The sequence below is a fragment of the Xiphias gladius genome, chromosome 18 (assembly GCF_016859285.1).
Source record: "Xiphias gladius isolate SHS-SW01 ecotype Sanya breed wild chromosome 18, ASM1685928v1, whole genome shotgun sequence".
Lineage (NCBI taxonomy): Eukaryota > Metazoa > Chordata > Actinopteri > Istiophoriformes > Xiphiidae > Xiphias > Xiphias gladius.
This window is the reverse complement of record NC_053417.1, coordinates 14,910,571-15,050,060: the sequence shown is the minus strand read 5'-3', so window position 1 is coordinate 15,050,060 and position 139,490 is coordinate 14,910,571. Positions and strand designations below refer to the sequence as shown.

Sequence of the window (139,490 nt, the reverse complement as noted above, 5' to 3'; positions counted from 1 at the left end):
TAGACAAGTTACAGTTAGTTGAAATAATGATTAAACTGTGACTAAATGTAAATTAGTTTAGTTTTTTAGTAAAGTACAAGATGAGTACAATCATTTTCAAAGCACAGAACTGTAAAACGCCTACTGTACAGATCCTATGTTTATTTTATTGCTACTTATGCTCTGCTAAAGATGAAGTAGGCCTAAATGGATGCACATGTTCAGCTTTAAAAAAGAAGTTTTGCCTAAAAGCCTCCTTGGTTTTTTATGTTCTGTGCAAAATGTAGACTCTACCTCTCTGTTGGAGAGGTGCTGAGAGTTAGGAGCAGTTCAGCTGGCTGATGTGGTTAGGCACCATTTGCTTTTATCAGACTCTGCATTGACCATGACCTGCTGGCAACTTCCTTAATCAACAGAGTACAAGGGGAAAATGACCTGTTCAAACAACACCTGAGGTCTGTCCTGTAAACTATGATGCGGATGGGGGCTTATATTAAATCTCAAATGTGTTCAACTGGTTGGACTGAGATGAGTGCCAGTTGGCCTGTGAATCCGTGTGGAGTCAGATAAATGAGACAGTTGCCACTGAGGCTGACTAGAGTCCAAAACAGATGTGATGTGGTTCCTTCGGCCGCCAGTATTCTTTCATATATATATATATATATATATATATATATATATATACACAAGATATATATATACAAGATAAAATGTTAGGCTAAAAAAATTTTGTAAGGTCTAGTTTTGTCTCAAAAGTAGCAAAATGTCTAATATTAAGTTTTGGATGCCCTTGCGCAAGCCATATTCCACAGTAAACTACAGGGTAGGAATTACAGGTAATTCCAGATGTTAGACTTCCATTTTGTGAGAGAATCAACTAGAGCCTTAAAGCTTGATGTAAGTAATACACCACAAAATGAGCTTGGCTACCTAATCAAGTTCAAGGCAATGAAGTTGGTCATCAGTCTCTCATTGTTCAATTTCCTGTAACTGCATCACTCTGGTAAAACAGATTAATGGAATGAATCCCTCTGGCCTTTTAAACTACTTTTATATATACCTGTGTAGTTGTTTTGTAACCCAGTGTGGACAGTCTGGCTATCATTACTACACATTTTCATTTTTGATGGATAGACAATTTTCTCTATTTGTTACCAGATTAAAATTTAATTTACATATCTAATCAAAAAAGCACTCAAATTGAAATTGCCAAGTACTGAGTTGTGAACCTAACTGAACCAATGTTAAGCAACTGATTTACATCTCTTGTATACTTAAAGGAAAAAAAGTCACACGAGATAGACAGTCTATTAAAAATAATGTAGAACACTGAGTCAGATTCGACTTGGAAAATTCTGGGTCAGGTACAGTCCTATCTTAATATCAACTTTACTTTTCTCTTAACTTAAGACAAAAGTCCCAAATTCATTGTCCCAAATGTCACCAAGAAACAAAAACAAAAAACATATAAAAAACAAACAAAAAAACAGTATAATATCTTATGTATATAGAATCCTGCTTTGGCTAATCCGAGGCAGGCTGTGTAAATAAAAATGGAAGTATGCTCTCTAAAATGGTCATTATTCTAGGTGTATATTGGCCATTGCTTGCTGTAAGAGAACAGCAGTGCATGTTTTGCCATCAAAAGTATTCTTATTGAAATAGCTGTATTACCTCACATACCTCACAGCAAATAACCCTTGAACCGCACGCATCTGGCAGTGGAGCTTGCACATGTCAGCAAAAACTACGGATATCCTCCTCCATTTTTGATGCATCTAGCTAGATATATTTAAGTACAAATCACAGGAAAGGATCACATTATCTTAGTCGTTTCAATTGGTCATGTCAAATGTCACTGAAGAGACATTGATTTTATACTATTGGTGTCTTTTTCCTTTCAAGTTTTATGTGTTTTCTTTAAAGTGCATTTATTTCAAGAATACATATACAGTACCTGGCTGTCCTTAAAAATGAGAACATGTTCTGAATGGAGTTTCACATGTTTATCAAAGTGTCCAATCAAACATGTAATCTCTGATAAATTAGGTTATTTCAGTTTTACAGAAGAAATCTGACAAATCTTTTGCAGGTAAGCTGTGGGGCTCCAGCTCAACCGATTAGAAGCGCGCCAAAACCACAAGCTATATTTTAATCAAACAGCAAAGACCACTTCCTGTATCATGCAGACTAAATGTCACCGTGGTTAATCTTTGGGTCCAAAAAGTATAAACACAACTCCACCCACAGAATGAACTTATTCTCAGTGGAGGAGAACAACTGTGTTTTATTTCTCTAGCTATCATTTTATCATCCACAGGGTCCTGACTTCAGAGAGAGCAGTAATCATGTCCTCCATCATGGCTGCCTTACTTTAGACTCCAGCACACTTCCTCTCTAAGCTCTCTCCTGTTTGTCTCTATTCTGTTCAATGCTAAAACCACATGACCCAAGGGGAAAAGATCCATTGTCATCTCTTCCTCTCATCTACAGAGCATTGACTCAGGGAGGCAGATCTCTCATTCCATCTAGATGACTGTGTGGTTAGAGGTGGATGGTGGGGGCATGGTGCAGCATAGCAGCCTCCAACGGCCCCTCCACTGAGCCTCATCGCACCAAAAAACCCTATAACTCTGTCTCTGGAAAGTGACTTTAAGCAGTGTTACAGCAACAGACTGACTGTATCATCACTCTGCAGAATTCTGCATTCCTGGCAAGTTTTACGACTCAGTTGCTGCCTGCATGCTCTCATATACATACACATACTACACTGAATGGATGTCTGGGGAAAAAAGGACAAAGATACCTCAGGCATACTTTGCACAAGGGTAGAAGAAATAAAAAGAGACAAATACACGGAGGTTTGGGTATTGCTGTGAGTGACTCACAACAACAGCACCTACGAGGAAACAGCCTGCGAGACTTCCATCATTACCTATAGTCAAAAAGGGCCACGTGTATGTGTGTGTGTGTGTGTGTGTGTGTGTGTGTGTGTCTGTGTGTGTGGAATTGGTGAAGGAGAGGGGCAAGTAAAATATGTGCAGGGAGGATAAATACAGCTCAGATTTAGGATTTACATGTATAAGATACAGTAAAAAATACTCCATTACAAGTAAAAGCATTAAAAAAATTACCTCAAGCTTATCTTTGACATTTCTGTTCTGCAGTATCTAGTTACACATCAGCCGTGATAAGCTAATATCTACCAATTTCTTCGGCTTTATCGCCATATCAGTCTAGCTATACTTGTAACGAGAGCTGTAAAATAAATGCAGTGGAGTAAAAAGCAAGCTACTTCAAAATTTGCCTCTTATAATGTAGTAGAGTAGAAGTGTATGGCAGCACAAAATGGAAATGCTCCAGTAAAGTACTAGTACCTCAACAAGATCAATACACTCTAAGTAATTTAGTATGGCTGCCCATGAATGAGAAATCATTAATAACGACAAAAGAGAAGTATATATAAGACCAGCATCACCATAGGGCAGAAGCTAAACAAATCGTGGCTTGTAGACAGGTAATAAAATGAAGGAATAGGTTAAAATCCTGTCTAACGCCCTCAATTTGTCTTTGGTTCAGGTAGGCCACTTCTTGACACCTGTTGGTTCACATCTGGAAACACGGGGAGTCTTTTATGAGGCTGTCAAAGGTGATCTGAGTTCAATGTCAGCTGTGTCTTGGCTTATCAAGCCCTCACAGTACAGCATACGACACCTATATAGAACAAGAGAGAATATTTTTTCTTAAACCATTACCTGTTTCCTGCTCGCCTTTTAACTTAACAGATGCAAGCGCCGCGCGTCTCCCATATCAAAGATAGCTTGCAGTGTCCCTCCGTGGCCAACGTATTTCAAATAAAAGCTGTCAGAGGAGAAGTTCAAAAGACAGCCGGCTCCATTTCAGTACAGCGGTATATACTTTTACTTTTCGTCAAAACGGCTCGGCTGCAGATGTTTGATCCAGAGAGAGCTCACATCCTTTTCTGCTTCGGGGGGGCGACCGACCCGCCGTTTTCTGCGACGACGTCGTCCGCAGCCTTGCCCTCTTTGCTCCAAAAAATAACGTTAAAACTGCTTACGCGTTTAACGCCGAGAGAGAAGCAACGCGGAGGAAGTGAGGGATAAAGGGGAGCTGGCAGCTGCGTCCTGGCAGGGCGACAGGCTGCGAGCCGTCGCCTATCTCATCTCGGTTTAAATCTGCGCTGATAAACCGACCACATGAACCATCGTCGTCGGTTCGGAACAAGTGGCGGCTCCCTGCAAGTCCTGTCCCATTAACTTATAAAGTTCTTTGTTGTTGTCTGTCTTCCTGATCTAAAGTCGAGATTACAGATTTTTTTTTTTTTTTTTTTTTTAAATAGTATACAGTTTTGTCCCACCCCTTATTGTCCCGTACAGGGTCTGCTCTGCCTGGAATGTGTTCTCATAGCGGTTTTCCTGTTTCTTGCTAAACCTCTCATTTTCCTCTTTCCCCTGTGGACTGGTGTCTGCACTGCACTGACAGGAATGTGCCTCTGAGACACCACTATGATACAATAACATTTCTTTGGGTAAAACGGGAAGCACTAATCAGTTATTAAACCATAATCATTTTTTTTTTTTTTTTTTGGCAAGATCAGAGGTCAATGGAGGTTTTACCATGCTTTTTAAAAGATAAACTTAAAGACCCCCTCAAGAGTTTTTTTTTTTTTAAGAAATATGAAAATTCTTTGCTTGGAAATATAATTTGTGTCTGATATGTTTACCACAAAAAGTTCAGTTACCTAAAATTCTTAATAGTATGTGGCGTTCTCCAGGATCTATGATTTTGCAAACGTTTGTTTCTGCTGCAGAAGATAAACCTGCAATAACAAATTTTTTTTTTTTTTTTTGCACACTTGGGAGATTCTGAAATTTTGAACACAACATTGACATATCAGATACTTCAAATCCACCAGCTACGGAGCAACATTATCATTCATTTTCATGTTTTTACTCACTCTTTTAGCTCGGGTTTTTTGGCCTCTACCGACTCCTGAAGGAAATATCTGGCCCTTTAGCTCCACTATGTTCAACGGTTAGTCCGTAACCGTGTCTGTCAGCTGAATACATAGTGTACTGTGGGATTTAAGAGCTTTTGTAGAGCTGTAAACAGCTGCCTGCTGTGGCCCAGGACAATGGCATGAGAGTGGTGAGAGTGAACCAAAATAGTTAAGTTGCGAACCGGGCAGCTAAACAATGAGCTCAAACTCTCTACAAGGTTCCGTAAGGCTGAAGGTAGTGGCAGACTCAGGCGATTATTCTCTGCGGGCCTGTCACTACAAACGTTCTCTTTAACATTGTCACATTGTTTCTACGTTGTCATTTGATACATTGGTATTATAAAAATATTTATTATAGCCACTTTAACCGCCGGACAAAAGATGTCTCCTACTTTACTGAAAAGTCCAGTGTATTGTGTGCGTACTCAAGCTTCCACATCACACTTGTGTAAGCTGCATATTGGACCATGACTGACTTCGCAACTCGTTCAGAAAATCATGCTCATACATACATGTCGTAAACTCAGATTTTGACGTTCACACAGGAAACTTTCCACCTTCAGCAGATTAATTTGAAACAGGCTAACGAAACTCATTTTTCTTAAAAAAATCACTTATCCAGCTGATCTGTATTTTTAAAGTTTTTGATAAGCACTGTAAAGCTGACATGTCCACACAAATTGAGGATAACACAATGGTGTTCAAGTAACTTTCTGTTACCGCAATTTTCTGGCAGTCAAGGTGCGTCTCTGTGGCAAATACAGTGTGATCTCTTAGATGCCACAGAGACTCTGCTGTGTGAAAACACTTCATTCAGTAGAGCCTGAGAGAGATGTCTTCATGTCTGTGATATAAATTCCCCACCTTTTTCTCAGGCTCTGTAATCTCTCAGTTTTTGGCTTACGGCTGCAGACACAGCTGGAAGCTCTCACATCAGCTGTCATGTTGAAAACAGAATAAATTGTTGTTCGTTTTTTAATCAGCACTTATTTCTCTTTCCTACTTATCTCTGTGATTCACAGAGCCACATGGTCCTATACCCTTAAGGTTTTTCTAAGAAGCCCCCATTTGTTGTATTATCTAGAGTGGAGGAAATCTGATATTGCCTCAACAGACATGTTTTCATACTGTGAGTTTCTCTAAAGCAAATTCCTGAAAACTAGAAGACCAGTTTTACTTCTCTTCCACCTCAGTACTATTGAATAGTCAATATTTTAGCTGTGGACGACAACACAAAGCACATACAGTCAAAATGAAATTGTATTTAGTCATATTCGTGCTTCACAGTGTGATGACCTCATTCTCAAAGGTCAAAATCTATACAATCGGATCCAGTCTGTGTTACAACTGTATGAAGATATGTGTTTACAGTCAGTGTCTTAACAGACCCGGTTAAAGTCTAACTCTTTGTTGAACTCTTGGTATTTATTTTAGAGCTGACCTCAAGTCACCAAGTTCCCCCCCTTAGGAGGAAGTGAGCCTCAAACCTGAAAATATAATGTTTAGTGTTTCAAATGACCAGATGAACAAAATAAGCTTCTCTGTTTTGTAGATGGGTGCTACCCAGCTAGCTAGAACATTACATGTTGGCATAAAACACATGAAATGAAATTGAGTTCATAGAAATAATTCTATGAAATATTCTTGAACACATCAAAGTAGCCATTTTGATTTTCTTTTACCAACAATAAAAGCTAATTGTAATGATACTGCACGTTGGATTAAAAGATTACAGAAAAGGGTTCAAAAGCCACCCCATGCCACTCAAGAGAGCGCATTAGAGGCTTCCTTAATTAAGAAGCTCAAAGTAACTTTATTGTGAAAGAGTAATCAAGGTTATGTGCCAGACAAGGGGCTCATCAGTCACATGCATGCCAGTTAAGGAAATATTGAATTTGTAGTGTGAAAATACTCTGTTTTCATCTCATCAAATAGACAGATGTTTCAGGGAGTAGTGTAACAGCTGTGTTGGGGAGGTAACTTTAAAATCAATTTTTTTTTCATTCACTGTACATCACCAAATTTTAAATATGTAGTGTAACCACACCCAACACACTAATATACAGTTTTGTGGTACTTTCAGGTACCATGAGTTTACTGCGTAGGAAGAAAACCAAACTATCTTGCAAAGGTCAATAATTTTATTCCAAGTTTACATACAAACACATAATTTCATCTGTCTCACACTTCATAAAGATGTAGAAGACCTGGGCTTTCTGAATCTCTTGCTTTCACTTTAAAATAACCCCAGAAACGATCCTTTAATTTTTCATTCCAAGAGCAGCATCTAAATTCAGTACTTTTTGTTAAGATAACACCTTTAAATATATTTTGTTGTAGTTATGGTAGATATTGCAGTTGCAAGTGTATGAGTTGCCAAGTTGATCTATTAACAGAATATTTTAAAATGTACAGCTAGATCTCAAAATAGATTTTTCGTTTTGATAGATGCTTAATTTATAATGCCCATCATATTATTAACAAAAGATTTCCTGAGTGACATTATGTACAAATACTATAGTTTTTTTGCTGTGCATAGGTAACTCAGTAGACGTAAGAACGCTTTACATTCTAAAAAAAAAAAATTTGCAAGGAGCAGTTCTGGTGACCAAGTAAAAGCCTATCAAACACGGTACATAAAGCGCTGACAGACCGAGGACTTGTGGATCAGTGATCAATTCCTCTCACAATCACACAAAGTGTCGCAAAGATATGGCTCAGTTCCTTTTTTCTGTATCTTCACTGCTAACATCATTCAAATGCCAAAACAAAACAGTTTGGAGTATTAAAATTTCTGTCAAATAGACATAGTAAAGGCATCTGGTAGATGCTACACATTGCCTATGGTGAAGACTAACAAGCCTTTAAGAAGCCAAAAAAGTGTTTGAAAAGTGTGACTGATTTCATTTGTAAAATGATCTGACTTGTTTTTTACATAGGAATTATAATTTTGAAGCTCGGTAAAACAGAATTGCAAGATCAAAAGTAACTTTAACTTTGCCCTGGTAGTGGTGTTTAAGGGACTGAAGGAAAAGTCCATGCAAGTATACGCAGGATTTATGTACTGAATGAGCAGTTTTGATCAAAAAAGGACAATGTGTCACATAGCTACGATTCACTTCCTGTTTCTGAATCTTTGCCGAACTGCTCGAAGTATCAAAACCCTGCTGAATAAAATCATCCCACAGATGCTGCAAGTGGCATAACAGGGAGGTTAGATCAGCTTTACAGATGTAAAAAACATGCTTTTGAGAGAAGTCAAACGTGTTCAAACTTGTATTGGAAATCGACCAGCTTATATGCTTGGGTCAAACGGGTATTTTTATATGTGAAATGTAAACACTTATGAACTAAAAAGGGATCTCAACTTTGCACTCAAGATTGTGATCAAAATGTATCATTTTTTTCCTGAGGTGAGTTTCCCATCGACCCATGGGGATGCAAGACGGATTGTTTCATCTACACTATGCCTCCACTTGTGTCTCCGTCAATGTGCCGATTTTGGTTACAGTCGATCAGTTCGACTGGGTGCCATTACTGCCATTACGGAGGAAAAGGAAAAAAAATATAAGAACCTTGCAGTAGTTGGGTCCCTACGCAACTTCAGTGCTTGGCCTTGTAAAAAGCAGCCATAATAGACTATCCTTTTGAGCATTTGGTGTAGAGGAACAAAACACATAGTTTGAGGATTATTTACCTCTTTTCCCTGTGATTTACATCACACACCGTCCTTGATTAACAATAAAATAAATTAATTTGCAGAAGGCCTTTGCTTACATACAGTATATATACTGCTTTTGCTATTGCTTTGGTTATCTTGAATAAATACCATGATGGCCCGCTACTTGGATACTCTTAACAATACATAGATTGGTAAAGTCCTCACAATGTACAATGTTTTCAAAATAAAATGATGATATTGGAGGTTTCTGCAATAAGTATAATGTAACATCCCCGTGAGAATTCACCTACCGATCCACCATTTAGGAGATGAAATAAGAAATAGCCTCAGAAAAATCTAAGACATGTCATCAAATATCTCCAACATTATTTTCTGCTTTCTAAATATGTTGAAAATTACATGCCATCTAGCAAATTCAAGTAGCTCCAGTTTTCTCCTATTCACCCCAAGCCAAAATTCAAATCCAACAATGGATCTTAGAAGTCTATAGCTCACTTCCAAACTTGTTTTACAGTTATTTTTTCTTCTGTTAAAACTGACAATCACAGTAAAATTCTCTGTTGAAAAGAAAATGCTGCGTCATTTTTGGCTGGATGAACGTTTGGACCCCTTAGATTTTTTCTTTTGCTCTTCTTCCTTTTCCTGCTGCTCCTTCTCTCTCTTTTTCTCCTCCCTGGCTTCCTTGTACTTCCAGACAGGTGGCTCCAGGTAGCCCTTCTGAATTTTCTTCTTTTTCTCTTTCTTTGGAGTGGGCTCCCCAGATTTTGTCACTTCAATCTTAGGAATACAGCCTGAGGGGAAGATGCTGTTCCTGTGTGCCATGCTGCGGGAAATGAAGCTTTTCATGCCGCCAGATGACATGCTTTCCCTGCAATCTGAGTCCTGGCAGCAGGAGGTCAGAGATACAGAGGTAGCTGAGACAGCAGTGGGAGAAGCTGAGGTGATAAAGCCATTACTGTGGGACACTGTGCTCTCCTCCAACTCCTTGCTGCTGTGCCTTTCAAGCAGTTCAGGAACAGCAAAGCGTCGCTTGCCAATCTCTGGGGGGCTGGTGGGACAAAGTGGACGGCAGCCAGTGGCTATCAGGGGGCTTTGGATGCTTGTAGTCATCCGTACCATGTGGTCCATGACTCCATTGTCTTGGGGGTCCTGAGGGAATCTGAAAGTAAGGCTGTCTTTTAAGCGTTGCCTCAGCTTCTGACTGGCTGTTTTGGTGGCAGTGGCCTTTGCTACCAGTTCCCTCAGCTCAGGCCACTCAAGAATGTAGCTTTCACAGAACTGCTCAGCGATAGGATGAGCCTGCAGGCGGCGTAGTCTACTCAGAGTCTCAAACCTTCCTGTCCGAAGGGCCCAATCCCTTAGGCCTCTCCTCTGGACCAGGTCCATTGCGTTCATATTGGCACCTGTACATGAAAAGGGGAGAAAAATAGCAGAAAGCAGTGAAAACAAGGAAACAAACTAATACGTATTGGATGATGAAGGACCTTAGGAAATCATTTCCTCCCTAAACTCAGTCAAGTTACCCCACCAAGTGGTTGCTTTTGGAGCACAGATCATTGAGTAGATGTGTGGCATGACTCAGCCAGAAAAAAATCAGGCCATTTCACAGCATGGTGAAATAGGATATAAATTGCAGTTTGGTGAAAACAATATACTACATAAGGTCAAAGACCCTTACACTTGCTCAATTGCTTTCCGGATGTTATAATTCAGTTTAACCCATTATCAGAGGAATTCTATTTCAATAACTATGACAATCCAATTAGTGAATAATCAAGGCTTTAAAACAAATCCAACAACACCAGACATATATTTATGTTCAACACATGGCTCAAGTTTGCCCATAAATACAACTAGATTATGGATTAATTTTGTCAATCTGTCTCTGACATAATTGAATTTAATAGAATAGAATGTGGGTGGAATTTTTATAGCACTACCCTAAATGTGTCCCTGCTCAGTTTATACAGGACTAATCCCTGCAGCCCAGAAGAGAACCAGATTAGTTCACAGATCAGATGTCCCGGTTTACTCTGTATATCACATGTATATAACATTAGCAGTTTTTTGGTCAGTCTTTTCCTAGATATGTTCGTGAATTGAACACAATAAATGTTATTCCTGCAACCTAACTCTTTTCTCCTGAACCATTAGATATTTACCCTGGGTGAAGGTCTGCATGAGTTTAAGAATCTAGGATGATTGCCTTTGAGTAAATCTATTGTCCTTGTGCGCACACACACACAAGATGTTCCTCCTATCTGAATTTATTTTCAACGTTTATAGGAGGTCTTATGCACCATAAACTTACCATGCATCAGCAGGGCAGACACACACTCTTCTCTGCCCTGCAGGCCTGCCTTGATGAGGGCAGTGAAGCCACGGGGATCCCTGACCTCAGTGTCCACACCAGTGTAGTAGTTAAGGATATAGTTCAAAATGGTGATGAAGCCTTGATTGAAAAAAAAACAAAAAAATTATGTTAATAGGGTAGGATTCAATTAAGACTAGATGTCGATTTTATGTGCTATACAGGATGTCTTCAAACATACCTGCCTGGGCAGCAATCATGAGGGCAGTATTGCCATCACTGTCTTGGTGGTTGATGTCTATTAATGGACATACATGCAGCACGGTGACAATATCTACGAAACCCTTACTCACAGCCAACATCAGTCCATTCTGAAAGGGAGCAAGGTAGAAATAAATTGACCTTCATTAAACTTTAAGTTTACCTGTACATATATTTTTTCTTTTTACAGAAATATAGATTTCTTATGTTGCGACATAGTCCTTTTTCTTGTGTGATAAATAGGAAAATGAATTCTTTCTCACCCTTCCATTGATGTCCAGCTCGATGGCCTCTTCTTTAGTGACTCCTCTCTCCAGGATCCTGCACAGGGATGCGGGATCATTCCTGGCACAGGCCTCGTACAGTGTTTTAGGTGGCTGTGTGTGCTTTTCATCCCTTTCATAGTTGGGAAGCACAGAGTCATCAGAAAGCACACTCCATGAGTCAGAATCGTCAAGGAGGATCTCCGAGTCGTCAGAGGGGCCTGCGCCCAGGTGGGGGTCATCATTTGCAGTGGCCATTGGACCCCCCCCACCCAGCTGGGATCACACCTGGGTGTCAGGTCTGCTGTGCACCACCCACATCTTGAATAGAAAAATATAAAGTCTTCTTATAATGGACACAAAATTAACACATTTTAATCTTCTTTGTTTTTTCCACATTTTCCCCTCAGCCATGTGACAGCCATGCACTACCTCTGAATTCATAGTAGGGGATTGGGAAAATATATTTGTACAGAACAACGGCTTTTGTTTTGTGCCCTTATTTTAGGGACATGTGTGATTTCTTCTCCTCAAAATAAACATCTTAATCTAGTTCATGTATGACTGCAAGACTAATAAACACTGGCAGCCTTTAAAGGTAGCGTGTTAAATAGATCTTGTGACAGGAAAAGGCCCTCTCCATTAGACATGATGCTCAAAGAGGATGAGGAGCTTTACCTCGCTTCAGGCCTCCTGTCAGAGCGGCTGATCCGTAAGTCTGTGATTTACAAGATAGTTAAGCTGCCTATATAACATGCTTTTTGTCATTGTATGGTCACTGACTCAGCCCAATGGAATAGAGGAGAATGGGCAGGTATTATGACTCTGAGGGTGAACAAATAATGTCACTATATTTAAGCTAACTGAAACTCACAAATGTATTAAAAAGGTGCAAGACATGTATACATATTTACAAATAAATAATAGGCACAGTAATGATCAAGAAACACTGTACATCTGCAGAAGCTCAGTCTGTGAAAGTAATGTGAATGAAGCCATAGTAGGAGGAGTGTACTGGGTTGAGAAAGGCCATATGCTGCCGGAAGCAATGGGAGGCCAGGCTAGTGACAGCATCTGTCATGGTGTGTCAACCGTGCAACACTGCTCTGCAGTTCAAGTACACTGGGGTATCCAGTGGTTTACAATTTGTGTTTTTCTGTGTATAAATCAACAAACTGTACAAAAAACACTCATATAATTTGTTGTGATTTGTTTATGTGGAGTGTATCTTGAAACCAGGGAAACCAGTTCAGACTTAGGATGAAATAGACTTAATTATTCTTAATGTTTTGACAGAGCTGCAGATGAGAGTGAGAACTTGATTGCTTTAATATGTGTCTGTGCATCAGCGATGAATTTATAGTGGAAAACACTGTCAGATCCTTCAGAGCGATTGAAGGTTTAATTCCTCAAACTGCCTTGGCCCTGCATACATCATTAAACCATATACACACAAGGCACAAATTCACAAAGATAGTTGTTGGCACAGAATTTGCTTTGGATCTGATGACAATCATATGCTCGTGCTAAGTTATTTGAGTAACAGCATCGTTTGGATAAGAGCTCGTTAAGTGCCAGATACAACTGCTCAACTCCTTTAATCTCACAAGCATATGTTTCTGTTTCAGCATTGTGTCACACGGAAAAATGAAGATTAGGATCACAGAAACCTTTTCTTTCTCTTCCTCCTTCTGCACAAACATAGAAATCTCCTACTTTTACTCTGCTATTGTGGCCTACACTTCCTGCTGAGCAACACCCTGCAATCTGGTCGAACTCCTTCCTCTAAATCCTAAATATGAGCTGTCTCTGTTGCCTCTCTAAACTGTGGAGGGAGGATGTAAAAAAAAACAAAGAAAAGACAAAAACCAACCATTTGTGCTGGAGCAAAAATAAAAACAAATCTTAGAACAAATAGTAATAGTCAAAGTCTCACCCTAAATCAATCCAGGGATTGTTGGTCCTCTTCTCTTTTTTCTCTCTTTTTGAACTTGTTCTTTGTGGTTAAAACATCCTCATTTATTGGACTTCCACTCTTCCTGTTTGCTCTTGGTGGTAACTGGTTAAGTTTAAATTTCCCAAACTGACTCCAGCTCTAGCCTCCCCCCTCCCTCCATCTCTCATACTAGCCAGTTAGGTTGCCTCATCAGCCAGCAATCCGTCCAGGTCCCAACATAGACTCTGCTGTCCTAAATCAGGCAACATGCTCTCTCCCTCTCATCCTGATTACAGAAGATTTAAGGATTAAGAGAAAGAAACAGACAGCAGCCAACCTTGCTCCCCTTACAGTCTGTTGAGTTAGTCTGCTCTCTCTTTCTCCTCTCTCTCACTTGTCTCCGCAGCTCTCTCAGAATCTCGCCATCCACAGCTCTCTGCCGCCCTTCTGTTGTGTCACAGCAAACCTCTCCAACTGTCCAAATAAGTGCTGTGACTGAATCATGGAAGCTATGGCTCTCAAATCTGCTGTGCTGCTGAGGACCCACTGCCTGAGTAATTTCAGTGTGTCTGTGTGATGGGAGACAGCGTCTTGGGTCTGTTTTCCTATGGAAATTCCTTTGCCCGGGCAACAATCTAACGTTACTCTAAGCCAGGGGCCTTGGTAGTTATTATTCCCATGACAGGGATGACACCAATGGTCGAAGACAAGACACTATTCACGCACAAACACAATTCATTGTACACCCACACAGATTGTATAAAATTTTTAGCAAGCAACTGCTCATCATGCTTATATGATGAGGCATCTAAGAAAACAGAGCAGATTTGCAAAGTTTTTCTGCTGCTCCAACAGAATGTGTTAAACGTGCACGGGGAAATCCAAAGGAGAGCGGGCATATTTTCTGTTTCAGTACTCACATTTTCATCTATTGTTAATTGAATTGTCTATTTAACATGGTCACTCAGGTAACATAGTTTTGTGTCAACACAAATTTCACAAATCTGATACATAATCTTTTATTCAAATTATAAGAAACCTGGAGCTGAATCCCATATGTAGACAGGAATATTGTATTTACAGGTTTATTCATAGCATCAGGGACCACGTGGCATCAAATGTATGTAAACAGATTAACCCTCCTATTGAACTGGAGTGACGCCAATAGGTGACTATTGCATGTGCATGTGAATGTAGCCTGGGTTATGCAACAGCTCCTCCTTGTTAGAGCAATGTAGACTGCCCCCTTCTGATCAAACCAGGACATGCATTTCTTGGACGTAAGGCTCCAAATATATCTACAAACAAGCCGCTGTGACAAATTGGACTCTCATTCAAAAGCACTTTTCCTTTTAGAACTATAGTTGCTATCTGAAGAGTTAACCAACAGAGCTACTGTAAGTTGTTGATAGCAGCCAGCTGAAGTTGAAACACCTCCAACAACGTAATCCCACTAAATCCCATCGAATGCCTCAGGCAATTCCTTATTAGAAGCTGCCTCCACTGCTGCAAACCATCAGATCAGACCTATAGCGTCACACTAACCTGACCCATTACTCAAAAGGTGCTATGTTTAGACACAAAAGCCTAAGGTGGGTCTTGACTCTCTACTGATATGAAACACAGGAAGAGGAAAAAAGGACATGCTGGGGGGCAAAGATTTATAGCTTGTGAAGACAAAACAGAAATGAAGTTGATAGGAAAGGGAAGTCTGTTTGGCACAACAGGGCAGGGTAGTGGCATATGTGTTTTTGTTATTTTCCTTTATCCTTTTAGGCACACAAGACTGATCTCTCTGTTGTACCAGACGAGGGCAGTATGGCACACACAGAGCACACTTTAACATAAGGTTTTTGTTTATTTCAGAACACAAAGTCATTGCTCTGTTTTCTGAAAGAAAATCCATCAGATTTTACAAATGATTTGAAATCTGGTGTATGTGTGCAAGAACATTTTGTTCTGATTACCACGTCCTGATAGTATACACACTGTCCTTTTAGGGTCAGAGTTATTTTCCTGCTATTCTGCAAATTCCTCACAGAGACATTCACTCATCACTGCAAAAGGCACAACAACCTCTCCCCAGACAACACAGTACCCACCAGAGGTCAGTGGTAGAGCAAAAGAACTTGGGAAGCAATGAACTAAGTATAGCAACCTTAGTGACTGATTCTGAAGTCAGCCATGTGCTTACCTAATATTAGATTGTTGGCAGTCTCTCCAGGGCCGGTTTTACCACCACCTACTCTGCTCAGACTCTGTGAGCATTTGCTATATTATTTCCATCCATGTGGCTAAAAGACAGACTTCCCTCGCTACTCCTTCTACAGTATCTAAAACCCTCCAGGAATCAGGGAGAAGACAGAGCTAAACTTGTTGTGCAAGGCAGAAGGAGATTTGGGGTAATTTATTACAGTGAGAAGTGGAAGTTTTTGGTGCTTGTGCTATTAGTCAAAGGGTGGGTGAATAAGACATGAGTAAAAAAAAATACCCCAATTAAGGAGATTTTGACTGAATTGTTCAGTGCTGGAGAACTCAAACCTTTTCTTAAAAACGAAACTTGCTACGGGCTGGGCTAGGGTTAGGTTAGGTCAAGGAAACATAAAGAAGTATGAAAATGTGAACACAACAGCTCAGTATATCCTTTCACTTTCTGTGCTTCTTAATGAGTGAATATACATATCAATCTTATTATTTTTTTAAGTAAAAAGAATTAAACCTAAACAGATAGATGATACATCCCTTAAAGAAAGGGGATTCACACTGCAAGGTGATATAGCAGATTTTGCAATAACTGAAAATGAATTTTATTTTCTCATCTCAACAGAAAAATACAAACCTATCCAGATATGATGAGGTTTTGCATTTTTCAAACACTTCTTGTAGTTTTATTCACTTGAAATCTTATGGGTTAAAGTATTTGTATTACAAAGCCCTCTTAACCCCTCAGCCATCAGGGACACCCCAATGTTTTGCTCTTTTGATTTTTATCTAAAACTGATGAAAATCACATTTGCAATATTTACTATCAGTAGAAAAATGGCACAGTGAAAATCACGAATATTAATCATTATTGAAAGGATTGAAAGGATGGTGTAATTTTCAAACTTTCCATTAGTCTTGAGTTATCAAATTAACTGCATATGTAGAATAGGATTCCCGCTTTATAAAACTATAAAATCTCATATATAAAAATGCCAAAGTGGTCACAGATGTGTCAATAGACTGTATTATGTCATGGTCAACATTTATGAATGTTGAAATCTTTTATAGTTTTTGATTTTTGTAGATAACATGCTGGAAAAAAAGTGTAAGCGATGTCATTCCCTTTTCGTCGGCAATAATTATCATATTTACTCCTGACTCATAGGTTACTAAAATATTATTATGAAACACACAGGTGGCTGCCGAGGCAATTCATAGTTTCTTGCCTGTGTCCACAGATACCTCAAGTTGATACAAGCTAATGTTTCACCCAGCCCTAAGAGATGCTTCGGGCCCTACTACAAGATAGCTTTCCCTTGTGGCAACTGTGTCTAGTAGCTTATGCGTGTGTGTGTGTGTGTGTGTGTGTGTGTGTGTGTGTGTGTGTGTGTGTGTGTGTTTTCTAAAAAAAATCTATCCTAGATTTGGTAAAAAAGAAAAAAAAAATCAAATTAAAAGTTTTATTTCCTGCTAAAAGATGACTTTGTTATGTGCTTTAGATGTTATTGACATCTAAAAGTGCTCATGTGATTCGATCAGTGTTGGCAAAACCTCTACTAGAAGCCTCAAACAACGCATTAGTGGACATAAGGGTAGTGTCAGACACAAAGATGAGAACTATCCTGTTATAAATCACTTTGATGAATGTCCCCGTTCTGTTTTTGCCTTATGGTTTCTTGGTATTGACAATATTCTGATTGAAAAAACTTAGCAAAAGGGAACTTTTCTGTATTGACGATTGACTCTTAACAACCTAGACCATAACTGTAGCTCTCTGATGTTCTGTAGTAGCCTCCTTTATTGACTATGATCATGTAATTTATGACAGTTTTGCACATAATAATTTTTTAGGTCATTCTGCTGTATCTCATGTCTATATTTGTATTTGTTTTGCCACATATTCATCATATCTGGACATTGATAAGATTATATTATTTTGTTGTGTTTCGCAGGTGTGATTTCAGTGTTTTTGCAAGTTAGTTTTTTTTTGGTCAAAAATTAAGAAAGGCATATATAGTAAAATGTTTTAAATCATACCAAATCAGGTTTGCTAACTGATAATAGATTACTCCTCTTCCTGTGGGAGGTTGTTTCTTCTGTGAATGTTTGGCATGTCTCTGTTTTCTCTGACTCTGAAAGCTCACATGAATTGGATGTATTCAATGGAGGAAAGTTTGCTTATGCTCATCATCAAAACTATTAGCGAGATATCTTAACTTACTTTACTTGGCTTTTAGCCAAGCTAGCTTTCATCTTTGACATCTTTTAATCTGATTTTGGGAGTTATAAATTACAAATTGATTTACAAAATAAAGGATAAAAAATAAAAATGTAAATTAATAAAAAAAAACAAAAAAACACCCACCATTAAATGGGGGGAAAAGGTGCAGAAAATTTAAACTGGGCAGGTCTTAAGAGCTTGTAGAGACTCTCCTAGAAGAGGCTTGATCACCCTTGGCCTTGACCGCATATGACCAAAACAGGACAGCGTGTGGATCTCAGCCTGCACTTAGGCTCAGTGGAGGTTAAAAACTCTGAGTCATACCTGGGAAGTTGTCCAAAATGTAATAAAATAAAAAAACTAAAATTAAAAAAACAATCCTACATTGTACAACTCTACTGGCTGAGAGAGTTGTACAGAGATTTATATAACTTATAAATAGAAGAAAAACATGCATCATTGTTTCCAGGTAATTAAAAGACAAATAGTGTCAGAGAGTCATAGCTTTGTATGTTTATTTATCTTGGATTGCTGCTGAATAATTCCTCTGAGCATAATTCCTCTGTAGCTTTATTATATTAAATCCTCAAGAAGTATAAAACTAACGCACACATATGAATTCCAATGTCAGCACAAGACTTCAAAATGTTTTAAATCATACCAAATCAGGTTTGCTAACTGATAATAGATTACTCCTCTTCCTGTGGGAGGTTGTTTCTTCTGTGAATGTTTGGCATGTCTCTGTTTTCTCTGACTCTGAAAGCTCACATGAATTGGATGTATTCAATGGAGGAAAGTTTGCTTATGCTCATCATCAAAACTATTAGCGAGATATCTTAACTTACTTTACTTGGCTTTTAGCCAAGCTAGCTTTCATCTTTGACATCTTTTAATCTGATTTTGGGAGTTATAAATTACAAATTGATTTACAAAATAAAGGATAAAAAATAAAAATGTAAATTAATAAAAAAAAACAAAAAAACACCCACCATTAAATGGGGGGAAAAGGTGCAGAAAATTTAAACTGGGCAGGTCTTAAGAGCTTGTAGAGACTCTCCTAGAAGAGGCTTGATCACCCTTGGCCTTGACCGCATATGACCAAAACAGGACAGCGTGTGGATCTCAGCCTGCACTTAGGCTCAGTGGAGGTTAAAAACTCTGAGTCATACCTGGGAAGTTGTCCAAAATGTAATAAAATAAAAAAACTAAAATTAAAAAAACAATCCTACATTGTACAACTCTACTGGCTGAGAGAGTTGTACAGAGATTTATATAACTTATAAATAGAAGAAAAACATGCATCATTGTTTCCAGGTAATTAAAAGACAAATAGTGTCAGAGAGTCATAGCTTTGTATGTTTATTTATCTTGGATTGCTGCTGAATAATTCCTCTGAGCATAATTCCTCTCCAGCTTTATTATATTAAATCCTCAAGAAGTATAAAACTAACGCACACATATGAATTCCAATGTCAGCACAAGACTTCAAAAATGTTTTAAAATATATAAATGTGAGTGATGGTGTTGTGAACTGTAACGAAAATGTTTAAGTTAAGGATGAGTAAGTAATGATTACAGCAAAGACAACACCAAAACACCAATTTAGATAGTGTTGTTTGTCCCGGCAAGTTGCCTTCAGATTGAGGATGCGTCTGTAAAATTCTGGTGGGTTTTGACAGTCTAAATGGGTCCACATTTAGTAGCACAAAATCACTTTCAGCAACAGTCATTTAATCTGGATAGCTCATTTGTATCATTCAGATACAAATTTGTATCATTCAGATACAAATCAGGACAGATACAGCTGAGAATCACTTCACTGTTCCCCTGTTGTTTCAGAACAGTTGGTTCATCGCTGTCTTTTTAAACCCCTTACCAACCTGAGTCCAGTTTTTTAGTGACGCCATCAGGGTGGCTGTAGGAATAGTTGTCCACCACTTAGGTTCAGACCGAAAAATCTAAACAACTATTGGATACATTTCCATGAAAACTGGTTCAGACATACGGGGTTACGTCAGGATGAATTGCAATCAATTTGGCAATTCTTGGATTTTTCATTTAGCACCATCATCAGGTCAATTTTTATTTGTCCAATATTTTGATTTATGACCAAATACCTGCTAAAACAGGTGACATTCCCATCAGCCTAAACTGTACTTAATGTTTAGTGCTAATTAGCAAATGTTAGCATGCTAAGAAACTATACTGTTGAACACCTGTTACACATCAGCATGTTAGCATTGGCACCGTGAGCATGTTAGCATGATGACATTTAACCTACTATTAGTGCCTGAAAAGTATGAGTAGGCATTTTTGATTAGGTCGTGATGCTAGAGGAACTGACATAAAGCTGAAATTTTTTTCTCACCATGGACCTAGCAAATCCTGCACTACAAGAGAAATTTATGTATACTTTGGGTTCAAAGAAGTGATTCTTCTACAGCAGTAACGTGCATACCATGTGGACAAACTCTCATGTTGGTGTTGTGGTGAAATTAGAACAAAAGCAGAATTACATACATGTGCATTCATCAAACCGGGTCTTCAGTTGTGATTTCGTAGATGAAGTAAGTCACCGTGACAGTGGACCAGTGTATTTTTAATTTCTAGACTCACTGTAAGAGTTTTTTGTTCTGTTTCCATCTATGAGGCTAGATCAGACTCTTATCTATTAAATCATAAATTAAGACTAGGAATTATGAATGTACATGTATGTTATTCTGTGTTTTTTCCCATGTTGTTCCAATTTATAGGTTTATTGTTAGTACTGTGGCCCCTCTTTCTTCTTCGTTTTCATTTTGCTGTTGTTCATAACTGCCATCAGAGTTGTGAATATTGATTATATAAATTGCCAAGTTACAGTCACATGTCTCATATTTGTGAGTTTTATTCACACGATTAGTTTGCCTATTGATAAAAATAAGTCATAACTTGTAACTTTATATTCTTGGTTGGAGTAATACCACACAGGTTCTAAAAAGTAAATAGCTAGCTGTCATGTATGTGTTTCTCTTGGAGGAACACTTTATTAAATGCTGAAGTGAAACTTTAAAAAAACTGTGATGCTCATAGAAAATGACATTAGGATAACATGACCATGAAGGGATTTAACTCCAGTTTTTGTAGCGTGACCTGTGTATATTAAGACAGATTAATTCTCAATAAACCATGATTCCACAAGTTTATTTGCTGTAAATGATGAATGAAGCTTGATCATATGATATTCTCCAGTGAAAATTAAATATTTGCAAGATGAACACACACACACACACACACACACACACACACACACACACACACACACACACACACACACACACACACACACACACACACACACACACACACACACACACAGTTCTTTTTATGGTACAAACTCTCCACATGGCCTGCAGGGTCAATCTGTCAGTAAACAATTTTGCAAGCCACTTGACTTTTAATAGCAAACAATCTTTCAAGTAGCCACAAACAAACAATGTGGGTGTGATTTTATCAGTATTTGTGCAGTTAAAGAAGCTGTGCAACATGTGTACAATTGGTGACAGTGTCTTAAATAGTTGAGCTTCATGGGCTGTGTGTTCATACCTTATTTGGGGCTGCCCCGCTGCTTAAGAGTTCACACAATCCATGTGTCACTGACTGAGATTTCAGCAAAGATGGATAGAGAGTGTAGCATGCCTGGATAGTTCAAATCAAGACCAGAAGAAATATAGAAAAGATTGAGATAGTTTGAGATTTGGAGAAAAAAAATCCAGGTAGTGAAGACAAAGAGCAAGAAATGAAAGAAGAGAAAGAATGATGGAAGGAGGAGAAGTTTAGGGGAGGGGGTGGTGATCCTTTATAGCCAATGAAGAACAAGAAAGGAGGATTTCAGGGAGGGTGAAGCCCTGAAGTCACAGCTCACTGTTTCAGCATTCAGAGAGAAGACAGGAGAAGATCCATCTCACAGAGAAACACAAGGATGAAACAAAAGGATGTCAAACAAGAGGACAGATGACTCTGCTCAAGGAGGCCAAAGAAAATCTTCTATCTGTGTTTCCAGGGGAGTCTTATATTGAGAACACATGGTGGACATATGTACTGGACTAAGCCAGACTTAGGGACACTTGCAGCCAACTCACCTGTGTGTACTGGGAGAGGGAAGAGCTCCGAGGTTCCTGTCCAAGCGTACGTTCCCAGGTTCAGACAGGTGCGTGAGGTTTCCTGTGTGTCGGAGTAGAACAAGGTGGGCTGTGGTGGCTCAGGTCCAAACTGTGGCACAGTTTGCTGTGAGACAACAGCGGAAGGAGCGGAACACAGGGGACAAGAAAGACAGAGGACACAGAGACAGATTGAGAGAGATCGTGTCAGAATTGATGATCAAAGGTCACAACAGCAGAGGAAAATAATTGGAGTTTTTGTTTGGTGTTGGGGACAATGAAGGCACTACAGAAGAATCAGGGACGCACTGACCAGATGTTGGGAGCCATGGCTGACATGCTTACTTCTGTGGCCATGCCTAATCAACAGTGGGTGAGTTGTAAAGCTTTGTTTGTGTATTTACTCTCTGTTTATATGAAAGCATAATGCCACAAATTCAAAAGGAAAGCAACAGATAGGCCTACATATGGAGGTATTTTTAGAGCTTGCAGAGCATGACGTCCTGCTTATCTCTTGGTCCACATTATTACATACCAAGTTTATTTTGTGTCATTGGCATAACTTGATCATAAACCTAAAATGGTCAAGCCAGAGGACCAGGAAGAGGAGAGAGAGAATGAGCAGGATAGAAGGGTTGCTAGTCTCTTTTCAGTGCTTGGGTGGAATCTTGGATGTTTCCAAAGAGGAAGCAGAGTAGGGGTGATTAAACCATCTGACCATAAACAAAGTCATGCAGGTCTAACACCTAACTGCAACCCTGCAAATTCATTCTCTTCCTTCCTTCCTTCCTTGCCTTTATCTTTCTCTTCCTCTCGTCTCACTTCTTTTTTACACACACATTTTTGCATTAAGAATCTCTGGTTCCATTCAAAAAGAAAAGGGGCTGCATTAATGTTTTCAGCTCATTTTCATCCTTAAATATAGACCCTATTTTATCAGCCACTTCAAATGTTTAGCTACAAAATCAACATAAACTCTATCTGGAATCATATACATATTGCAGTCAATGAACGTGACTGAATTTCAGTGTGCAGGTTTTGACACAACATCTGGAAATGAAAACATACAGGGGTCAGAGTGTACCAAAAGGTCCAAATGGCTTTCTCTTTGAAACCCTGCTGCTTTCTCTTTGAAAAATGTCCATCTTGATAAATCATTTCCTCCCCCGCAGATGGTGATAAAAACCATAAAAGTGATTCAATCTCCCTTCATCTCTGCAGGGGAGTGATAACTCTATTTTCCTTTATTAACCTCTACTCTGGTGCTGCTGAGCTTTAAAGACAGATTGAAAGCTGGACCTTGATGATTTCCACTGCATTCTTGTTCAGTTTGTAATGGAGAAGATGAAAAAGACGCAGGGAATTGTGGAAAAAAGCAGCAACTGGTATAATGTTTTGTGGTTATGTGTATACAATCTTACCAACGCTTCCTCCCTGAGAGCAGGGCTCCACCGCTGACAAAGGCATCTCTGTTTGTAGGTCTCAGAGGGGAGTGAGGCGGACCTCCCATCAAGCGAGGATGAAAAGGGGCCTGTCCAGGGCCAGTGGGAGCCAGAGGGGCTGGAGTGGGAGCAGCAGGCCCCTACTACAGAAAACCCAGAGCAGAGAGAAAGAACAGGTAAGACCTGAAAGAGCTGCACTGAGCGTGACAGAGAATTTTGTGACCGAAAACCCACAATGCTAGTCCAAACACTGGCCCTCACCAAACCAGTCAGAGCATAGAGACTCACCGAAACACAAACTTCCAGACTCAGCTGTGATTCTTTGTGTGAAAACGTCTCAGATTTCTGTGCAGTGACATCTAAAACAGCCTCCTTAGCCACTTAGTCATGTTCACGAAAAACTCCTGTTGCTGTTGACATATAAACCATGATGATTTCTTGATTCAAGATTCATGATATAAATGAACAATCTTGAATCGATGAGTGTGTACATGCCACTTGAGTTACTGCCAAAGCCTTTAGTTTCAGCCTAGCCTGTTCTTGCATGTTAGCCATATGTGAATGAAAAAAATACGCCGAAGTCCCATCTGCCATATCTGATGGTTGTCATTAGGCAGTAATAACTTCAGGGAAAGTATCAGATGGGACTCATCTGAGTGTTGGTGGTTTACTCTCATTAAACTCCACCCTCTGTATCCTCTATTAGCACTGATAGCAGTAAATTGCTTTGCTGTAATGTACCCTACATAAGTACGTGAGAGAGAGAAAGAATTCTTGTGTTATGCTTGTACACATGCAACACTTTCCAGATGGGGCAAGAAAACATGTTCAGCTTCCGCCCTTCCCCTACCCGATCACTGTTGGTTGCACTTATTCTGATTTTGCTCTGAAGGGGTTTCGTGTGTTGCCATTTTCCTTCAGTGGAATAGAACAAAAGGAGCTTTGTAGCTGGATCTGCGTTTGGGTTAGAGGGAGAGTGTGTGTATATACGGGAGGTTTGCTAGTGTGTACCATGTGGCTGGACTGTTGTGCAGAACAGTACATGGCATACAGAAGGGGTTTGAATGAGGCCAGAGGAAGTTGTCAGCGATGCTTATCTTTAATGGTCTTACTAGGAAGGGGTGTGCTGCTGAGGATAATGCTGCCAAATGTTATTTTAGCTCACAGCTAAAAAATAAAGAAATGCATTATTCGGGGCCATGTGGAAGGATGATGACCAAAAGGGTGATTGTTTATTTCAGTCCCCCACAAGCTCCTCTGTTAAACTGTTTTTGCATAGCCCATTTTCCTCCAGATGGGAAATTGGGTGGAAAATCAATGAAACACAAGGCAGAAAAACATCTGAACCACAATAACAAGATACAGACTATGTCGTAGCACAGAGTATGGCTTGGCAATAAGTATTTTAATTTGTTGGCTCTCCATTCAATCAAACCATCAAAATGTTCCTATAATAGAATACTATATTATGGTTCATGGTTTTAATGCGTAACTGAGCAATGCTGATTTTATCAGAATTTGTGTATAATGTTAAATACTTCAATGAATGTTCTGTATGTTCTTTTTTTGTGAATAAAGGTAATGAAGAAAACAATTTTAGTAAAATTAGAACATTTTAGTTGATACTGTATTTTATCAATATTAATAGGTATTGCATTGTAATTTTGTCAATATCACTTACCTCTTGCCCAGAGATGGCAGTGCAGAGGACATAAAACCAAGATGTCACAAAACCGTGATTTTATTTATGCTTTGTGATGTCACAATTTCCCGTTTTTTCACTAAATATTTATAAAAAACCAAATACACTAAAGTAATAATATGCTTGCAATCTAGAACTTAAGTACCAAATGTACTTATCAAAGGGTTAATGAGGTGGGCATTTTTATACAATAACTAAAAACACAAATTAAAATGGTTGCCATGGTTTGACTGGCAGAGGTCATAGCGTTGTTTCCATCTCTTGCTGTTTTGGTGGAAAAGAGGGAAAAGAGGAGAGGCCCCTGCTTTCTTTAAAGATGTGGTTCATAGGACCATAAGGGCCATCTGTTATGCGTTAGAAACAAGATGCCTGGTAGTGGCTTCCTAGGAATCACAGGACAGTGCCCGCGTCCATGAATTCAAGTCCTTTCTTTCAATTCTTCTCACTTTCAAATCCCAGTTTACTTTACTCTTTTCCCCCCTTTCCTAGCAGTGAATCTAACCACAGTTTTTACTTTCTCTTGTCCTCTGATCAGTTTCTTTGACCTCTTTTTTCCCCTTCTTTTTTTTTTTCCTATCCTTATGTATGTATCTCCTCTTGCCTCAAAGCAATGTCTTCAGCAGTGGTATTTTAAACCTGGCCTCCTCTAAGTACACAGAGCTGCTGATCCCATTTCTCTAAAATCTCATCTGTTTTTTTTTTCTCTTAGCTCTTACCTTATATAGCCAGCTATAGAGTTCATACTATCACTCTCCCCAGACAATATGTGTCTACAGTGTCTGTTTCGAAACACTAATCAGTGATTGATGGCCATGTGTGTCCACGCACCCTGTGTTTTATGATGTTGTCTTTTTCAAGGTAAAATGCATGAAGCCAGGCAAACAGGAAACTGAACTGAGCCAGCAACAATAACAGTGCTGTAATCGGCCAACAACTGCATGCATACACTGCTCATGTGTCCAGTCACACACACTATGCACATCTCTATGTCACTTTGACTGTGCTCATATGCAATTTAAAACATGTGCTTATTATTAGTGTAGGAAAAGTTATGACAATGAATTTTGATAACTATAGGAAATGTGTTATTCCGTTGGACATACATACAGAAGTAATATTGAACATTTATGAGAACATAATATGAGGAACACTTTCTCTGTATCACTCTTCAGTTACCTCTCAAAAATAATACTTTTTACAGTATTAAAATTTAATGTCTTTTTCTTTTGATTTTGACAATTTTCTACTAATAAAATCCTGAAATAATTAAAGGGTTTCAAATTTGATATACCAGGGGTCATAGAGAGAACTTGTAGAGTGAAGTACCTATGAAAATCCGGTTTTTTTTGGAAGGACTGTGAACCCAGTTTGGTACTCAGCACATCATTGGAGTACAAATTAAATAACAACATCACCATATTCATGAGTAGTTGTAAGGTAAACTATGCAGAGAGATGCATGTCCTTGTCCATATTGGGTCTTGTGAGCGGCTGAGAGAGTGTGCGATCCAAGGAGAAGTGCTGATCTCTGAGGACTATGGCACTGAACTGTGTGTGTGTGTGTGTGACCTTAAATGGGCAGAGATCACCCTAAAGCTGCATCATATTGTGTTGTAAGGACCAGAGATTACACAGCTTTACCTCACACAGGTGGATGGTGTAATGGTGTGTGTATATATTTACACCATTATAATATCTCACCCAGCTTCTACTGAAATGCACGTCAGATGACTTTGTACATCTTGAACTTGAAAATATAAGTAGAACTACCAACGCGACTTTAAAATGTTTCTCTTATGTATGAAGACCAACAATAATCCTAGACAGGACCATACTGTCTTAGTGTTATCATAATTAGAAAAGCTCAAATCACTCTGTGCTTGCGTGTGATGGCAAGACAGTTTGATTTTTCATATCTGTTTTTACCAACTCTCCAGGTGCTTGGACCATTATCTGTTTTGATTCTATTATCTGTACTTTTGACCTATAGATGAGTCTCTTTCTAAAAGGTTTTCTTGTGAAATAGTGGCCAATAACCTCAGGTACATTGTTGCTTTAAAGAATTCAAAGGTCTTTCATGAGCAAAAGCTTACAGTATACAACAAAACTGAGTACACCCCTGGTCAGTATCACTCCAATGTTAAGTAATTACAAACTCTGTCAATTTAATACGATTTTATTTGTTTTTAGCCAAAGCCCAAGACAAATGGAGCCAATTAATTTGGAAAACATAAACGTTTGACTAATGAAACTGTAACGAAAGGTCCATATTTAAGAACCAACTGCAATGAAAGTCAGTACACCCAGAGTACATTCTATTTTTTTTAAATATTTTGTATGTCCGCTTTTATTTTTGGTGACAGATTCGATCCTCCTGGGTATGGATGAGACCAATCTTGCGCAAATCTGTGGAGAGATGCCATTTTTCACAGATGCTGCTCTTCTCTTGAGGGTTTTGTTGCTTTACCTTCCTCTTTAACTGCCAATGTGTTCTGTTGGATCCAAGTCAGAGGACACACTTGGCCGGGTCATAGTTTTCACTTTTTTCTTCTTTATAAACTTTTGTGTGATTTTTGCAGTGTGTTTGCGATCATTGTCATGTTGGAAAATGTCTCTCCTGCCAAACGTCTTGAGACCAGGAGTCGTATTTTCATCCAGTGTTGGGTTTATAAACTTACATTCATAGTGTCATCTATAAATGTCATCTCCCCTACACCTTTTGCACTCATGCAGCCCTATATCAAAACATTCCCACCTCCATGTTTCACAGTCAGCACTGTGCAGTCACTGTGCTGCCCTGGTCAGGTCCATGCCAGACTAGCTGGACCCCATCTGGTCCAAAAAAATTTATTTTGGTTTCATCTGACCAAAGAATGTGCTGCCAACATTCATCAGGCTTTGGCAAAGGTTAACCACACAGTTTTGTGCAGTTTTGTGACCAATGGTTTTCTTCTTGGACACCGTCCGCAGAAGTTGACTTCATGCAGTGTCCTTCAAACTCTGTGATCGGTCACTGAAACACCTATTTCCACGGATAATCCTTGAACCAAATCAGAAACACCTACCAGTCTGTTTTTCAATGCGAGCTCGCATAAATAGTGATTTGTGCATGGTGTCATTTTTCGAGGAAGGCCACTGCGCCTTCTATTCTTGGTAATATGGCTCTTCCTGTACCTCCTAACCACTGCCGCAACTATGTTTCAGCTTTATGTTCAGTGGCCTGCTGATGCTCTTATACCCTCTCCCATCTTTATGAAGTTGCACAATCTGGTTTCTTACTTTTTCAGGCAATTCCTCACCTTTTGGAGTCATGTTGCTGTAGACACAACACAGGCCAAAATTGAGAAAGCTGTGATGTTCACGGGTCATTGTTTTTAACCTTGTTCATGCAATTAGCCTGAATTGGAAATCACATTTGTAATCACTTTTGTTGCTGTGATGATATGTAAACTGACTTTTGTTGCATTGAGGTTGTACTTTGAGGCTCGTGTTTTCAATTTAGTCTATGTAAATGTGTTTGTTTTTAATTTTACATAAGATCAAATACCCTACAGTCCATCTTAAAAATACTACAATTATTAGATGACACAGTTTTGAATCATGTAACATTTTAAGATATATTGCATAAGGGTGTACTCAGTTGTGTTTTATAGTGTATGTGGGCTGTCCTGGTAGTATGACTGTGTGGTGAAAGAGTGCAACCTCTGTCTCCCCCAGAAACCCTGAAATATGTGAATTATATCCTTTTACATGAATAATTAGGCTCCAAAGAGTATTTAATGTGGATGTTTTTTTAGAGTTAAATTACAGAAGCACATGCTGTCTTTCAGAGAAATGGGTCAGGCAGGGCTAGCTGGAAGGCACAGGTCAGCCAGGTCATTCAGACACCTCACAGGTCATTGCTCCACAGCACAGCTGGCATTTAGTCCACAGACTGACCTGGAAGAGAGAAGGAAGATGGAGAGAGCCAAACAGGCACATGTATGTGCACACAAACGTGCATCCACAAAAATCAGCATATGTACTTAGATGTATGTGCTCCCAAACGTGCCAAGTACACTCACAACAAAAATCAGGAATACTGATTTGTTTTTTTTTTAATTAGTTTGATTATATGGATTTGCAGCATGATTCAGACTATTTTGCTTTGTAGCAGAATCAACATCTGTAAATTTCCTTTTCTGACAGAAAATCTCTTTCCCTTGACAGTAAAACTGCTATTTAAGTAATTATTAATCAAAGATAAAGCAGCAGTTTCTCTCCATGTGTGGTCCCTGGGTTTGCTTTTGTTTAATTAACATTTTTCTCCTTTGGGTGGAGTTTTAGCTCAGGCTTAAGCTTTGAACAAAGTCAGCAGTCCCAGAGTCTCAGTGCTAGCATGCTGCTTCTAGAGCAAGGTTCACAAACCAGTTCCAGAAAGATAAAGGGAGGGAGGGAGGCTGTGGGTCAGGTGGAGGAGGAAAACTCTTGACAGCCCTCCAGTTTAAATAATATCACAGTGGCTTATTGGAAAAAGAAGAGCTGGATGGGATATGCTTGGTACGGAGTATGTGTGAGTGAACGCTTGCGTGTACAAAGTGTGTATGCTTGTAATTGTGGGTGGTACATAAGTATTGTGAATGTTTTGAGACACAAGTCTCCACGGATGGTGTACCTCCTGTCTGTGTAGTGTAGAGCTCCTGCTGCCTGAGAACCGCACTGCATGGTGAGGTACAACAGTGGGAGGTACTGAGTAGTACTAGTGGTGAAGTGCACACACACACACACACACACACACACACACACACACACACATACACACACACAGAGCAACACACCCATCTGTCTCCCTAGCGTACGCCCGCAGTGTAGTTTAGTCTAATTGGACAAAAACAGCAGCTCTCTGCACATCAGCAGGACAGAGGAAAAGAGAACAGGACATTTTACTGGGTGACTTCTGCTCTAAGATGGGGCCACAGCCAAAAAAAACAAAAACCTCCCCCTTGCTTTGGCCTGTCCAGAATGCCAGTTTGCCTTAATTGGCGTTCAGCTTAGAGGTGAAGGGAGGAAAAAAGATAGAAAGAGAGGAACTAAGGGAGAAAAAGCGAAGGAGAAGGAGGAAGGAAAATGAAATCTAAGTGAGCATATTTTGGCAGGATTTCAGATGGCTGATGGGGTGAGGAGAGGCTAATGTCAGTGGGGGGTTGCAAACACTGTGAATAAGCAGCTGCATATCTGCTGATCTGAGACTTGCTGTAGCTATTAGTGTGCATGCTTATGTCATATTAATTCTGTGCATTTGCCTGCTCCTTCTGTAGTTTAAGTGCCTGCACATTATACTGTACATTATGAATGAGTTTACTCCAGCAGTTTGTATATTGTTTATTTCAAGAATGTAACTACAAAAGAGCATTAGAAAATTATGTTGTTTTTTTTTGCTTGAGCTGATTTACATTCGTAAATCATTCTCAAGATTCCACTCTGAACACGTCTCCTTAATGTGACTGACTGTCTCCCACACGGAGTGGAAAGATGATACATTTTCCCCATTTGGTTTGCTTGGCTCAGATGAAAAACACCCATTTGTCTGCAAGTGTGCTAATCTAAAGACAAGCCTTTAAATCCAGTCCAGTGTGAATGCACATGTATAGATTTTATTCAGCTGTCCTGGTCTCTTTCTCCACACCTGCACAAGCATATGTGTGCAGATGAATCATCTTTGGTGTGTGTATGTGACTCGTCTGAGATGGAGAGAGGGGGAAGGAGAGGGGAAGCGTAGGAGAGAGATAAAAGGAGAGAGATGAATGGGTGTTAATGCACGCCTCACCTCACATCCCCTGCTCCTCCCTTCAAGCCAGGGGAGGAACATTTTTTCCATATTTCTGTTAGAATTCAGGGCTTTGTAAATGTCTCCTGTGCTAATTTCAGTGTTCATTTATTCAAAGGTTTCATTCCATATTGAGAAAGATACTGTAGGTGTTGAATAAACAGAAATAAGGTTCTTAGTCACAAAAATCAGCATTCAATATAGCGTCTCAGATTTTCCCATTCTGTTTAATGTAGTAATATCAGTTGGGTCCACAGTGAAATAATTTGTATCCCAAAATATTGATTATATGAAAGTAGAACAAGACAGTTTCTTTCATGTTTGCATTGCTTTGAAGCAGCACCACTGACTGGGTGAACCAACATACACAATCAAACTTATGCAACAAGTACAAATGCCCCCTACTGGGTGTCCTCCAGAAAACACACTCTGGCATTTTCTAACTTAAGAGCACATGAAAAGATTTCCCTGCATTCACTTCATGAATTTTGAATGCATCTCAAGAGCAATGTATTCTTCATTATCGCTCCCCTGTGTAGTCGGTGTTTGTGTAGAATGATCCTGCAGACAGTGTTCGCTGAATTTGTAAAGTTTTGCCCTTGGATTCTTGTCTCGGTGTCTTCATTTTTTTCTTGTTTCTTTTAAGCCATCTGTTATGGCAGCCATATCAGCATCAGACAAGTGGAGACATTCAGCAGCACTGTTCAATATTCCTCTGCTGAATTGCCCCTTCAATCACAGTCGCTTAAAGCATCCATTATAAACAGAGAAATGGAGAGATGGAGGGAGGCCGGGAGGAAGATTTTGATCTATCTGTATTTGTGCAGACTGTAAGCGTTGCAAATGCAACAAGTGTGCCGTCTCAGCCTCCATCCATCCATAGCTATAACGCTTATCCTTTTGATGGTCGCTGTGGGGCTGGAGCCAATCCCAGCTGACATTGGGCGAGAGGCGGGGTACACTCTGGACAGGTCACCAGTTTTTCACAGGGCCGAGACAAACAACCATTCGCGCTCACATTCGCATTCATCCTACGTCAATTTAGAGTTTAGACCCTATGGAGGATCACATCACATGTTTGCTAAATTAGTTAGTCTGTGTGTGTGAACTCTTGTCTGTTTTAAGAGAAGAAGCAATTACAGGTGGTCCAGTTTTACTATTAGTGCTGCTGCAAACTGTCTACCTGAACCAACACAATATGTCAAATCAGGCTTGATCAGAGCTGACACAACACTGGCCAATTATGTCACATCTTAATCAGAATGATAGCACTGATCCACCAAGTCATACAATAGGCCCAAGTGCAGTTTTCCATTGACGAACATCATGGACAAAGGCTCTGATTGTGCCACATGGCTTTTTTGAACTTGAGGATACAGGAGACTGCTAACCTTTTAAATGGAATTTTTCATTCCTCTCACTCATTTCTTTTAAGTATATAAACACTGGTGTTAAAACTTCAATTTCAAGTGTGGGAGGAAGCCGGAGTACCTGGAGGAAACCCATGCAGCCACAGGGGGAACATGCAAACTCCTGTCCAAACTGGGGTTCAAACCAAGAATCTTCTTGCTGTGAGGGGACAGTGCTAAACACTGCACCATCGTGCTGCCCCGCTATCTCAACCTGAGAAAAGATCATATATCTGTCACTGTAAGGTTTATCTCTCTGGTACAGAACTTTCTTCTCTTACATGTTAAAGCTGCTTTCTCTGTTTGTGAGTGAGGAAAAAGAAACAGAGAGATGGTGAGAGATTAGGGTCTAATCCAACTGTGTGTGTGTGTACTCTACTTGTGTGGCTAACGGGTGAGGCGGCCAGGCAGTTTGCTCTGACTGTCTCCGGTAGATGACAGCAACATCCTGACAGCAGTCTGTCACCACCCTGTCGCTATGGAGAGATGGAGGCTGGGGAGACAGCTAGCCATTGAAGCACTTGACAGTGCACCACAGGGATGTGCGTGTTCGTGTGTATGCATCAATGTTTGTTCTGTGCTAAGTCCGTGCTCAGTCTTGTCTTGTTTCCGTCAATCCCACCAAAGAGGAACCTGAGCGAGTTCTTTGACGCTGCTCGTCTTTGTTGCAGTAATCAGGTGGTCATTTTCATACAATCGGACTGTAGCCTGTGTGAAAGGAGCATGGCGTGATGCACACTGCAAAAGCGAAATGAGATCACACAGTGAGTCACAGGCTCAGCAGCTTCAGGCCTAAGAAATGCTGTTTGTTGGTCAGAAAATAATTGGTCGGGCTCAGAACACGCAGTGTCTCACAGTAGCGTTATCACCAACCATTTTCGTTTTCCTTCCTGTGCCAGTTATATCTTGAGTTGTTTCCTTGAATAAATCTGCTTTATATACTGATATTTCAACAGATTCTGAGTTCATTAGCTGATGAGTCATAATCTAGTCTTGATTGAGTTTAATGTGCTCTGATGTAAAGCATACATCTAAATGTGGTATGCTTATTGTGTATTGTTATGTCGGTAATTACACAACCTCTGCAGCTTCCAGGTTCATCGAACTGACTCGGAAAAGAAAAGAAAAAACTAAAAAGTGACATAATCATGATGATGAAAAGCCTTATGTAGACTGGAAGACTGTGTGTTTGTGTGTGTGCTTGGCTACAGCGTTGTTTTATCACCTCGAGACACAGAACTCCTCCATAAGATATGCACACTCATGCCTTGTACCAGACACAAATGTGTCTGATGATCCAAACACTCAGTCTCAGACCCACACATGCATGTGGAGTGTGACACACATATGCATAATTTTATTAATCATCAGCTGGAAAATCAAGAAATGGCAGGACCTACAGTAGACTCCTGGGGAAAGGCACTGATGCACGAAACTAAAAAACACTTTTTTGGCAATACACTTGTGTGCTGTCTTGCATAAAGTTTGAGAGTACAGTTGGGCAGTATGACAATATACACCCTATAAAATTTGCCAGACATTTTGCAATACTGTGTATACCATTGGTCATACCATATTGGCCATTGTTGCAAGAATTGGAGTGCTTTATTTCAGTATTTTTGAATCAATACGACTGTGAATTTTCAGATATGTATTTCACAAGATTAGCCAAAAAAAACAAATTTATATTTCACAATATGAAACCACAGTCCCAATATAAAGCTGACATATTCTGTGATAAAAGAGTTTACCTTTATTTCCCATTCTTAGATGATTACTTCGGAGATTCATTCAGAGGATCAATATCAGGTTAATCTCTGAGTGTTCAGTAAATCTGGGATTTGTTTAGTGCAAATATTTAGCCTCTACGTTTCTTTGGTTAGACTTCCCCACTGTGTTTGACAATGAATTGTCAGGCTAAATGGCTATTGTTACACACACACACACACACACACACACACACACACACACACACACACACACACACACACACACACACACACACACACACACACACACACACACACACACACACAAACACCAAGAATGCCAACATTGTGAAATTTGAGACTGCTTGCTCACTCCATGGAAACACAAAGAAAAAAGAAATCACTCACCATGCTGGCCCCATGCATATAAATTAACACAGAAGACAATATTGAAGCTGTCCCAACCCCTGTTCTGTGAAGTGAACACTCACACAAACTCTTCAAAAAGTGTGAAACACTTACAGACTGTGGTGATGACGCTGTGGTCGTCTTACTTGGAAATACATGACACCTTCAACCCATCATGGCCTCTCCTCTGTAAATAGCATTATGTATCATTACAGACCTAGGTGTTACTATTTCCAGGGTCAGCTTTGAATGGGCACAAGAGAGCATGGCATTTGATCTGCTCTCGGAGTTGGATATCTAAGAGCCCCTGTAAGCATTACCTATGCCAAAATGAGACTCACCAATGTAGAAAAGGGGATAAGAGACAGGACGGGGGACAGCAGACGAGAGAGGAAACATAAGGAGAGAAAAAACGGCAGAGGGGAGGGAAGAGAGAGGGGTATAGAAACAGAGGACAGGAAGAGAGAAAATTAGGGGAGTGGGAACCTTATCCCTGACTAGCCAGCAACTAGAGCTGCAGACTCCACCCTTCTCACCCCTCCCCTTACTCTCTCTCTTTCTCTTTCTCTCTCCCTCTCTCTCTCTCCCTCGCTCTCTCTCTCCGAAGCAGTCTCCCAGTCTGTCATTTGACCAGGCAGTTCAGAGGCGAGAGCTCAGCACCAAAAAGAAAACAGAGGAAAAAAGAAAGACAGAAGGGAAGAGAACACAGTCAGTATAACAATAAGCTTCCTGGAATGTTTCTTTGGCTGTTTATCACCAGCTTGAAAACCCTGTGAGTGTGGATTTTTTCTTGGCTGCTGCTTTTGTGGACTGTCACTTCTTCTCAGTCTGGATGTGGGCTTTAACTGTGTCTGCAGTCAACTGAGGAGGAGAATCAACTGTCACCTTTTTGCGGATTTACACCTTACGGAGTGAACCTCTACTTGTGTCAGGGTGAGCGAGAGAGAGAGAGAGAGAGAGAGAAAGGGAGAAAAAGAACCATGCCCACCTCTGCTCATGGTTCAGCAGCATGAAAGGGGGCCATAATCACCATCGCCACCACCGAGGCTGTGGCTGCCAACACTTGTTCCGTAAAGTCCTGGCCAAGTGTGGCTGCTGCTATGCCCGAGTCAGAGGTCAGTGTGACACATGCACGCATGCACAGTCACACACACACACCCACACACAGACACACACACACACACACACACACACACACACACACACACACACACACACACACACACACACACACACACACATACACACACACCACCACCACCACCACCACCACCAAAATTGTCAGTCTTAAGTTTCTTTGCCTTTAGGATGGAAAATACTTTTGTGAGTCGGTTTTGTTTTTGTATGTGTGAGTAGTGCCTTTTATGTGTGTGTTTATCTGTTTATCATACTGAACTGAAGCAATAATTCTTGTAAGTCCTCTCCTATACTCTCCATCACCATTTAATACCTTGATCTTCTTCTCCTCCACATTTTCTTAGATGTCCACCCACCTCTCCCTTATCTATCCTTCCATTCCCCTGAGCGTATGCTAATGGTTTAAGTGTGAGGCTCAATCATCTCGCCTGCTCTCTCCGCCTCCAGCTAAAGCAACAGATGTGTGTCACACACACATCCGAGAAAGCAGATGAAAAAACGTCCTTCCTACAGATGACTACACAGTGAGGAACAGGAAAGAGGACATGCATTACATAGTCTTGCATTAAAGAAAGAGAAGGAAAGAGAGGGAGAAGGAGTGTGTATGTGCACGTCTGTGTGTGTGTGTGTGTGTGTGTGTGTGGGTGTGTGATGTAGACAGTGACTGTCCTCATCATGATGATTGTGTGTTAGTCGGGTATGTGCAGCACATGGACGGATAAAACACACAGGGGGGACTGAGCAACTCTGAAACATTCCTCTAGCCCAAACAGTTAGAGGTGAACAAAACAGCAGTAATCCTCTGTCTCTCTGCGTTTCTCTTTCCAGCTCTCCTGCTTGTTGTAATAAAGTGCAGCAGGAATAGCAGCGGTCCATTAGAATAGTGTGGTTGAGTAAAAGCAGCGGGTGGCATGATATGTAATAACAAGAAGGCCGCTGAGTGCAGACAGTCGTCCACAGGCCATGCCGCTTGTTTAGAGTTTATACAAAACTCAGGGCTCACAGTAACTTCGAGCTGACAGCAGGGATAATCAGAAATCAGATCTCCCTTTCTATCTTTCCTACCTCTGTCTGTCAGTGGCTTTTCTCTCTGTCGCTGTCTTCTGCACACACATGACCTCTGTCACTGTGTCTTGGAGTCAAAGTTAAAACAACAACAGTGTCTGATAGCACTCTATGAGTTTACAATGGGGTGACACGCCATGTGTTTGTTCCCTTTTTCACAAGCCTACATCAAAGGGATAAACAGTGGCCCTACCTGCTGAGGCTCTGTACATGGGGGGGCTCATGAAGTAGGCTTTCATATTATTGGCCAACGTTGTTGGATACATACCTCAGATTCCTTCAGTTTAATCTCTTATGTAATGGATATTCTCCTTTTCCACTGCCTACAGCTCCCCACTGCACCTCCTCCATGTTATCATAGCAAATACATACACTCTTAGATCATAATATATAAACATGTGGGGGACTGGAAGAATGAAACATTTCAGGCTATTAAAAGAAATCTCAACAAACATAGAGTAAGAGCATTATTCCTACAGTCTGGATTTCTATAAAAAAAAACTTTTAGTGTACGCGGGAGGCTGTTTTTGGTCCAATATGACAAGATGAGATGTTTTTATTTTTTACAGTTGAGGGAGAAAACCTTTTGATCTCGCTTTACGAGCCGAGCAGGAGGAATATAAGTGCTCTACCCCCTCTGGAGAAACCACATTTTAGAACTACAGTAGTCTCTTACAGTAACTTAACTATTGATGTCAAGCTGTGTGCTGTATAAAACCTCCTCATTGAACATATAAAGTGAATTTCTATGTTGCTACCACTGGTTTTCTCCCGCTAGTATGCAGAGGAGCTCACATACAGTTTTTTCTAATCATCTAGTGTAAAACAGCTTCTATAAATAACCTGATGTCAGGGGGAAAAGGGGTGGCTGGGGGGGACCTTTATTTTTAATAGCACTTCCTCTTTATCTCCTTTTTATTTCATCTCTTTACAGCACTGTCTCTTCTCTGAGTTTTTATCTGACGCATTCGACTTTTCAAACTCATTTTCTGAATCTTTTTGTGTCGGGAACTAGCCCAATGGGATCACAACCTGGGCTGAGACTCAGTACCCCGTTGTTTCTGTTGTGGTGTTTACAGGAAAAAACACTGAACAATGCCGGTCTGACTTCGATAGCCAAAGTCCTCAGCACCTCTGGCGTTCCCAAGACATTGCTCTTGCAGGCCAACCATGTATCAGCATCAAATAATGTCCATGTTTGTGGACTGTAGAAGCGGTTTTTATGAAACAATAGCGGAAGCGGTGCCTGGATTGTCTGAGCTGAGATAATCAGGGTCAAAATACAAAATTATGGTTTAGTGTGAGCTTCCAGACACTGATATAAGCAGCAAACAAAGAATTTCCTGTTTATTGTGATTTTTATTTCAGCAACAGGGTGTCTCGCTCTATTGTCTGACGAAACTGTTTACAATGCATCTACACCATTCACTGATTCTAAAAAAGCCACTCCATTCACGCAAGAGGAAATTATAGTGTACTGCATGATTCATTCCCTATTTAGGCATAATAACACTTACTTGTACGTTGGATGATGACACATAGTACAGTATTCCATTATGTCACACGATATGTTTACCCAGTGTATGCCTTCCTTCACGCATGCACTCAGATCAACGCACGCACATGTAGCTTTCAGTGAATAAGTGGATAAACTTGGAGTAATTTCAGCTGCTGTCAGTCAGACTAAATGACTTGCCCAAGATGGTCATCAGTCCTCCCTCCAACCCATCCACTTCTATGCAGAAAAGGGACCGCAGTGCGTCAGAAAAACGGCCAATCAATGGTTTTTCGGTGGCCTTATGCAGACTATCCATTTTTTTTCACTTCTTTATCAATGTTTAATGAAACAGGAAGAGAAGCAGCAAAATCCTTAGCAAAGCATGATAATGTATGAATGTGTGTAGAGGTGTTGTTTGTTGTAGCATTGTGTGTGTTTCTTGTTTATTACAGGACTGACAATTGCAAGAAGGCATGAAAAATTTAGTTAGAGGAAATATATGACAATATATAACATGAGTGAAGGGGGGAGGAGAGGGGTGGGATTATTGATCTGAGAAGTACTCAACATGATAGAGAAGGAAGGAAAGATGGACAAGCGGAGAGATGGGTATAATGAAAGAGAAAAACATGTTTCATTCTAGCTCTGTTGTTAGCGCTGCTCACATTAGCAGATTGGCTGCCAGAGGGCCATTAGTGAGGGCTGTTTCCCAGCAAAGACTGTTGACAAACCATTTAAAAATAGATGGTGTGCCATTTTCTGATATTGTCCACAGTCAGTTGCCTTCATAGCCCAGAGGGAGGAAATGCAACCTGTGTATTATCAAATCATATCTGATAGGAGGGTTGCATTTTGGGAAAGTGGTTTTAAAGTGTGAGGGAAAGATAGAACAAAGCAAGTCTTACTTCTAGTATCAAAGCATGCAGCAACGCACTGAATAAATGTGTGTTCACTCCTTTTTGAGGATCAAATACTGCTTTTCAAACGAAGAGAGGAATTCACATAAAAAGCCTGTGCAGACTCCCAGTGATGACACTGCCAATTTTTTCCTTGTGCATACATGGTAATGTTAAGCATGATATATACCACTGCATTCTAAACCAACACAATCATTTCTAAATCGCATCTTTAACGCGGCACAGCCTCCCACACACCTAATGGTATTTGGGATGCACCCTGACGTAAAGCTGTCAAACATAAATGCAGGCTGAATGCAGAATGAAAAAGCAAACAAAGATTAAAGAAGGATGAAGAAGGATGAATTATAGGTAAGATGCTTAAAACAGTCACCCCATACAGAAAAAAATATTTTTTGCAGATCTTTCTCTTTGTACTGAATTGGCTCTTCAGAATGCATTTTAGGGCCATTCTATAGTATGCCCAATATTTGTTTTGTTAAATGTGGTCTATGAAAACATGTAACATGAAATGAATTATAGAAAACACATTCATTTTGTCTTCACTTTCAAATTGCTTCTGAAAGCTGTTTGAAGATGAAATATACAACTGAATTAGACTGACAATGCATTTCTGAAGTGCTTTTCAATTTGGCATACGATGGCATAAAAATGCATTTGAAAGATATTAAGGAGTTTTAATAAGAAATACATGAACATATTCCCTGAAAGAGATTGGAAATGCATTATAATAAAATGCATTCATCAGTATATTTGAAGCTACACACATTCTGTATGTCTCTGTCATTCTATTCCCACCACTTTCTTTCTCTCTTTAGCTTTCTCTTCCTCCTTATTCTTCTACGGCTGCCTTGTACATGCATTTTGCGTTTATATGTGCTCCCTGTGCATCTGTGAGTGTGTTTGTTTGTGAGTGTTGGGGGCTGGTGTTGACTCATGCATGCAATGAGTTAGGACAAGGATCCCTCCCAGCAATGACACACACACACACACACACACACACACACACACACACACACACACACACACACACACACACACACACACACACACACACACACACACACACACACACATATACACTTTCACATATATTTACATGGTTGAATGGCAAAGACAGAGAGAACAGAGACACACACAGAAAAGCATAAAAAGTACTTGACATTTTTAATCCAAAGAACATTAAATAGGTGCCTCACACTCCATTCCTTGTCTATGTGTGTCCATACTCTAAACACATACTGTACATGTGAATATATATGGTACAATCATTTATTCATATAGCCCAAAAATCACAAATCCGCCTAAAAGGGCTTTTAGGTCAATCGCATAACCTGCATCAGTGGAAAATGTTGCATTTAACGTTACTTGCACAATTACTGTATACTGTATACAAGGCATAGAAAAAATAACAAAAGTATGTATAATGTAATCCAATATGGTAGACCAGTGATACTACATGTTTGAAACTGACCAACAGTCCAAAACCCCAAAGATATTCAGTTTGCTGTCACATAAGACAAAATAGCAGCAACTTCTCACAATTAAATTAGATAACTTGATTATCAAAATAATTGATGTTGATCCACTATTTGATTAATTGGCCAATTGTTCTACCCCTTTACTGAATTGCATTACTTTGTATGGTGTTGTTATTATTTTCTCCACCCCTTGTACTAGCTATTTGGCAATGTTCTGCAGAAGACATGGCTCATTTGCCGCAGTTTCCAGCCAATTTAAAAAAAAATACTTGATCATAGTGGCAAAATTAATTTCGCCAACTTGCCATCCTTTTCAGAGTAGTCAGAGTGCAGGATGAGTTACAGTCCCTGGATGTGGTAGGGTTCAGTGTCTTGCCCAAGGGCACTTCAGCAGTGTGGTTATTTTTAGACATAGGAACATGATCCCCAAGGGTTTCTTTAGCTAACCTGTGACCCTAAGACTTATGAATACATTTTGATAACGACTGGCATGTGCTTTCGAAAGAAAGCGGCCCCCTTGGCAAATGCGGAGGGAAAATTGCCGTGAAAGGACCAGAGTGTCTTTTTATGTCTCAGCTAGAGAACCTTCTTTGTCATCAGCTTATAAGGCAGACTTCAGGCATTATGGAAAAAGCAACAAAAATAGCTGAAATTGAAGGTATGCTGCTGGACTGCTGTGGCCCATCCCTGTGTTCGGCGGTCTGAGATATTTTTAAACTTTGCACCCCAGCCCACCCTCCACCTCATCATCTGCTCTTGCCCTCCCAACCAACCCCCTGTCTCTTCTGTGCTGTGCAACTGATCTCCTCAATACTGTTTCTCACTCGCACATACAAGAGGGAAAGGGACAGGGGGGGGTATAAATGTAGTGAGAGAACACTTGTAGCACTCGTAGCAACCCAGTGCTCCCAGTCTCCCAGCTGGAAGAAGAAATCAGCTGGTCTGAATTTTGGGTTGAATGTTGCATGATTTGGCGGCTTGGAATGTGAACACCAAGTTGAGCATTAACATCACTCCTGGGGCATTCTCATTTTCTCTCTCTCTCCTCTTCTTCCCTTCGTTCCTCTCCCCCATCTCTCTCTCTGTCAGACTGGTTGGCATAAGGCCAGTCAGCTGGTTATTAATTATGCCTTCTCCCCTTTTCACTATTTTCACTATCTCCCTCTTTTCACACTCCATTCTCCTCTCCTTTTTGCTCTACTAAACGGCCTTGCCCTGACATATATCCTGGGTTCCCGTCCACTTCTCCTCCTCTATCTCCCGCTCTCTTTCTCGCTCTTTTTTCTCTTCCTTAGGGCTCTGTTTGTAAACGTCCAGAGGAGAAGAATGAGGGAACAAATTATGAAACACAGGAGTGCATTCCATACCTTGTTTAGAAAGAATTCTCCAACAGCGCAGATGGGGAGAGGAGCCACTTCCCCCAGCGATTCTACCCCCACTTTCAAGCCATATGGGTCTTTTTACGTCTGTGGTCTTTAGGGGTATCTATGACATTTGTCCTTACCATACTTAAGCACGGTTATTACTCTTAAAGTGTTCTATATCACTCTTCCCTCTGCTCTATCAAAATGTACAAATTTTTATGGTGCTGTAATGAAGTGCACTTGAGTGGGGTGAAAAAAACGTACTGACTCTCTACTCACAGCAACTTTTCATCCAGCAAGACTGGAACATGCTTACTGTAAGTTTTAGCAACAGGTTGACTACATTGATTACTTCAGTGACCCATCAGGCTAGAGAGGCACTCTTATTCTGGCTGCTCTCCTCTGCAATTCTCAACAGAGAATACTTGACAAAGGCAGCACTGAGAAACTTTCCAAAACAGTGCACTGAGCAAAGCAAACAAAGGAAATTGACAATATTGAGAGCGATTTGATGTTGATGTGTTAAAGAAGCGAGCTTGAGCTTTGACTACAGCGCAGAGGAGCTGAGCATGCTGCTTCCACGTTAGCACGACCCTGAGGAAAACTGCCTGTTGCGTCTGGGAAAGGTTACCTTGTTCGCAATCAAATTTACAGTTCAAACAGAGGACATAAGGGCCCTACCAGTTTTTTAGTAGCATATGTTAAAGGCAGCCCTAAACCCTTTGGTAATACTGTAACTCTAGAGATAGAAGATCAGTATAGAGTACTGTTGTTGGTTGACTTCTGACCTGAATTCTCTCTCTTGTTCATCTCTCTTTGACCAGAGGATAGTTGTACAAGTTCATGGTTCAACAGTTGCATGAAAGTGTCCTGAGTATCTTAAGTATCAGTAAATCATAGTGAATTCTGGGTAAAATATGACTCTTTTCCAACTAATAAACACAACTGATGTAGCTTCTTGGCTGTGATTACTCCAGCAGAAAACATGAGTTGTGGAAGAATGTAAAAGATACAGTTTTGACTGTGAAATTCACTGATCCAGAAAGCAAAAGATAAGCCTTTTCCCTTGTCTCTGCCTGCTGCACAACATAGTTAACAAACCAAAAATTGAGCTGTTTTCCTCTTCTTTGTCGGCAGATAACACTGATTGTCAGTTGTCAGCAGGTACTGTGCTATTGGTCTTTACCACACACAGCTCAGATATAGCCTGCAGCTAGTCTACTGTAGCTAATACTTTTGGCGTAAAAGCAATACTAGTGGCCCAGTGGTTAAGACACATACCATATAACTGCAATTTCCCTGGGTTGATTCCTTTTTGGGGACCTGTGTTGCAGGTCGAATTTGTTTCTGTGTTAACAATCAGATGCATCTGCTGACAACTGACAAAAAGAAGAAAACATGGGGTCAGTTTATGGTTTGCTAACAGAGCAGTTCAGTGAGCAATGGGGACAGCAACTGTTTTTGGAGACTGCAGTAACCCACTGGCAATATTTACACCTTCTCTATTGCTTTGCTTCACTTTCATCTTTAAATTTTATTTACCTATCTAGAACTGATCATCCTTATGGTCATCAACACTGTTCAATCCATGGATTTAGAGAATGGATTACAGGTAGACCCGAGCCCTAGGCCTTACTGTAACACTTGAATGGATTTTGCGTATTCATAAGACACCCTCTTAATGGCCATATGGGGAGCTCTTGCTCCAAATGCGGGATTCGATCTGAAATAGACAAAAGTGGACAGGTGCAGATGGTTTGCTTGAATTTGAAATTAGTTTTCAAAAGCATCCTTTGTGTTCACACCATTGTTTTACAAATAAGCATAAGGCATGAGAACATTTAGTGGCGTGTTACTGTATAATAATCGATGCAAATCTATGGAAATTATTACACATTGTGTGTGTGCCACAGACAGGCATGTGCGCACGTGTGTGTTTCTATGTGCCACATGGGTTATTGTGTGTGCCCACATGTGTAGGTTGATTTCATGTCTTGCTGATAGCTAATCTTTTGTGCGGCTGTCCCTCACTCTGTCTCTTTCTGGGTTTAGTTGCTATGGCAATGAGAGTGGGGAGAGGTGGAGAGCCATGGAAAGGAATAAGAATATGTGTCTGGAAAGCCCATCAAGTCTGACTGAGAAATCACTGTACCAGCACATCTTTACATCCGCAGGTCAACACAGTGTGCCAGATCAGAATGAGAGGTTCACTTCAGTTTTTGTTTAATTCTGTGGTTTTGACACGTGAACCTCTTATGCTTAACCCAAATACACAATATATCAGGATTTGTTGAAAGCTTGGATGCGAACGACACGTATGTGATGTAATGTTTGAGGAATTTGCATGAGGGTTGAAACAATTACTGCCCACAATTCACATCTGACTTGTTTAGGTACATACAGTAGTCCTGGCTATGTGCAGTTCAGAGAAGTGACCTTGTACACAGCCAGCGTGAAAAACAGCGGGAGCTCAGAGCCCAGAGCTGAAAGTACCAGAGCTGTCAGGCAGACTGGGGCCAGGAGGAGAGGCTCCATATCCCCACAGCCCAGCAGGCACCACAGCACTGTCTCCACGTCTCCTGACTGGCACCACTACAGCTGCCATATGGAATCACAATCGCCTTTAATTTGCTCTGTGTTCTCAGCCACGGCCTAATGGCAGCCTTGTTTACCCCTCAACAGAAGTGCGAGCCACTCTCTCTCTCTCTCTCTCTCTCACTTTTTTCTTTCTTTTAAAATTGGTGTGTGTGTGAATATTTGTGTGCGCAGATAATCATAGTGATGATCAACATTACCCAGTATGTGTGCTGCCTGCTGCCAAAGAGGCCAAAAGGGTAGTGTAGATCATCACTATGATTATCTCTGTGCGCACGCACACATACACAAGTACACACACTAAAACAAAGTGCCATGTAGACACTGCAAGGTCATGCAAGAGCTCTGCCAGCCCACATTTTCTCTAACAAATGCTGTCAAGCATTTCTCGGTGGGCACATACAGAAGTTTGTGATTTCCAAAATAATAGAATGGCAAAATGTTTTAGATTACTTTGGCAATATGAAATTATGAACGCAGTATTTTTACTTGTAACAGAGTATTTCTACACTGTGGTATTGCTACTTTTACTGAAATAAAAATGAACTACAGGTAGTGTTGGGTTGATCTGCAAACCCCATGTAAAATTAGGCGGGGGAGTGAGGATAATATAAAGTGAAGTATGGTTCAGTATCTGTTGAACGGCCTACTTGACAGGATGTCTGTCTTAACTAAATTCACTCATATGTGTCTCTGACAGATCACAATAAGCTAAATAAATATTCTTTGCCAGGCTAATTGAAAAGGGACACAAGCTGAAACATCACGTCCTTGCTCATCTGCTGCTTCTGAAAGAAAAGTTGGACAGGAATGAACACCCGTGTGTGATTTTTCTCATCACTGTATACTTTGGCAGCCTAACATAGTCAGAAACATACTTACCTTTTAATGACCCCTCTTTGTTCCTGATCATAAAAGCTCCATTTTGACTGTGAAAGCATGTTAAATAAAGATATCAGAGTGAAATTTAAAATCTAATTTAATTTTTAGAAGCCATTTTATGTTATGTTTTATGCTTGAGACACTCGCACACTGAGGTGCAAACATTCCGAATCAGCAGCTCTCATTATTTCCATTCTGACAAGGACTAATTTTTGCCTCTCACGGCCCAGTAGTGATCAATAATATTTACCCAAAGATCAGCATGGGACAAATTAAGGTTATGATTGGTGACATCAATTGGTGGATGTCCTTCAGACACATACTTGCAAAGACGGGTTGGTCTGTGTGTGTGTTTGTGTGTGTCTTTGTGTGCGCGTATATGGGCTTGTTTTACTATACTCATACTATAATAGGGGGATTAAGGTATGGAAGCAGATAAAGATAAAGATTTGAAAGATTTGCATAACTGAATCTTTACTCAGTAGTGTTTAGCTATTTTTGAAAACTAATCAATACTGAGTACTCTCTGTTGAAATTTAAATACCAATAAATAATATATCACTAAAATGTGTTACTCTGAAAACCTTTAGAAATCTATCTGAATTTATTTGGTCTGAGTTATGGGCCCTTACCAGGCAGGAAACTAATGATAGACACATTGAATTGCATTATGAAACAAAAGGATCTGAAGTTTTTAGGGGTATCGAGGATATCTAAGCGTCTGCTGATTTTAGTTCGACCATTACTAACATTTCAATGAAAGACCAATGCTAAATTGCTGGAATGCCCCTTTAATTAAATAAGTAAATCATGATCAGTGTATATGGAACTTTCCATCTCCATTACCTCCCGTTGATCCCATGGTGCTCAGTTGTTAATATCTCAGTGTGAGTGTGAAATGGACCACACTGTAACCTTTATTCCCTGAATTTGACTCTGAGTGTGTGTGTGTATGTTTGTATGTGTTTACATTTGCTTCCCCAGAGATGACATTAAATGAAACAAATGCAGATGGTGTCAGGAACTTGGCTAGTCTCTCTCTGAATGGTTCTAGAGGAATGTCTGGAGTTTTCAGGCCCACTAACCACATACACGGTTCCAGTCTCACACTGCCAAGAGCCTGTAGCAGCAGCTGAAGAAAAAGCCACTGTGTGCAGTGAGATTGCCACTGCCTACTCATGCTGATGCACCTTTTTTTTTTTGTGCTGGAGGAATGATTGAAACCTCACTTGAGATGATGGGAGCAATATCTCAACGGGAACCAGAAACTGTGACAACCTTCACCATTTGAAATGCATTTCGACACTCATGTTGACCTGATTTTGATCGTCAGTCGCACTAGCGGTGGTTCAGCTCTATCTATCACTTAGAGCTGTTTCATAAGCCCTCATCAGGAGAAGTGTCTGAATCACTCTTCCACATTGTTCCATAGACAATAGGATTAATGCCAGCATCATCTATTCAGGCCCATTTTTCTCCGACTGACATTGCTTTGATACTTTACAATGATGAAAAATATGCCTTTAGTGAGTGGCTGTTAGTGCTGATTGCGGGAGACTGACCCTGATGACTTGTTTGTGTTTCACTTGACTGTCTACCATTTTCCTATTTCCTTCTATGCTCGTAGAATCACATCAGTGTGTGTATGTGTGTCTGCATAAACTAGGTCAGTAGGAGGACAGGAAATCTCTGTTCACTTATCTGTCTGACTGCAATGTGTCGCTCTAAAAGTTACTGCACACGAACACACCCACATGTGACACACACAAGGATGAAAACAGTTGCATACATGCCCATGTTTCTGTGCATAAGATTAAGATTTAGCACACTTCCTGCTTATATACACTCAAGTATATCTAAAAGACAGCTTGTGCCCTAGTCATCTTCCTCCCCTTCTTCTCTTCAGGATCTCCGCCTCTACTCTCACTCAAGGTTTTAGTTTCAATCTGGCTGGCATTTGTCTGCCTTTTCTCCTGCTTAACCTTCCATTACTGCTTACTTATATCATGAATAATCCCCGCTCTCCCCATCAGCCCATCTCTTAGCCTCTCCATTTTTCACTGTTCATTAAAATACACATTCATATTCATTGGGAAGACGTGTCAGCTTCATAATTTCAGAGGATTTCTAAGGTTGTGGGTTCTGTTGGTTAAGTCATTTTCTGTCAAACTGGAAGAGAAGAGAAGAGCTGGAGATGAGGAGAGATGTAAACTCATCAGGGGTGAAAAAGGTGACAAAGATATGAACCCCCCAAGGGGTCGGGGGACATTATGACATTGCAACAGAACATCTTGTGTGTGTGTGTGTGTGTGTGTATGTCGGTATGTCTGTATGTATGTGTGTGTGTGTTTGTTTCTGTGTGTGTGTGTGTGTGTGTGTGTGTGTGTGTGTCTGTTTGTATGTGTTTTTTTACCTCATTGGGACCTTTTCTGGAATAAACTCCAACCTTCTGAGGACCAGTAATGAGGCAAAATGTCAATTCCGAGGGTCCTGGTTAAGGTTAGGGTTGGGCTTTGGCCGTCCACAATGAATGGAAGTCAATGTAATGTCCTACCAACAAAAGCTGTGCAAACACAAGGTCATTTCAATTCAGCTTCTGTCATTTTCTGTGAGCTTGGTGTTTGCGCCCTTCTCATGGGACATAATTAGGCCACTGTAACAAGTGTTCTGTTTAACTACATCATAAGTAATGTGGGTCCATTTTAGCTAAACGTCTACACTGTTGTCTCATGACTTAGTCTAACGTTCCAAAACAAATCTAAAAGCAAATTGTTTAATTACTTCATGGTTATTACAGTATTAGCCTTGCTAATATTATCTTAGCATAAAGAAAATGGAACCATCAGGGAGCTGACATTAACTTTAAGATGGCACTTTGGCTGGGGAGCTCATCATGTCACAAACCAAAGCAGATCTTCGTGGACCCTAGTGGACATGCGGACGTGGAAAGTATGAATTAACCTTAATGTTATATGAGTGGAATTTAGAATGACAAGTACGCTAGCTAATTATAGACTCCATGGAAATAAAGTTAACACCCACCCTGCACCAATTTAAAAAACTAATTGGAGGTAAACGAATAACACAGTATGCATCCCCGTGGTGTGTGACTGTTTTCTCTGCAAGTTGGTTTTGCATGTCGAACTTGTGCTGATCTCAGCAGCTTACGGGCAGAGCAGGGCGTTGTGTCAGAGGAGGGAGCTGTGTGTCCTGATCCCATGGCAGGACCCAGCCAAAGTTTAAAAAACACTACAGTGCAGTTTAAGAGGCAGAGTTGGGAAGATGAAGCGGAAGGGAAGAGGGAGGACAGGAGAAAGAGAGAACAGCCAAATGCCAGGATTTATAAATCAGATCAGCACCAGCAAAATAGCCTACACATAAACCAGCCTGTGGCCAACAGGATGAAATATAATGAGAGAAAAGTGAAAGCGACAGAGATAGGAGACAAAACGTCAGCAGTTTCAAAAGGTGCAAAAATGCTTCCTCATTGTGGATCATAGCTGACAATAATGCAATGAGATTTTCAATATTGTATAGGTAAAATCCTTCTAATATATTTTTGTAAAAGTTATCAGAGGATAGTTAGAGGGTTTCAAGTCATATGATGCAGGCACTAATGGCCTCATTGTCTCCCAGGTCTTTCAGTCTGCACATCTGAGTGCCTGAGTGCAGCCCAGGTCTTGTTAGTTGATGGGGAGAGTGTCCATTTCCTCTGAGTGGGTGAAATGTAATATACAAGTAGAGCCCAAGCTGAAGAGCATAAAGTGGGAGGGCAATGAACGAGAGAGACAAAAGAGAAGATAAGAGTTGTTAGCGATGACGCAGGTGGGTGTCTGGTGCCTGTGTGTTGACCGCCACACTCTCAGACCCCCACGGTCGTTATCTTTGAGCTGCTGGCACTGATTGACAGCTCTAAGAGTCTCTTAGACTCAGCTGGACATGTTTGACACTGTGGTGACCAGCAGGCCACCTGCTTCTGATGTGCCATGCGCTGTTTGATCTGACAGATAAATGACACTGTAAGCATAGATCACAGGTGAACAGTCTGCAGCAATCCATCTAGGCAGCCACCCTGGAGAAAATGTGCATGTGGCCTTTGTGTGTATGAGTAAATGTTTGTCTATCTGTATGTGTGTATTGTTGGAGTCCAGTGATGACTAAATTGTCTATATGGTCCCAAAAGGCTGTAGGATTGATGGAGAGCTCCAGAGTGGAGTGGCTGTGAACAAGTTTGCTCCATTACAGCCAACGCTTTTAGCCTGATTTGTCAGCTCAGCAGCACTCACTTATCGACTGATCAATAAAGGGAAGTTGGACCAAACTTCTTCAGGGGGACCAACACTTACAGCACATCCGTCCACATCATCCCTCCGCAAACTTGAAGCGGCTTTGCCTGTTTGATTTTCCCTTGCTTCCTCTCCAGTTTTCTGTTTCAAACATAAATCGCCAGGAAGTTTAACTCTGATTCAATCACATCCAAATCAAACCTCTGTGACCTTCACGAGAATATTGCATGAGACGACTTCCTTTTCCACATGACTGGGCAAGCTGTGTCACAGATAGTTACTGGATAATTAAATTCAGCTGCAATTAAATTTATTACTTTGGTGAGCAGACATGGTTCATTGTAAACCACATGAAGAAGATGGACATTAAATGATGTAGAGCTGTAACGATCAGGTGATTAGTTGATTCGTCAATCTTCAGAAAAGGATTATGCCACTACTGACAAACATTTGATGCTTTCTGTTTCTCAAATGTGATGATCTTTTCCCTTTCCTCGCCTTACATTATAGTAAATTGATATATATATATTTAGGTTTTAGACTACTGTTGGACAAAACAAGACAGCAGTACTTGTGATGGACATTTTTCACAGTTGATTATTTATAATTAATTTATACCCATAAATATTATGGTGAAATATTATGGTTAATATTCATTTAAAAGATTAGGTCAGAAAATTAGTCAAAAGCTTGATTTAGTCTGAGAAAAGTTGCTGATTATTAGTACAAATACTGAAAGAATAATGATGATAGATCACTTTGTGTGTAATATAATCACATTATGGATGAATGAACCGCAGACTGGCTGAATTAGACTTTCCTAAGTTACCCTCTTAGGGTAGTGTCAAACTTCAGTATTGTGAGTGAACAGGATCAAGTGAAAGTCTCCAGCGTCTTTGCAGCAAAACACAATCGGCACAGTTAAATAGTAATCAGAAAAACTTTATCGATCCCAACAGGGAAATTGTTTTTTTTTACAATTGCTCAACACACAGTTAGGAAAAAGGAAGTAAATAAGTAAAAAAGTAAAAATTACTATGAAATATGAATAATAATATACATACACAGTAAGTGAATAGTAATATGTACAAACACAATGTGCAAAAATTAAAAAGTAATGTGCAAGGTAAAATCACAGGATGGAAAAAAAGTGCAAAAATGAAAACATGCAAAGTAGATTAACAGTATTTTAAAGTAAATTGGCCTTGTGTGCAAAGGTTCATTACATAAAGGCAAAGTTACGTAAATTTAAGCGTTGGCAACTTTTTGGGAGAGCCTTCCACTCCGGCAGCCACTCAGGCTTTCAATCAATGAATGGGGGACTGCGGAAAGCCCAGCATTAACTGATCACCACAGATCAGGCCATCTTACTGCAGTCCTGCTGCCCTGTACTTCCAACTGTTATTTATCACAAGCGCATATACAATGGTCGAGTTGCATTAACAAAATCAGCCTGGGTAATTTTTCTCAGGACTGCCATTATGGAGATGAATGTCACTGGGCACTACCAGCACTCAGCAAAACAGAGGGAGAGTGGGAAGGTTTGTTTTTTAATTTTTCTCCCAATTTCCTCGGTGTAGGTTTATAATGGTACCGACTCCTCTAGTCTTGCAGTGTGTTGAGAGAGTGGAGGCATGCTCTGAGGGTAAGCTGATCATCTCCCTTTGTGTTTTACAGTTCCCTTGCTTTTACTGTGAAAAAATCCTTTGTATATGTTCCTGTAATTACTTGTATAAGGTTTCACAACACAGAGATTAAACTTTCTAGGGTCAACGGGGAAACCGACCCATTGTAAAACTCCTCATTTTAAACCAGTAAGTTATGTACACTCTGCACGTCGTAATTCTGTAAATTTGACAGCGCCACTGTGTCAGTCTGCTGAAGAGTTTTAAATCGTGAAGCTGCACTGGTGTCTCACTTCACTTTTAATAGCTTCCAGGCACAGAGAGGGTGTCAGCCTCTCTTTTTTTTTTTCTTGGTAGGCTATGTCAGATAATGTCTGGAGATGGTTAGAAACAGTGTTACTGGCTGTGTCTCTGCACTGTGATCCCTAAGCCCTGGCCTAACTGAACCTGAGCAGGGAACACCAGGAAACACAAACCCCTGGGCCTGGCCCTTGTTAGAGGTCAGAGAAATGGAGGCCAGGAGGGTGCACACGTATCACATGTGATCAGTATAATTTTTACATCCTCTCTCTTCTCTCTAGCTGGGGTCCCTCAGAGATGGTGTATATTTTGCCTCAGGCTACGACAGCTACGACATTTCACAAAGAGCATAGGCTTGGACTGAGACTGCTGATTGTTTTTTATGTTGTCTCACTGTCTATTGACCCATCCAGTGTTCAAGTTTTCGTCTATTCCCTGCAGGGTTTAGCTGTCTCCCTTCTCTCTACCCCACCCCGCATCCTGCCAGGCTCGCCTCTCCTTACACTCTCCAGTCTTTCATGTTGATGGGGGTGGGGGTGGTGGAGGAAAGGATGGGGAAATTGCCCCCCTGGGAACACACCACACATGCGTACATGAAGACTGTAAAATGTATGACGAGACATACCGCAGAGAGATTACAGAGGAAATGCTGTCTGTGGTGGAAATACACAAACAGACAACTTAGAGGTTTTTTTGTTAGCAGCTAGAATCCACATAAAACGTGTTTTATCTAAATTTGTGTGCACTGGTGGCGATGTGTCATGAAAGTGAGTTGTTTTGCTATGAGGTTAGCCATTTCTCAAACACTGTGACTGAGGTTTGTGAACGCAGGGGAGGGGGCCTTTTTTACACAGTTCATTTTCATTGATCATTACAGTGGCTAGTATTGTGTTTCTGAGGGAAAGCAATTGAATGAATAAAGTGTGGAAAAGCTCATTCTCCTCATAAGTATGAACACTGAAGGGGGATTGTGAATTTATTCTGGCTTCGCCTTTGAGGTCAGGTCACTCACAACATGGGCCACGCTGTGTCAGTAGGCCTCCTGCAGTGTGGGACTTACTGTTGAGTGCTGTGATAAGATCTTCCTCTTTGGCTAACATAAGGAACACTAAAATGAGGTCAGTGTTGTCTTATTATAAACAGATGCACAACAATTTCACAGACTTAATAAAAACTTTCTGGAAAGTCTATTTTCTTGAAAACTGAAGTTGAGTCATTTTTCCATCAACTTTGAGAACTCAGAGAAATTGCTGTGAAATAGTTTCTGTATTTGAACAATAATAAGCCGTGGCAGTGTGGCTTAGCAGGAGAGAGTGTTTCTCCATTTGTACGAGAGAGGTGATCAAGGGTCAGAGGTCGGGTCTAGGGCTAGAAGATGGATTTGAGGCGTGAGTGGCCTGCTTTTGCACACAGCAGATAAAACACTCCAGACACACAGCACAGAGGACGAGCTATCTCAGGACTGGGCAGGAGGAAGGCCATCAGGGTGGGGTGGATGAGGCAGGATGGGAATGGAAGACCAGACAGAAAAAACAAACAGTCCCAAGCAAGGACCTTCCCTTCTACAGAGGATTAAAGTGGATGTCCGGTCCCAGCAACCCCCTCAGCTCGCTTCCCATGTCCTCCTGACATCGCTGTGCAGCAACTGGTCTGGAGTATTTTTCACATCAAACACTGACCATCCTGACCACTGCTGTCTGCCCTGCATCAGAGTGTGCGCTAGCCATGCGATTGGATGCACTGCTCAAATATAAAAAACTATGGTCTGCTTGACATAAACAGAACAGTGTGTCTTTTATAGTGTGGCTCACAGCTGCACAGCTGTGTTTGAAAAGGAACGCTATTTATATAAATATCCATGCTTTGCTTTGATTTTGCTCTTTACTTCTCTCCTGGTGTGTTGTATCGTCTTCTGCCTTCAGTCCTCCATCACCTCTCACTGATTGACATTGCTCAATCCGGATTTTCTACTGCCTCGAACAAAATTCTCTTTTTGAACTGTTGTTTTTGTCCATAGATTAATTGAATCATTGACTATGGAGGTCTGAACATGGAGAGCTCAAGTGTACTCTGCCCTTTGACCCATTAAACCCTTATTTGTCAGTTGTCCAACTCCTCTGTGTTTTACCAATAATCCCTCTTTTTCTCTCTCTTTCTCTGCTCTCCAGACTCGTACTCGGCAGCAGGCAGTGACGGTAGCATCTCCACCTCTGTGGCATCACTGCCCCCACAGGCATCAGGCAGCTCAGCTCCCAGCTCCCCGGGCTCCAGACGCTCTGTGAGCACCCTGAAGAAGTGGCTCACAAACCCTGTCCGCAAACTCAGTGCCGGGGCCACCGCCAAAGGAGAGCGTCAGGTCCGCAAACTTGAGGGAAAACCCCCACCTCTTCCATGCCACAGTCACAGCCAGGATCTGGGCAGCCCCCTGAGGCCTGACGAGACTCTCACCATCCTGCCTGTCACCCACAGAGAACTGGTGAGAAGTAAACTGTTATTACGAGGATGTTTTTTTTTTCTTCTCGGTCACATGAACCAACTAATCAAACAAGGCTTTGAATGCTGGCTTTGTGCTTCACATTCCCTTTTGCATATCTGTGATGAACCACCTCATAAGTAAACTCATTAACTGGAATTATTCTCACACCACACAAATTAGTTCTGAAGTAAACATGCAAAGGTTCAGTCTTATGCAGTATAAATACACACCAAAGCCAATATCCTGACTGTGGCTTGTTTACACTAGATAGAATAAAAATATCAGCAGTGACACAGGTTTGATGTAGAGCTGATCCACGGGGGGCCAAGTATCATGGCAGGTGGCAAAGTTATTATGTACCAGCATCACCTCTGGCTCAGCCTGCAGGAGCTCATGTTGCCAAGTTCAGTGACTCATGTGCTTTCTTTTCCTGTTGTGCAGTTGCCTGTGTGAGTGTCTCTGCACGTTTCTGTGTGACCAGATGCACAAGTATGCTACAGACATTTTCCATCATGTTGATATTGTGTTGTTCTTACACTGTGGATGTGTGTGTGTGTGTGTGTGTGTGTGTGTGTGTGTGTGTGTGTGTGTGTGTGTGTGTGTGTGTGTTCCAGGAGTGGAAAGATGGCCTAGCAAGCCCTGAAGACCTGTCACCGGCTACACTACCGTCCCCCAGCTACATAACTGACTCACTGATTGGCTGTACGTCATTGCCAAACACCCAGGTCTGTCAGTATGATATACTGTAAAACTATCTAACCTCTTGTACCAGTCATGACTTAATATTTTTATCACATAGAAATAGCATGAAACAGAACCTATGTTAGTAGCTTAAAAAGTTAGTAATTTTTTTAATGAGATTAAAACTATAAGAAGTCCTCTGCTGATTCCTTTTAGCTGACAGTTTACTGTAGAAAGTCTTTGAGAGGAGAGGCAGTAATATTTTCAGCCAGGACCCAGCCTGGTGGAGCAATGACATCAGTACCCTTTGTCTCCATGATCCCCATGTTAGATCTGGAAATGACTAACTCTACCGCTGCTGGCAGAACTCAGCTATCAAGCAAAACAAGCACACAGATGCACACAGGAGCGCTGCTTTCTGTAACCAAACATACACGCACCCACGACCACTGACACAAGATATGCACAAATGCACACAAATAGACTCGGGCAGACTCTGACAGCGAACCGTGTGATGCATGACTCACATTCAACATGTTACAAAAGGATATGCCTGAAGATAAATAGGAAATAGCACGAAATTGCAGATGTGATGAGAGATGACCCCACTTCTGAGGACTGGCAAAGAATGCTATGTGCGCAAATATGCTTTTATTTCTCCATCAAACACTCGCAGTCAGTTACTCGTTGCAAAGGAGCGTCTCAAATCAGAGGGTTTTTTTTGTCTTTTTTGCTGTGAGTTGGAAGCGTGGCAGAAACTGGGTTCGCTTGAGCAGCATTAATACTGTATGTGTCAGTGGTGCCTTAGCCCTACCAGTATAAAACAATAATGCTATCTGAGCATTTGAACATTGTGGAGTGTCCCCTTTTGGTGAATCGACACCAGAGCACTTAAATCCTAATTTCAGTCTCGACAAAACATCAAAAGCTTTTAATACAATTGCATAACAGGGGATGAGGTCAGTGCGTTGGTGTTTTTACTGCCAATCTTTTGAAGGGAGAGAGAGAGGTAGAGGGAGGGAGAGAGGTAGAGGTAGAGAGAGATTAAATTATGTAGGTCAGTCATCACCAAGCTGTGGTTTCTGTTTCTCTTCCATCCCATGCGTTGCAACACTGGCAACAATGCTATTAAATTGCAGTTTTCAGCACTTGAGATCATGTAGCTGTGTTTCTCCGTAGCACAGCACCATACTTTTGATTCAGCTTCCATGTTTAAGGATGGGCTCTTTGAATGTTCTGCTCCATCCACATTAGAAAATAAGACACTGCTGATGGCACCACTACAAATGTAAAAACGCATTAGTTTCAAATATCAGCAAATATTCCTGGGTAGGATGCCCCGACAATTGGTGTTAAAAACATCACATATTAAGCCACAATCCTTTTAATATAACTTCAATATTGCTGATGTGCAGCATTTAATATGTTCCTACAGTAAGTAGTTTGTTAGTCCCCAAAGGAGCAATGCAAGAAAAGTAAATATAAAATAATGGATGTAAAAATACTTAAATGGTTACAGATAGATATAAAATTATAAAATAAAAAATAACTGCATGGCTTGAACATTGTGCTCTTGGACAACAATGTAAACAGCAAAAGTATTCTGCTATTGTACAACACTCTAAAAACATTTCTAACAATTTTTGTTTTCATATCAAGAAATGACACTTCCAATAAAAAAAATCTTATTTGATTGCTTTCGCCTGAAACTTGAAGCTTGAAATTTTTTTAACCTCTTAGTTTTTCATATTTCGAGATTGAGAATTGAAAATTGAGAATTTTAAGGATAGATTGTTCAAAAGAAAAAAAAAAATGACCTAGCTTTTACTAAAACTGTTTTCAGTTTTTTTGTTTTTTTTTTTCGTGAGCTTCTGGCTAGAAAAACAAAACTTGCAGCAGCGGGAGAGGAGGGGAAATTTTCCTGTGGGCTTTGCCGCAGCACATCTGGAAATGATCAGAGAGCCAGGGAGACCTGTCAGCCAGGCTGGAGCACTCCTAGCGGGGCAAGATGAGCAGGGGGAGCGGTGGTCTTTATGGAGCTTCACTGTCACACTCCACACCCCTATCTCTCCACTTTGCTTTGTCTCTTTCATTCTATTTTCTCTCTCACACACACATCACTGTGACAGAACAGAAAGCTCACAACTTTGTAGACGCCAACAGGTTTATCAGGGAGATGGCAGATGAACAAGTGGAAGTGGGCCAGAGGTGAAAAGGAGAAAGTTCTGTCTCTCTTTCCAGTTGCCTTTATGTCTATCAATCCATCCATCTATTTATTTCTCCAGTGGGCAGCTGCCTGCCAGGGTAGTCTGGGATATTAGGTTTATGTATGTGGTGTGTGTGCAGGTTTGTGTATGTGTTTAAGGTGGGGAGGTGCTGCTTGACTTGGACAATGGGACATAGGGATTTAGGTGAAGACAGATGGCTGTTTATAAGTTTGCACGGTCAGGAGAGTGAAAGAAAGAAACGGCTTGAATATTAGGGCTAAAAATAGATGGAGGAACTTTGCAAGTAGATACAACTGTACAGAGAAATGGTAGTGCATCATTTTACAGCCATATAAAGATAAGTGTGCGTTTTGCGACAGAGAAATAGATTACATAAACGTGAGGGTTGTGTGCAGATGTGAAGCAAGCACCCATTGAGCTAGTGATGATTTTGCACAATGAGTATATTTGTGCCAGGATCCCTACAGGACATGGTATCAATTCCAGGAAAAAGCATGAGAAGGGGGTCATGTATATAACACATGAACACAACTGATTAGATCAGACTAACCTTGGGTTTATCCTGCCTACATTTCTATTTGCAGCCAGTAAGGCAGTACTTGGAGATGATGATGGGGATGCTGCTGTTGTAGTGCTGCAGAAATTTAAAAAAAAGATACAATGCGATGTATTTTCATATGGGTTTGAATCCTCAGGTGGCAAAACAAGAAAATATCATTTATTAATTCACACATAAATCAGAAATCTGTGCAGTGATTCTATTCTTCTTCCTCTGAAGCCAAAACTCCATCAAGAACCTTTGCAGCTTCATTTGTCATCTCCTACAAAGATCTAGCCTGTTGCTCCCTTTAACTCTTCGTCTTTATCTTTTAATCTCTTTCTCTCCCTCTATCTGAGGCTTAGGTGCACAGCACGGGTCATTAACGGTGACAGTCTGAATCTGATCGTCTTATCATTCAGTCTCTGTTCCTTGTGTCTCTCTGCTGCCCCGGGTCACCTTGGCAACCTGCACCATTATCATCTCTTTCCTGCGCTTTTACCTCCCCTTGTTTACTTTATTCCCGGCATGATCCATAACACCGGCACTGGGCCTCTGATAAACAGTTTCACTGTTAATCTGTCTATCTCTGCCCCCCCAGGATGCTCAGTCCACCGGGGTTTTGCCAGATGACAGCGGCTCTGTGTTGATGGACGACACCTCCAGCCAATGGTCAGCTGCAGCTGACACTGAGGAGGAGAGGAGAAGTGCCTTGGAGAAAAGCTTGTATGTGTTTTATAAGTGCAAACGTGGCTCACATCATTTAACTCAAATGATAATGCTCATGGCAGTAAATGTTCTGGCACAAACAACATCATGTTTGATTGTAGCAGTAGAATGTAGCTGCTGTCAAGGAATGTGTAAGATTTCACCACTGCAAAAATCTCCATCTTATGGAATCATTTCATTCTACAATTGAATCCTAACAAGACTAAAAGCCTACAGCAGCTATAGCAGCCTTATGAGGCTGTATTTGGACACAGCGGTGCTAATGCAAACATCAGCATGCTATGATGCGCATAATGAGAACTTATACTACTAGTTTATACTAAGTATTCTATACTATTTATGCAGCTTATAGGGAAAATAGACACAGTGTTCTGAGACTGGTAGCTACATATATATTAAGTACCCACATATTCGTGTGAGTTTTTAAGAACCAGGATATTATCTAAAGTAGTTATAGCACTATATACAGTAGTAATAGAGTTGCGTCAAGTTTGTAAGCAGTTGCTTGTATTCATAGGAATACCCCTGAAAGAGCTGCTAAAATCTTAATGACTGGGAAAACTGTCAGAGATCAATTTAACTGAAGAAAATATTAATTTATTCGCTTAGTCCTTATTCCTTCCTTATTCTACATATTTGTTGAATTGTATGCTTGCCTATAATTTACAACCACACAGAATGACAAATTAAATCTTAACTCATGGCCAATGTACAACTTTAGTCCACTCTGGGACTTTCAGCAGCATCTCATGGTCATCATTAGCTGTTATCACGTGACTGAAGAGTCATACCCAGGTCACATAAAGACAACTGAGAGCCATTTAAATGGCAAATGAGTAAAGTGCATTTGCTGATGAAGACCGTGAGACACAATTAAAGGCTCCTGAAATAGCTAGGAAGTGCACAATGAGTTAAGATTATTTTGTCAAACTATTATTTCCTAGGTCAAGAATGACATCTACCGCTCAAATTTTACATGTTTGCATGTTCAGCTTACCTGCTGTATGCTGAAAGACTGCAGTGACTTGGATTTAGTTAATTGGAGGTGTACCAGTTGAACAGTGGCCCTATTTCCCCTCTAACTAGCACCAGATCACATACTATTTTCCAGGAAATACAAAATTACAGTTTTGTATCAGTTCCTTTCTGGGAAATTATTCAGAAACTGGGACTCATAAAATAATGTGTTACTGAGATTTTGCAAAGTAAATTCAGTAGCATAACTCTAACACTAATCCTTCCTCATTTGTATCTTTACAGGTATGTACTGAAGGAGCTTATTGAGACAGAGAAGCACTATGTGGGAGACCTGGGGCTCATAGTGGAGGTAAACCTCACAGTCTGCCAGCTAAGAACACACAATCTGCACTGACGGAGATGAAGGAACTTAGTCATCCACCCAGTCTGTCAGAGAGAGCTCTCTAAATCCCTATCATCAGAACGTCTCCACTTTCCTTCACACTTTGATCTGCCTCTATCCCACCTTCTCCAGTGTTAAGCAGATTTTGTGATTTATTAGCTTGAAGAGTATTATGTTGCAAGGCGATCTATCTCCTGGTGTCTTAAATAGCAGGAGATATTTTGGTTCAGAGCAGAATACTTGCCATCTGAAAGTTAATATAAACTCAATAACAGCTGGTGGTTGATTGCTGTGGTGTGTTATAACAATCTATCTATATTTACTGGTGTTATTCAGAGCCAGGTGCCGGGTTTTGTAAGTGTGAGCGGACGTCAGCAGCTTTGTCATTCCCTTGCAGGGCTACATGGCCACAATGAGCTCCAAAGGTATACCGGAAGACATGAAGGGAAAAGACAAGATTGTTTTTGGGAACATTCACCAAATATTTGACTGGCATAAAGAGTAAGTCCCTGATTGAAGAAAAAAAATCCACATCAGGAAAAATATGTGTTGCATTCAAAGTGAAAAGACAAACAGTAACTTTCAGGGTATTGTGTTTGTGATTGAGTGGAGGACAAAGGAACAATAGGCCAGGAGACAAATCTGACCTTCCGTTTTGGGGATGATTGTGCATGTGTGCGCGCGTGTGTGTGTGCGTGTGTGTGCGTGTGTGTGTGTGTGTGTGTGTGTGTGTGTGTGTGTGTGTGTGTTTGTGTGTGATTTTTATCTGCAGCTACTTCCTGGGAGAGCTGGAGAAGTGTTTGGCAGAGCCAGAGAGGCTGGCTCAGCTCTTCATTAAACATGTGAGTACGACTACTGCATAGAAACACATAGACACACACACACACACACACACACACACACACACACACACACACACACACACACACACACACACACGTCAGTGGAATTGTCTGGGCCTGCTTCCTTGTGCTGTTTGGAGTGAGGGTAAATAGAGCTAAGAAAACACGCAGAGCCCCTGTTTATCCTATGTCGTACGTCTCTCCTTCTCTCTCAACTGCCAGCGCCTCTCCTTGCACTTCCCTGTTACTGATACGTCTTAGTCCAGGCTGTGTTTTTACAACAGTGCACGTTGAAAACACACACGTACACACAAATGACACACTGGCCGATTTCCCGTCTGGGCTCAACTGGTCAGGAAACACCAGGGGAAAAAACAGCCAAAAAAGACAACACGAATAGGATGTGGAATAACAAACTCTCAACTCAGGCTCTTTGATTTGAGGGCTTTTTTCCACCCAAAACAGCGACCTACTTCTTCCTCTATATCTTGGCTCAAGGATGAAGCAAAGCAATGCGCGCAAGAAAGATTCACTGTTAAGTATATTGTTCTTAGAATAGAATAGAGTCTGAGCCGGTATAGGGTCACAGGGCTTATACAGGGAGCAAAATTAGATTTATGTATATTGGTTAAGTGGTGGCTCATGCAGACTGGGCAGACATGATAGGTAATTTGACCAACTTGGCTTTGCTTCTTATCTGAAAATGATTAAGTTAAATGTCTGTGTCGCTCTTTTGCTATAGTCACTCTCTCTCTCTCTCTTTAAACAATTCAATAAGGCTTGGCCCACTGGATAATCAACTTAAAAAGCCTGTGGGGGAATAAAGAAACTTGTAACTAAATCTAAGCATGGTGTCAAACTGTGAAGACAAGCAGACTGGGAACATGGCTCTATTGAAAAGCAGAAAGCCCAATCTACTTTTCACAAGAGCTTTGTCGCCAATATACAACACGTGTGCTCACTCACACACATGCAACATATAAACAAATGTAAACATGCAGCCATACTCCTATACAGAAGGCTGGTAGACAGATACGCTCCAGTGTTACATGATGTCCATATTCAGGTGCAACAGCTCACTGGTCTCTAGGTTACAGATCCATGCAGCCTGTTGTTAGGTATGGTCTTATATCGGCAGGCTATAAAAGGCTCTGGTTACACTAAGGGTAACCTGGGTAAATGATACAGATGATGCTCATCTACATGTAACTCCATTAGGGTGATCAGAACTACCACATCTGCAATCCCATGCCAATTAGTCACAGAAGGGTAGGCACTAACCACACAGAGTCAGCTTCAAAGGCCCCCGACACTGAGACAAATATTGCTCTGCTCCCTTTCATCCCAAACAGCAACCAGAGACACTGCACATTGTTTGTTGTTGTTTTTTTTTTTTTTTTGCTCAATTCCAGTTGCACTTTCATTTATTTGTGATGCAATTAAAGATAGATTTCTCTCACATTGAAGCTCATGTTGAAGTCGTAAAGTCTTTTTCACTTCGTGGCTAATTTGTATCAAAGGTTCGACTGAATGATTTTGTAATTGGTTGTTTGTTTGGCTTGTGATGCAGGAGAGGCGTCTGCATATGTATGTTGTATACTGTCAGAACAAGCCCAAGTCGGAACACATTGTCTCAGAGTACATCGAAACTTACTTTGAGGTGAGCAGCTCTTAATATATTTTACTAGCTTATACCTTTTTTTTTTTCAATTCCAAAATGTTGTTTTTGATCAGTTCTCTGTTGATTGACTTATTGATTTAGGACAAACACTTTCATACCCATGCTATACTGGTCACCTGCCACTCAGGCCTACAGTTAATAAGACATTTAGTATGCATGAACGTCTAGCAGTTCCCAAACTATATATTATACATGTCCATGCGGGTGTCTTTTCAGCTGCCATTTATTATTCAAGTTGTAATTGGTTCCTTTTCATTGACAGTAAACACAAAACAAATGGATAAACAGTGTAATCCCTGTGATATATTTTTTTTAGAGGGCTTATACTAGCCATTAGCTGCCATGTTTTGTACTGCGGCTGTCATGTTGATTGTTGTTGTGTTGTTGTCTCTGCCTCTGCTGTCAGGAGTTGCGGCAGCAGCTGGGCCACAGGCTGCAGCTCAACGACCTGCTCATCAAACCCGTCCAGAGGATCATGAAGTACCAGCTGCTGCTCAAGGTGAAAAGCAGGACACTGCTGTGCTGTTGATCACACACCAACACCTATACACACACGTGCACACACACACACACACACACACACACACACACACACACACACACACACACACACACACACACACACACACACACACACACACACACACACACACACACACACACACACACACACAAACACTGGTGTTCACTGAGCAGGTGTCTGACACACAGCAGGGTCACTCACAGGGTTGTAAACATACAAGCACACACACAAACACACACACACCCCTCTGTACCGAAATACTGATGAAACACACGGTATATTGTCTGTTCAGGCTACTTTCTAGTCAGAGAGACAGAGGCAAATTACATAATGAGACTCCATTCTTACGACAGAATTTAAACAACCCTACGTAAAAGTCTTTGAAGCTGATCATAAAATGAAATCTCTGGTATACAACTTTGCCTAAATATAAAACTTTGCCCTTTGGCATTCAAATGAAAGGTGGGTTCAACACCCGTAAATACTCCTCCAGATGTCCTCATCTTACTCTGAGCAGTAAACCTGGAATGCTCTGATGACCATGCTGTTTTTATTTGAGCAGGACTTCCTGAAGTATTACACCAAAGCTGGGATGGACACTGAAGAGTTGGAGGTTGGTGTCCTGATACATACATATAAAGTTTAAAGTGATGTTTTGTACGAGCGAAGTCTTGCTTTTTATTAGTAGTTTTGATAACAACATCACTTTTTTCTTTTAAACAGAAAGCAGTAGAAGTGATGTGCTTTGTGCCAAAACGTTGCAATGACATGATGAATGTGGGCCGACTACAAGGCTTCGAGGTACGTCTCACAAATTCAGACCATCCTTCAAAGTCTTCCACACATTTTTCATGCCAACTATTCAAGCCCATGAAAACCACACTGCAACAACTTCCTCTGTTTGTTGTGTTTATCTTCACCGTGGTACCAGGGGAAGATCACAGCCCAGGGCAAACTGCTCCAGCAAGACACCTTCACTGTCACCGAGCAGGACAGTAGCTTCCTGTCCCGAGCCAAGGAAAGACGGGTCTTCCTTTTTGAGCAGCTGGTCATCTTCAGTGAGCCAATTGACAGAAAGAAAGGTTTCTCACTCCCTGGATACATCTTCAAGAACAGCATCAAGGTGGGCACCCACTGAGCCTCAGTGAGCTCAGATCAGCCACATGGGATGTTTTAGCAAAGTAAAATACCAGAAATGAGAAGGTGCAACTTACTTCCAGGTTATAAGTTACACAACAGATTAACACCACACAAATTCTTGCCTAAATGAGCACACATTACATAATGCCACAGCAGGGAGTTTTTAGAGACTTGCATGTGTTAGTGAAGTATTTACCAAGCAACTCAGCAGGATGGACTCCTCACAGATGCTAGTCAGATGTGATATGTTCCAGGTGAGCTGCCTAGGGGTGGAGCCCATAGTGGACGGCGATGATGAACGCTTTGCGCTGACTTCACGCAACCCGGATGGGAGCGTGGTGCGCTTCCTGCTGCAGGCCTCTTCCCCTGAAATCTGCAGGGCCTGGGTCAATGATGTAGTTCAGATCTTGGAAACCCAGCGCAACTTCCTCAATGGTAAATCCCAGCTGAAGACTCCACCATATCCCCTCGATCCATAAATCATGTTTCAGCTTGGCATATTTTCCATTTATTGGCTTTGGTGTCAGCTCACATGCAGCTGAATCAGTGTGTTGTACTATGGAAGCCCAATCCTGCCAAAAAAGAAAAACAAATCAAAAATATAAATAGTCATTGTCAAAATTATAAGTTAGTAAGCATAATTTTCAAATTTTCGACTTTGGGTCTCGTAATTTTTACTTGCTGTTAAATTTTGAATAGCATATCATAATTTTGATTATTTCCCTGTTTTGCCTTATTAGAGTTCTGATTTTTAAAAATCTACATTTTGACAAGATATATCATAGGTTCTGTAGTTTTATCATGTAAACTTTTCATCTTTTTTTTCCTTGTTGAAATGAGCTTCAATAATCTTAGACCTCTTAGGCTTTCTGACAGGTATCATTTACTGAATTGTTTGTGCAACACAGACAAAACGGCAAAACTTTATTTAACCCCCCCATAGCATTAATAAGCAGTGTATAAACAGTGTATAAATGGTTTATAACAGACTATGATGTAGTTGTCAGCAGATACAATTTATTATATTTTTAATATATATTTTTTAGCAACTATAACCCTCTGGGCCTTCAAGAGTGGAGGAATGTGTATAAACGAATGAAATGCAACATGGTAAAAGACAATTGTACTAATATAAATACTTCTTCATAGCAGCAGATACAGTATTAATTAATAAACCTAAATGTCCTTATCTGCTTATAAAAACATTATGGTGTGTTACAAAACCTTTATTAAATGCCGAATCCACGCGATACAATGCTTGTAAAACATTTAGAATCAGTGGTGGAGCTTTATAAGACAGTGGCCTCTGTTCTCTGTGTCTTTCAGCCTTACAGTCACCTATTGAGTACCAGCGGCGAGAGAGCAAGTCAAATAGCCTCGGCCGCTGCATGAGGCCCCCTCTGTCTGCGGCCAGTGCCCTACGGCCCCATTCCTCTGCCTCTATTGATCGTCATAAGCTGCCCTCCCTTCACTCTCACAACACCTCCTTGCCCACACTCTACCTGCCTAGCCAAGGCCAGGGCCAAGGACCCAGCGAGACATACTCCCTGCGGGACGTAGGTTTCTTTAGCTGTCTCTTTTTCTGGCCTGCAGAGGTTGACCCTGCCCTGCAGTTACTTCCCACTCAAACACAGCATTTCTGTTTATGAGAAACCTGACACACTGCCAGGCCTGCTGATCTTATGAGCTTTTTTTGGTGGCGAGACTGAGTATCGCACAAATAAAATACTAAAAACAGCAAATGGTATTGTGTGCATGCAATGCAGCATTGAGTGACTTACCTGTTGTTTTCATCTGCAGCCCGCTTTGGTCCAGCCGTACCCTGCTGACTCCCACACTCTTTCTCCGTCACACGTCCAACTGGGCTTGACTGATCAGCCAAACTGTCAAGCTGTGTCAAATGGGCTGTGCATACCCACCACACAAAGTTCACAGGTAATGTATATGCATGCATTTAGGGACAAAGCTGTCTATACGGGGGCCTCAGTGTTACAGTTGAAATTTAATTATTTTGCACATAGTTGAACATTGTGCTCCTGGGTTCTCTAGCAGTTATTATTCAACAGCAGCATTGTGAAAATTAATCACAAAACAAGCCACAGGAAGCTAACCACTGGGGAAATTATGGACCATTGTACAATGTCTAAGAATAATTCCAATGAGCTCATTAATCTTAATTAAAAGATGAAAGACTTTAGCTAATGGTAACCATTTATTTAGACACAAACAGAGTGACAGGAATGGTTGAGTCATAAGAAGAGTTATTTCTCCCCCTATTGGATGAAAAAAGAATTGATAAAGATCTGGATATTTCTGAGAGAAATGGAATGTAATGTTTGTTGTACTTAGTTAGTTAAATATAACAAAAGGAAATTCCAACATCTCTGCATTTTACACAATATATAAATATTTTTTAAATTTCAGGCCTGTCTGTCCTTACGTTTTAACCACCTGGCCACCCAACAATAGGAGCATCCGGTTGTTGGACTTCACATTACCATTAGCGACGTGTCTCTCTGTCATCACTTGACTCTTATCCTCATTGGGACAGGCCAGCAGTTGTTGTTCTCCACCTCTTTCTCTCTTTAGTCAGGCTGGATATGCTTATGACATAAGGAACCGGAAGCAGACAGAGCAACATGAGGAAGGAGGACAGAGATGCTTTTTAAAGGCAGATAATCGATTCCCATACTTGTGCTGGGGTAAAAAGATGGAACTTGGCCAATGCATTTTTTTAGACTGAGGATGTGAATGAAAAAATGGCCTATATTGTTCTTGTTTAGTGTAAAATTGAAAACAATGCTTTATTAGTAGAGTTCTATTTGAGTGCATTACATGGATATAGTTTGTAGGTGTGCGATGAATGTTCCCTCTCTCCCCAGCAGAGAGCAGGAGAGGGCTGCCGAAGGGGGCAGGCTGCCCTGGATGCTGGGAGCCAGGGTCCACTGTCAGGTCCCTCAGCTGGACGACGCCCCAGCAACCTGGCTCAGCTAGCTGAGGATGACCTATGAACTCTCACACTGTCTGTCTCCTGGGTCAGGAAGACAGCAGCTAACACTACAGCTGTGGACACAAGAGGACTTGTCTATTGTCTGTTTAAGCCAGGCTGGACTCTTACCTGGTTCACCAATGATTTCTGGAGTATTTTGAATGAACCTGAAGGAACATATGAAGGAGTTATGAGCTGTAACTACAAAATGACTTTTCTCCTGTTCTTAGAGAGCCATTTAAAGGGAGGCGACTGGCCTTGGCCACCTTCAGTGTACGTGAACAGCACCCAGTGGGATGTTACTTGGCTCAGAGTTTAAAAAATACTAAGTGGACAGTCAGTGTTATGACAATTTCTGCTTTTTACCTTTTTGAGAGTTTGTATACCATACTCTGCTCTCTTTCAAAGGGCAAGGGGAATTTGTTTGATGAAGAAATATCCATTCCTAATTGGGGCGGTCACTGGAGTTACATGTGTGCCTGAATGTGTGATTATGCAATGACGTGTGGATGTGTTTGAGTGCATGAGAGTGCGCAAGGAATGCTAGTGGCTCTTCTTGTACTCTCTGGTAAATTTTCGTGATAAAGTTTTTTTTTCCTGATGCCCCATTGTCAAGACAAGTACAGCTCCATAAATATAATTTGTCATTCCCCTGCTGACAACTGATTTGCTGTTTATGTTGACAAGAATGGGAAAGGCAGAACACTTGATGTGAACATGCCACAAGGACTTTACTCACTTGAATTTTATCTGAAAGTGAAGAACTTTCTTTCTTGCCACAGTGCTGAGAGCCCCCTTGCTCTCTTATTCCGTTTGACTGGCCCTCGTTTGATCTGGACAAAAAAGGTGAGGGAGCCCCCTGGAGGTTCTCTGTGGGTATGACGTCACTTCAGCATACTTTTTGCTCTTTGGGCGACTCCAGAGCAGTTGCTAGATGGGCGCATTCAAAGGGACTGCTGACCCCAAGTGTTGCAAGCAACAGCTCCTTGGTGATTGACTGGCACCGCGCTACTTTACGCAGATCTTTCTTTCCATGCCGGAGTAGATTCGGGGACACATCCTTAAAAATGCATTGGTTCAAACTAATACTGATTGTTTTATTAGTCCACTGTCGTCATGTCAAGGCTGTGCACCATTTCTATAATCTCTGTTAGCTTTTTGCCCTCATGGGTTAAATACTGTGCAGGGCATACCATAAAGGCAATCATACATTTCCAGTTGTAAGATGAAGAATGACCCAGGTATGCCAATAAATGTTACCGTTCCAGTTGGTTGAAATGAAGGATACGATGTTGCTGGATAAACAGAGTGATGCTGACAAATCTGCATGCACCCTCTTCCTCAGACAACAGTGCCAAAAACAAGTGTAGCTCACCAATCAATGTTTCATGCTCTTATTCCATAGTTCAGTTTGCCACTATTCTTACAAAACAATCGTAGATATCCGTGTTACTATCTGGATTGTAATACCTAAGGGACAAAAAGAGGAGAGCGGAGTAGATGAAGGGGGCTATCCTGTCAATATCAGGTCAGTTCTTATTTGTGGCCAGTAGAGGTCCCCACAAGGCTTTCACTTCCAGTTTATTAGGATCATACAGCTGCACCAAAGATCAATAGGCCTCATGTGTCAGTGCTAACAGTGAAGCTGCTTAATAATCTGTCAGAAAAACAACAATAAATTACTCAGAGTAAACTGAAAGGTGAGACATTAGGTGAGCTGGACCATTTCGCAGAATCTGCATCTTAAGTCTGCAGTTAATGTGAACCTGTGAGTTTTCACGGGAATTACTGATCAGGCAGGTTTGCATGTCACACAGAGGGATACCACTAAGGAGAACCAAAAGCAAGGACATAAAACCAAGATAGGGCTGGTTAATGCCATGTTTTACTGAGCAGAAACTGTTGTATCATATCAAATAAAAAGTATCTTTTTGAAACTGAGTGCAGCCTTTGTGCTTCTCTACACCGTCTCTCTTTATTGGCTTTATCAAAAAAACCTTGAATACTTTCAATGTCTGCAGTCTTTTTTTCTGTTGATTTTATACTGTAGTGTTTTGTAATCACTTTGTGCAAATATTTGATCAATATAGTCATCCTTAAGTATTCATTTCTTATTAGTTGAACTAATAGTGAAATATAAAGTCTTATTTTTACTGTGGAGGACCTCAGACTCCACTTTGGGACCTCTGACAAAGACAAAGGCAAAGTATTTTGCTTGCTTTGGCATCCCCCTTGGAGAAAGTTCAAACAGGATTAAAAAACAAAGAGAAGAAACCCCTGGATGAGCAGACATCTGGTTGGCTGGCCTCTGAATAAAGCCCCATTCTGGGCAGTAAAGCCGGGCCGATCGTAACACGACTGTGATATATGGAGGCTGAGGAAGGAGGGGGCGAAAGGGGTATTAACTTTCACAAGGGTGCAAAATCAAAGGGAGTTCCTGTCACCACTGAGGGGGTCTCAGCAACAGGGGTCCCATTCACAGGGAATTCCTCTCCAGTGCCCTCTGTTGCATCTGTTGACTCAATCTTCTCCATTGAGAGAAAGAAAACACTCATTAAAAACCACATGACTGTGAACTTGATTGGAGCAGGCGAGACAAACAGCCAAATCAATGGGATGAGTATTTGCTCTGAGGTGGGAAAATCTTTGAACAGCCTACCAAGTTAGGTCCTATTTAGGGGCTTCTTCCTTCACACCAACAGCACAATGAGCAGCGTTTGTACTCTGAATGCAATTGAGTCATCATCTAAATAAAAAGTTAGATCTTTAGGAGCTCTGGGGCATTCTCAGAAATTCACACATTTATTGGATGAGCTGGAAAGAAGGTTAAAACCTTTGACTCTCACCATCAGTCTCAGATATTTACTTCACAATCAGTCATCAGGATGTAAGAAAAAAAACATCATTAGAAACAGTGAATTTGTTTCAGCAGGGACAGTGTTTATTAAAATTTACATGCGGCCATAACCCCAATAAAATTGTTCATGATATTTATACATAATTTACACAGAACTTAAAAATTTAAAATGTTTGCTAATCTGGAGCAATTGTGCTTCACACTGCTGCTTAAGAGCAGACAAGATAAATCTGTGGATCAAAGACTCTCGTGTTTACATTTCAAAAAAGTTCCCTACCTTGAAGCAAACAAATTAGGATATCTTTTGGAATAAAAATCTAATTACCAACAGCAACAAAGGCATTTTTAAATAATTTCAGAGCAGAAATTATAATTTTTATACAGCAACCTTTTACTGTACTAAGGCATTCATTTATTTTGAACATGTTAATATGGACAAAATATTAAGGTAAACCTTGTGGAATTTTGCTCATGTCTGCCACATCCTTCACATAGATTAAATATTTACATCATGAAGCTTGCAAAATTTTTGAGAATCACATAAGTTGAAATTTAAACAAATTGTTAAAGGCATAAAACCAGTGTTGTTCCACGTGAAATCTGTTTGTGTGGCATCTTGAAGAGTACAACGAATGCAGCAAAACGTTCACAATGTCACTGAAAAAGGTTTCAAGTTTTCTTTAAAGGTGGCTTGCCTCAAACAGCACACAATTACTTTTATTAAAAATGGTCTCTAAATATATTTTTATGGTACTACTTGAAGTCAAAAAAAGGGTTTTGACAACAGAAGATGTTCGGGGAGCTTGATGCTTACCCTCTAGTGCAAACCTATGGCAGCAAGTGTGAGTCACAAAGTCTGTTCATTGATGATTATTATTTTTAAATGATGGACCACAGAGATTACTCTCTCTTGATATTGGTAAGCAGAGGGTCCATGCTCTGTGAAGGCGGCCCCGACCGGCTCTTCCTGGTCTGGTGGGTCTTGACGTGTTTGGAGAGGTGGTCACTCCTCATGAACCTCTTGCCGCACTGCTGGCACCCAAAGCGCTTCTCCCCTGTGTGTGTGCGGAGGTGCCGCTGCAGCTCGTCTGAACGGGTGAAGCTTTTACCACAGAAGAGCCAGTTACAGATGAAAGGCCTTTCCCCGGCATGCCAGCGCAGATGTGCCTTCAGGTGAGATGTCTTCTTGTACACTTTGCCACACTCTGGGATGTGGCAGATGTGCAGTCTCTTCTTTCCGAACTCTAACCCCCCGCCATTGGCCTGGCAGTTGGGGCATTTGCAACGTCGACAGCGGCGTGTGGAGCTCAGCAGCCCTTTGGAGGTGCCCTGGAGAAGGGCGGCTATCTGGGGCTGGTGGCCCAAGACAAGTTGTCTGCCCAGGGAGAAGGGATGGTTGGAGGGGGTGGCGTTGGTTTGGGGTAGGCTCCACCATTGCTGCCCTTCCTCCACATGGCCTCCAGGCAGGTGATGCCTGGCTGAGGAGTTCTGGAGGAAGCTGGGGAAGTTTTGTCCCACACTGTTGTGCTGAGGGTAATAGGGGCCGCTGGTCTGCGGCTGCGAGGACAAGACTTTAACAGGGGAAAGTTCGAAGGAGTAGGATGAGGGTGGTTCAGCTGGAGGGGTGAGAGGTAGCTCATGGTGGTGATGATGGGGGTGATGATGATGGTGACCCAGGCCAGACTGCATGTGTCCAGGGAACTGCACCTTGGGCACCGTGAAGGTCATCTGGTGTGTGCTGAGGGCTGTGCTGGGCGTCATGTCGTTGCTCCAGAGCTGAAACATTCCCGACGTGGAACTGACCGTGCCCTCGTAGGGGAACTGGGAGCCTTCTGAGCCCATACTGCCTCCCACCTGCCAGGCCTGGCTACAGGTGGTGGCCAGGAAAGAGAGGGCGTTAGGTGCTCCCTCTGGAGAGGAGCTGGGCGTCCGGTCCTGTGTGGGGATTCACAAACACACATCAGATTACATGGGCCACCATTAGGATGACTTAAAGTTTTAAATCTTCCTTAGATTTAAATACATTTTCTTTTATATGACACTCTCATAAAACGTTCACAAACACCATGTAAACCAAGTAAAAGATCAATTTTTAAACATTTAATTGCCATTTTCTTGGTATTTTCAGTCTTACTTGAATCATCCTAATGTATTAAAATTATGTTACCACTACAACAAGTTTAATCATCTCATAATGACCCGGCGTCAACCCAAATTATTCATTACTTGTTGTGGAGACGTGCGCTTTCGCCACCTCCAAAGCACGTAATAGGTAGCTAAATCCGCGTGCACTGCGTCAAAGAAGGTGGTTACACAACAAACCTGTAAAAAGGTGTGCAAAAAGTTGTCAGTCCTTTGTATTGTCAGCGCAGCCATCTGTCCTCGCGCTGCTTCTCCACGCACCTGCGACACAAAGCGCGCCGGGAGGCGACTACGCACGAGGTCTCAACTACAGCTCTCAACGCGGAAGAAAAAGATGCTCACATTCGGGTACGGGATCACTCCGGCACTTTGGCAGAGGAGACCGGATAATCCCGCGTCGCTCAAATGTCCCTGGGTCCGCTAGGTCGGTGTTTTTCAGTATGCAAGCAGTCCAGATCACTTGTGGTCTTGAAGCATCCGAGGATGCCGGTCTGAAGTTAACGAGAGACTTAGAGAGGCGCGCAATAAATCCTTGCGATCATCTCACAGGCGCCTAAGCTGCATCTTCTCTTTATAGAGAGAAAAGATCCTCTCAACGGGGTCTCCAGTATGATGCAGGAGAGCCAGTCAATAGAGAGATGTGAGAGAGGAAGGGGGGGGGGGGGTTGTTAGGTGAAGGGGTGGGCTACTCATAATTTCACTCAAATTCAACCAAATGCTGACCCCAAGAACTGACTCCTCCTTCAATTGTTCTACAAAAAAAAAAAAAAAAAAAATACATGATAAAGAGTCTTCTGCAATATATACTTTCAGAGTATCATATCACTTCTTTCATTTTCAAATAAACTCACACAACTTTCATCCTACATGATTTAAAAAAAAAAAAATTCAAGGAGTTAACATTTAGACATTTAATGTTTCAGCAACTTGCACAAGAGAAAAATGCTTAGTCTGTTAAAAGATCTAAGATTAATATAGCCAGCTTAGTCAAAAATATTTTCCACCCTGGGAGTATTTGCATACTGCTTCAACTCCACTGTGGGAATTCAAGTAAAGATAATAAATAAATAGATTTCTATTTGTGGCAACAATCAGTTATGCTGTGTTAAATGAAAAGTTGGGCAAAGTATGATCTCCAGTCAACAAATATTAAGACCAACAACAATCAATATAATATTTTACAGGAAGGCATAAAAGTATAGTTTTCTTTCTCAACATCACGCGTGTTGCATCACTTAATGCAACAAAGTAGGATGAATGCTAAAACTTTACATCAGAGAGGTTGATGACATGGCACGAAGGTGAGTAAATTTAGTTTAGTTTAATGAAATTCCCGGTAACAGTACGTACACAGATACTCTTTTGTTTAAGTTAAATCAGGCATTTCACAAGAGGAAGCTGTATCCACCTGCATAGTTCTGATCAAGTGAGGTAAACCGTGCACTCTTCAAAAGTCATCACCTGCTGGATGACCTCTTTTTCAGCCGATATGAATAAATTCACAGAGGGTAGTTTGGAGGTTATTTAACTGACTGATTATTTATTTTCTCGAGATGATACATAAAAACAATAACTTTTTGTGTCTTAATGCAGCAGCAGGCAGCTCCCCAGCCTGGTAGGTGTGAGGCCACTCTGAAGACAGGCCCAGTATTTTCCCTCACAAAGCTAATTGATAAAACTCAATCAAAGCCTCAGAGTTCTCACCAGTAGGCGACATGTCAAATAGGCTACCCTGTGTGACATTCTCACATTTCAGAGTTCAAGTAGAGGCCACTTCAGATGTGCTCCATTAAATGCAGATTGAGGCTTAATCTCATTCTGTAAATCTGCTCACCATTACAATGTTAAGAGTTTAAATCCAGGCTGGGAACCTGTTTCTCATGTAAATTCCTAGTACCTCAGTTATCTATTTCTCCTTCTTTCACAGACTGTGATCCTTAAATAAACATACCCTGAGGAGAAACCAGCTAAAATAGGAAATTATTGAACCAAATCTATACCTTATAAATTAATTTGAACGGAAACTCAAAGTTTCTTGAATTCCCTTAAGGTTGTAATCTAGAATTAGCAGCTTTTAAAATAAATAAAATACAATAATAAAATAAATGAAAGACAATGAAAATGATCACTAAACTGTACCATTTGGGTAAGGCCTTTTTGAGGTTATTGGTGCGAAAGCGGAGCAGTCAGTGCAACCTACGTTACGTCCTTGACAAAGAGACACCTCAGTTTGAAACAAAAGATTTCTCCAGACTCACAATGACTTGCAGACTTCAACCGCAGCCTGCTAATAAATCACACAGATTGTGTTTATTTTAAGTGGGGACCAAACTGAGCAGATCTGAAAATCTGTAAGTTTATCTTTAGTGATAATTATGATACAATTTCTTTATAAAAAACGTTTACAGGATGTTAGAAAAGATTAATATTACATTTAACACAGACAATATGGCTAAAAAAAAGCATTTTAATGGCTTCCAATTGTCCCAGTGTTTCCCAATACGTCTGGCGTGAAAAACAAATTTGACAAAATAATTTCAGCAAGGGCCAACATCTGCAGATCAATAATGCAGTTATATATATGTATATATATATATATAAAAAATATAAAAATGCATTCATGTTTTTATGATACAAATTTCCCATGCAAATCTTAACAAATATGATGTAGCTCCAACAGCTAAATACTCTCATTCCAAATTAAAGTGAACATTTGGGATGAAAGAAAACAGTAGTAAAACGCAAAGAGCGAGGAGGACATGAAAACAGGAGTGTATCTTGCAGGCAGAGGTATACTATGTCTCTGGTTTATTACAGAGCAGAAGTTGTTAATTACCCTGATTCTTATTTCCTGTCCCCTCTCCCCCACACCACCCCACCCCCACTGTACTGCCTCCCAGATGAGTGGCTTTGAAGTGCAAAGTACTCTCTACTCACTTTGAACTGTGAAAACAATGCTCATGTGGTGGTGCTTACCTTCCCCATGTTACCTCATTTAAATAGACCTGGATACGGCTTCCACAGTTTTCAAGGGAAAACTCATTTCCAGAGAAAGAGGTCCCTGTGTTCATTAAACAGCTGGTGAGATTGCCGGTAATCAGGTCCGCTCCGTCATACATTGCAGGCTGCTCTGACTGGGTGGCTACCAGCAGCTTCAACTTCAAAACTGACACAGACTTAAATCCCAACAAGGCGATCCAGACGTTCTCATGCACCCATTTCTACACAGAAATAAAGCAGAAATAAATCCAAGAAAAGACAACAACAGTTATTAAAACTCTACGGGGCTTTTTTGTGATAGTTTAATGTTGTGAAATCTTCCAATCCAGGAGGAGTTTTTAGTTCTTTTTCCTATTGTAGAAAACAGTTGGTGTCGTTTTTGTTGCAGATATAATCTTACTCTTAAGCTCAGAACGTAGAATATGCAACTGGCTGCTCAAGCTGTTTTTATCATGCCTGGGGGGCAGTTTAAAAGCCTCAGATCACTAAATTGTCCCAGCTGTCTTGACCATCTGCACTCGAAAAGGGCAGCCACAGAGGAGAGCAGCCTTTGTACTGGTGGTCATGTCAAAAAGCCAATTTTACAGCACTGAGCTGACTCAATGGCCCTCATGTGGCAAATGTGGCCTAATGGATGAGACAGACAGCATGTAAAAGCCTGCTGCTAACTGTAGTGCTTCACTCTTTAACCATTCAGCAATCCAAGACAGGACAAGATGGGGAGTAATTACCATGACACTCAGTTTCATTGGGATGAGGAGCAACACCAACAGCTGCACTTTAAAGTGCAACAATTTGATACTTCATTCAGGAGTCTCTTTCCTGTTTCCTATTCAGTTAGAAAATGTGTGTGTCTGTGTGTGAGTGTGGGAGAGGGAAATATTGAACAGAGGTTGATCTTTAAATTACCCAGGGACATTTAAGGTTCCCCTCTGTAGAATGGAGAATTTGCACATTTTAAATTGATCATGATGCCATGTTGCAGCTTTCTACTTCAGTGACGGCATATTATTTCATCAGTTGTGCCACTTCATCTTTGCAGATACGTCTCTACAGATACCAGTGAACATTGTAGAGCCGGAAAACTGAATTGCATCAGGTCATTTAGGTTTTTTCCAACTTGCAGTCAGGAGTTGGAACTGCTCCTCTTCGTAGAAGAAAAACTGAATTGCATCAGGTCATTTAGGTTTTTTCCAACTTGCAGTCAGGAGTTGGAACTGCTCCTCTTCGAAACTCATCCCTCATCTAACCTCAGTTATCTCTGCTCTCAATGCATATGATGTCAGTCTTCACAATGTCCATTTGTTTCTAAGAAGATGATGGAAAAGACCAATGAAAATAACTGTTTTATTCTCCTTGTGCTTCAAATCACAAAGGGATAATGCACTGATGAATAAATTCTGGAGGAATACCTCACCTCATTAGTTTATTCAGTCACTTAATACATGTAATTTTTTTGGTGTGGAAGAGTACTTCTATCCCCAAAAACACCTTAAAATTATCCAAATGAATAATTATTTTTTTTTATTTTTTTCTCATGAGCATTGAAGCTTTCATTGTGTAAAGGGATTTCATTCAAGATTTTATCACTCAGGTGTCTTAATTGAGCTGTTTAGTGTGCAAATGAAATAAAAAGGTAAAATCTAACACAGCATAAATCCCAGAATTGCAATATTTTTGCATTGCTACTCAACTTCCTTGCTATTGTAGTAGGATTCTGTGGTGATTCCCACCTCTGTATCACAGTTTACATCGCTAAGTGTGTGAGAAGCAGAAAACTATAATAATTCCCTCATCTCTTGTCCATTACCATGTACGAAAACCCCAAAATCTCCAGTCTTGGGCAGACACAGGCAGACAGCACGCATCTCCACTTGTCAAAGAAAACTTTTATCAATACCAAGAGCACTTGAAGTTTGTTTGCATTTTGTTTTCCAGCACTCTTAACAACTTCAGAAGTCAGATCACAGGAGTATCTGATCAAAGCGCTTCGTGGTTAGTTCTGGAAACACAGGAGTGCTACACCACGCTTTGATACTCCACATCAATATTTCAATTCAACAATCACTTGACATGCACCCATACTCCCAGAGACGAAAGACGAAAGGGGATATATAGCGAGAGAGAGAGATCCAGGGAAGATGGAGGGGGTTTGGGAAGTACATAAAAAAAGGAATAGATTGAAGAAATCACTGCCGTCTTCACCTTTGTGGTGATGTTATCTGAAATGAACTGAATCGGTCCTTACACTGCTAATGTAATCCACTAAAACATGGCAGCCCAAGTTAAGTCACTAAGTTTTATCATGCAACAGATTTTAGTCAACAGAAAACAAAATGTTGTGTTATCTGGCAACTTCATGTCTCAAAATGAAAATTAAACCACAAATGAAACATTAACTTTTTGTTTAATATTCTCAGGATTCAAAGTAACTTGACTTACATATCAGCACTGAAGCTAAAACACTTGTCACAGACTGAAAATCTGAGCAGAGGATGTGTTTCATGTTTTATCAAAGGAAAGTAGTACAGGAACTCTGCAGTGATAAAGATGAATACAGTCCATCTGCCAAATGTCACTTTCATGGTGCTTCATAATCATTTCATCATCTCGACAGGATATGACATGCTTTGAAGGTTTCGGCCTATAAAATATCGCGTTTGATCTGAAAAGAGACTTGTGGCGAAGTTGCATGAAAAGACGTGTAGTCAATCAAGAGATAATAAGTGACACTACTACTAAAGCCTGTAGTATGGTTCACAGCACACTGTAACAGGGAAATAAATGGAGTCATATGCACTTATTTAAAGGAACAGTCAAACATTTGGGGACACAAGATTTGCTTTTGTGCAGAGAGTTAGATGAGAGGTTGAAAACCACTCTGATATCTCTCTGCTCAGTATGAAGTTGGATGTAGCAGCTGGTTAGTGTAGCTGAGAATAAGGACCAGAAAAAGGGGGAAGCAGCTAACCTGGCTCTGCCCAAAAGTAAGCAATTATGCCTACAACAAGACTCCTTTAAATTAAACAAACAAGACATATAACGTGTTAATTAGTGAGCTTTAGAAGTGCTGGTAGGTGGATTTAGTTGCCTTTGGTCATAGCCAGGCCAGCTCTTTCTCACTGGTTTTTATGCCAAACTAAGCTAACTGGCTGAGTGTACAGACATGAGGGTGGTATTAATCATCCCATCTGACTCTCAGTAAGAAAGCTAAGAAATGTATTTCCCAAATTGTTGAATTTAAACTGCTTCCTTTAACCCATAAAAACAGCTCTCCAAGGCTTATTATTTTAATGTATATACTTCAGTTTTACATATAAACAACTGTAGTGCATATTAAAAATCAGACCACAACCCTTTTACACATTTTACAGCAACCATAATCTTCATGTAGAAATTATGTTTGTCTATTTCTATATGCTTTTATATAATAAATCTATTTTCATACCTTTTACATGTAGAATAATAGTTATGTGTTTGTCTGCGTATCTTTGTTTATCTTTGTTGTCTTTGTTTAATCATATGGCTACATTTGAATCTACTTAAAGCCAGAGTCAAAATCCCTATATTTGTCAACATACTTGGCTGATAAAATTGATTGTGATTGCTGTTTGATAAAATACACTGAGAGTGTGTCTGTCAATTGTCTGACATGCTGTGTGAATTTCCTGTGGGTATCCAAAGTAAGTATCCACTGATGCACCCTTTCTGAGCATGATACATTTATGTTAATTCATTTCCCCAACACAACATTTAAAATTAATGATAACTAATTTACCAGGAAAAAATGAATTGTTTATTCATAGGGTTTGCTGTGTAAATTCCCTAAAAAGATGAATTCCCTACAATTGCCTGTCTGTACAATGCCACATAGAAATGAATAATAAAAAAAGCAGATGCAAAGACAAAAAAAAAAGAAACAATGGGATTATCAATCATAAAGCGCCTCCAAACGCATTTAGACAAAGATGAACAAAGGTAAATAATTAGCTGTAACACTTGACGATATCATTTACAGCCATCAAGTTAATGTGGGTATTGCATGCAGGAACCCCTGCCAATTGATCTTATACAGTAGCTTTGTTCAGTGGCTGTGGGAGATGTGAGCACCTGTCACACTGATACTGGCGTCTGATCTAAACTACTGTACACAGATGGGACTGACTCCAGAAGGAAATCTCCAAAAACTGAACAAATTCTATGTATCACACCATGTTTAACCCTATTTAACCTCACAGTAGAAAATTACTGTGCAGAATTTTACTGTTGCAACAATAATATTCTGCAAAGTAATTTTCTTTTGCACAAGGAGTATAGTAACATTAAAACAGGAAAGCAGTGATAAAATCTCATGGATCCTGTTTCATAAATATTACCCAAGAAACCCACACATGCCATCTGGGAAGAGGGACTCACGTCAGTATGGTAACTGGATCTTATGGCAAGGTTCAAGCTGAAATCAGAAATGCAAAGCAGGAGCAGAGATACAAGGGCTACATGTGCAGAGGAGTGCCGCACAGCCAGAGCAGTAGATTTATTTGTAAATGTACGCCTGTGATGCCACTATCTGTTAAGCCCCTCAGTCAGCTCAGCCTGCGTAATGTGAGGGGAAGTGTCACCCTGTCACCACCATGCCAGGGATCAGCCTGCTGTTTGTGTGTACTGTGAACCAAGCCAAGCCTTGAGGAGGAGGGGAGAAAATGACACAGAGGCTCTTTCATCTAATCCGTGTGGTGTAATTTGCACCTCAGTAAGTTTAATTGATGACTACTGATCAAATGCTTGCCTTTGAAAATAAAATCTGTGGGATTGTTATTTTCCCCTTCAACCTGCAAAAAGAATTCTTAATGCACCTGATGAGAGGTTTCTTACTGATGGATCAGTTTGTGAAAGTTTGAACCTTGGTACAGTATACCGTACAAATAAAAACTCCTGCCAATATTGTGTGTAGTTCCTTTTATTCACTATATTAACTTTATAACTATACAAACTTAATTAAGCAAACTTAAGGAAGTAGACTTTTCTTTCTTTCAACGGCAGAGCAGCAGCAGTAGCATATGCACATGGGTTCAGTGTGTGTGTACTACTTCCTCCAGAGATCCAACCAGAGCATCACTGTCATTCAGACAAATGGATAGTGACAGGCCAAGCTTATCAGTGTCAACGTCAGGCTGCTCTCCGGGACTTTGATTCCGCACTTTTCCCATAGCTGAACAGAAGGCTGTGCTTTGCAAAACAAACCAACAAACAGGGAACCTGAAGAGTGTGATGAAAGAGTAAACAACATGGCCCGGTAACATGCCCCACAACCATGACACTTCCTAAGTAGGTTACCATGGAAGGTAACCCAATTTAACACGTGTGTCTGATTGTATTCAGAACATGCAGAGAACTTCAGGAAGTTCACAGCGTCCCAGCGTTGTGAGGCTGATGAAGATTGATCCGTCTCAGGACCTTGGCCTTGAAAAATCAAATAGGCCCACCACTAATGCCCTTGCACGTGTACAAAGCAGTTCATTATCAAGAAAAATTATAGGGAGTCAATCTATTGATGTTGCTTAACTAATTGTAAAGCAGGGGATTCAAAAAGCAGATGTTGCATTTCAAAGCAGTTGTGAGCAAGGAGACAGGTTATGATTTATGCTAAAATGTGTGGCTTCAAAGAGGCGAACGCGGCTTCTAAACAAATTGAACAAGTCAAGCGCTATTCACCCAGGACCAGGAGGGAGCCCAGCGCTTGTAGATCAGAGGCGCACGGCTGCCGCTTGTAATATCACTCAGTGGAGGAGGGGTCCCACTGGGGGGAAGCAGCACAGAGAGGCTAACACTGAGCAGTGCTCACACAGAAAGGAATTATGTACGAATGCAGCTGCAACACCTGTGCAGAAAGAACCCCCCCCCACCCCCCACCCCCAACCACAACCACACCCACACACACCCTCCCTCTGCTATCCTCCTGGAGCATCATCCACACAGGGGGAGTGGAAAGGGATGGGCAGCACCTTGAGACTTGACATCCTTTCTGTGGATGGCACTATTATTTGGGAGGAGATGGAAGTGATGGTAGAAGATAGTGGGCCTATGTCAACATACTGATGCAGTTTTAGTAAACAAGGATACTTGTTTACTGAAATTGGTGGAAGATTGGTGGATGGGGGGAGGCTTTAAAACGTGTTTATCACTGTTGTTTTCTAAATGAGGCAGGCTGAGTAAATGTCTGTGGGAAAACAGATGATATGTGACTGGACGAGTGTCAGATCTTTCAATAACATCATGGACCAAACTTACAGACTTGGAGAAACAGAACTGAGGAAATTCAAGAAGTCAGAAAGATGGGCTGTAGTCAAAATTTCACATTTGATGAAAGCTATTTTTGTTTAAAATAGAAATAGATATATTTCATACAGGATGTAATATATTTCCAAATGATACATGGTGTATGAAGAATAGTAAAATATGTAGAAGATTGGTGTATTATCCTGAATCTTATATTACAGAAGTGTTCCTCCTTGTTGACATTACCATACATGTAAAAAGACAGACTGCATGGACTTCTCTCATTTTTCCGTCTGTTTTCTTCTATTTGATGCAGCCTAAATTAGGACGGGAGAAACGAATTGCTAAATTTTTAATTAACTTCATAACATCTGCACTTGTGCTTTGAGAGAGCAGCGAGATTTCCTTTTAACCTATTCCAGCACATTTGCACACCAAGGTAAATCTTGATGCTGGCACTCTTACAGAAAGGAAGAAAAAAAAATCAAAAATGGAAATGAACTCTCACTTGTGTGTGCAGATCAAAGCAGCAGAATTATTCAACTTTTTGCCATTGCTTGATCTTCAAAAAAGAAGAGAGAAAAAGTAGGGGAGATCTAGATGGACGAATCAGTTTGAGTTAGAATGTTCTTCAGTTGTTTTCTGGGATTTCTTTTTCTTATCTGGTGTATTTACTTGTACATCATGACGTTAATGTGTCAGTTCTGGGTTGCTTCACTGTGAAGGTAAAACAGTCATATGCTGAAGTGCTACTAAGACTATACTCCAAAGCATGCTTTAAAGAAAACTGGAAACCCTCCTCTTTTAAAAAGTCTTAAATCTCTTGCCACTTGTATTTATCTGAAAAGGGTTGACTCATTAAGAGTGAATGAATGAAAAAAAATATTGGTGTTAGACTGAATAAGTGAAACACACTATCAATATAACACAAACACAATGAATGCAGATGTTCTGGACTCTTTTCATGCTGTACATTTCTATACAGTGGTTACTTTATACTTACATCGTATACGCTCATGCAGCTGATAATCCCCGCTGATAAATATTCAGATACTGTGGTGCTGTTAATGCTGAAATATCTGAATTACCCTTTGTGAGTCTCCGACACTATTACCATTCCAGTAATAATATATACTAAAAATATGACCTTGCGACAAATTGTTTATGTCACCTCTCTGCAGCAAAATAAAATTCTTCACTTTGCTAATGTGTAATTTGGAAGGGCAGTTAAATTGTGTTGAATTTAATCAGTTACATCAATAGATTTAGAAGGAACCAATCCTCTCTCCTCAAAATTATTTTCCGACCAGTATTATAATTATACTTGATCTTTTACCATGCACTGTGAAGTACCATTCAGTTCATTACCACCCCACTAGAGAGGGCTGTTGAGAAGGCAGCAAAAGTCACTGAAAGATATTGACTGACTAAAGACTCTCTGTTACAGGATGAAACAGGATCACATCTGGATTACTTTACAAAATATTTACAGTTTAATATATAGATTTTAACAAAAGAGGGGACTGATTTATTATTTGCTCTCAGTCGACTCAAACCTGACTCCTCTGTAGTTTTGAAACCTTCCCCTCTACTGTTACAGTCCTTCCTGTCAGGTCAGAAGCCTATGAAATCGGAGCGGGCAGTGAGTCCAGCCCCCCCATACCCCCAGTGGCAGGCACCTGCACAGGCAGTCCTGACTGATGTGGATGATATCACAGCAGACCAAAGCTCCTTTAACAAATCTCCCTTTGATAAAGCCCACACAATGATGTCTCTATAGGAAACCCCCTCACCGCTCTATGTGTGTCTCAGCAGAAAAAGAAAATGGCACTGGAAAAAAAAAAAAAACAGTTAAATGAGACAAAGCTGGTTCTGGAAAAGGGGAAAAAAACTTCAGTGCATTTTTTTTACTGCAGCTATCCACAAGAGGACACTGCTTCCATATTTTATCTACTCCATGCTGTTGCAGCATATCCGCATTTCTCATGTTTCTCTATTTTTTTTTGTCTTATGCATTATTGCAAAATTGGTGATCTTTATTTAGTCTAAATAATAATTTTGTAAAAACTTTGTTAAAACAGCACCAAGAGCTTAAACAGCAGGTCAAGTCTATTTCAAACAAACGGTTTTGTGCCTCCTAACTAGACAAATAACATATCGTGAAATAAATTGACGCACTGATTAACTCTGCAGATTTATTCATTTTGTGTAAAGACTCTGTACGTTTTCCCAAATAACAAATCATGGGACTGAAAAAGATTAAATGGCTTGATACATATGTTTAACAAAAGCTACATTCGATATGGTGATGATAAAAAACAAACTAAGAACCAAACAAAAAACCCCATTGGCTTATTGGTTCAAAATCCCTTTGATTTGATTTGTGCTTTATAAATAAAACTGACTTGACTGGATTTGACTGCAGAAAGAACCCAAATCCTAATAACAATTTTCAGACTAGAACAGAACTGCTAAGCAGAATATCCTTTGTGATTTTAAGGAAAATGTTTGTGTAATGAAGCTCCTATGAAAGATTATTGCTCCTCTTTTTCAATGCAATCCATAAAATTTTGATTACTGCAAGGTCTGTGGCACCTAGGCAGCTCTAGCATTTCCAGTGCTCACATTTGACTCCCTGCAGTTTGCTTACACGGCTTACTTAGGTAGATTTGGCAAATTGGAGGACAATGTCCTTTAAAACATCCTTCACTTATTCACTGGTACACCCTGGCAATGTTCCAGAGTTCCCTCTCATATATTATTTACACAAAACATCTGTCCGAGCAAACTTGAGAACAAAAAGGTCAGTCATAATTTGCCTCTACAGCCTCTCTATCAAGACAAGTAGATGATGCCTTTGTACCCACCCAGACTGGTTGTTACTGTGAGAACTGAATTTGATCTTGTGTTAATTTGGATACATTGCCTGACAACAAGTGAGTGAATATTTATTTATATCGTACTTTTCAAAACAAAAGTTGCTTCACAATAAAAGCAATAAATGTCAAACCATCAGGACAGTAGCAAACACAAGAACAGCAAAAAAAGAGTTTATAAATTTTAACATCAACAAAAAACTGAAACATCAGTAAAGAAAAAGAAAAGTTCAAGCAAACAAACAAACAAACAAACAAAAACAAGATGTGCTTTCAACCAAATGTAAAGTTTATTTATAAAAACACACAGCAAAGACTTTAAAAGTTTTTTCACTTGCTAAATATTTTTTTTCATTTCCTGTTTGGGAACTTGAATCTAGCCAGTCCGAACAAGCTTGACAGGCTTGTGTCATGTTGGACTGTCCTGCCACCTCATGCACAGGGACTTTGAGCTTTTACCTGCATTACAAACGGAATCTGCACTTCTTTCTACATAAGTACAATATCTTTATGCTTAAAAATGTTATGTATTCAACATCCAGCTGTTTTAGGTCTTTTTTCATTTGATGTGATATGTTTTTCCTGTTCTTATTTTTCTACGGTGTTGTATGTCTGGTTGTATGGATGCATGTACTGTATTTTTTACAACAGACTGCACCACATTCCTCCTCTTTTAGATGTATAATAAATTTGACTTGACTTCCACACAACTGGCTGTGTGTCATCAAAGGAGAAAAAAAAAGTTTTATAAAATTTTTATTAAAGTTTATTAACGTTACTGATTTGTTCTCAAATTCTAAGAGAATCAACCTCTGAACACCACACTCATTTTTTCTCACTCTCACTGATATGTTACTATTGTACTGCCACGTCCATCAGTCACTCACTTAGTTTGTTCATCAATCTACAGACTTTGCTAGTATAACGTACTTAATAATACCTTGATCTGCACAGATCGGGTTCCCTCACATCACTAATAGCTATTCTCAACAGATCTGTGTGGTGTAGTTGGCTATAATATTCTTTTAAATGCTCAGAAAATGTGTAGTGCTTTTATACATCTATCAGTGTTTGCAGAACTCCTTTCTTGAGCTATTGACATATTTAACAAAAAAGAAGAAAAAAAATCAGGAGAGCCTCATCACAACCAGTTAGGTGGGGAGAGCCCCCAGGCTCTTGGCTTTGTCTGCCTGTTGAGTGGAGCCATCAGATAACAGCCAGGACAATGGCGCTCCATTCTGAGGGCTCTCTTAAATGAGCAGGAAGCGGCGGTGAGCGCCTAGCGGAGGCTTCTGGTGGACTCCCTGGGGTCTGCTCAGCCCTGACAGAACACGCCACTGCTGAATGGCTGGAGAGCATGAGAGGAAATGAGAAGCTGGTGGCCACCCAGCCGGAGCCACGGGTGGCCTTTGATGCTGAATAAGTAGGGATGGGAGCAAGGAAAAGGTGATGGAGAGGTAAGAGGAGGAGAGAGGAGAGGAGAACAGTGGAGAGGAGAGGAGGAAAGGAGAAAGATGGAAAGGAAAGGTGGTTGCAAGATGGAAAAACAAGGGAGAAACGATGAAAGGAGAGAAAAGGGGGGGAAGATGAAAATAAAAAATGAAGACCCACAGGGTCGGCATCATAAAATACTGAAGCCAATCTCATTGACCTGCAAGGGTGAAAATGGGCCAGAACAAAAATCCCAGCTCATGCGTTCATGTCATGGTGTGAGAGTGAGTGTGTATAACAAAAACAGAAAAACATCAAACACTAATAATTTCTGAGGGGAATCCTTGTTACAGATATGCTTCACTGTCATGCGGGTTCATCAATGATGGTATGACCCGTGCCATATTTTTTTCATTGTATCATACACGTGACTCTCACCTGGCGTAATATTTTGTGATGGTATCTCAGCTACAAAATACATAATAAACTCTGCCACATAGTATACCCATCTTTCAACTTTCTTTCTGGTCTGCTAAGATTTTTTCTAGCACATCATTTTTGCTACTTTGGCTAGTCGGTTTGAATTTTCTGCCTGTGACACTAATTTTAGATAAAAGGGGATGCAGGTCTTGGAATTTAATAGAAAGCACACTGCTACCTAAAAATGCCTCCACATTAATTTCATCCAATGTTATTTTTTCTTTTGTAATGGTTCTAACTTTTAGCACAATGTGAAGTACAAAAGCCCACTTTCTTGTTTCACTTTTTTGTCTGGCCGCAGATGTGTGTACATGAGTGATGGCACAGTGTGGCAGGAAGGTGGTCTGGCAGTGACTGCCAGTACAGTTCTGGGTCATCCTCTCCCCACCCTCCACCCTGCTGCTTTCAGATGGGTACGTGCTGTAGCGAGTGTCTGGTGATGCAGCAGCCCTGTGAACCACTCCCCAGAGCTCTCAGGCTGAAGTTAGGAAAATCCAGTGTTGGAATATTACTGAATGGTGATAGGGGTTAAATAAGAGACTGTAAATGGATTTGAACACAACTTTAACAGAGTACTGTCCTGCACTGTGATTAGTTATTACTGTTTTATGCACTAGAGGGAGGAAGATTAAAAGATTACAACAGCAAATCATATTTTACTTGCTATAAAATTTATTGGAAAACAATGTTTAGGTTTTAGACCTCTTTACTCGTGATAAACTTTATTAGAAGAATATGTTTTGGTCATTAGCCTTAGTCTTCAATAAATTAAAGGTTTTTCAAGTGTTTTGCAGGAAGACGGTGCACAGGAATACCCCCTTCCATAACCAGTTTCTCTTACACACATTTGCAAGGAGCTGCAAGTCTGCCCGTGTCAAGCAAACTATGTCGTCCATAGAGGAAATCATTAAAGGGTCAGTTGACCCACACTCTGTACGGCTCTGTTAGTACACCTTTAAATCTTTCAGGTCTTGCACAATACTTAGGTAATTTTACAAAGACAACAGTGGCAGATTCAATTTGGAAACTACAGGTTCTTGATTTCAAAAAGACATCAGCTGGCCTCACATTTCTAGCGGGCGACCATAAATTGTGTCAGATGACATGACAAGTGTAACTTACTAGCAGAGTTTATCAGCTGTAGCTAGCTAGTATTATGATGTTAAGTCCATTAAGTTGTCTCCCGTCGACAGATTTTTAAACAAGAACCATGTAAAAGTGTAGGATATGCACTTGATGCATCCATATGACTAAATACATGCTATCATGCTAACAGCATGCTAAGCATCATCAGTATCAGATAGCATAGATCTTCGGTATTCCCATCCGCTAATGAGAGGAGCCATGTAAATTGTTCTTGTATTGCAATGCAGGGAGAGTTTGTCCAAGAATAATAGCAAAGATCCTGCACAGTGGGTGAATACTGTAGGGTGGATGTGCCAGCCCTGAACTGGGCTTTTTCTGATGTAACCTGTAACCCCACAAAATACTGTAATGTAGGTAGCTAACATTGATGCTCCTTAGCCTTTGAAGTGACAGTATTTTAGTATTACTACTGCAAGTAGTAAGCTAATTAGCTAAACATGTTAATGTTGGGGATTATATTTGAACAGATTAACACACTGTTTAATTACTTCCTCGTATTTTTGTGTTTTTTTTTCTTTATTTAGAAAATAAATAAACATATAAAAAAAACACTCTAAACGTTTTGTATGTTATGGCTATCTCTCTTTCTACAGCCCCATGCACACTGCTTCTGCAAAGCTTAAAAGACCTGTTTTGCCTGGTTACAATCGCTAAGCTATGACTGGAAAATCACTGTTTGAGGGAGGGCTTCAGGAAAGGTCAATTAAAAAAGCTATGACACCTTTAATTGGAACTACTTTTTCTATTTAGTTCTTGTAAAAACTGTGATGTCAGCGAGTAATGGGGAGGTCTGTGAATTTTCCACAGTAACCAGGACACTGTTATCGGAAAGAGACGTGACTGTTGAAAACTTTAAATATTATTTTCAATTCTTTGAGCAACATACATTAAATTCCACACTTCCATTGTATTGGAGTAAATGCAGAATGATATCTTAAATTTATTTATTTTTTGTCAGTGCACACAAATTGTAACTACTAAAAGCTGTCGAGTCAACATTTGGGGCAATGAGCACAGCACAACTGCCCTGAACTCTGTGTGAGGTGAGCCTAGCTGCACTGCTGATTCTCAAGGACCCACTCCAACAGAGTCTCACGCACAAAACAAAATACTAGAGTCACTATGGCGGATCAGTGCAAAATCACATTCCCTTCAACCCCCATCAGAGGCCAATTTCGCAGTCTGAATGCTTGGTTCTATGTTTATATTTTCAAGAAACAGGCAGAAACTTTCAACCTTTACATTCTATGCAGGAATTTACTCACATGTATCAACATACCATTTTCAGATGGAGATCTTTCTTCTATTTTCTAGCCCCCTATTTTATGTGCATTGCATCTGGAACTAATTATTCTTCTCTAGTGTACATTAACTAGTTATGAAACATTTACAGAAGGGTGTTGCCTTAAGGCGTCGAATGACAACACAGGGAAATGTTTCTTTGTTGTGTTGACCGCTATAAGTACTCTACAGCTGAAAGTGAATCTAGTGTCAACAGAAGTGTTGAGGTGAAGCAGACAATGCAGCAGCAGCTCTTACAATGTGGTTCAAGGCTGTGTCGCCATTGTGTATTTGAGCTTCACAATGCTTTGGCATGGGCTAGGAAGTGACACATCCCACAGTCAGACTCTAGTCAACTCAGGGCCTCTGTGGGTCAAAACAGCCCCCCTGCATGGTTTAGTAAATCTAACTGTCATTCTGAAAATGATAAAAAATTGAGGAAAAAAACTGCTGTAATGCATGATGGCAGATTTTATTTAAAGAATGGCACCATATACCTCTTGGTACCACTTTGGATGAGAGTGGAGACTGTGAGTCAGCAAGAGGGGCAACTTTGACTGTCAGACAGAAGTACCCCAGATGAGACCAAACACAAATGAGTGTTTTGTTTTTTCATGTATGGCACCATATCCGGAAAGGGGAAAGACGGGACAATGACTATCAGCAGATAAAGGAAGGTCAGATGGAAATCCAGGTCTCACCTTTTGTTCTCTTCAGATGACAGAGAGGCTGCTTAGGCAAAGCATTTAACTTTTTATTGTCTCTTTTGGTATGTTTGGTTTTCAACATGGAAGAGCAGAGGAGATCATGCTCTTTAAAGTGCACTTCCTTCACCATCAGCAGACCAAACGATTACTGTACATAATTCACCCACCGTATAAACAGAGGGGAATGGCAGTACAATCATGTGCTTACCCCAGATTAAAATGGATTGCGTCTTTAAGCCATCATCTTTGTTGTTAACTTAATGAGAACATAATACTTAGTTGTGGAGGGTGCTTTGTGATCACATTCTGAGGTGCAGTTCCTTGGGGAGCCTCTGAATGTAGGTGGGTACTGCCTTACCCGCCCAGGAGATGCATGATCCATATGTATGATGAATTCACATGACCAGTGTAGGTGGGTAGGAGGTCAGGAGATGTTCATCAAGAATGAAAAGGAAATCAGCAACTCACTCCGAAACTTACTGGACTCACACACAAAGTGAAAAAAAACTGTTTTAACAGGGAAGGAATGAAAGAATCACTATAAACTTCGATGCTTCAAAACCATGGGTTCAGCTGTATGAGAAATATGAATGATAACATGGAAAGGAATTCTCCACAGATCTTTGACAAAATGTAATTAGATTATAGTATGATGCCCTGGGAAATTAAGACATGGCTAATTGCAGGTACAGTCAAGAACAGAATAATTAGCAGAGGAATAAAAAGTCTTTAGCTAAAGAATGAAAGATTTGTTTGATTATTGTATGACCTAAATAATAGAGCTAGAAAAGCTACTATAAAATATGAACTTTTCAATATGCGTCAAAGACAAATTCCTGGGTTGTACTCAGCTCTTAACCCTTGCAGGATCTTTGTATGGTGTGAGTGACAAATTACAACAAATTCGTGAACCGACAGGAAGAATTCTTCAGAGAGGCATGGTTCTTGAAGTCAAACTGTGCAAATAAATGGACAGGCACTAATGGATGGAGAGGAGCAGAAAACGGAAAAGGATGGGAGAGGTAAGGAGACATGGATACAAGGAGAGGTTTGGCTGCCAGCAGTCAGCCTGATATACAAGGTCATTTCCAAAGTAACATGCCATGGGGGGTCGGGACAAGCATCCCATAAAGCAGATAAAGAACAATAGCAGGAACTATAAGCCTCAAAATGACTGGAGCCTCTCCCTGGTTGAGAATAATAGAAAGACCCTGTAAGATCAGGACACACACTCAGCATGAAGGAGACAGGGTGGATGAGGTATTTTTATAATTTGATTAATGCTAATGCAACAAACAAAGTGGAATCATGAGGTATGCTGCCAAACACAACTACAGTTGCCATCAAAGTGTATGTTTTTACAAGCCTCACAACACTCCATAAGTGTTTTCTTCAGAAACATCAACAATGTAAATGGAAACACATACTACAGAGTAACAGAAAACTATAATTTTCATCTAATTTTACACATTAGAAAAACTGGAAGTAATCTTATACAATGTGACTTCACATTTAAAATATGCATGTTTTTCAGACAAAAATGGTTGTATCACTTCACACATTTTGTGCCCACAAAAAGGTGTTGATACTCTGTCTGTTGGTGCTGGCTCAGCTGTATACTTTGCGACTTGTTGTGCCACTCACGAATTCACATTTTCATTGTTTAAATTCATAAAGAGCTGTCTGTGTTATGATGGAGCAGAAAGGTTTCGTCTAGTTTGGGGTTAACACTCCATATCCTTTTCCATTCAACACATTGTTCCTTTTACCACTGATTAATATCTTGTTTAAACAGCCCGCAGACACACCACGCCATCGGTATGTTCATAAATCCTCAGGAGCTGATCAACACAATGGCCCACATTCCTGGCATTTAAAGGAAGTTCCTTATATCACTGCATCTCCTCTCCAATAGAGACAGAGAAATTCTAGGAATAAGACACTGGAACGAAAACAACTGTCTACATGCATGTCTGTTTATTTCATTTATTTTAAAACATTAGTGAGGCAGGAACACATCACTCTTTGGAGGCTGTCCATCCAGTGGTTTACCTTTGTAACGCATCACTGGACCTCTCACCTACACCCTGTTTGACTCCAGTTACATCTTTAGCAATGTTTTCTTTTGCATGGAATAACAACAGCATGGGCAAGATTTTTGTCAACATTAGTCATTGTTTCCCTTTGTTAAATTTATGATCAACAATAGTCATTAGAAAGAAATGGAGACTTTTATCAGATTTAAATCATCTGACCTGTGTCCTACATTGTTGTTGTATGTGGGATTAACCCCTCCGCTAATTATGGCTTCCTCTGGGCTGATCAAAATGATATGAAATCAAAATTATCAAAATTATTTCATATCCATAATATATTAACAATGGATCAAATTACTATATATGTAATTGCAGTGATCAATTATAGTTATCATCCAACTCTACAGAGCATTTTAGCCCCTTTTAACTTGTTGTTTTGGTTTATGGCAGCAAATTTTCTGTATGCTTAAGTCTCACTGCTTTTATCAGTCCATTTTGCAGCAGAAGCAGTAGGCCATTGGTGTTGGCAAAAAAAAAAAATTAAATTAATTTTTCATTTTTCCGCAGAAGTTGGTGGAGACCAAAGCCGAGCTAAATGGAGAGTAAATATTGAACTTACATCTATCAGGTGGCCAGAAAAACAACACTTAATGATTGTTAGCGTTACTCCATCTCTGCTGGATGTGTCAATAGGTAATTGTTTGCCTATGTAAGAGGTTGTGTAGCTTTTTAAGTTGATGTAATGTCAGGCAGTGGGTTACCAGCTTCTCATGGAGTTTTTTTGCTCCCTAAATTGGAATAATGCTTCTCAAAAGATACACATAAATTTATGCAAACCTACGTAGAGAAGTGTGTCATAGGACGAAGCTTGCAGAGGAGCCAACACACAAACCTCCCAAATGTCAACAACATGCTATGTGCACATTAAGCCAATTGATTTAACTCCTCTCAGGGGGTGGGGTCGAAAATGAGACGAAAACCAAGGGTAAATGTACCAGATAAAAGTATAAAAGAAACAACTACTTGAATGTATCCAAGTGACCCATGCATGTTCACCATGTGCAGCCTTGAGAAGTATAATTCAAGTATAAGTGGCATAAAATCAAACATAAAAGTTAAAAAAAAGTTTTTCTAATATTTTACCTTCTACAGGCATCACAGATTTTATAGTATGATTTATATAGTATGTCATTGTATTCATCTGTATGATGGACAGCATACTCAAATTTAAGAAGCATTGACTGGAATTGTTGGGTTGTACCTGTAAAGTTGACAATGCTAGTTAAATACTCTGAATGCTTGTGTTCTTGTTACCTGGCTGGATGGTAAATGAAATTTTTACTATGTATAAAAACAAGGTAAAACCACTTCACAGATGCAATACTATATGCTTTGCCATCTTTGCTTGAGTTTGTTGTGTGGTAAGGTACATTTTGGATTTCCAGCTTTAAACATTCTGCCCTTCTAGCCAAGGTCTAGGCCCATTCAAGCCAAAATCCCTGGGTGTTGCCCTGTTCAACAATAGAAAATGGTGGCAGTGCCTGCTCTGCCTCACGTAGCCGAATAGGATTGAAGACGTCAGTCATGAGAAGGGTGAGGTTCATTCACAGCACCCAAAAACCAGAGATAAATTTTCCATTTCCTTTGTTTAATAATTGTCAGAGTCAGACTGAACCTCTCTTGAGATTGTGATTTCCTTCTGCTTCATACTTACAAATACTTTCAAGAAGACCATTTCTATTTAGAACATATCTGATGGTTAGATTTCCAAGCTGCATTTGGCAAACAATGTGTTATTGGCAGTGGACGCATTGATCCTGTTTTATCCGTTTTATCTTGTATTTATCCAAAGCTCCCTTGTATTCACTCCTGCCTGACAAAGAATAACTTCTCACTCATCACACACAATCTCTGATCGGAGTCAAGGTGTGGTTTGATCCATGAACCAGGCTGCCATGTGTGATTGAGTTTCACAGGGGTCTCATGGGTACCACTCTTTTTCTTATGGCTACACATTTTAAACTCCCACCCATTACAGACATCCATCCTTCTCGGAAATGAACTCCCCGCTAACAGACATGGTTTGAGGTTACACCTCATCTCCACCAACAATATGACTTTGATCCCTTTTGGCATTTCACAGTGCTATACATTGTGTGACTTAATTGTGCCTCCTCTGAGCTTGTGCCTCCTGCATAGCTCTCTGGTGGCAGGACATGAGGGAGGATAGGGCTGTGTAGTGCAAAGGATGGTGTGTGTGATATTTTGGAGGGAGGGCCTGTGCATGAAGGAAAGGCAGATTGTGTGTCTGACATTCTACTTTGTGTTGGGGAAAAAAACTCTTTTAGCAGTAGGACCCAGAGGATTTTTGTAAGAAAAAATGGACCAGCACACCTTTATGTTGTCTGAGGCAGGACAAAGATGTGGGGAAAAAAAGTTGTTCAACACTGTAACAAAAAAGGTTGAGCTTTGAGCCATGTCATTGGCTACTAAGAGTCTGACAGGAAAGTGCAATGGCTCTTGAGGTCTGGGCACAGTCTGCTATATATGTATTGGAATAGACAACAACTTCACTGACTCTACAACAGCGCTTGCATGGTGAACTATCATCACTCAGCTCAACAGGAACAGTATGAGCGCTTCTGTGGCCGTGTACAGGAGTATTTACACAGAGGACCAATTCAAACAGGCCTACGGCTCCGAGGACAGCACGAGTGGAAGTCTGCGTCTCCGAGAAAAGCTCGCGGGGAGGTGCAGGTGTTCAAGGCGAGCCTGCCTTCACCTGTTGAGGGAGAGAGTACCAATTTTCAACTGGCTGCCGAGATACAGGCTCAAGAAATGGATTTTAGGAGATACTATAGCGGGACTGACAGTCGGCATTCTTCATATTCCCCAAGGTGAGTAAACACTGCGTACAATCAGGAGAAAAGTGCAGTCACTTAATTGCATGAAAGAGAAAGAAATCTTGTTTTCTCTTACGTGATTTGATTTAGGATTTCATTAATTACTGTATAATTGTTGAATTATTATTGAGGCAAGATTTTATAATGATAGTACCCTATTAATAATAATAATAAAAATAATAATAATAGTATTAGTAACAAAAATATGTAATAAACTACAAATATAACTACATCTATTAGGGTCAAATTTACAGTCACAGTGGAGATAAATAAAGTCTTTTATTTATCTCAGTTACCTTTACATGCGTCAGCCTTATAAACCTACACAGGGCCAGATTTTACACTCTGAACATAGATTAAGAAAGCAAACCCCGTGTGTTTATAGATAAACTCTCCTTTTGAATGTCTCCTCCAAACAGGCATGGCTTTTGCTTTACTCACATCAGTGGCACCAATATTTGGCCTTTACACCTCCTTCTTCCCTGTGGTCCTCTATATGTTTTTTGGCACAGGTCGCCATGTGTCCACAGGTAAGACTTGTTCCCACCTAATATCTGTAATGTACTTTAGGAAAACATAAACAAAACCCATTGTTTTAGTCAACACGGGTGATGTCTTTGCCTTATGGACAATACTAAAAAGGGTTACATTATCTCATGCATAATTTGAACTCAACTTCAAATGATAGTTATGATGTTTTCCACTGTTACTGAGATGGTAGGTGTTTTCTCAGGTACCTTTGCTGTGGTGAGTCTGATGACTGGCTCTGTGGTGGAACAGCTGGTTCCCACTCCTCTGGAACTGAACGCAAGTTCGTCTGAAGCGGCTGACTTTGAGGCCCAGAGGGTTGGAGTTGCCTCAGCTGTAGCACTCCTCTCAGGAATTATTATGGTAAGACTGATGCACAAAGTCTTAAGTGACAAAGTCCAAAAGTCATAAAAAGAAATAATAATGCAAATAGGATGGCAGATCTTTCTGTTTGTTGAGAATATAAGACTAACCCTAACCCCGACACAGCTCATAATGTTATGATAATCTCTTGTGCCACAGCTCTGTATGTGTGGTCTTCAGCTGGGCTTCCTGTCCACCTATCTGTCAGAACCAATTGTTAAGGCTTTCACCAGTGCTGCTGCTTTCCATGTCACCATCTCACAGCTGCAAAGCATGCTGGGGCTGCGGCTCCCTCGCCACACTGGGACCTTCTCCCTCTTCAAGGTAAGCAGTGCTTCATAATGAGGTCTTGACGCTCTAATCCAACATGTTATAGGCTTTCAGTGCTGGTTTCTCACAGCTCACTAACTTGTGTGTTCAGACTTTAGCGTCAGTGATGAAGAACCTGCCTCACAGTAACATGGCTGAGCTGCTGATCTCCTTGGTGTGTTTGGCTGTCTTGGTCCCAGTTAAGGAGATCAACATGCGTTATCGGCAGCGCCTGCGTACACCCATCCCTGTGGAGATCCTCACGGTTAGTCAGTGGATTTATGAATGCTGAGTGTATATGTAATGTTTACACTGTAATCAACAGGTTATAAGGTATCTTTTTATGCTTATTCTTCAGGTGATTGTTGCTACAGTTGTGGCCTATGCCTCCTCGCTGGACTCGTCTTACAACATTGAGATAGTTGGCCACATCCCAGCCGGGTAATTCTTCAGATTTGGAAAAAAAAATTCACTGATTAGCTCGGTTGTTTTCAGTAGTTTGACGTTCAATTCTGTCATCCTCAGATTTCCAAGGCCACGGATGCCTGCCTTGCACACTCTCCCTGACATTGCTGGAGACACAGTAGCCATAACATTTGTTGGTTACGCCGTGTCGGTCTCACTGGCAATGATTTATGCTGATAAACATGGATATTCCATACATCCCAACCAGGTAAAGTGTGAGAATGCCACAGCTGCTCGCTGGAATGGTAAATTCTCACCAATCTGTTAACTTTCTGGGTTGAACCTCTGTTTGATTTCAGGAGCTGCTGGCTCATGGTATCTCCAACACGGTATCCTCCTTTTTCACATGTTTCCCCAGCTCAGCCACTCTAGCCACCACTAATATACTGGAGAGTGCTGGAGGATACACACAGGTAGTGTACATGATATACAATAACTTCTGTGCATCTTCTCTTAATCTTCAGTAAGGGATGTGTGTTCTGTGTGTAATTGTGTGTGTGTGTGTGTGTGCTCCTTCAGCTCTCCGGCTTCTTCACTAGTCTGGTTGTTCTGATTGTCCTGTTGCTGATTGGACCACTGTTCTACTTTCTACCCAAGGTGTGTTTATATGTTTGTATCTCTACAAACATGGGACAGAGAAAGAGAGCGGGAAAGTTCACTCACCTCATCCTTTATCTCTCTCCTCAGGCAGTCTTGGCATGCATCAATGTCACCAGCCTCAGGCAGATGTTTCTGCAGTTCCAAGACTTACCTGAGCTGTGGAGAATCAGCAAGATTGACTTTGTAAGGCCATTTATTAGTATTATATGACTTAAGAGTATATTCTGCAATGTGGTCCCCATGCATAAGAATACAAGAGAATGTAGGAAAGATGGTTAATTAGCCGCCTAGTTAACACTAGGTCAACAACTGATCCATAAAGCTAATTGGGTTTTTCAGTAACTTCACATATTCATATTGTCCTGAGGAGGATGCGTTTATCTTCAAACAATAACTGCTACGTCACGGTTGCAAGGTTATTTGAAATAAACATTCATCCAGCCTGTGAAAATAGGTATTAATCAGGCCAAGGGGTCATGAGCACAAGTAGCACATCGTATAAATAAATCTTCATCCTTCCCCTTTCACACTGATTGCTTGGCAAGAATTAACCATATTTTTTACTGACACGCCTCTGTTGTTAATTGTTATATCCTGATGTGACAATATGTTATTGTGGTCCTGTCTTTGTACAGATGGTTTGGTTGGTAACTTGGCTGTCTGTAGTGGTACTTAATGTGGACCTTGGCTTAGCCATTGGAGTGGTTTTTTCTATGATGACTGTCATCTGTCGCACTCAAAGGTACATTTTCCATTCGTTCTGCACAATATTTATATTAACATGCAATTCTGCTAGGGCTCTTGCCAAATTCTCTATTGTAAGAAATACCACGTACATCTGAGAGGGTAAACATGAACTGACATCACACTTGTCTGCAGCAAAAAAATGATGTCTAAGGGTGTTATAGGGACTATAAAGCCCCAGAAACAAGGATATGAATCCTCTTCTAGTAAAGGACATTTAGAGTTTTTTTATTTAGAGAGATGTCACTTCATGTCTGTCAGGCTAATTAATGTGTCACTTTAATTCAAAATTAATGACTCACGATTCAACAGGGCTGGCTGTTCAGTACTTGGCCGGGCAAGCAACACAGAAATTTACAGACCTCTGGAGAACCACAGCAAGGTGAGACGATTGTCTTGTGGCTTGATCTTTCTGGGTATTATTCCTTGCAGTATGTGCAGATAAACAACCCACTTCAAGACATGGGCTCATTTACCTTAATTTTTAGGCACATAAAATCTTAATTTCTTACTCAACCAACAAGTGATAATTATAATTTCTGAGACAATACAAGGCCGATATCCTAGAATGAGGTTGAGACAATGCTGTTTTCCTCTCAGTGCTATGAGGTGCCTGGAGTGAAGATCCTGACTTACAACGGGCCTATTTACTACGGCAACCGTAGCTTCTTCAGGGAGGAGATGAGCAGGCTGTTGGGCCTGACGCCAGAGAAGATCCGCAGCTGGGAGAAGGCCAGGAAAGCCCTGGAGAAACGGGAGAGAGAGGCCACCATCAACACTGTGGTACGCTTACTGCAATCACTGAATGAGCTGAGACAAAAAAATACTGTATACAGATTTTTAAAGTTTACATACACTGTTAAATCCAATTTAATTTCAATGTCTTATTTCCCTTCCTCAATTGTTCTTTAGGAAAGAGGCATTGCAAACACATCATTTTCCTCAGAAAACGACTTTTTTAAATCGGGTAAGTATTGACTTTTAATGTGGCCTATGTGGACGATACTAAATATGCATACAGTTCCAAAAACTGCAACTATTATATAGTAGCATTTTTAATTCTATGTTTTTTTTTAGATTACTCAATTTTAAAAAAATGTGTAGATATTCCTGTACTACAGTTGATTTGAAAGGGAAACTTGAGTTTCATTTTTGTTCTACAGAAACATCTGACAGTGATGTCCAGGCAGTGTTAATCGATTGCAGTGGTGTGATATTTGTCGACGTAGCTGGAGCAAGACTCTTCACACAGGTTAGTCTGCTAAAGCATGGCGCGTGGTATACTTCTGTAAAGGCTTCTCTCAATTTCTTTGTGCATTGTGTTAACATGATTGATTGCTTTTGGCTTTTTACAGATGTGTACTGAATGTCAGAAAGTTGGAGTTCATGTATATTTGGCAAACTGCAATGGTAAGAGCTATGTATCAGAATTATTTCTTTACCCATGGTTTTCTCTGTTATATTCTGTTTATACAGCTCCATGCAAATATTTTTTTAATTTTTAATTTTTATGTATTACGTTTGTGAAAATTCACCTGCATACAGTCAGTACTGATAAAAGATTTCTGTCCCTTAGAGGGTGTCTTAAAGATCCTAACATCAAGTGGCCTAATGAACTATATGAACCCTCAACATATTTTTGTCACTGTTCATGATGCTGTGATGTATATTCAACAGCAGAAGGTGAGCTAGAAAGCAGACATTTTCACAAATATACCAGAGACTTTGCTTTCAAATTACTTGGATTGTTGTAAACATATGATGATACTGCTGTTGTCCACCATAGGAAAAACCTCCAGAGAACACCACGACTGTTTGGGTATGAGGCATCAGGACAGTGACAAGTTGTGCTCCTTTCAGCCAAGTGTCTAGGAGTAAAATGGCAGAGGGCATTAGGACTCCTACATTTGTTTTATTAGCTGAGACCATGCCTCTCAGCTGTATTGCAGGACTCCAGCATTTGGTCAAGACTGTACTGTATTCCTGTGTTTCAATGAAGCAGTAGCCTGTTGTAGCACTATGTCATGAATTAAAATGATTATTACATTACAGTGTTACCAGTTTTCTCACAGATATTGGACTCAGTCTTGGCACACCTTAATCTGGTATAAATAAACAGTCACAATTTCAGAGGGCTTTAAATAAGGCAGATACAACAGACAATCATATACTTAGCATAAAGTAATCTGACAATACAATTATGGAATTTTTGACTTATGACTATAAAATTGTATATGACAGATGTCAGTTGTTAATTTGTCTGTTTTTATCATATGCTGGAACATTACCATAGTAATATTTATTTAGTTTCTGTTGATTCTGTTGATTGCAATACAGATGAATATACATAAAGTGCACTGAATAGTTTGTTAAAATACTTTGTATATTTATATCTTTTGAAATATGTGCTTGAATATGCAAATATGTACAGTAAATATCATCCCTTACTGCCTTAAAACATTCTGTCTTTAAACTACAGAGAGACTGCACAAAATATTTTGTAAATGATGTTTGTATTTGTTGGCAACCGTGACATCCAGTGGATGTTTTGACAATAAATATATCTCCAAAAACAGAACTTTGCATTGACTCAAAACTATATAGGTTTCTACATCAATACTTGGGTTACCGTGGTTATTAATATGAATAAATTTTAGGTGGAAACACAGTGTGGTATGTGAAGCATGCTACTCCGTCAGATTTTGAATAGAGAATAAGAGTAGTCTTTGTATTTGGTGAGGTGGTGTGGACCTGGGCCACTGCACTGAGATGTGATGAAAAATGAAAAATACAGGACTCAAAAGACAGCAAAGACAAAGGATTTCTTTTTTTTTTTTTTTTCTTTTGCCAAAGCAAAGAATAAAATTGGGAAAGTAAGACCACAGGTAATCTGTCCTGGAGAATTCAGTGTTTTTTCAGCACACAACCTGAATGCTAGGCTGGTATCAATAAATGTATATTTTCATAACATAAATAGATGTTAAAGATATTTTTCACTAGAGGATGTAATGGAAAGTGATGTTTCACCTTACCACCATGCTGCCCTCTGCTGTCCAACAGTTAAAGGTCTCCACTCCACTGCTCCCCAACATAAACCTGTTACCTTGACCTGATAAAACTCTACGCAGTGTGAGTTCAAAAACAGGACAAAAAAAAGAAGAAAAAAACTAATTATTTCCTTGCTTGATGTTGGATAGCCAAGTTATTAATTTTTTGCAGTACATATTTCAAAGAGGCCTCTAGACACTGTACCCTTTGGGTTTTCCCTTTAAAGCTCAAGGAGTGTTTCACTAATTGGCAGGAAGTAGTCCACTTCAATTAAAACCTGGTACACAAGGCTCTGGCCAAATGTTTACTAAGCCAGATTCTACCGGCAGACCTACTAACATGCACACGCACACACGCTTGCACACACACAGGCACATATTCAAAAAGTAACCCTGCAAACTACTCCAGGAAGGTCACCAATCTAATGACAAAGCTTTGATTTACCTATGAAAATGTGCTTACATGTGAGGTTGCGAAAAATGGGAATAATGAGAGTGTGTACAGCATGTACTTACAGTTATAGTAGTTGACCAAAACATGATTGAATTGAAAAAAAAAAGATATAATTTTCCTTTCACAGTAATCGTCATTAGCACTGGCTTATTTCCACCACTAAGGAAAAGAAACATACAAGAAAAACAAAAACACAACAAAACAGTGGATTACAGTGGAATCATATTTACGAAAGGATACAATATCAAGCAATTCCTGTTATTTCTAATCGATACAATTTACAAGAAAAAGGAGAAAAAAGAAGTAAGTTAAAATGTTGTGGAAAATAAAGACCCTCAATTCCTGTCAAAAGGGCTCATTATTAGTATGAAATGATATTACCACTAATACTATTATTACCTCTACTGATACTACCTCTACTACTACCACTACTACAAATAATAAGGCTATTTTAGGTTCCTTATGACAAAGCAGAAGATAATTCAACTATTATGGCATTTTTGTATGGTCTTCTGTTTCCATCTTGTGGTGAAAGGTTGGTATGACAGTATTTGAGCTTTTTTATTTTTTATTTTTATTTTTAAATCCTGATGTCACGTGTCTTTCCACTGACACTGTCAGCTATCACCATAGTAACAAACTTAAGTCCTCAATATTCAGATAATTTGCTCAAGTAAAGGTACTAATACAACAATGCAAAACATAACGTTAGTAGATTGTTAATGCAACAACTGCTGTAACTCGATGTGGAGCTAGTTTTAACCACTTTAGATACCCTTGTCGAGTGGTTCCAAACCTAGGGTTCGGACGCCCTTCAAATGATCACATGGTACATCATGATGGTGGATGGGAGAGGAAAGAGGAAAAACAAAGTTCTGCTACACAAATCTGTATTCATTTTTTTTGTGAATTCGAAAATCTTTGGGCCTCAAGCAGTTGTTTTAATGAAACCAATCCGAGAGGTTTAGAGGGGAAATTTCTCTTTTTGGAACTGCTACAAACTCAGACATCTGAATATGAAATGGAGCCGCAACCAGATAGTTTTTTTTGTTGTTTTTTTTACAAACCATATGGTTTGTAGACAGTGGTTTAAACTTAAAAATGTCTTGTATTTCCCTCTGAAATGTAGCGGAGCAGAAGTGTAAAGCTACATAATTGTACTTAGTTACATTCCACCACTGCCATAAGTGTATTTCTATTCTAATTTTTAAATAACAAATGCAACGTATATACAGCAGATGATACAAACTATTTCTGACATTTGAGCACTTTCGCCTTTGTTTTGGGCATCCCTGTCATTCGCAGACCCTATTACAACCCCTTGGAAATTCCCCTGACAATTAAACATAAAAACAAGTAGTTGGCAATCATATTTAAACTGAGGTAAAACCTTAATGACAGATTCATTACATTTATCCGTGTTAGTGAAATGGGGCAGTGAGATATCTCAATGGAATGTATGCGTTATTATTATTATTATTACTGTTATTATGATTAGTTACACCTGTTTCATTCATGTTAAATGTTCATGTGAGAAAAGTCTATTGCCAGTATCTTGTTTTTTGAAACAGCTTAAATTACGATAGCATAACTAGTATACTATTGTAATTTAAGCCATATCATGATATAGCTGTGAAAGAAACATTCCAACTTTTAAGAAAAAGACTGTAATAATTCCCAATCCAAAACATTTTTTACATTTGTCATATTTTTTTAATTTCACTGTATTATACACAGAACATACAGTGGGGTCCACAGTGGGACACCACTTCACATTGGGAAAGTGGTATCAGAGTATTGGACCCTGTTGTATCTTTTTAAAAAAAACAAAACTTAATGTGCACAAGATTTAAATTAAAAAAGCATTTTTTGTGTTGAGAAAGCTGAAAGAGGAAGAAGAATTAATTTATAAAAAGTACCATTCTGAGCAATAGAGGATGTTGGCACTGGTACACAGCTGAAGATATGACATGTATAAAAATAAGTAAGTGCTGGGCAAGGTAATTACAACCACCAGCAAGGTACAAAAAGACTGAACTGAGTAATCCGTAGAGATATTAAGAGAGATATCAAAGAAATGGACAACATGAGGAATAATAAAATGATTTATGACCTACGATTTTAAAAACAGTTGGAAGGTGCAGGTACTCTAGATATTTGAATATTACTCTGCACAGATTTTGGCAGTCATCTATTTGGCAAAAATGGAATTCAATTTCACTCTGTCTTCAAGGAATACAATACAATCAACAGCTTGATAAGTTTTATAATATTATTTCCTCACTTGAATTTTAGCAAAGAGTCCTTAAAAATTCAATAACTCAATTGTACGACAGTATATAGACTCAAACTTTACAATAAGTTTACTCGCACAGCAAGAGATGCTCACGTTACTTTGTCACTTAGCACCTTGGACCCAAATGAACAAATACAGTATCTGTTGCAATACAGAACAAACTAACAAACAAACATCACATAAACATAAATGTTCTCTGAGCAATGAAATATGATAAATCTGTGGGCCATGATCTATTCGTTGGAACAACACAGTTTGAATTTGATTAATACTAAGCCTGGCTTAAATATACTCTATGTTGATCTGTCACAGAGCTTCAAACATGGAGGCTTAATCAACCTCCACAAACAAACATTTGACAGCACTGAAAACACTCCCGTCTCACCAACCTGAGTCATTTGAAACAAATTTTGGAACTAGTTAACAAGTGAGCGGACAAGTTGAAATGTTGCTTCTCTAAGTGGTTGTCATGCAAATGCTACTTTGAATGTAATGGGGGAAAAAAAGACTAAGCCCAAACAACAACAATTAGTGGATCACTGCTTATGTCTTGTATGAATTCATAAGTGCTTGTGTTTTTCCATTCATAACAAATAATCATGATCTGTTCACAGAACAAAATCTATACCAAAAATTCTGCTTAACAGCAGGTGTTTAGGCAGTAAACAAACTGTAAAAAACAAAACAATACATTTTGTGCAGTCTTCACTTTGCCTGACAGCAACCAAAATGTCCCATCTTTACTCACATTAAGGCAACAAACAGACTAGTGGGAGTCCAGATTTCAGTGACTAGTCAAGCACTTGAACCTGTTCTGGAAATAGAAGACTTCATTTCGAATGTTATTATCAGCACGGGACAGCGAGTAACGGAATTTGTTGTAGGCTTTTTCAGCGTCTGTTTTGCCCCAGGGTAGTTTGATCTTTGATGCGTGGCTTACAATGACATCACTACAGGAGCCAATATGGAGGGAGCCCAGAGCGTCGATGAAGAACTCTGCAACATCGACAGAAAATTTAGCTTTGGCAATCCTTGCTTGACTTTCTGTTAGGTTTGTTTGTTTCTGTTCTATCTTTCAAATTTGAAGGAACTCAGCAGTGTCTAAGCAGCTGTATATAGAAAAATGCTAAAATAAACTGCTATGTTAATATCTTGATAGCAGCTAAATATAGATAGACTCACCGAGATGAGCACTACGTGCCAGGCGAGGGTTGAAGCCCACCTGCTGAACCTTCTCTGTCCGCGCCATGAAGAAGTTGATAACAGCATCAGCTACCACACAGTTGGGAAATCCCTCGATGATATGGTGGTAGCCATTTCTGATATGTAAACAGTCGCCCTCCTCTCCCCCTTCTTCCACTGAAATGATGTGACGGTATGTTGCTGTGTAACCTGTAACCTCTCTCACTGCACCAGCAACCTGAAGTCATTAAGGCAGTAATGTTAGAGGAACTAATACACTTGCAAAAACAAGAAATAAGTAAAGTTTTTAGAATATATAACAATAACACTATATAATACAGATGGGAAAAAAGAAAACACAAACAGACTGACACTGAGAATGTGAGAGTGTTTTCAACATTTCCTTGCTTTCAACAGAGTCATTGCTATTTTAAAATATTTTACTGTTAAAATATAAGATTATAAACTCTGTTCTTTCATCTGGTATAATTCCCCTCTGTATTCAATTCCAAAAATAACCAGTATAGACAATTTAGCACATAAGGTTCATAACATATCATACCAAAACACAGCAGCCCCCAATATAAGTTGATCCACTCAACAAACTCCTCCCAGTTTAAAACCAGGCATGTTTCAATTTAGTGATACAAGTCTTAGATCACTGAGCCACCATACTCTATCTGAAAGAAGGCATCAATGTAAGCCAGAGGGCCTCATTCTTGAGCTGTGAATACGCACAAAGGTATAAAACACACATACTGCGACATCACAAGTATCCCACTGATTTCAATGTTTTTTCTAAGGGGAAGTGGATCATAATGTGGAAACTCTTCAACTGACACAGAAAGAAGGAAGTTGTTGATCTTTGAATGCAGCCAGATACTGCTGACACAATGAAAAAATTCTGAGAAAAAAAAGATAACGGTTACCTGTTTGGCACAGGGACCTCTATCTCCCCAATTAAAGAAAAACATGATAAATCTTGTAAAAACCAGGAGGCTCACCCTATAATCCGACATGATTTTAGTCTTTTAGGGAGAAAAAGGATTCCCATCTGTGCTTACTATCAGGTGAAACTGACTTTATTTTGCACCAAAATAAACAGACTTTATTTTGCTCAGCAGCACTTCCTCCTTCTGAGCAGATAAGAGGTGATATGAGTACAAAGTTCAAGTGGTAAGCCTGTGGATTGCATTTTCATCGTATTTGGTGAACAATGTAGGACTTTGACCCTGCTTTTTCTACATAGATCTCCTGAAATTATTATGACAATGTAGAAAGGTGCAGAAGGACAATGATCCAGGGCTAACAAATCCTATTGTGCAGGTGTTTCATTTGCTGAACGAATATGTCTGAGACAACACGAAAAAATACATACATAACACAGCATAGGCCTGGCAGAGCATCACCAGGGACGTTGGTAGGTACTCGTTTTCTCACTTGAGCCTCTTTTGTTTTGTTTTTTTGCCTTTATTATTTTAAATTTTGGCAAACTGGCACCATTAAAAGCATGCCAAATAGCTACTAGCAGTAGCATTAGTTCACATCTCCCCAGTCCTGCCAGGGGAAATGTTAACTATGGCTGGAAAGAGCATTGCCATGCATTCTGGACAAGATGGTATAAAAACCGAAAAATTAGGACAATTGTTTTATCATGAGTGTACAGTAAAGTTCCATTGCCTAAGATGTGCACTCCTCACCCTATTTTGGGGGTAGGAGGGAGTAGAGGGGAGGGAGCTGAATATTTATATCATGGACTTTTAAATTAGTACAGTATTTATAGATACAATTAATACACAGTCACCATCAACTCAGCAGTTATCTGTAACACATATTGTACTGAATCTGGGCATGCATCTCACCAGATCCAGAGTGGTCTTCTCTAGGATGTCCACCATCTTCTCCAACTTGGTGTTTGCAGTGAAGATGAAGTCGTCATCCACCCAGAGCACATACTTGGTGATCACTTGAGACACTGCCAGGTTTCTTCCTGCAAACCAACCCTGTATACAGTAGATGAATGGGGGTCAAAACAACATGGGTCTGACATAAAAGTGTCAGGCCAGGTTGGGACCAGAATTTAAAGATCTAAAGGTAGTTGGTAAATGGTCGCTTCTGATGTTGAGCTTTGCAGCTGCGTTGTGGGTTATCAAAATTTGGTAAAACTTTTTAATTACAATTCTTCTTCTGAAGCACCACCCACGGGACAGGACCGGACTGTCATAGAGTATTTTGCACACTGATCACAACGCACGATACTTAATAGAAACATACTTGAATTTCTTTACCTTTCGAAATGGCATGATGTAATGTTCAATGTGAGGCCCGGTCACTGGCTGAGGGTGTTCATTATCATCTGCTATCACTATGGTGATGGTGGGATAATATTGCCGTATGCTGTCAATGAGATTTTTGAGTTTGTCATAGCGTAGAAACGTCTTGGTGGCGATGGTAACAAGAGCACTAATGTTGTACTCTAAGTGGAGACAAAACAGAATAAACAACAAATATATTCCAATGTGGCATTCAGATACTTCACATCAAATAAAAGTGATAATGATATAACAGCTCACGGACCTGTTTGGTATCCAGAGTTGTAAAGTTTGGGGACGGTTCCATGTCCAACTTTAATGGTGAAAAATGCATGGTGACCTTCAGTTGCAAAGTCAACTGCGGAGCAAAATAACAACTGTGTTACATCCAGGTTTCAGATTTCAGGAGAAGCTATATTGGGAGATATATAATTATAGAGCACCTCTGAATTTGAAGAAACATGCTTTGTTTCTGCTAGTACGTGATGATTGTAGGTATTAAATAAACTCGAAGAAAAGATTTCGACATATAAACAGTTGTGGGCAACAAACAGAACATCAGCATGACGTTTCTGCAGAACATCAGATTACATTAAGCCACAATACTACTGGTAAGATTCAATCATTAGCCTAACACATTAAAGTCTCTGCCACAAATTGATGTGATAGCAGTTTTTCGCTGTTTGTGACATCTAACTTGGCTTCACCTGTGTGCTTTTCTACTTGTACACTTCACTTGGTGGACATTGAGCCATGAGGTGGTTATTTTTTGGTTTTTATCAACCAACTCATATATGTAATTGCATCAATGTAGTATAGTATTAGAGATCAAAATAACCTTGTATCGATACTTCACTAAAATGTAATGAGATACTTCCTTGACGTATTTACAATAATGTCGATTAATTCATTACTTAGTAATCCAAAAGAATGTTGTGTATTACCACTGAGCATTAGGATGAAACTCTATAGGGTTGAATCGGCATACATGACATGACATGACATACTTTTAGATTCAAGATAGTATCAATATAATAACTTCACCTGTATCCGCTGTCTTTGGGTTGAAAACAGTGTTTGTATAGGTGACAAACTGCAGCTGCCTATTCAGAGCAGAGAGATGAGGACTTGACAGTATTATGTGCTTCTCTCCCTCTCCTTTGACAGAGACATTGTCCACCATAGCAGCAACATCAAAAGTCCCAATTGCTGCTGTCAAATACACCTGATACACGATTTGCATGGTTTAGGGGAGAAAGTAAACAAAAACTTGAATATTCATGCGAGTGTATGTCAACACCAGTGAAGACCACAAAATATTATATAATATACATAATTACCATATGGTTTGATTTTGTTTCTTCTTTAAGACCCAAACCTATGAAAAGAGAGGAATTATTCCTGGAAAAAATGAACATGGGATGATAGTGAAGCATTTTAACTAAGAAACCTAAATAGCAAATGCAGCACCAATGGTAGGTGAAGAGGTAATATCTAATCTTTAAATATTCATCCGTTTCTTTGATATTGTGTTTTGCGTCATGTTAAATATGCTGTTACCAGGAATGATGATTGTTTTGAGGGGTCGCACCTCCACCCCCTGGATAGGATACTGAAGAGGACTGTTGGCCTCAGCTACAATAAGCATATCTGCAGGACTGTAGGACCTGAACATACAGAACATATTAGATAGAAACGTAGCTGCATTGATTCATCATAACCTAATATTTGCAAAGAAGACAGTGCTATGTGATTTCATCATATGGTTCTAGTCTTGAGCTAAAGAACTTAACTAATAAAAATGTTCTATAGTCACTACAAACATTTATCCACTTTGAAATTCAGAAAATTTAAGTTTCAAAAAGTAACATCAGAGAAAAAAAAAAAAATCATGATACAAGTCTGGTTTCAGGCAAGTTATATAAGCAAAGATATATTTAATAAAGTAAGGTTTTGGAAGAGCTAGGCTCTTTATTTGTGTATTTTTTTGTGTGCCTATCAATGAGAGATATAGAGCATCTGCACATACAACTGGTTATATTGGTCATGCAAAAAAAAAAAAAAAAAATGTCCATTGGCCAGTGTTTTCCAAAGACAAACCCAAACCTACAACCTTAGTAGGTTGAGATTTCCTATGACGATGGTGATTGAGAATTAGTAATGAAATTATTTTATGATTAACCAACTAATTGATTGACAGAAAATTAACAGACAACAAGCGGATTGATCTGACTGATCAAGCACAAATATCGACATTTGGTTGAAATTTGGTTCAAATTTGATGACTTGCTGCTTTTCTGTGTTTTATGTCATTGTAAATAAAATTTCTTTAGGTTTTGGACTGCTGAAATTATACAGAATAAATTGTTTCCATTTAATCCCAGATAATGCATTCAATTCTTATGCACCAAAAGTATGGAACAGTGGTGGGCCTGCTGATTTGAGGTTTACACTGTCAACTTTTAAGTTTATATCCTTGTTTACGTAATTTGCATTGCAAAATAATTCAAGTAGCAGGAAGGAGGGGCGCTATTTAGCTGCAGTGAGTGCAAGGACAATGGTAGCATAATGACAATAATGTATTTGATAAGATGCTAAATATAATAGCGGACAGTAGCCAGGTTACTCAATTGCATGCACTACAAGGAGCACTGCAAATAACCCACTGGTGTCCCACACCAAGGGCGCAGGCAAACATAGCAGGTGGACAGTGGCGTTAAGGACAGTACGGACAGCAAAGCGCATGCCAGTGTAAAGCCAGAATCTAAGCAAGACCTTTAAATAGACTGCAGTGTCAGTCTACTGAGATGCTATGTCTGTGGTATGTAAGCTGTCAACTGATACATCACAGAATGACTCAAGGGTGTCTTGCCTAACTAGTCATTGGTCATAATGACTAACACTTGTGGGTCAAAGAACATACTTTTTGTTGATAAAAAAAATTTGTGATTTAGATGATTACACAAGGGTTCACTGCTAGTCATTTGTCATCAACTGAACCTTACCTCCTCTTAAAGCTGTTGTACTCCTGAGTTCTGTGACGCTTTACACCCTCAGGGTCTGGATGAGAATCTAAAAACGCCGCATCGAGTTTGTGGGCCCACACGCGTGGGAAGAGCAGATTGGAGAACGGCAGTTGAAAAGTCTCCTCATCAGCCAGACATATACATGTATTTTGAGCCAAACGACTGTCAGATAAAAAAGGGCAGTGAGTTGATAAGATAAAATATATAAATATGAATTCAAAGCGGAATTTGGACAATATAACAGTCATACTTAAAAATAAAAGACCTTGAAACCTCCTCTTTTATATGGTAGGCAATTTCACGATAGCCTCTAGTGATGTCTTGAATTTTCCACTCAAGGAGTGTCTTTATTCGACTCCGTTGTCTTGACCTTATGTCAACTCTTGAGCTGGACCCAGGGCTCCAAGCATGAAACAAGGCTAGAAGCCCACCAACACCGATGAAAATCAGTCCAAGACACTTCTTATTGGTTATGCGCATCTAGAATGAAGATTAATAAAAATGTCAAAATGGTATACATGTAGGCTTCACGGGATAAAGCAAACAAAGGGGCATTTGAAAGACATTTTCAGACAATTTAACATGAGCCTATATTTTTCAATTCTTCAAAACTGTCTTAAAATTTATCTGGAGCTACGTGTATTAGGTATTATACAGTACAAATATTAGACCTTAAAAATCACTAAACGTTCTTACATGTAAAATTATGACAGCTGAATTTTAACCAAATTAGGGTTATCGGATCTGGAATTCACTGGACCCCGTTCATGTATCATGCTGCAGATGCACAGATCAAGCTTATTGGTAGTGTGACAGATAAACAAGGTATTACAACACTGTCCATGTGTCAGTTTTAATAGTCTAAAACCCCTGTTATAAAAATAAAAACTTTTGAACTATGCTCTTATGGGGTCACGTGTATTTGAATAAAGTTTGTTATAAGGGGACATGACTTTGCGTCCACTGAATGAACGTGTTTAACTGTTACGTTTTCAGAATTGAAGCTCATTGAAGAAGGCTTAAACTTAAATGTTACTGTAAATGTTAAGGTGAGATAAAGGTTAAATGTGTCTGTGACATTTGCACATATTTCTCTACACTGAAACTTAATTACTGATCATTTAGGAACTATTTGTTGGGACAGATATTTTCTTTAAAAGTAATATTGATAAAGTGCAGAGTGATTATACCTTGTTATTTTTTTATTACTTGTTGGCGATTGATGCACTTTCAGTAGAGTGTTATTTTTGTTTAAAATTGCATGCTTCCAAATTAGTATTTGCTATCTTCAAGAAATATGTTGAATTCTAAAATTAGAAACTTTCCTATTTCAGGTTGAAGCCCCAGTCGTACCTCCATGAGACCATAAAGGCTGTGTTATTATTGTAATACGTAGATAGAGAATATTTTTCCTAACAGCTAAAGTATGCAATACATTTCATTGAATGAGGAATATAACTCAGTTTGAATGCTTGAAGTGTAGTTCATTAAATTATTTAATTTATAGTGATTGCATTGGTCCGTGGTATTACAGAATATTTGTGGTCTATGGATATACTGTATAATGTTTAACCTGATTGTTCCCTGGCAATCTTGTATACTTTTGTTTTACTGTAAACTACAGACAACGTAATGACCCTCAATAAACTGATAAAAGTTCTGTCTCCTCCGTGTCTTATCAGTGCACCATGGTGACAATACTTCTACTTGAACCATCCAGCTGGGGGTTTATTAGCTACACCTAGCTAAAACTAGTCTAATACAACAGCCCTGCAATAAATCTTATCGTCAAGACGGTTATAATGTTCAGTTTGTGCTGAAACTTTTATAGAGAAGTACTGAATCCACTTTATGGTCATTTTGGTGCTGTTGAATTTATTGTGTTATATGGACAGGTGCTGATATTATTTTTTCTATCCCATTTATATCAATGAGAATAGGGTAAATAACAGAAAAACCTCTCTGTATAATGCAATACAGTTCAACAGCACCTTGTAAATCAGCAACTTGTAAAATTAGCATACACTTGAATCAACACCTCTCTAAGACAATTTCAATAAAAACTGAACAATATAGCCGCAAGCGGCGATTTGTGTGTTCAGACCCTTTTGTGCTCAACAGAAGGAAGAAGCTCAATCACCCAAAATTAAAGCCACAAACAGCAACAAGTGGGTTTTAAAAAAAATGACAAGATCATCATCATTTATAAATTAACTAAAAGTAATAAAAAGCTGACTGGTATTCCCCAATAATCTTGAATGCTAATGTTGCTGAATTTACACTCAGATGTGGGCAGTATTTCTTTTACATGTATTCTAAATAGTATTGCAATTACTTTTCAGAATTTGTAATTTAGTTGTCAAATCTTAATTTAATTTGTATGATGATACCTCAGAGAACTATAATTTTGTATTTTTAAAATACTCAAATTATGTTCCAGTTTGGGTCCGGGAGGCTGACACTCTCCACGTTTAAGAGTAGGCTTAAAACCTTCCTTTTTGATAAAGCTTTCAGTTAGGGCTCACTCAAGCTTGGCATGAACCACCCCCATGTTATGCTGCTACAGGCCTAGACGGCCGGGGGACTTCCTGTGATGCACTGAGCTCTTCTCTCCGCCTCTTCCTCTCCGTCTGCATGCTTTCATAAAACCATCAGTGCTTGTTACTAACTTGACTTCTCTCTCCCGTAGTTTTGTGCTTTCTCGTCTCTCTCCTCTCTCTCATCCTGTCGCTTTCTGCAGGTATTTCTGGCCCTGGTGCTGCAGAGTCTGGACCTCTGCCTGCAAGCCACCCCTCCTGCCTCCATGATCCTGCTCAACACCCACTGCTTCAATTATTATGATTATCATTACTATTATTATATTTACTTTGATTAGAATTATTATTCACCCTATTTTTATAATTATTAGTTTTATTATTAGTCTCATTATTATTATACATTTTAAGTGGTACCTGTACTGTGCTATATACTCTATGAAAAGTGCCCTGAGATAACCTCTGTTATGATTTGGCACTATGTAAATAAAATTGAGGTGCCAAGTGTCTTTATATCTTTATATCTTTAACTCGTTCCAGCTCACGACAAATTGAGCAACGGCATAAGATGACAGATGTTGATGACTAGGCTATGCCCACATTCATCAATCAATATGACACTTTGGATCTTGTTAAATACTCGCCCACGGAGCATGTGCACCAAAATTGGAGAAATTTTTGGTATCCGTAGCAACCCCTATGGGTTGGGCACAAAACGCTTTGGTAGGCCTAATCCCAAACATGGACTGAAAGTATCTACCACGATTTATAATGATTGGACAAATGGTCAATGAGTTATGGCCAATTTCCTGCTAAACCCCGTCTTTTGCTAAGATGTTTTGGACAATGGCAGCCATGTTTTTGGACCGATCTTGCCCATTCTTAGTAGAACTGTGTGTCCTGCAATGCTGTATACCAAATTTGGTGTTGATGCAATCAAAATTTAAAAAAAGTAAATGTCACTTCACTGATTTTCGTATTATGCAAATTAACAAAAAATCCATCATGGCAGACCTTTATGGTCCAAGAGGCTTTTTTGTAGATCATATTCAGCTGGAGGTGGCTTGTCAAATTTTAAGACAACCGGACTTACGGTAGGAGTGGCATGACCTTTCCAAAATTGCAGTATATTTGGGTCTTATTTACAGCACCATCAACTGGCTGATTGGGCTCATGCACATCATTTGGACATCATTTCTAGTTATTGGGCAAGGTTTCACGGTTCTAGCTCATTCCAGCTCACAGCAATTCGAGCCACAGCATAAGATGACAAAATATAATAAACCAGAAGAAATTCATTAGGCTTCCCCCCTCAGGGTTTGACTGCACTACTTTTAGCTAGGTGTACCTAATAAACCCGTGTCATCTCGCACACAAAATGGTGTATGCCTCAAGCATATAAACTGCTTCCAGTTCCTGCTTTGATCTTGTTACCACTTTCTCACTGGAAAGGTACTGAGGGGCTGGGACCTGTGTATATCATCGATGAAGAATATCAATGAAACCAGCATTTCACAATGAAACATTCTACAAAGTCCCAACATTTCTAACGATAGAAAAAGCGGAGAAAAAGACAGGAGGAAAAGAGATGAACAATCCTACCGTTGCTGTCTCCGTGAAATGAATATTCCTTCCGCCTCCAGGCCAGCTTCACTTGAGACACGTTGTGACAGCTGAGTTTGGGTGAGGCATGTACGTCTTCATACTGATCTTAGGATCTATAAACTGAGGCAGCTCAAAGCCACTCCTCTTGTATCACACACGACCAAACTGTAAATTTGCATCGATTTTGCATGGGCGTAACAGAAAACCAGATGTAGATACCGGTCCTGTCTCCACTCAAGGCATGGTTTGACGGTTCAACTAGTTTTACCTGTTGAAACAGATGTCTTAGTCATCGACTTGGCCGATTAACGCATTAGACTCCCCGAGCATGTGTCGGGGTTTCAAGCTGCGCCCCGGGTCCTCGGGGTGTGTCAAGTGGGAAGCGTTTTAGACCTGAACATGGACCGTCTGCACTGAAATGTTCGGGTGTTCAAGAAACAAGAATGTACAGCGTTTGACCTTAAAAAGCTGTTTTCAAATCAATCTGCCACAGGAGGGAGTTTTCTCTGCGCTCAGCCGAAACTGCGCACCTTGCGAGCAGGATTTTTGTAACATCACAACAACCGCAGAAGTCGACCAAGGTTCAGTACGTGACTTACACATGTGATGTGGAAACGTAAAACCTCCAGTGCACATATACTGAGAATGGACGTCCCAGTGAACCAGGCAACATTTTGTTAATAGCAGCTAAACTTAATGAAAACTGTCTGCATGTTCATGAACTCTGGATTTTTCTTTTTTTTAAACTTGAAAACCAAATCAGACACAACGTGTTTATTATCATTGTTTACTTTACTTCTTTCTTTCTTTTCTTTTTAGAGATTTTATAACCGCATAGATATTCTACACATGTATGACTTGAAATTAAGGCAAGAGGAAACAATCAGTTCAAGCCCGACTAACATCTTGATCCCTACTGAGCATCCGTGGATACGTCAGGGGTCTGATTCTTACTCTAACTAAATAGTTTTTTTCATTTACTTGCATGTGATTGTATGTTTGTTCCAAAACCCCAATCCACCACGTGGTTTAACTCCACCACTCAATGCTGAGTTCTGTCAGTATCTTGTCAGTGGTGGTTTATTTTATTTTATTTTTTTCCATCTTTTTGTAAGTGTGGAGTTAATATGAACCATTTGGAATCTGTCGCTGTTTTATTATTGTGTTTTTATTTTTATTTATTTATTTTTTCAAGCGCACCTCTAACTTTTATTATGGAATCACTCATCCATCAGTTAATAAATATGAATCCTGTCCTTATTGATGAATGATGCTATTCAGCTGCTGAGACAGAGTAGATGCATTAGTTCAACCCTATACAGTCTATGGCTGGCCCTTAGGACTCATATATATATACGTTTTTATCATTAGCTGATGATAGGATGATTCATCCTGTAGACGCTGTTCTGGCGACACCTACAGGCCACCATTGGTAGAGCAACAGCTTTGCCTGTTTTTCTTTTCGCGTTCCCTCCGAGCATCTCTAAATTACAGTTTTCAACGATAATATGCACAATGCGCCCAGCATAAATCAAACCACCAGCTAATTGCCGTTGATGCATTTCAGGAGGTGAAAGGCGGATTCCTCCACACGTCAACGCCAGACAGCCAATGAGACGCCGCATTTTTTTTTTTTTTAAAGCTTAACCCGTGATGCTGAAGAATGCAAGTCTGTACAGTGGCTTTTCTTCTTACTAATCGTCTTATTTGGCGACTCAAGATAGAGACGACTTCGATCGAGACCAGTGCGTCGGATGAATGTGACCAGCGTGCGACGATATGACTGACAGGTGTAGCAGGCTCGCGCCGTTGTCAGTAACCGGACATTTTCTGCTGCTTAAGGAGTTGCAAGCATGTCGTGCTCACAAATGACTGACCCCCCCCCCCAGCAAAGGTAAAGGACACACACATGCGCGTGTAGATGTAAAATAAAATATACCTGTGCTGACCGGAAACACACAGACAACAGCGGGTGTGTATGAAGACAACGCTTCGGCGGATTTATGGGTACAGACTCCGCGTGGGGTTATTTCGCCGTCACAGCAGTCTGTGTCGTGTCTTTGTTTTGAACGGACGTTATGCCTCGATTAGGTTAACGGGATTTTGTCGCCTAATTTAATTGTCGTCGGGAGAGTGACGGGGAGCAGCGCGCATGGCAACCCATTCGCCCAAAGGACTTCACTCAAGTACTTGTGCCAAAACCACAAACAGAATTCACGTGTGATATCACAGCTTTGTTTAAATGTGTTCATTGAAATCAGTCTCTCAGCTCAGCAAAAGAAGACGGCAGTGAGCGACATCAAGAGGGGGGCTTCCCCTCAGCGATTAGTCGGGCAGCACCATTGTACCGGAGCACATTTTCTGATTGACAGCCAGTCTTGCATTCAAGTTAAAATGATGCGGTGCTCAGATTCAGTCTCTTGTTCAGTGTCAATGCATTTACTCCAATTCTTTGATTCTCAGCTTTGTATTGTAAATGTATTGTGACAACACAGTGTAAAGTTTTTGTTTTTAAGGCAAAAAACAAACAAACCTGTAAATGTGGTATCGGGAGATTAGGCTCCAGAGGGCAATGTTAAAGCTAATAGTGTACTCAAACCACATTGCATCTTTTAATTTTTTTTAATGCACACATTAAAAACATATGCCATGCAGATATCATTGGAGTTTATTGCCTTTTCAGACCAAAAGATGTACAAAATAATACTGAAGTTATCTGGAATGTTTTAACAACACTCATTTTTAAAACCTTTTTCATGATTGCAAAAAACAGTTCAATGTGCAACTATTTACGATCTCTTCAAAATCATGCAAATAATACAAGGAAATGTTAGAGGCTAAATTCACAGACACATTTCAGGTTTGACTACAACAAACTGAACCTAGTGTGTTGTGACTCCATGTAGACGTGTTATAACTGGGACATCGCACATCTAGAAAAAGTGTCAGTATGAAGGGCCCCAGCTCCAGATGGGCCTTCTCCCTGGGCTTTTTGGTGGGAGCCTGCTGTATCTACTTCTTCCTGCGCCAGATGTGGTTTGAGAGGAGCTACCCTGTGCTGTCAGAGGCTCAGGAAAAAGCCACAATAGTAGGGGAGAGGCCAACCCTTTGGAGGAAAGAGGGAGCTGCTCTCATCAACTTGCTCCACCCTCACCATGCAGGTGTGTTACACATTGCTGTATCAGAAAATATATACTAATATGACACAAAACTGCTATTTTATCTCTCTCTCTCTCTCTCTCTCTCTCTCTCTCACATATATATCATATTATATTGATAACATATTACATAGATGTAGTAGTATGATTTCGGCTTCACTGGTAGAATCCCACATACAAAACCTCCACTGCACACCAGTTAACATTGTTATGTGTTGTACTGTTTGCTCCGTCCCTCTAGATGAAGACGGCCGGGTGGCAGATGTGTTGTACCAGAAAGTACGTGTTCTCTGTTGGGTCATGACAGGGCCGTATAACCTGCAGAGCAGGGCCCGCCATGTCAGGGCCACCTGGAGTCGCCACTGCAACGTGGTGGTGTTCATGAGCTCTGTGGAGGACCCGGAATTCCCCACTGTGGGACTGGGCACTAAGGAGGGCCGTGACCAGCTCTACTGGAAGACCATCAGAGCCTTCCATTATGTATACGAGCACCATGCAAATGAAGCAGACTGGTTCTTAAAAGCGGACGATGACACCTATGTGGTGGTGGACAACCTGCGCTGGATTCTGTCCAACCACACCCCTGAAGAGCCCATCTATTTCGGTAAACGCTTCAAGCCTTACACCAAGCAAGGCTACATGAGTGGAGGGGCAGGCTATGTACTTAGTAAAGAGGCCCTCAAGAGATTTGTGGAAGGTTTTCGGACCAAGGTTTGCACACACACCACCCCTGTAGAAGACCTAGCACTGGGGCAGTGTTTGGAGAAGATGGGCGTTCTGGCTGGGGACTCCAGAGATACTTTGCACCGAGAAACTTTCCATCCGTTTGTGCCAGAGCACCATCTAACTGGCAAGTTCTCCAAAAGCTTCTGGTACTGGAGCTATTGTTACTACCCAATTGTTGAGGCAAGTCCTTTCTCTTCTTTTTTTTGTTTGTAAGCTATTGGTGGAAAGTGGTACTACAGTATGAGTTGGAAAAATTGTAAAAAGCAAACAAATCTACATCATACCTTGGTACAAAGTGCCTAAGAAGGGGCAATCCATTGGACTAATGGTTAAGATGCACATCATATAACTGCAACATTCCCAGTTTGACTCTCGCCACCTTTGTTGCATGTGTTACCACTCCTGTCCCCATATTTCTAGTCTATATCTAAACTATGAGCTGTCCAAAAAAGAGAATTGCCAATAAGCGCCTAAAAGTGGCACTATTACTAAAAGCACGGAGTGGTTTACGGATAGCTCCTCAATAAGACTGACATCCTGTGGCATGGATTAGTCTTATTAGAAAGGGGCAAGTCAGGCTAGGAGGAAATGCCACTGAGACAGTGAACTGGTGAGTTCAAAATAATAATGTACATCAATAATGTACATCTTCACTTAAGATGAGAGAATTATTCTTTCATTTTGAAAAGTATACTGTTTAGTTTGCTTTCGCTGAATTAAAAAGAAAATGTAGGTGTTGCTATAAATCATTCATCAGAATGATAATAGCTAAATAAATGAATGTGATTACCTGACACACTTGAATTCTGTATCTGACCTCTGCATAGAATGAGTGAATTCAAATAGAAATGAGTTCATTTTAAAGTAGATGAATGCAGCAGAGACAATGTCCTGTCAACAAAAGGAAAATTGGTCAATTTGTCATTGATGATGCAACTAATTTCTTGTACTTTGCATTATAATGAGACAGGTCCATTACTGATCCTGTCAGATACTGCCTGTCAGTGTTTGGAGCTGCTTTATCCCCTTGTTGGGAAACAATAGAACCAATCTACTTTTGAATATTAGAATATTTGTTTTTTTATCAGACAATATAATTGGAAATTTGTGGGTTCAGTATGACCGTTTATAAAAAGGATAAGGCTGGTGTTTTTTATTTTATTTTATTCTTATTGTGAACAAAAACAAAAAGACCAAGGCATGGTTCCCACTAAAAATTATTTTCTGTGTAGCTTAAGCCTTATTTACTCTGTGCCATAGACCTCCATTGCTGTCATGAGTAGCTGCCTTAACCACAATGAACATGGGCACTGTAGTTTTTCTTGAGTCAGTTCCCCAAACAATGCTGTTGAAAATACTCACTAGTGCACAAAATGAAGATGAAAGTATAGATTTGTGAATCGTACTCCAACCTTGGGGTAAGTGCCACAGACTGAAGGGAACGGACTAACATGTTGATGGTTCTGGGCTTTTCATTGTATTTGTAGAACAATTCCAGCCTAATCCTTTAAACAAATGCTAATGGAAAATGTAAACATTAGATGTGCTACATGTACCACTTTTCCTACAAGAATAAATGACTTTAAGATTTTTTTTTTTTTTAAGAATGTATTGGGACCAATAATCTCCATTTTGCCAATGAGACCTGTGAAATCATTGCAGTGTGGTGAATGATAGAGGCTGCTACTCTTCTTGAACAAATAGCTTCGTTTGTTTATGTCTTTGGATTATTTATGCTAAATCTTATATTGTAGTTCTACAGAAATATGTTTTTAAATCTTTTTCTAACTTGTTGTGTGTGTGTGTGTGTGTGTGTGTGTGTGTGTGTGTGTCTCCTATGTATTATTCTTCCTCAGGGTCCACAATGCTGCTCTGACCTGGCAGTATCGTTCCATTATGTGGAAGCAGACCTGATGTACACACTAGAGTATTACACCTACCACTTGAGAGCATATGGCTACAGGCCACGCTACCGGCCATACCTACGCCAGGGTCTTAGCCTCAGCACTCTCTCACAGACCACTGTGACGGTGGGATTTAAAGGAGCTCAAGAGGTGACAGATGGAAGGAGTTACACAACTGCAGCCCTCTCCGTTAGTGGCAACCAAACAAAAGCAGAGACAGACAAAGGAGAGGGAGAGAATCTTAGGTCACACCACACTGAGAACAGGACTGCAGTAACCCATGACAGACAAAGCTGATTCTGCGCTTCAGATGGGGTTGAATGTGTTTTAACTGATGTTTCTGATTGAATCTACTCTAGAAACACGTGTGGCTACTTCCTCTCAGTGACCCTGGTGATAGGAGCTGTGATAGCTAGCATGTTCGAGACATATTACCCTGTGCGCAGTATTGGCTAACTAGTGTTTTCTTCTGACAGAGATCACAGTATACCACAGCCAGTATGACACTGTAAGCATTCAACACAGTATTATGCAGTGACAGCTGCTAATGGCTTAGCTATTTTCAACCAAGATAAACACTTTGTCTAGATTAATTAAATTTGACATCATCAGTGATTTTGAAATTATGACGTTACAGGGTCACATATGTGCGCTCGGAGTGATGCAGGAAGAGGCACTTAAGATATTACTTTAATGGGTTTTACAAGTACCTGATCTGAGCCAATAATCCAGTGACAGATATATGAAATGATTTTATATTTTTTCATTAATTTTCATTTCATTCATTTATTTTCAGGATTTTTTCATAGGTAAAACAGCTGCAAAGTATTTGCCTTTTTTGATGGCCATTTAGCTTTTCTTTTTGTTTTGAAACATGCAAATCCACAGCAAGCACTTATATGTTTGATTCAGAAAGAACAACTGTGCTGTGAAAAATGTCTTTTCTTTTTACCTTTTTAGGTGGTATGAGATGCTCTGATGTAGAAGTTTACACTTGAAAACCCTCTGTGCTTCTGTGTGAAAACACTGTAGGTTCTGATGAACACAGTATTTTAGAGAACTCCCATATATTCCTCTTGTGAAGTCATTTTATATAACCAAGCAGTAAATACTGTAGCAGGTGTGAGTGGACAAGACTGTCTGCACTATAGAGCCAAGCTTGAAGAATCGCTCATAAACAGCCGCAGGAAAATACACCAGTGTTTTAAATGAATAAATTACGTATAAAAAAAAATTGTTTATTTTTAACTTTGAAGAAATAGAATAACATGATAAAGAAATACTCAGCTTTCACTTCAAATTATGTTTTGTCTTCAGGTAAAACAAATATAATCTGTGTAGTTTATGATCACTTTCCTAAACCAGCTGGCAGTTTTACATGTTGGTTTAGTTGTTTCTATCAGACATTTACTTCATTTTTTGTTATCACTGTGATCTTCTGACATGGTAGCCAGATGAGAGTATTTTCAGTCTGAATGTCTACAGCCCCTGAAGAAACCTGCAACAAAACAAACATACCACACATGTACAGTATATAATCAGTAAAGTATAATCAGTATAATGTATGTATATATATGTGTGTCTGTATCTATGTATGTGTGTATATATGTATATATATATATATATACATACATATGTATATATTTGTATATATGTGTGTGTGTGTGTGTGTGTGTATATATACATATGTATATATTTGTATATATATGTGTGTGTGTGTGTGTGTGTGTGTATATATATATGTGTGTATAATTAGTCATTTGAGTCAGTAGTGTTTTTAAGACATTAAACCTTGAACAAGACAAATCTTCTGACGCTCTTCTGTTCAATATGGTTTTTTCCTTTATGAGCCAGGTTAATTGTTAACTTTATTTTTAACTTTTTTATGTTCCATCTACTGAGTGAAAAAGAAGAGGCGCTCACCTCAGCCTGCACTTGTTGAGAAAAATGCCTCTCCTCTCTGGATACTCTCTCCTCCAGGGACCGTTATCTGTGAGAGCAGACATTACAAGAAAGTAAAGATACATTTTCCATATGATGAGCACCAGATAAAACCTGAAATCTGAATGCCCATGAAAACCAACGGGGCTATTATAGATATTTGACTTGCAAATTGTCATACTCACCAGGCTCTGAGTTTCTCCTTCCCATTAGACCAACAAAAATATCATGCATTTCTCCTAATAAGAAGAATGAGAATCATCAAATAAAGTGTTTTCCAACGATTTTAAAGAATGCAACAACTTCATATCATTAGTAAATGACAATTGTCTTACTTTTTTGGGGTGCCTGTACAGTGTTTGCATCTGATAACAATTTTTAAAAAAATTGGAAAAAGAAACAGCTCTGTGAAACAAGTTGCGGGAGCATCTGAGAAAAAAAAATAATCCTGATCAAATGATAATAACTAAATTACTAAATATATGAAAGGACCAAAATTGAATAGACACGAGTCTTGCCAATTTTGATGTTTGCCAATTTTTCGGTTATTATCATTATCATTACTACTGCTTTTATTACTGCTATAAACACATGAATGTAATAAGTGGGCTACGGCCGTCAGTCGAAAAAAGACTCACCGGCATTCCTTCTGCCCATCAGACCCACAAAGCTGTCATAATCCAAATCGCTATACCTCTTCAGAATGTTCCTTTTGAGGTTGCCCAAGCCTGTGGTCTGCTGCCATTATGATATGGGGGGAAAAAGGGGGAAAAAAAAAAATCAGTTTCTGTTAAAAGATGTGCTGAAAATCATTTTGGTCAGTACGCGATAGGAAACCTACATCTGAAGTTGATCTGGGCGATCCGGGTTCCTCGCATTTGGACTGGCTGTACCGAAGTTCCATGATGAGGAACAGAGTCACCAGCAGCAAACCTCTTCTCATTTTGCAGCACCACCTGTGCGAGCATATTCGCAGTTATCATTTGTAGGAGGTTGTTTCTTTTTGGGAAACTACATAGCTGAAAATCGCATTTTCATCAAGGAACCAATTGTACCTGTTGCGCAAAACTCGCTGCGTAATTGATGGTAAAAGCGCGCGGTTTAGGGTTTATAAAGATATAGTTCATGAAACTTATTTTTATAATAATCAGTAAATGATTGTTTCAATTATCTTATATATATCCAACAAAGAAACAAAAACATAACAGTAATTTCAAGCAGCCCTCTTGTGTTCCCCCAAAAAGTCATGATTAACCTTAAATTCACTCCTCCACAAAAGAAGAAAACTGATGAAAATATAACAAAGATGTAAATATTTCACTTTAAGCTTGCATTTTTATCTTTACCTGATATCTGTCGAGCAGGTAATTTGGTAAAAGAGTTCGCTGCGTGCGACCTGGTGCGAAGTGGGAATGGATAGATCCTGCAGTGAGATCCAGTGAGGATAAGTGAGGCGTCCAGGCTTTGGGGTAATAAATAACAGCTGGATACCTGCGTAACGCCAATCAGCAACTGGAGCGTAGGTGGGGTATCAGATCTTATATCACGCTGTGCTCAAAGCTACGCAGCCTACTTATTGATGGTCATGGTCCTGCTGAGAGTTTATGCCCGCATGCACACACCATCATTTAAAAAAAAAAAAAAAAAAGCGTCTTGGCAACGTCACGACGACATAGGTTCTTGGTCTCAAACCCATCCGTGTACATATTTGGGGATTTTCTTAAAGATTAAGCTCCCGCCGCAGTTCCCTCTGTCTAAAAAGGGAACAATTAAACTTGTTTTTAATTTTACTTTATCATACTGTTTGAGTTAAAACCTGAACTTCTGAGTTCCGAGACCAGCAGTCGCATTTATCCACCTCATTGCCATCAGGCTCACATGCTCCTCTAGGTGCCTTTCCAATCCACTGACCAGTTGACATGGTCACTGACAAGATACCAATCTTTTGAGGAAGTAATTATATAGATAACAGCTGCCTCTGCATGTCACTATAGAAGATGGTGATATATGTGACTAGACAGGCTACACAGCTGTGTGTTGGCAATTGACTGCCCAGAGCTCATTCATACACAAAATGTGAAACAAAAACGAACACTTGTCCAGCTAGATATGAGCACATTTTGGTTAAAGGAAGTTAATTTCCCACCATGCTGTAAGGATTTAATTTAGTTTAAATGGAAATCAAAAAATGTTTGAAAAAGTTCAAGAGCACTGCTTATTACGTGGTGTGTTTTTATTACATACAAAATAAAACGGTTCATTTTATTTCATTTTTAGCCAAGACCACAAGTGAACCAGTAAATGCAGAAATTATCAGTACAGCCACTGAACAGAGAGACAGACACAACGAGTTGTCATGACTAAAACCCAAACGTGTTGTTTGTTTGGACAGACACATCTTCATACCAGTATTGAAACAATGAGTAAGATGTAATTCTGAGGGTCACTTGAAATTGTTTCCGTGGCTGCTACGTCCTCTGTTAAACTGCTCTGGTAGGTGGTGAGAAGAAATGTCTGTCTTGTAACTTGTATGGGGACCAATTGTGTGACACTTTTTTATACATTCACCCTCAAGCAGCGCTACATGATTTAGTTGCTCTGGCGCTGTGAAGGTATCATCTCCTATAAATCTCATAGACTGCGGAATAATTCATTTAGTCTTTGTGTAAATCCTGAAAAAATCTTCAAGTGTATCATAAAAGCGTATTATCCCTACGACAGCTGAAAACAACTAAAATTTTGTGCTCATACCAAACCTATTGTATTTCTTGTAATTACACAAGCAATTACACTCATGTCGATGTTTGTGCACACATTGAGAATTAATATTTCAGCAAGGTTAAAGATCATAGCAGTGAAACAGGCAGGAGAAACTACTGCAGAGATCAATTGGTGTGGTCTCTGGAGACTGAGGCTTAAAAGAAGAGGATATGACACCAACATCAAGCACCAGGCAAAAATCCAAATAGTGCCTTTCACAAAAGGTTAACACTGCTATGTGTTAGTAATGACTTCCCATTTCCATACTTGTCCTGTTCCTGTATGTCGTAGCATGGGGGTGAACTGAGGGGATTGCAGCCATGCAGGGGTTCGGGATGGGAGATCTGACGGATGTGGGGAAGTCATTAACTGCATTTTTACATTATTGATGAGGTTTTTTTTTTTTTTTGTAATCAAAGCAACCCTGTTTTTGGACTAACAGGGAGCAGAGGGAAAGAGTGCCAGGGGCTGTTTATCCACAACTTGTCAGGGCGGGGGAAGCTTCTCATCCAACCAAATGGTGAATGGATATTGGGTCAGATGCACTGCAGGGCTAGATGGATGTCCTGCTATACATCACAGGTAGACACATGCCTTGTGGACTGCACCCTCCGCTGTATTGCATGTGGATGTCATTCATTCCCGGCACTTGACTCACAATGAAACTATTGCAGTCCCACTTTGTATGAGCTCCCCTCAGAGTTGCAGACAGCTACGAAGGTGATTGGACAGTATTGCCCTGACAGGTCAGCAGGATGTTCATGGTTGGCTTAGTAACAGCAGGTAGCCCATAGTGGCTATAGGGGAACCAGTATGAGAGAAACCAAAAGTGAAATGACACAGTTCAGCTTCATGCTGAGATCATTTGATATGAATGCGTATGCAGGTGTGTGTCTGACAAATTGCATGACAAATTTATGTCATGTTGAGGTCTAATCAGTATTTCTATCAGTCATTTGGCCCCTTGAAAAAACATTTGCAAACAATTGAATGTTTTAAAAAGTTAATTAACATTGTGTCTGGTTTCATAATTCTCCCATGCAGATATTTTCTGTAATTTCATGCCTACATAATTAAACAGTTTAATTATATATTTTTGCACACTGATCCTGTTTTTCTGTATTGAATTATTGGATTAACAGGCTGAATAGATTGAGATAAGCTTGCTGTGGAAAAAATATAAAGAGAGATATAGAGAAAGAAAATATTAATAAAAGACTGTAGAAGGCCAAGTTAACTATGCAAGCCTGAAAACACAGTCTGGCAGTTCAGCTTGTTGTGAGGTCCATGTAAGGACATGAGTATTTACAAATTAATTCCTCTATAGTTGTGTATCTGGTGGAGGAGAGCAGCAGATGGAGCCTGGAGTATAATCACACTGTTATTCCTCTCCTGTCTCTCTAACGGAGCTGCCAATCATCCATTTGTGCAGGCTTTCATGGCCTGAGAGGGAGAAGATAAAGTAAGTTCCACCCTGGAGTTGAGAGGAGACAGTGATGCTACAGCCCTTATATGGGAAAGATGTTATGAAAGAATGAGCGGCCAGAGGAAGACAGAAAAAAGAGAGTGTCCAAGGGTGAGAAGCGGGAGTGAGATTTGAAAGATGTGGAGGAAATTGCAGGGTGTAGATTTAGCTATATTTGTGTACAGGTCGGGGTTGGATGCAGAACTTGGATTCTCTGGTCAGTAAGTCCAAAGGGGATTCTGCATGTGTGAACAAAGTAACAGGATAACAGTCCCTCACACACTCAGTAGCCATCCCTGCTGTTTGCTGTTGCTTGTGGCGACATGAGGACTAAAATAAGCAGATCTAGACCAGGATTCCAGGCCTCTCCACGGTAGATATTAACACACACCTGTCAATAATTGAGTTAATGGGCTCTAACCTACTGGGGGAAATTTAACCTAGAGTCTACTTCATACTTCTCCTTGGGGCATGCAAAATGACTTTGATGGATGCAGTCTTCTATTTCACCAACTCCTCCCCGATCTCTGGCTCCCGAGATCCTGAATGGTCTCTTCCATCTAAATGTTAATTTGAAGGCTGTTTCTTTAAGACCAGCGTGGATGCTGATATGCTTTGAAGGTCTATTTGCATTAGACCACATTGGGTATGTGAAACTGTGAGCTGTGGTGTGGCCAAACCAAAACATATACTTTTTTTGAAGTGTCTGCTTCCTCCTTCTCAAAATGTTTTTGTCCCCTTAAATCTTCTCTCAGTGATGATAGTTTGCACTGAACCTATGGGAGGAAATAAGGCACTCTGATGCAGTTTAGGCTCTTGAATCTCAGTTTTTTTTTACATTGGGAGACTTTTGTTGTCTGTCTTATAACAGTATTGCATATTTTCTACTCATCATGCAATGAGAATATTCTAGAGGATACATAGGCATCCTGTTAATCACAGATGCAATCCGCACCCTTTATTTGCACTGTAGTTGATGAAACAGGTGCAGTCACTTAAGTTGTGTTTTCAGCTCTAGAAATGTGTTTTTCTATCATGAAGAGGTGTGGTGTTATAAATCAGATGAACTTGGAATATTATAAGTTTGTTGCAGAATTTCTGTTTTTTGCCAAAGGGTTTTGCTTTTTAATTTGACAATTGATTATTAAACAGAGCCATATCTGAAGATTTTTCATTTGCAGTGGGGTGTTGAATGCTTCCATTATTCTGCTATGGTGAGATGTGATGGTCACTTGATGTTAAAATTTTTTCTGCCCTCCCTTTATTACTCTACTGCCAACTTTCCAAACCTTTTCGCTAATAATGTAATGTTGTTTTTGCAATCAGTCTGAATATTGTTCATTTGTATTTAACCCACCATATACCAGCAAATACTGAGGCAGCAATCTGATGTGGGCTTCTAATTTTTGAAAACTGGTTAACAGGAAATCCCTCAAATATAAACTCACCAAGCACATTTTTTGGAACAGCATGCTAATACTGGGTAGGACCTCCCTTTGCTCTCAAAACAGCCTTAGTTCTTCATGTCATGGATTCCACAAGTAGTTGGAAACATTTCTTTGAGATTCTGGTCCATGTTAACATGAATGTATCACATAATTTCTGCAGATTTGTCAGCTGCACATTCATGCTGCAAATCTCCTGTTCTACCACATCCCAAAGGTGACTGGTGACTGGGGATGTCACTGAAGTACACTGAACTCAGCGTCATGTTCATGAAACCAGTTTGAGATGACTTTTGTGACATGGTGGCCACAGATGGATAACTTGTAGCCATAAAGAGAGCCTGTGCCCACTGCAGCCTCAGATTTCTGTTCTTGGCTGACAGGAGGGGAACCCCAGGTGGTCTTCTGCTGTTGTAGCCCATATGCCTCAAGGTTTGATATTTTGTGCATACTGTGAAGCTTTTCTCTTCACCATAGTCGTAAAGAGTGGTTATCTGAGTTAACATAGCCTTTCTGTCAGCTCCAACCAGTCTGGCCATTCTCCTCTGACCTCTCTCATCAACAAAGTGTTTCTGTCCACAAAACTGCTGCTCACTGGAAGTTTTTTGTTTTTCGCACCATTCTAACTAAACTCTAGAGACTGTTGTGTGTCAAAATCCCAGGACATCAGCAGTTTCAGAGACACTCAAACAAGGTCTTCTGGCACCAACAATCATATTTTCCCCAATCTGATGTTTGATGTGAACTTTAACTGAAGTTCCTGACCTGTGTCTGCATGATTTTATGCACTACACTGTTTCCACATTATTGTCTGATTGGATAATGTATGAATAAGCAGGTGTACAGGCATTCCTAATAAATTGCTCGGTGAGTGCACAGTAGAGAGCTGAATGGTCAATCACTGAGAGGCAGAGATCTGGTATTATGAAAAAAGTAGAGAAATTTTCCTTTTTTATCCTTGAACTTAAACTAAAAACTTTATTATGTTTGAATCCAATGCTAACAACCAGTGCTTTATGTGAGTTATCCCACTTAATTGAGTTACAGAGCCAACAAAAAACAATTATGTTGTTCATTACATTTATGAATGAATCTTTAACACAGAATCTTAAAACTGAACTGACAGCTTTTAGTCATCAAGTCCCCTCAGTGGTCAATAGCTGTATTTATATAGCCATTTTCTCCAAAGAGCCTTACAATTTGCCTCTTACTCACTCACACGCTCACATACTGACGGCAGCGAGCTACAATGCCTGGTGCAGGCCTGACCATTGGCAGCCATTTTGGGTTTAGTGTCTTCCTCTGTCAAAGGATACTGTGACTTGCGGAAAGGAGAACCAGTGGATAGAACTGCCAACCCTGCGATCCGTGGAGAACCTGTTCTACCTCCTGAGCCACTGCTGGCTGAAAGCACTGTTGTCAGCTCAACCATGCTTACTTCCTGGCTGCTGAGCTCTTAACCTTATAAAATGTAGTAGGGATTCATAATTTGAGAGTCCTCCCAAGAGAAACAACAAAATCAGTTGTTTCAGCAAGTATGTTTACATTCAACTGACAAAGTCCTCTAGTGGCTGTAGTAATTAGATAGGAGCAAAGGAGGAAGTGAAGAGTTCTGCTGTTCGTTTCCTGCATTCTACTGACAGTCAACATTGATCTCTTTCAACCATGACCACGATCATTCCTAATGTTAACCAGGGATTTATTAGTGTAACAATGACAGAGGTTCCCTAACCTTAATAAAGTAGTACTATTAACCCAAACCGTGATGTTTCCTTAAACCTTTTTTGTGCCTAAACCTAACCAAAAGGTTTTGAAAGGAACAGATGGACCTAAATTATGTCATCCTGCCAACAGGGGCATCGGATCAGACATCACTTCTATGTGTCATTCTGGAGGGCATGGAAAAAACAACAAATTTTGTTGTTTTATTTTGAATGACTTGTTGGGTAATTTGCTCCTCGGTTTTGTTCGTCTTTTTCCTGTCTTGCTATAGCTGCAGGCTTTATACTTGACCATTTTTTCCTGTTCATATACCTACAGTGTTAAGGTGTCAGTCCTGCACCTGAGCTGCCAGACTAACTTAGTTATTATACCTGAGAATTCACAGTAGAACCTGAGAGAATTTGCAGCAAAACGTTCTTTCATTCTTCTTGCGTAGTCATAACCATCTTGAGAGCAGCAGCCAGGCTCTTAACTGATATTTTGTGTTGGATCCATGATGGAGACATCTGTCTTTTGGACTTTGGATGGATGCTGGAGATGTAACATAGGTAGACATAGATGTAAATTATAGCGTACTACTGTGGTGTAAATGAGCTTCCAACACACCTTAATATTGGACTGACTGACTGTGTGCTGAAGTGACTTCTCTCTAATACTTGTTTCATTTTATGCCACTTTCACATAAAATTGTGTTTTCAAATTATGGAGTCTTGAGATCAAAGTGTGCAACATGGTGACTGAAACAGAATTCGGAAACCATGAAACAGTTCACGGGGGCCATATTTATCCTCTGATTTAATATGAACATTTGATATTCTGAGTTTTGCGATTTTTTTCTATGTGTGTGTTCTTCTGTTTCTGTATGTGACCATGCTGTACGTTCAGCATTAAAATTTAAAGCGAGTGCTTGAATACACAGTTAAACACACAAACAGCAAACAAACTGAACATGTTTTATTCAGCAGTGATGTGACAGATACCCATGAGACAATGTTGAAAATTTCCCATGACAGTGGTGGAAATACTGTAGGCCCCATTGATCTGAGCTCTATTCTATAGCAATTTTACCCCAGTCATGTCCTGAGGGAGTTGGACTAGTCCTCTGTTCTTTATTTGCTAATATGGTCAGTAGGTTCCATGTTAGATACATAAAAAAGGTAAGAGGTTTTGAGTGTACAATTACTAACTGGGTGATGCACACTGTATACGCATTAATGCAGAATTTCAAAGCTGAATACATATTGTAGATTGCCGCAGAGATAAGACTGGACCGAAGGTGAGTGCTGCATAAAAGGTAATTTCAGAGACAATAAAAAACTTGGCTATGAATGGCCTCTGGCATTTTTGTGCTCCACTTTGTCTTTTTTCACAGGAGACCAAGTCAATGAAACACATTATTCATGGAGCACTCACCTAATTTGCCAGCCACATTACCTTCAAGAAACAGCTGTTATTGCTTTCATGGTATGAGGGGTCAGCTACTGATCAATCCTGACACATCAACACAGTTGTGTTTCTCTTGAAGGCAAAGCTACAGCAGCTACTGACAACACCAGCTCAATAAAACACAAACAGAGGTCTCCTCACATAGGTGACAACACAATAGTTTCAGGTTTTCTGTGTTTGATTTGATGTAGTAGTAGATACTCAAATGTTATAGATTTCAAAAAGTAATTATAAATAAGAGATTTAGAAGGTGTAGACAAAAAGACTTTAAAGGAGCTATTGGTATGTTTCGGTATTGCTACATAGCTAACATTAGCATTAACAGCTGATTACTTGCCCGTCTAGAAGAAACATTGCGAGTTCATCATCAAACTTCATTCCTTCACTCGCCAAGAGCTGTCTCCAGTGGTGGAAAGCAACACCAATGTTAACCCCTGCTTTGCCTATATTTCTATCACCCATTTTCTTCTGCTGAACTTAGCAGGCTAACCAGCAAGCCCTTGCCCAGTCTGCCCATCTCTTTCCCATAGTGGGCCACTGTAGCTTCCAGTCTGCCCTGACGAAGGAGGTCTGCTCAAGGGGTGTATTATAACCTCTTATTTTGTGAATGATGGCTGAAGCTCTTGGTAAACGACCATCACCACAATCAGCTCCCGGCCAGAAACCATATTCAGCACAAGAGGCTATGGGTGCCAATTCAGAGGGCACCAGCAAAAAAATTGAACCTGGGTCACCCTTTGCCTGAAGGCAATGTTATGTCATTCTGCAACATATTGTGTTGGGCAGTAAAATACAAACAAGTGCAAATTCCTGATAACTAACTTTGTAACTTACAAGCTGTATTTCTACTGTCTACCCCTCAATCTCCACACTTAAAAATAAAATGACTGCCACTATGATAACTCTCCAGTTGTGGAGTTCGGTTACCCAATATTATATATATATATATATATGTAGGGATTCTGATAAGCCTTCAAACTGGATGTCGTGGATCAAATTTCATCATCATACCAATAACTGAAGCAACATGCCCCAACCCACCTCTGATCTGTCGGCAACCCCTTTTAACACATTAGAAGAATTTGAATTCACTTGAAAGACCATGGCTAGTCTCAGTTCTTTATTTAATTTCAAGATGCTTTGTCTCTGCAGATTTCATGCTGTACAGTATGAGTGGTGATTTCCAGCACATGCATTCATGAACATGAAATGAACATCAGTGAGATCACAGTTGTGTACAAAGCAGACTATTTTGCAGTAGGTTTGAATGTGCCACAGCCAGTAACAACTGAGAACTGTTTTGTGTATGTTCTGTTTGTAACGGTTCACATGTGCTGTCTGTTTAATTGTGTGCACTCCTAGTACCGCATTTTCATTTCTTCTGTTCAGTGATTATATGATTGGAGACTTTACTGTGCTGTCTTCCATGGAGCCAAAGACAGACAGATAAAAGCCTCACCAACCCCACCCCCTCAACACACGGACACACACACACACACACACACACACAGACACACACACACACACACACACACACACACACACACACACACACACACACACACACACACACACACACACACACACACACACGCACTCTTACACACAGATGACTGATGGCCCTGGGCTCTCCTCTGTAAATGACAAGTGCCATCCATATCAGGCAGGCAGGGGCTGGTAAAGTGATTACATTCTTAACACATGGTGTCCTGGTAAACACAGCTGGCACCACGTCTGTCACGCTGGGCATGAAGGCAAATTGCTCAGTCCATGTAAAATTATGGATTGGGTTTTAGGTTTGTCTTAGCAGAGGGTTGTCAGTGACATATCAAATGGATTGACTACACCTCTATTCCACTTTACTTACTGTAAAAACTGACTGTCTGAGCCACAGGATGTCAGGGACGGCCAAGTATGATAAAAATTGATAAGATACTGGGAGGACTTCAAGTCCATTGTAAGCATGGGGCATATTATAAACTCATTATGTATTAGTATCTGATAATTACATGCATTATAATTCATTATAAATCTGGCACAACTGTATAATGAGATTTTTATCTGACAGCACCAGGTCCTGATTATAATGAGTGTACTGTGATTGGTTTAGGATAATACAGTAAATACAAAATACAGGGTCGTGTGCTGTGAATAATACCCATTGTCTTTAACATTTAAAACTTTTACATACCCATGGTACATCCACACCACTTTTCCACTTACTATCCTGATTAGACCTCTTCTCAGGATTGTGTAGGTGTGTATACACTGTTTATGTTCTTCTGCTCATCGTTATGATTCTTGTTGCTGTTCAGTCACACGCTCCATACTACATACCAATTGTATTTTATGTATCTTATACTAATTTTCATAATAGATTTTACAGTTAGTATACATGAAGTAATGTATTTTATCTTTTTAAACTACTGTGACAGGAAATGTGATACCTCAGCCAACAGAAATGGCAACTTTGGGACACCTTGCAATGCCAATTCAATTTCACAAGGAAAAAGTAACATGTTGTACTGGTTATAATTTCCAATTTCTGCATGGGTCTTGGAAAACTGTATGATATGTTTTAATATTTTGCAGCTGTGAGGAGATTTCTACATTTCCGTTGTGCATTGCATCGTGGGACAATAGTGTACATCAACAGCATACTCAAAAATCAAATGCTTTTAAAGTATTCTTACTGACTTTTTAAAGTATACTGAATTTTGTCACTTATCCAGTGTGAACACACTACATATCCAGAACCTCCCTCGAAATATGATATAATATGTAACTGGGACAAAACTACCTTTGTGTGGCAGACATTTTGACATGTCAATGGAAAAGCACAGTTGCAATCAGTAACAATAATTTCAGGGCCCTGGTATTGTGCATGCAAACCTACTCGGACATTTAATGCAATATGCATCAATAATAATGTTAGCTCAGTTCCATTAAGTGTCATTTTCCCTCTATGAAAAGACAAAATTGTTGTGAAAAAGGTCTATTGCCAATTTAGTTCCGCCTAACTTCAGCCTGAGCAGAGGTGCAATCAACCAGAATAACTGAAAACATCTGTGGGAGTGTGTTAGTTGAACAGAAAGGAAAGGAGGTGAGTGGGGTTATCTGTGTTTCCATTAAAATAGATATAAAACACTGAAAGGTGAAACACTGATTAGAGTAAAATAAGGAAATTGACTTTGAGGAAATCATCCTTGAGGCTGAGGTTTGCATATTGTAACTGCTGCAGCTTTGTATCAACAAAATATACATCTGGCTTGCTCTTGATTCATATTTTTTTATTCTTGCATTTGTAGAAACTTTATTCTCAAAGATAAACACTTGTTCATAAATAGTAGTTTTTTGATACTTTATCAAGACCCAATTTTGACATTTAGTGTGATATTTGATTAGAACAGCATGAGAAAGTGAGATATTGCTTTGGGTCTAAGGAAAAGAAGACATAGACATCAGGGGACAGAAAGATAATTAGTGAGTGGCTGTCACAACAGGATACTGTTGAATGACAACATTATTTGTTTCCTTCCGTCAGTAACTCATTATCTAATTAAAGGTGGCACTCCATCTTTCACATTACATCCAGTGTCTCACCATCAAGCCTCAGTGTCACCGTTTCCCCCATCCCGCCATCGTTTTCATTACCATCATTTCCTGAAATGCTCCGGGGTTTACATGCATGTATTGTGGGAGATTTAAATAGAACATTCCAGGGAGGACATTTGTGACTCATTGTACCTTTTGGGTAATCACATAAGCAAGGAACTGTACAGTATGGACAGTAGTAGATCAGCTAAGCAGGAGCTTGAATACCATATCTGTTACTTTTCTTGGCACCTGTATTGTATTGTCTTTAGTGTCAATGTGTATGTAGTGTTGCAGTCTAGCCCGGGGTATTTGTTTGCTTCATCCGACTCCCTTCAAGTTATTGCCTTCAGGTTTGCCAAGAAATTTTTACACGTCACAGTAAGAAAAGCACAAGTCTAAATAATAAAATTAATGATGGCAGAATTTCATTCACAAACTCCAGATCCTGGTATTGTACACGCTGGCTCACTGTCACACTATTGTAACTTACTGCGTCGTTTGAGTAGAATGAAGACATTGTTAATACTATTAGTAACATCTGTGCAATTTAAAATCTCTGCGGTAAACAGTTTTTTGACAAAGTGAAAAAACTGTTCTATCCGTACACGGTGAGACATCATACAGGCATTTAGTGGAATCAAATATTTTTTTTTCATTACCATAACATAAATATAAAAGTTTTATTAATTTCATGTTAATTCAGCTATTTCCATTTTCCTTATTAACATAAGTTCTTCTGACTTTCTTTTGACTTGAAATGAGTTCATTCAACTCATTACATCAAGTTTCTAAAGAAACATGATCTGCATATTAGCATACTGTATTTCCCAGCATTCATTGATTGGAAGTTATAATTGTCCACAGACCCTACTTTTTGTAGTTTGAGAAAAACAGACGTGATGGAAACTTGATGTGTCTTTAATACAATGTTACAAATTCATGATTGTTTCTTTTCATAATAATGAAATCATTGATTATCACGATAAGGTTTAGTGTCAAATTCTGTACTTACCCGTACATTTAGAATTGAACAAGGGTACTGGAAGCAGCCCTGTGTTGTGGTCGTACTGACTGTGCTACAAAGTGGCCCTAATGGGAGCAACAGCAGCTCTAAGTTCTTCATGTCAAATGAACTGACTCTTCAGAAGGAGGAAATGTAAATGGGATGTACATGTTCAGTGTGTCTGAACAGTTGGTGATTCAACTTATTATCTTAAGTTTATTGGGCTTATTATTCAAGCTCAGTTAAATTAACTAAGCTGGTTTTACATTTCCAAAACTCATAAGACAACTTTGAACTAATTCTTTAACTGAAGTTCAGTTAGCAGGGGGGCATTTTTAAGTTGAACCAGTTTAAAATGATTTACAGTGTAAATGCTCTGTTGGTTGAGTCTGCTCTGGTCTCCAAGTTCAGTGTCAGTTTATTACATCATGAAAATGTTACATGCCAGTAACCAGTATCTGGTACCCCCCTGTGACCCCTGTTCCTCTTTGATGGTGCATTTTGTCTGTGATTGGTATATGCTGTCATGTTGTTTTAGACAGTTCCCCCATGTAATAAATATTTGTAGTATTTTGACTGATGCATCTGCAATTCAGGAACAAATGATTTGGCCTGTTTGGAGCTATGTTAGTTATCATCTAATGTCGACTTGTTACTTATACAGTATCATATTTCCAGTTTTCAAATGTCAGTATCAGTGAAAGCACACTGTGTACATTTTCATCCGCCGCACATTTTATTGAAGGGTCTCCATTCACTGCTTGAAAACAGTTAATCAGATTCACTCCTGCCACGGCCTGTGCTACGTCAGTGACGAAGGCCAATTTGTCTTGACTGCCTACTCTGGCATGAAGGACTGCAGGCCATTCTCTCACAACTGTGGCTTTTGTCTGGAGCTGCTGCCATGCCAACACAACTGAGCCACCCAGCTGCTGTCAGCTCAGCCCTCAAACTGCTGAGACATGATTAGGATGCCTTGTGAGAGCAACAACCATCACGTTAGAGCTCTAAATGACGAGAAATACTAGGTTCAATGTTTGCTTTCATGTACCCAAATGAATGTTGTATGACATGGTCCCCTTGTAGAGATTACCTGAGTGGGCGTAACTAATTTTTGTGTACCCCGAGCGCGAGTTTGGCTATCGCATGGATTGTTGAGAATTGAATTCATTTCCCTGAAGAGGACAAGATTTTAGTTGGAGGACCAATCCCTCTATCTCATGCCTTCCTCAGATGTCAGTGTTGTATCTTGAGGTTTCCACAGAAATACTACAGCCAAGGGAGGGCTGATAAATGTTTGTCACAGCAGGATGTTGTCTTTAGTCCCGTGAGAGCGGTGAGAATATAGAAAGCAAATAGAATAAACGAAACTGAGGTGCAATCAGCATGATTCAGTTGGGCAAAAAGAGGAAGAGAAGTCAGGTGTTAACATCTAATAAAAGCAGGTGTTTTCTAATTATCTCCTCGCTGATGCACATGAGTTGGCAGGTTCAGAGACAGACAGAAGAGCACATCTCTGGATTAACCTTAACTGTTAATTTGCATTATGATCACATGCTGAAGCTTGTTTGCTCTGTAGTTGAAATGCAACACAGTGTGTACACACTTTGAGTCAGTGGCATCTATTTGATCGGAAGATATTTCATAAAAATTAATGGCTGTCATACACTTTTTGCTTTCTAATTCGTAAAAGCTTTTAAAAGCTCATGTGGAATTATATCCTGTAGATGATTTATTCTTCTTGCAGACAAGATTTTGTATTGCCAGTGTCAGTCTCTTTCAATAGTAGTACTTTGCACCCTAACATCCACAATACAATATTCTGTACAAGGGTTCAGTTAGAGACCTGATATTCAGATTTTTTTATATTAAAAACTCTACAAAATTTAGTGTGTCAACAATGTGAAAATGTGTGGTAAACATGGAGAGATTCCGATCTCCTGCTTTTCAGTTTCTACAGTTTGCATTTAATTGTAATGCAAATGCCTCAGATTTCTTCGTTTCTGATCTTATTCAATCCTGAAAAGAATGTGTAATCTAAATTAGACTGGAAACGTGTGCACAGAAAGCAATCTTTGTCATGTACAAAATTAATCCAGATTGTTTTATCTAATTTTTTTCTTCAAGGTTCAAATCTAGGAAAAATTCATTTGTCTGGATCCACTTAGCAAATAACTGCAGAAAGATTATCTTATTTTAACAAGCAGAAAAAGACATTTTGGCCTTCACATCACTGTCAAAGCTCAGTCTCATCTATTCCCTTTGCATACAACATGTGCAATGCAAAAGAAGGAACCAGTGAGGAAGAAAGAAAGGGAGACCAAAGAACATGCCCTCATCCCTCAAGTGCAGACTTCCATTTAGAGAAAAGTACAGTTACGTATCTCTACCTCTTCAGATTCCATTTGAAGATCCCTGTCTGACTATATCACTGTGTTATTGCCTCATGTCAATGCATGGAGCTCTCCAGAAAATAGCTTCTGGTTCTGCCTCTTAGGTCCATGCCATTATGCTTTTGCTTTTAGAAATTATGATCTATAGAAAGGAAAAAAACAAAAACAAAATAGAATTTGCTCTAAAAAGAGGAATAAACATTGTGAGGGTCTTCCTGTCCTCTCTCTGTGTTGTTCTAAATGTAAAGTAATTAATGGAATAAATATCTGGCAAAATAAAATGTCATGATGGAGGTATTTCAAATTCAATGTTGATCATCATTTCTGACAAATTTCACCGAAAAGGCAGTATGGTAATTATCTGTAAAGCCACCTAACCATATATGGACAGTAAATTGTGCTGCTAGGCTGTAGAACATGTATTTTTTCATAGAATACAACTTTAAATGATCATATAAAAATTTATGTCTTCATATAAATCAAATTACTATTTATAAAAGTGGTCATGTTCTCACATTTCCAAGCAAGTATGCAGATGTCCAAGACTTGCCTCTGAATGTATACTGTATCTCAGCAGAGTTAAACTTTCTGTACCAGAGAGAGACTGCAGTACTTCAGATGACAATATACCATCTGACGATCCATCTTTGAGTAGTGACATTTGATTTTTTTTTTTTTTTTGCTGCAGAATCCTACTATATGAATCATTTAGTTTTATAGTGTATGTGATGAGCGTGGCAATAAAGAAAGTATAGTATAACAACCATCTGTCCAATCTGCTCTATGCCTTTTCGCTGCCACATGGATATCTATAGTTCTTTAATATATATATTCAATATAATTTACTGTATCTAACCAGAACAATAAGGTGATTATGAATACTGTACATAATCAATGCAGTGCATTTTACTTCTAAATCAATGCAGTGTTACATAAGGTTGAGGTGCAAATAATTTATACTGCCTATGCTACGCAGAATAAACGGCTCTTTTCGACCATACTGCATTGTTTCAAGTGGACCTGCTTCCCAGTCATGACAGCAGGACCATCTAGTGGCTGAGGTGTGTATTGTTACAACATGCAGAGAACTACTGCAACAGTCCCCTGGGAATGACATGAGGAAATAAGCAATGCTATCCAGACAGTACAATACTGCCTTTCATCCGACAGTACAATGCAGCACCAGTCAGCTACTCCTACTCCTAGCTGCAACTGCTGCTCACAAAGGAGATTCAGCAATATCTGATGGCAGCTGAGATGAATGACTCACTTAAAAGTTAGTGTTTATGTTCATGTTTCTGCTGGACCCAAAAAGGATGTTGCTTGGTCAAATGCTCAAATGGAACAAATGCCCAATTGTTAAAACTCATAAAAAAATGTGTCCACTTTATTAGGTACACCTATTAGGAACAACAAGTCTACTTTTATGTAGCCTATAATTTTTGGTTTGTGTTGACATTAAATTATATGTTTTAGCACTGCGGTCATAATTAGAGGTGATGTTGTACTGGACTGCTTTACATTCAGAGGTGTCTGATATTCTGCACCCCTCTCATCATAAACACCATAAATACCACATCACCTTTAACCATAACCTCAGTAATAACATTTCTGACAATGTCGCCAAAAACTGAGCATTATGAGCTTTTAAAAGGTACATTATGGCAGAGCAGTTGTATTGGACTGCATTAGACTGTACAGGTGTGTAAGGTTGAATGAGCAGAAAAAGGAAAAAAAAAAAGGGGGGGTCTTTAAGTTGTTCAACAGTCTTACTGTTTTTTTTTTTTTCCTTGGCAGTGGAGTAGGTGCGGCACATTCACAGTCCAGATCAGCTTGTCCTAAACTGAAGAATTACAAAACTAAAAAGTAACAAAGAAATATGAATAAAATGAAGAAAAGCAATCAAACAAGAAAGCACAAGGCTATGCCCCTTTTAAGGTAGGGCCCTTGGCAGCTACTGTGGCCTGCAAATGCCAGCATGGTCTGAACCCCTGGGAGAAGCTCCAACTCCTGTTTTTATAGACAGTAGCTCCTCCTACTCCCGAAAATAACAATTAGTAAATAAGCAATGATTTATCCGTTACAAAATAGATAAATAATGTTGGTTAGCAGTAGAATAACAGTCCTAAACACAATGAGAGAGTAAATGTCAATCACAAACTGCTCAAAATCAGCATTTTCTACCAAACACAGTACAATCTCGCTCTATCTGTACCACACTTGGCACATTCCCCCAGGAACTTGACCATAAAAGGAGTCAAAATGGGCTAGGACTGGTTTGGCAGTTTGTAGGTCAAAACCAAGAGATGGCAATGTGCAGTTTAGCTTAGAGGTTATGGGGAACCCTCTTGACAAGGTGTACCTAATAAAGTTGCCTCTGAGTGTATATATTCAACCAAATGATTGCAAAACATGGATAAAATGGTCCAAAGCACCTTAAGAATATTGCCATTCAGAAAAAGCAAGTAGTGGTAGTGGCAAAGATTGAGGGGAGAAAATTA

General features: G+C 39.9%; 8 protein-coding genes across 15 annotated transcripts in view; 3 read left to right on the top strand and 5 right to left on the bottom strand.

The window, feature by feature from the left end:
- acvrl1 (activin A receptor like type 1) overlaps positions 1-4,331 on the bottom strand; it is a 10,898-nt gene extending 6,567 nt beyond the window's left edge. The window contains exon 1 of the mRNA XM_040153240.1: positions 3,735-4,331. The gene's annotated coding sequence lies outside the window, so the exon portion shown is untranslated. The remainder of the gene's footprint in view (positions 1-3,734) is intronic.
- A 4,929-nt stretch (positions 4,332-9,260) lies between these two features.
- On the bottom strand, positions 9,261-11,774 carry ankrd33aa (ankyrin repeat domain 33Aa). The gene is made up of 4 exons (XM_040153656.1): positions 11,517-11,774; positions 11,234-11,363; positions 10,993-11,133; positions 9,261-10,084 (listed from the first exon to the last, which is right to left on the bottom strand). Exons 1-4 carry the CDS (start codon positions 11,772-11,774, stop codon positions 9,261-9,263), a joined length of 1,353 nt encoding a protein of 450 aa, XP_040009590.1.
- Positions 11,775-21,732: 9,958 nt separating this feature from the next.
- On the top strand, positions 21,733-68,737 carry arhgef25a (Rho guanine nucleotide exchange factor (GEF) 25a). 3 transcript variants are annotated; one of them, XM_040153029.1, is made up of 17 exons: positions 21,733-22,390; positions 23,497-23,635; positions 53,811-54,118; positions 54,733-54,843; positions 58,167-58,291; positions 59,555-59,621; positions 60,052-60,155; positions 60,427-60,496; positions 62,067-62,156; positions 62,584-62,676; positions 63,263-63,313; positions 63,424-63,501; positions 63,632-63,823; positions 64,095-64,275; positions 65,167-65,396; positions 65,641-65,775; positions 66,726-68,737. In XM_040153029.1, exons 1-17 carry the CDS (start codon positions 22,295-22,297, stop codon positions 66,849-66,851), a joined length of 2,196 nt encoding a protein of 731 aa, XP_040008963.1. In that variant the 5' UTR covers positions 21,733-22,294; the 3' UTR covers positions 66,852-68,737. The 3 variants fall into 3 exon arrangements, with proteins under 3 accessions (XP_040008963.1, XP_040008962.1, XP_040008964.1); XM_040153028.1 differs by having other exon boundaries at positions 66,723-68,737; XM_040153030.1 differs by lacking the exons at positions 21,733-22,390; positions 23,497-23,635 and adding an exon at positions 35,093-35,607 and having other exon boundaries at positions 66,723-68,737.
- Positions 68,738-69,836: 1,099 nt separating this feature from the next.
- sp5l (Sp5 transcription factor-like) lies at positions 69,837-72,119 on the bottom strand. The gene is made up of 2 exons (XM_040153492.1): positions 72,009-72,119; positions 69,837-71,621 (listed from the first exon to the last, which is right to left on the bottom strand). Exons 1-2 carry the CDS (start codon positions 72,060-72,062, stop codon positions 70,587-70,589), a joined length of 1,089 nt encoding a protein of 362 aa, XP_040009426.1. The 5' UTR covers positions 72,063-72,119; the 3' UTR covers positions 69,837-70,586.
- A 21,361-nt stretch (positions 72,120-93,480) lies between these two features.
- slc26a10 (solute carrier family 26 member 10) lies at positions 93,481-99,492 on the top strand. Its single transcript, XM_040153150.1, has 18 exons — positions 93,481-93,958; positions 94,384-94,494; positions 94,698-94,855; positions 95,015-95,179; positions 95,277-95,429; positions 95,523-95,605; positions 95,690-95,837; positions 95,929-96,042; positions 96,149-96,226; positions 96,317-96,412; positions 96,865-96,971; positions 97,286-97,355; positions 97,574-97,756; positions 97,886-97,940; positions 98,137-98,225; positions 98,329-98,383; positions 98,550-98,656; positions 98,760-99,492. Exons 1-18 carry the CDS (start codon positions 93,694-93,696, stop codon positions 98,796-98,798), a joined length of 2,076 nt encoding a protein of 691 aa, XP_040009084.1. The 5' UTR covers positions 93,481-93,693; the 3' UTR covers positions 98,799-99,492.
- b4galnt1a (beta-1,4-N-acetyl-galactosaminyl transferase 1a) lies at positions 97,655-114,055 on the bottom strand. Of its 2 annotated transcripts, XM_040153152.1 has the most exons (12): positions 113,427-114,055; positions 109,556-109,770; positions 109,270-109,452; positions 107,825-107,931; positions 107,605-107,642; positions 107,309-107,489; positions 106,530-106,622; positions 106,241-106,428; positions 105,815-105,955; positions 103,953-104,190; positions 100,001-100,093; positions 97,655-97,717 (listed from the first exon to the last, which is right to left on the bottom strand). In XM_040153152.1, exons 2-11 carry the CDS (start codon positions 109,768-109,770, stop codon positions 100,002-100,004), a joined length of 1,476 nt encoding a protein of 491 aa, XP_040009086.1. In that variant the 5' UTR covers positions 113,427-114,055; the 3' UTR covers positions 97,655-97,717; position 100,001. The 2 variants fall into 2 exon arrangements, with proteins under 2 accessions (XP_040009086.1, XP_040009085.1); XM_040153151.1 differs by lacking the exons at positions 97,655-97,717; positions 100,001-100,093 and adding an exon at positions 102,188-103,766 and having other exon boundaries at positions 113,427-114,048.
- An 861-nt stretch (positions 114,056-114,916) lies between these two features.
- On the top strand, positions 114,917-120,481 carry c1galt1a (core 1 synthase, glycoprotein-N-acetylgalactosamine 3-beta-galactosyltransferase, 1a). Of its 3 annotated transcripts, none has more exons than XM_040153525.1 (4): positions 114,917-115,323; positions 116,336-116,590; positions 116,829-117,493; positions 119,170-120,481. In XM_040153525.1, the coding sequence occupies exons 2-4, from the start codon at positions 116,380-116,382 to the stop codon at positions 119,512-119,514; spliced, it is 1,221 nt and encodes a 406-aa protein (XP_040009459.1). In that variant the 5' UTR covers positions 114,917-115,323; positions 116,336-116,379; the 3' UTR covers positions 119,515-120,481. The 3 variants fall into 3 exon arrangements, with proteins under 3 accessions (XP_040009459.1, XP_040009460.1, XP_040009461.1); XM_040153526.1 differs by lacking the exon at positions 114,917-115,323 and adding an exon at positions 115,354-115,615; XM_040153527.1 differs by lacking the exon at positions 114,917-115,323 and adding an exon at positions 115,368-115,401.
- A 135-nt stretch (positions 120,482-120,616) lies between these two features.
- tac3a (tachykinin precursor 3a) lies at positions 120,617-122,643 on the bottom strand. Of its 3 annotated transcripts, none has more exons than XM_040153528.1 (7): positions 122,505-122,643; positions 122,000-122,114; positions 121,797-121,896; positions 121,494-121,523; positions 121,344-121,397; positions 121,141-121,207; positions 120,617-120,715 (listed from the first exon to the last, which is right to left on the bottom strand). In XM_040153528.1, the coding sequence occupies exons 2-7, from the start codon at positions 122,099-122,101 to the stop codon at positions 120,697-120,699; spliced, it is 372 nt and encodes a 123-aa protein (XP_040009462.1). In that variant the 5' UTR covers positions 122,102-122,114; positions 122,505-122,643; the 3' UTR covers positions 120,617-120,696. The 3 variants fall into 3 exon arrangements, with proteins under 3 accessions (XP_040009462.1, XP_040009463.1, XP_040009464.1); XM_040153529.1 differs by having other exon boundaries at positions 121,797-121,893; XM_040153530.1 differs by lacking the exon at positions 121,494-121,523.
- Positions 122,644-139,490: the final 16,847 nt, after the last annotated feature.

Excerpts from the sequence above, each read along its gene's own strand:
- ankrd33aa (XM_040153656.1), bottom strand. The coding sequence starts at position 11,774 with ATGGCCACTGCAAATGATGACCCCCACCTGGGCGCAGGCCCCTCTGAC. Across the intron at positions 11,364-11,516 it reads AGCTGGACATCAATGGAAGG|AATGGACTGATGTTGGCTGT; the intron begins GTGAGAAAGAAT and ends GCTCCCTTTCAG. Across the intron at positions 10,085-10,992 it reads GTCTGCCCTGCTGATGCATG|GTGCCAATATGAACGCAATG; the intron begins GTAAGTTTATGG and ends TTTCATGTACAG.
- arhgef25a (XM_040153028.1), top strand. The coding sequence starts at position 22,295 with ATGAAGGCACTACAGAAGAATCAGGGACGCACTGACCAGATGTTGGGA. Across the intron at positions 23,636-53,810 it reads AGAGCAGAGAGAAAGAACAG|ACTCGTACTCGGCAGCAGGC; the intron begins GTAAGACCTGAA and ends TCTGCTCTCCAG. Across the intron at positions 54,119-54,732 it reads CTGTCACCCACAGAGAACTG|GAGTGGAAAGATGGCCTAGC; the intron begins GTGAGAAGTAAA and ends TGTGTGTTCCAG.
- sp5l (XM_040153492.1), bottom strand. The coding sequence starts at position 72,062 with ATGGCTGCGCTGACAATACAAAGGACTGACAACTTTTTGCACACCTTT. Across the intron at positions 71,622-72,008 it reads TTTTGCACACCTTTTTACAG|GACCGGACGCCCAGCTCCTC; the intron begins GTTTGTTGTGTA and ends ATCCCCACACAG.
- slc26a10 (XM_040153150.1), top strand. The coding sequence starts at position 93,694 with ATGAGCGCTTCTGTGGCCGTGTACAGGAGTATTTACACAGAGGACCAA. Across the intron at positions 96,043-96,148 it reads GTGCTGGAGGATACACACAG|CTCTCCGGCTTCTTCACTAG; the intron begins GTAGTGTACATG and ends GTGCTCCTTCAG. Across the intron at positions 97,356-97,573 it reads CTCTGGAGAACCACAGCAAG|TGCTATGAGGTGCCTGGAGT; the intron begins GTGAGACGATTG and ends TTTTCCTCTCAG.
- b4galnt1a (XM_040153151.1), bottom strand. The coding sequence starts at position 109,770 with ATGCGCATAACCAATAAGAAGTGTCTTGGACTGATTTTCATCGGTGTT. Across the intron at positions 109,453-109,555 it reads ATAAAAGAGGAGGTTTCAAG|TCGTTTGGCTCAAAATACAT; the intron begins GTCTTTTATTTT and ends TTTATCTGACAG. Across the intron at positions 107,490-107,604 it reads AAACAAAATCAAACCATATG|GTGTATTTGACAGCAGCAAT; the intron begins GTAATTATGTAT and ends ATCGTGTATCAG.
- c1galt1a (XM_040153525.1), top strand. The coding sequence starts at position 116,380 with ATGAAGGGCCCCAGCTCCAGATGGGCCTTCTCCCTGGGCTTTTTGGTG. Across the intron at positions 116,591-116,828 it reads GCTCCACCCTCACCATGCAG|ATGAAGACGGCCGGGTGGCA; the intron begins GTGTGTTACACA and ends CCGTCCCTCTAG. Across the intron at positions 117,494-119,169 it reads GTTACTACCCAATTGTTGAG|GGTCCACAATGCTGCTCTGA; the intron begins GCAAGTCCTTTC and ends ATTCTTCCTCAG.
- tac3a (XM_040153528.1), bottom strand. The coding sequence starts at position 122,101 with ATGAGAAGAGGTTTGCTGCTGGTGACTCTGTTCCTCATCATGGAACTT. Across the intron at positions 121,524-121,796 it reads GATGGGCAGAAGGAATGCCG|ATGCAAACACTGTACAGGCA; the intron begins GTGAGTCTTTTT and ends AATTGTTATCAG. Across the intron at positions 121,398-121,493 it reads TGTACAGGCACCCCAAAAAA|GAGAAATGCATGATATTTTT; the intron begins GTAAGACAATTG and ends TCTTCTTATTAG.